We start from the raw sequence: 123,210 nt of genomic DNA on the forward strand, positions 1-123,210 counted from the left end.
TTTGCATTTTCTCCTTGTGCTTGTGTGGGTTTCCTCTGGCCACTCCGGTTTCCTCCCACATTCCAAAAACATGCATGTGAGGTTAATTGGCCTTACTAGGTGACAATTGTCCAAGTTGTCGCTAGGTGTGAAGAAGGGAGTGAGTTGTCTGTCTCTGTGTGCCCTGCGATTGCCTGGCAACCAGTTCAGGGTGTCCCCTGCCCACTTTCTCGAATATAGCTGGGATTGGGTCAAGAACCCCTGCAACCCTTCTGAGGATGAGCAATGCAGATAATGGATGCATTGATGGATAGCTACCACAAAAATAAAAATAAAACCCACAGGAATTTGACAATTGAATTAAAAAATATATATATGTAAATGTTTTCGACTGTCAATTTGGCTGTTGTAAATGACATACCTATCCCCTCTGCGGTTTATTTTTTGCAATCTTCAGAAAACAACGGGCATGTTCATTCTTGTAAGTTGCTTTCATTTAAATATATTTTGCCGAACAGTGTTAGAATAAATATAATACCTCATTTTTAAGTTCATGATTGTCTCTCCGCTGTAAAATGGGAAATCAGATCTTTACAAGCTGTGTCATGGAATATAACATAGGCGGTTCCAGATTTTAAGACCTTGTCAGACACTATAATTTTCATTTCAAATTTTGTATACATCCGAAGAATTAAATTCTATTATGTAAATGCTTGATTTCAAAAGTTCACATTGTAGCTGAGCTGTATAATGGGTATACACCTTTTTATAAGCTCTTCCAATATTATTTAACAAAATAGATGGAGAGGCGTTCTCATACTGTTTGGACCTTTTCGGACACCATATGACGTAGAATGCATGCGCCCTGTAGTGAGAACAATAACTAGATTACTATATTTAAAACAAGTCATACTACTAAAATAAAATGTCTGAGAAAAATGGAGACGTTGATTTAACAGGTGCTAAATTAAATACGGGCGTCTGGCTTGTTAAGGTAAGAAAACATTTGTGGGATTTGGAAACATCACCAGTACGTCGCTATACATCGGAGGCTAAACTAGCTGTAGCATAGCTATGACCAACTGAGTCTAGATAGATAGATAAATAGATAGATACATTATTCATCCTCGTAGGGAAATTCAGACTTCCAGCAGTATCCTTGTGTTGAAAATAAAATCATAATGAAATAAAAGAAATGGAACGTGTCATAACAGTCTGTAATAATAGTTTGCAATAGTCTTTGATCTGTGCAGCTCCCCGAGACTTCTGTGACCAAGGGCTACACAAACAAGCACGACTTGACTTGAATACATAAATACCCAATATAATGTGTTGATATAGAGTATTTAAATAGTGATGAATAAAATACACGCAGTAATAAATAATATGCAAATGTGGGGGTGGGGTTTAATGTGGTCTTTTACTCCCCCGGGTGGAGTTAAAGAGCCTCGTGGCATGAGGAAGAAATTATCTCCTCAGTCTGTCTGTGGAACAAGACTGTGACAGCAGTCTGTCGCTGAAGCTGCTCTTCTGTTTGGAGATGATGCTGTGTAGTCGATGTGATGAATTGTCCATGATTGACCGCAGCTTTTCCAGTGCCCGTCTCTCAGCAACAGTTGTCAGGCTGTCCAGCTCTGTGCCCACAACAGAGCCCGCTTTCCTCACCAGTTTATTAAGACGAGAGGCATCCTTCATCTTAGCGCTGCCTCCCCAACATGAATAACATAGAAGAGGGCGTTTGCCACAACAGTCTCATATAACATTTGCAGGAGCTTTTTGCAGATGTTGAAGGACGCCAGCCTTCTGAGGAAGTACAGTCGGCTTTGACCTTTCCTGCATAGAGCTTCTGTGTTGGCAGTCCAGTCCAGTTAATGTCCAGCTGCACACCCAGGTATTTGTAGGTCTGGACAAATTATATACATTCTCCTTTGATACTTACAGGAACTGGGTGAGTTCTAGTTCTCCTGAAGTCCACCACCACCATATCCCTGGTCTTGGTGGTGTTCAGGTGCAGGTGGTTAGCACCGCTCTATTGGACAAAGTCCTGAATCAATTTCCTGTACTCCTCATCCTGCCCACTTCTGATGCATCCCACGATAGCAGTGTCATCAGCAAACTTCTGCACGTGGCAGGACTCAGAGTTGTACTGAAAGTCCGATGTATACAGGGTGAATAGGAATGGAGAGAGCACGGTCCCCAGCGGCGATCCCGTGCTGCTGACCACAGTGTCTGATGTACACCCCCCCTGTTTCCCATACTGGGGTCTGCCTGTCAGGTAGTCCATAATCCATGCTACAAGGTGTAAGCTTACTCCCATCTCTGTCAGTTTAGCACTAAGTAGCAGAGGCTGTATGGTGTTGAAGGCACCGGAGAAGTCCAAAAATGTAATCCTCACAGCACCCTTGCCCCGGTCCAGGTGAGAAAGGGATCGGTGTAGCATGTATCTAATCTTAATACAAGATGTATTCAATGATATTTAAAAATACATTTGAACTGAAATAATGTAGATATTTGTAACATGACGACAACTATGTCAAAAAGAAAGAATTGCTTTTACGTTTTGGGGTTTATAGAATAGAATACAATCGTATTTATTGTCAGTGACTACAAATATTGTGAATAATAGGTAACATTTATAAGGTGTTGCTTGTAGGCCTGCGTCCTAAGTGAATTAGAATACACTGCAATGACAGCAACATTGTGAGAAGAAAAAAAGAAAGACGTATAATCTAAACATAAATCTCATATTTTTTTCACAGTTTCTTGTGCTTGTTTAGGTTGGTGATGGCTCTGAACCATGTTCGTTAAGGGATCTGTAGCGTCTAACTGGGCTGCCGATAATGTCTACATGTTTACAAGAACTCTCAATTTTGCGTGTTCCTCATTAATATTCTGCGTTTTGACTCTGAACTCAGGTACCCAAGTACCTCTCTCATCAATGGGCTAAAGCCACAGGAAGAGGTGAAGTTGGGAAACTCAGAATCTCCAAGTAGGTTAAACCACAAGGACAAAAAGCATATCCACACAGCAAAAACTGGTTGAAAAGACATTTAAAACATGCCTGGCCTCGGCCTCCAAAGATGTCTGTATTCGGTTGGAAGTCAAGGTTAGAAAAATTACACTGTTAAGACAACTTTCTGGACCACTCAATATGAGGACTGTTTTTGGATGAAATCTGGTGGGCATTGGATAAGCTTAAAAGGATTATAAAGACCCTTTTTTCAATCAGGCACATAATGTTTAGTGTTCCTTCCCACAATGCAGATATATTCCTAAATTTTCCATATATTTCAAAGTAGACAGTTTGACCTCATATTCTCTAGAGCTGTGATGCTACCAGATGACTATGAAAAGCAAAACAAACGGTGCGTCTTGATGGAAAAAGTTTACCTGCCGTCGTGTACAGCCTGCGTTTCTTTTTACACTTCGCCTCATTTTACGTATCTGATTGTGACTTTTCCTCTCATGTTTTTCGCGGATTGTCTTGCAATTATTAGAATATCTTCCAGATATCTACCAGTTAGCGCGCAGGCTCCGGGAGGCTTCCAGTTTTATTAGGTCTAGGTTAGCTCTGTAAGGAGCTGGCCAGCCTGCCGTGCTCATTGTTGATTCTCCCGGCTCGGTTTGTGTTTCTGTTGTGGCTCGTGGTTATCCTGGCTGCTTACTGCATGTTTTTGATCAACCAGCCTCGAGTTTCTTTACCGCCGATCAGTCCCCAGTTCGTCCTCTAATGGCATCCAGCGAGCTTGCCGTGTCCCGGCTGGTTTAGCCTATGTTAGCTCTGTGTGTGTTGTTTTTGCCAGTTTTCCCCCATTTGGCATTTGTTGTACTATTGCTGCACCCACCTGCGAAACAATGCTCCACAAAAACTACCTAAACTTGGCTTAAAACACTCAAAACCTTTTTGACTAGTTAACATGTAAACCGATAGGATTACTGGCTCGCTAGGGTGTTGGTGTGCTTGACATGACATCAGAGCTCAGGAAGTCAAAGACGAGACAGACTGTCTTCAAAATGCATTATCTCAGAAAATAATTGCAATATTCTAATGAAGTATATATAGATTTATACTATTCCCTCAAATTTTGCATAATTTTGAATTTGGGAATACCTTCAAGGCAGATCATTTTAAATTAGTGCTTTCTTTGTGGAAAACAATTGAACCTGTAACTGCAACATGACAAGCATTTAGTTTGCATCTCAAAATTGCCAAACACGATCCGGTACCACCTCGTAACACCAGCTTTAGATCTTCTGAATAGACATAGAAATTAAAATTAACCGGCCAGTTTCCACAACTAAAGTGCAATGTTAATTTGTCCAATTCATGACATTACTAAAAAAGAAAAGAACTATTGCGTTATGACTATACAGAGAGAAAAAAACAATAAGACGTATGAAAAATGGCATTTTATTTACTTTTTAAAAAAAGTTTTTATGTTAAGTAAACCTACAAATATGTCTGATCATTTTGCCAGACCCTTTTCTTACTGTCTTTGAAAGCTTTACTTTTTCTACATTTTGTCTCTGATACACGTGTCACAAACAAAGCATTCACGTTCCTGATTAAATGATTAAAATTGACTGATAATTAGAAATGTTCTTGCTTTGTTTACCGGGATGTTGCAGTTGGTTATTGTAGTTTAATATCTTGTTTATTGTTTTCTCTGTTTTGAAGGAAAGGAAACATAGGCAAACCAGAGGTAAGGACCACACTACTTCCACACAGTATAAGAATGGCATTTATCAACTATTTTACTGGGATCTAACTCATAGTTTTTGAAGAAGTTAACTTTCCATTAATCTTGTCCACGGGGCAAAAGGTAGCCCCCTACGAACACCTGAGTAGCTCACAGACTCCCTCTGAAAATAGCTCACCTGTGTTGAGACATTGGGATCTTCTAGGACATTTGATTTTTAACTGGCATGAGAAATCATTGACATTCTCAATATTTCTAAATATAAGATCAATTCTTTCAAAATTATTTTAAAAGTACCCTACAATTTGTATAAGTAAGACACTCTACAAAACACTACAAGGGAGTCGTTTTAGTGGTTGACTGTGCCTTTTTACTCTACTTATGATAATTTCAACCTGGCAATGACATAATAATACAGTAACATAGTAACGACACAGTAATGACATACGTTTTTTTTTTAGAAATGCATCGCTAGTGGATACTCTTTTGTGCTAATCAGTAACAAAAAAGTAACTCTAAGCTTCAAAATGTTTGGTGAACCCCTGATTTAGATCTGTAATTTGACGAAGCATTGAGTGGATTATATCTATCTATTTACCCTGGTCATTTCCCTCGAGGGTGACCGACAGCTAGACAAACGCATACACAAAAACATAGAAAGGAAAAAAGTAGCAAAAAATACAAAAAACTTGACCATGGCCAACCCAAATGCCCAAACAAGTTAAGCACCTCAACAAGTTGGTGACCCTCCAGATGAAACGGGACACAAGAAAGCGGCCATGTTACTCGAGTCAGGGTGACACAACACTCTTCTGTTCAACAGCAGGACCCGACAACTTTCACTGGTTTACCCCTGCCGTATCATACAGGTGCCTTGTCCATCCTTTAGAACACGTCAAAATATCCCTCTATCCTTTCACAACACCTCTCCACTCATTCCCATCACCAACAAGTGCTTTAGCTTCCACTACATTTAGATGAGCGGATGCTAATCTGAAATATTTCATAGGAAATGCTCATTTTAACGGTGATGTAACTTACAGGTGTCCTTTACATTAAATGAGGAGTTGACTGTTATTGAGGGCATTGAAGACAAGACAGTATCTGCTCCGCGGGAACACCCATTGACCATGCAGACGGTGGGAGGTCAGACCTTGGCCGTTTTCACAGAAACATCATTGGGTGAGCTTTTTGAGTTTAACTTAGAAATGCTGGTTGTTTCTCGAATCCGGAAAAAAATACTGTAACATGCTTTGTTCTACAGCACAAAGGTAAGTTTTTTGTGATGGTTACTTGGTGAACGTGACTCATGCAGTCTTGCCTGCAACCCTTCCTGCTTTTTGCGACCTCTTTATGGTGTGTAGATACATTCATTTTGCTTTTTTTTAGCTGAAAGCATGTCACGTGGTCAAAGAAAAAACATTTAAACATTGTGCAAGCCCTATGCTCATCAATGCAACTTTCATCATCCAGTGGCCCTAAGTAGAAATTGATTTTTTCAGCATTTAATATCTACATACATTAGACCCCTGGGATAATGCTAAAAGCAGTTCTGAAGCGGGGATTGCAAATTAACATTGCCATATAGCGGGGGACAGAATCCTATGGTAATGAGCTCAGAACCCCTAGTCCGCCAGACAAAAACATGACAATATTATAACTGTATATAGTAAGTGCTACTCATGTGTAATATATGCACATATGATTAAATAACATAAATAAATAAACCTGTACATGTAAAGGAAAAATGAAATTTTATTAACCTCTGGTGTTATTGGGTGGATGGAGAAAAGGGGAGAAAACAGTGGATTTAAAAGTTAACTGATTTTAAAACTTCCACTTTTCATGCCCTTAGAACATTCCCTTGCATTAATCACCTCCTTACTTGCAATTATAGTCCTGATCGTTTATTTTCAATTTAGCAACGGTAGCCTTTTGTGTGCCTTCTTTGTAGTCCTTTATAATTGCAAGTCCTGCTTCCATTTTTATCATGTTTTGCTTCTTCCTTGGGACCCACTGAAAATAAATTCAGTACAAAAATAGTGTTGTTTTGTCGACATGCTAAAACTCAAAAGCAGACAAGAGTCTGAACTAAATGGTGTGAAAGACATTGCAGCCAATAGCATATTGGCATTTTCATGATGCCTTGACGCAAACAAATAGCATACCAGCATTATATATGACGTCAACCTATAGCAGACAGGAATCTTAAAGACTTAACTATACCTAAAGATGAACACCACAAAGTTTGAATTTGATACGTTTTTGGGCACAACAAGTAATTTTTTGTTGATGTGGTATAGTGGGGAAATGCTGCAAAGAGGGGTCCAAAAATATCAACCCCTCATGGGAAAGTTACATCGTAAGGCTGGCACGCTGTATCCCGGGGTCTACTGTACTTGGAGAGTCACCTATTTGCAGTTAACCCATTTTCCTAAAAGCTACATGCATGTATCGTTTTGCTGAGGCTGAAACACTTTTAAGTATAGCTCTGTCACCATCTTGATGCAATTTATTGCCAAAAAACATGGAATGAGTACAGGATGTTCAGATTCATGTGCAGACGTTTTATGCGTTCCACGTTTTTTGAGACAGCTGGTGTACGTTGAGGCATGGTGGGGATGCTTTGTGAATTGCCAGTCCTTCCAAACAAGCCATCACAAGGAAGGTTCAACTTTCTAAGATCATGGACGATTGTTCTATTACTGCAAAGATCAGATGTTGCAGTTCAAATGTGTAAATCATGCGTGTTTGGATAGCGGCTTCTGTTGTGGTTTTTGCTTGTGGTGGTGGTGGGTTGGTGTCCCTGCGCTCGCTGCTTGATAGAGCATGCTTGCTTTGTGTGTGCAATTTCCCCTGTGACAAAACATGCTCGACCAATTCACAGGAGTGGCTTTGATTGTCGGATGCCCTTTTCCTTCTATTTTCCATTCCCCTACATAGACACTTATAATTTTGTTTTATTTTACCATATCCCCCTACCCTCTGTAGGCCAGTCAGAAGAAAAATCTGATGGTGGCAGCTCAGGTTCGGGGACTGGTCCAGGTGAGTTCACCTCTTTGGGTGAATCACACACAAACAAGTGATGTTTTCATCATAACATGACGAAAAAGAAAAATAGCTTGGAATATATTCATACCCAAAGGGACATATTTAGTGTTTTGATTTCCATTTATTTCAATTGCGGGAAGTTCCAATACAAGACAGCTAGCTTATCATGCATTTTTGGGGTGTTGAAAGAGGATAACTCGCTCTGATTCTGTTATATTGCTGACTTTACCAGTGACAGTGTAATTTGTGATCTGTTGTGTAAAAAAAAAGGGGGGGGTACACTCGTTATACTCATTCAGTTTGTGTAACGGTAATTCCTACCACATTTCTTGACAGTGTATATCAGGGGTCAGCAACTTTTTTCGGTGTGGAGTGCCGCTTTCAAATTTCCTTGTAAATCAGTGTGCCACACCAAGATTAATGACTCGCACAATATTTTTTTTTATATCCAACAGAGCTGTAATTTTACACCAGTCCAAATAAACAACATGGATTTACACTGAAATCGTATAACTGACCAATTTTATCTTCCACTATTCTTGTTCATCAACAAACTAAAAAATGAATGTGAATGTGTAGCGATTTTGTCAGGCATTTTACCTGCCAAAATCTGACTCCCCTGCTTAAATCGACCCTGTTTGAGATATAGAATTTTGACTTCTAGGGTAAACTTCTGTGACATAAATATGTCAGCACAGTGATTTCGGACTTATTCGGACTTTTTATTCAGGAGTTAGCTGGAGGCGGGGGGGGGGGGGGGTGGGTTGGCAGGCATTTTACCTGCCAAATTCTGACTCTCCTGCTAAAATGGACCCTGTTTGAGATACAGACTTGCGACTTCTAGGGTAACCTTCAGTGACATAAATATGTCAGCACAGTGATTTTGAAGAGTTTCAGACATTTCTCATAATATAACAGGGATGTGATTTTTCCGCTTATTCGCGGAATTCCGCTTTTTTTATCTCCAAAAATAAAATTTTAAAATTTCCGATTTTTTAATTGGTAAAAAAAAACGATTTCGTCTTGACAGCATTCCATTTTAGTGTTTCCGTAACTGAAATGAAACGTACTTGCGATTGGTTGAAGTCTCCGTGTTGACCAATAAATGCGCTTGTTATAAAGGCGTAGGAGTGTGCCATTGTTCATTTCTCACACGTTTTTGCCGAGTGTTTAAAGAAAGATGTCCGAGATCGAACGCAAAGATGCTCCGCGAGTTAAAGAAATTGCTAAGATCGTAAAAAAAAAAGTTTCGATCGGACTGGTTAGAGAAGGAATTATCTACAAATGTTGGTGACCCCGACGTGATCCAATGTAGCGAGCAGAGACGGGAGTCGTAGGCGGAGTGTCAAACAAAGGTGCCAACGAAAGCTGCTTTAATGACATTTAAACTGGCAATAACAAAACAAACACGAGAGTGGCTAGAACCGGCCGAATTAAGAGTCCCCCTAGGAACTCGCTAACTAAACAATGGTTCCGTGGGTGAATTGTGTACAACCCACTACAGTACTTTCATTTATAGATAACATCTTCTGCTATAACAAAGACATTTGTGGTATGTTCTAATATGAGTTACTTTTCATTTGGTCATGATACAATTATTTGTTCATGAAATTTGAACTCTTCAACATGATTTATGTGTTAACTTAGTAATCACATGAGTTAGATATGATGATATTCTCAGTGATAGTTTTTAAAAGCAAAGGCAGTCCAATGTTTTTAATGTGACTGATTTTGAGTTGACTTAAACTGTAATTTTATATGGGATAGTTCAAAATACATTGAAAATTTATGCTGTTGTTTTGTCTATTTCTTTGTCATCTGAGTGCATTGAAAGTACTTAAAAACACGGAAAACCCATGTGCTCCGGGGGGCTTCGCCCGACTTTTCCCCCCACCAGGGCACTGCCCTGGACCTAGCTGGGTGCCCGCGGCCCCCAGACCCCCGCCTAATTTTCAGATAATTTCACTTCGGTCAAATCACATCCCTGATATAACTATTATTAGTAATAATGGTAATAATAAAAACAATCTAGATTTGTCGAACACCTCTTCAATAACACATCACAAAGTGGAGGTATTCCTCTGTAGTTGGATCACAAAGCCAAAAAAACATAATAAGTTTAAAGTGCGTCTTACTTTGCAAACAGTATAGGCAGGGAAGTCCGATTTTAAATGAAAAAAAAACCCCGATTTGTTTACACCGCGGGATTCAGTGCAACCAGGGTTTCATTCACAATAAAAATACATTACATGTGGCTATAACAGCACATCAAATAAAGGCTATTTGTGTACAATTAGTTGTGATCGTGGATATCATAGCACACATTGATTCTTCTACGGCGTTGGTGACTTTTGCATCCGTGTTAACTAACGCATTTTTTAGAATACGATTGCGCATTATTGTTTTAATAAACGCGTTATATAGACTACGATCGCATAATTGTTTTAATTAGCTCACTTTATTGTTTTAATAAACTTATTATATAGAATACGATCGCTTTTGTCGGAAGCGCAGCAGATTGCGTGTTCACGCTAGGGGGGAAGGGGGATTTTGCAGGGGAGTCGGATTTAGGCAATACATTGTACCTGAACACAGCGCGTTTTAATGTATCTGCCTTTTCAGACTCGTCCTTGAATTCATGTCACTTCATATCAAACATTTTCGACGGACGGTGTGCCTTTGAACTTTTTTATGAATAAAAGTGTACCTTGGTTCAAAAATGGTTGAAAAACACTGCCCTAGATGAATGTTAAAGAATGGATATCATAGAAAGTAGTCCTGAAAGGTATACAGGGTGGCCAAAGTCACGCACCAATCTTCCTCGAGTTAAACCTGAAACCATACAGCCATTTCTAAACGTCTGTCATTATCATCCTCGTACAATTTGTGTAGAATTTGAAGTTCGTAAGGATGAAACTTTTCTGCTTTGAGGACCTTCAGGATCGTTGAACGAGGCATACCAATTTCACCAGCTGCCCTTCGCACTGACTTCCTTGAACTGCTTGCAATTTTTTCCAAAACTTGTGCACGTCTCTCCACAGATAAACCTGGACGCCCACTTTGCTTTTTGTCAACGACACTACCAATTTCTCTGATTTTCTTGATTAAGCGACCGACAGAAGTGTGTGTAACATTTTTATGAAGATGGTTTCTGTTGAATTGCTAAGCAACACTTCTGTTGGTTGCACCATCACGACCAGATAATAAGATGATTTATACGCGCTGCTCTGAAGTCAATGGCATGTCTGATCTGAAATAAAAAAATAAAGAATTGTTTTAACAAAAAATAAATATTAACATTGGTGCGTGACTTTTGTGGCCAAAAAAGCTGACAAGGAAAAAAACTTAATATCCAAGTCACAAGCAACCTCACTTGTGCCTAACTGTTTGCTTCAAGGATGTTAACAAGACAACTTCTTTATAAATACGATGAAAGGCTATACAGAAATATGTAAACAAGACAAGGTTGAAGAAGCTTGTTGTTTTTCGGGTTGGGGGTGGTATGTGACACCAGGTGTGGGTGCAAGACCTTTGGCAGGCTTTGTGTTGCTCATGAACAGCTCTCTCAAGAAGATACAATGCTAATTTCCAGCTTGACCTTAGTATAACAGTAGTGTGAGTAACGCCAAGATGACATCTTGGTTTTGCGACGAAGAGACAACACTGGAGAATACCCTTGGCCAGACTGATGTCATCAGAGCTGCAAAAGCGATGCAAGGGTGGCTGGGTGGGCACTCACCTGGTCTAGTTCTTATGGTTTACTCTGCCCACTTTAAACGTATACATTTTTCACAAGACACTGCGTGTTTGTCACAGGTTTTACACACTATATTGTTGTTAGAGAGTGAGGAGGAGAATGATTTGCAAAGAATGATTTCTCAGAAACTGTAAAATACTGTTTATATCGTGATTCAATTGTGGGGTCATTTTTTAATTGATTCACAAATGATTGTTATAATGGTGTGAGATATTTTAACTTGTTTTTATAATTGATTGAAGAAGCGTCCAGTTATTTTTGGCACGGGTCTCTTATAAGCCTTCGGCTCCTACCTGTCTTCCCTTTTATTCTTTTCAGGTGATTTGTTCATTATGTGATGTGATGTTTGTTGGAACACGACTGAAAAGAATAATTAAACAAAACGCAACAACAAACCTTTGGTGTATCTGATGATGAATGGGAATTTGAAGGACGTGAAGTAAAGATATTGCAAATTTTATTTTCGTATTTTGTTTTCAATACATGATTTGAATCATGGCCGCGTGTATTAAACAACGTTTGCCACTTTCAACACTTAGTTTGAGCTGCAAAAAAGTTAAACAAAATGTTATACTGATTTTTAATTTAAAAAAAAAAAAATATATATATATATATATATGGGTACGCTGTATACAGTATATATATATATATATATATATATATATATATTCTCCACACTCTTCTCATCTTTTTCAGCTCTGACCCATTTTCATGCCTGCAAATAGGTTTGGAATGACTTAAAAGGGGGTTATTGTGATTGCTAGCCACATTTTGGTCAACAAGTCCTTTTTTTGAAGTACATTTTTTAAACACTCGGTTAAAGAATTAATTTTCTCCCTGCAGATAAAATTGCCTTAGAGGGAGTTGTGGTCCAGAGAGCAGATTGCAGGCCAGCTGTAAGTGAAGGATATATGAAGCTTAAAAGGTAAGTTTTAGGCCCCATCCCATTACTTCTGCTTTCCCCTACCCATTTTGTCTTAGTATACAGTCAGACGAATACTGTGCTACTTCTTTTCTTTAGCGTTTGTACCACAGAGTCATAGGGTTTGCTGTTGAGATTCTTTGTCGCCATTTCTTTCCATCTTGAGCTTGGTCAGGATGTAGGTTCACTGCTTTAGGGTCTCTGTGAAGTGTAGCTTGCCCATCATTGCTTTAGTTGTCTTGGGTCACTTTCCTTTTACTGGTGTTGGGATTTAACTATCAAAATGTACCGTTTACCAAAATGTTCAAATTAGTTATCTGACTCCATTAACCAAACACGACATACATTCATCCAACAATAATGCGCTCTCGTTTCTTGAGAGAAAATGACCAGGAAGGCCGGCATTTCCACACGGGGGCAGATTTTTATTATTCCTAACAGCAGATCTCAGTGTAAATAGGAGACACCTGGATCACTTCGTTGGAGTGTGAGGGGAGCCTTCTTCTGAACTCCTTTAGCTTTCTCTTATTGGCCCACGTCTCCCCGCATGATGGCGCCTCGGCTCCTCCCATGGGCGTGCCAATTGCGCTCAACAATCCCACAACACAGTGCCTTGATGTTTGGAAGATTCTGCGTCAGCACACTCATGCGTCCTTTTATCAAAAGCACTAGACAAAACATTATGCATTTCAAAACCGCCTGCCCTGACCTGTTATTGTACATAGAACTAAAGCACAGTCAGTGAATATCTTTATTGCAATAAACATAATGTATGTGACTTGTAGTCAATCGTATAAAATCCTTTATAGTCAAATGAATTAAATCCTTTACTGGAGATGGTATGCTTTTTTAGCAGGAGTGTTTTCATTGGCTCTGAGGAATTATCCATATCATCTTTAGCGTGATTCACGTAGTCTATCGGCAATTGGCGCTACTCCATAACATTGGCAAATACTGTGCTTCACTTTTATTTATTCAGTCTAGTCTTCCCCACAAACACCTTTCTTGCCTTATTCCTTCTCTCACAGTGGCATCTGTAGGAATTTACGTTCCGTAACATAACATAAATATAAAATTGGTTCATTCTCTCCCGTCATCGATTCCTGCTCTGCCGAGGGAGCGTTGCTAGGAAGAAGCTAGTGCACTCTCAAGCTGAAAAATGTTTTTTTGGTGTCCCTTACTCTTCCACCTTATTCCATGCTTTGCTTCTGAGTCGTGCTTTCTTACCCTCACTAATTATTTTTTCATGCACTTAGGTTAGTCTACAAACACTACTTTGTGAATATAGTCTATCCTAATATATATATATTTTTTTTTTTCAAGTCCTATTTTATATTTAACCTGGAGCATCATTGTCTAATTTTCTTGATAACAATGGTCACTTCATTGTTCCTAATAAGACAGTTCTAACAATTATTTCCAGTAAGGAGTGAGATCTTGAGAAAGGGCCTGGGATTATTAGGATTGAGCTTTAGTGTCTTAACTGAAACTTGATTTTGTTTGTATGCTGTCTATCAAGTGCTAAAAGGACAGATGCTAAAACCTTTTTTTTAATTGTACTTTCAATACTTCTGCACTGACAGTCATGTAAACACATATATTTTTTGAATGTGTTTTTCTTTGTACTCACAAAAGAAAAATGTGCCCAATTTTATTATAAAACAAGGTTACAAATAGAAGAATCTACCAAACCGGTCCGGCTGTCGCAGCAGTTGACAAAAGCTGTCACCAACAACTACAAACCTGTGGCCAACCATGCATACAACGTAAGAAACGGTCTTACATTTTTTTGGTCGGTCTAAGCCGTGAGAACCAATATTTTGATATTATCTGCTTGTCCATCAGCTGGAGTATGAAAGGAAAAAGAAGGAAGAGGGCAAGAGAGCCAGAGCGGACAAGCAGCAGGTTTTGGACATGTTGTTTTCTGCTTTTGAGAAGCACCAATATTACAACATCAAAGACCTGGTGGACATTACCAAGCAGCCTGTGGTAGGGGAATTTTTTTGCTTCTCTGTAGAAAACCCTGAGAACTGTATTTCTTGGACTTATTGTTTAAAACGGAACCTGTTCACAGATTTATCTGAAGGAGATCCTGCGTGACATTGGCATCTACAATGTGAAGGGTACACACAAGAACACTTGGGAGTTAAAGCCAGAGTATCGGCATTATCAAGGCGAGGAAAAAACTGATGAGTAGAATACGCTCGATGAGGTGCAGCCTATTCTTCGCCGAGTGAACTATGGAACCATATTGATGTAAATTTGTTTTAGGTTTGAAAATGTTTTTACAGAATTGTTTCTAAAAGGGATGAAAACACTTGCTTCATTAGTGTTTTTCCTTTTGAGATAAGAATTTCATGTGTGACTCAATTGTTTTACATTAACTTTAATAAATGTTTTTAAAGAATAACACACCCGAAACATGTATTCAATTAACATTGCTTAATGTGTTTTTAAATCTTACCTCATCCACCATCTTTACCAGCCTCATTAAATGTAGTAGTTATGACACAATAGTATACCTTTGCAAAATGAGGATTTTTCTTATGGAAACAAAAACCCACGTTAAACTAAGGATTCATTTTTTTCATGTGCTTAGGCATATGCTAGTCGTAGGATTTACATGAACTTTTCTCGGGTAAGCATGATTTTGGCTAGTGCCAACTACTCTCTACAACCTAAAAAACATGGGTATTAATCTAGTTCTTTTCATTTAACCTGCTTTAAGTCTAGCCTTTATGCTTTTTTTATCTCCTAGAATCCTCACACCAACATGGGTACTAACATGGCTCAGTAGGACTATGCCGCCTTCTTTTAACTAGAAGAACAAAGGCACTTGGGCTTGAATTACGCATGCAGGAGCAGCATCAAGCAAATACTGTAATTTGTCATTTTACTCAAAGATTGAAGCATATAAACATGAACATAACATCATATGGTCAACCCCAAGTTGTTAATTCTAAGCTGTACCAATCACCCTGGATCTCAGGGTCTTGTCACACCCAAAGTAGGCCAAAACCATTGAGAGACAGTCTGTCCCTGTGTGCCCTGCGATTGGCTGGCGACCAGTTCAGGGTGTCCCCTGCCCGAAGATAGCTGGGATGGGCTCCAGCACCCCCACAACCCTACTGAGAATAAGCGGTGCAGATAATGGATGGATGGAGAGGCAAAGCTGAAGCGTGCTGGGCTCATAGAGGTCAATGGATCAAAACCTTCCTAAACCACAAAATGAAAGTCCCTTTACCATTAGCTACACCCTGATGAGAACATTCAATACATCAATTTAGTAATTTTTGTACAATTCAATTTTATCTAGGTTATAAATGTATTTTAATATTGTGCACTGGGTTGCGAAGAAAATTTCTTTGGCATTTTTATGTCTGACAAAAGACAATCTTGTATCTTTTGGTAATAAAAATAACATTCATATGCATCTTTAAACAGTAAAGTACAAGTACTAAATGAGTAAATATGAAAAATATTTCTTTGACAATGTCCCAAGAATGCAAAAACTGCTCAATGAAGAACTTTATTCAACATGGTTGTAATCACATACTACAGAGATACTTGGTATAAAATAATTGAAATCATAAATATACCAAACTTCTATGGGCCAAAAAGGTGCAAAGCCAGAAATAAATAATCGTGTGATGGTCTTTTACTATGTTGATTAAGTTTCAGCTTCTCTTCTCGACTGTCAGGTTGCTATGGGTAAAACAGAAGATATCTTCTTCCTAAAAGAAAACACACACTATAGATATAATACAGAAAAAAATACTTTCTTAGGTCTGGAGACATTTAACCAACAGGTAAATATATCTACAATAAAAGGCATTTATGTATTTGTTAAGCAACCCCAGCTAACCACAAAGAAATGCCTAAACCAGACCAAGAATACTGTGTTCCAATTTGTGATTTTTTCCCCACTTAAATATGAAACTGCAGAGTCAGCACATATATAAAGTGGTGAAAATACACAAATGACACCCATATATTACAAATGTTTGAAGAAAAACCAGCAACAGTTTAGGATGTATTCCCCAAATTCAAGCTGTGCTGCCAAGTGAGAGTAGCAGTCAGAAAGGAAGAGGAAAGTTTAGTTTAGCATCTCTTTGCAAACCGTGAAGCTAATAAAACTTCAGGCCTATCAGTGGATGCATCAAAGAGTGCCCCAATAGAACACAAAACCAACATTAACCTGATAGGGATGGAAGAACTTGTTGAGGCCTTACCCAGACGTGCACTACAACACCACGGTATTCTTCAAGCCTTTCCCCTCCTCAGCGTCAGCTTTTTGACATGTTGACTGTATCTGCTTCAGTCCGAAGATTGGACACAAAATCCAACATTTTTAGTCTTCCTTCAACTCTAAGGGGGGAAAACAGCAGATGAAAGGGTAACATAGTCCAGATGAGTTCACCAATGTTTTTTACCAGGATTTTATATGTCGTCCATTGTGATATGCAAAACACAATTGAGAAGGAGTGCAGGGATAGTATTTGTTGAATCAAAATATATAAAACCAAGGATTTGGGGGAAAAACAGCCCAGGCTGTCAAAGGTAAAGAGTAGTTTGACCTTTTATTGTCCTCTCCACCAAATGCATCCTCAAATATTATGGAGACAACTTTGATGCCAGCAAAAAACGAGTTGAGTGTTTAAAACTTTATAATTTGTGACAAAGGAAAAGGATGAATACAAGGCAAAACCCCATACTATCCGACAAAAGGCGTCACTGCGATTTTAATCGTTAGCTTTAATAACTAAATTTAGGCGTTTAAAAGACTTAAGACAAATTGTGTCTTTGTTAGGTGAACTTAACCGAACCCGATAATAATTTGGACTGCAGTTTACTAAAATGAACCAGAGGGTTCAACGTCCAAAAGGCCTCCGCTGCAGAGTGAGTTAAGGTCTATTCGCTGGCATTAAGCTGCTAAATTATTTAGCTACTAAAGTGATGCCCGGGGCTAAATTGGTGCGGAGTCTGATTATTCTCATTGATATATTTGTTAAAAAATGTGTTTTTTAATGGTGTTTAATTTCTCGTAAATAATATTTTCTGTCTCGTTAGCATTAGCCTTACGATCACGTGTCAGTGACCCACGCGGTAGTTTAATTTTAAACTTAGCGACACTGCTCTGATCACTCTGATTTGTAATATCAAAGTATGCTTTTTATTTATAAAATGTCGATGAAATTGAGGGAAAACACATACTAACCACATAGAAAACAGGCGATCATGATAACGGAGCACCACGTGTCGTTCCTCCCGAGTTACAGCATGGCCATTTTTGGATCAGCAGGAAACATTTTCTATTTTTTTCTTTTTCACTACAATTGCACACGAGGCCCAAATTCGATATAATACTAAAGTTACTCATTATTTTGCCGAGCCCCAAAAGCAATGGCGTACCCCCTTGCTTTCAGCCGACTTGTAAGTTGCGGCGTACTACTTACCGCTATTTATAGCAGCGTGACACTACACACACTGAATCTACATTTGACAATTTACTGCCTCCTCAGGTGTGGAGGTTTCATTACATCAAGAAACTTAGGTCTCTCACAAATGGGGGAGAAAACAGCCTAAATACACAAATATATGAACAACTACAAACGTAAACACTATTAAATGGAGATATAAGCATATATTGAACCACAGACTACGAGTATTTTATCATCGCAAATCACTATTGTTACATAAAAGCTAAAATTGAAACAACAATGATTCCTGGCTCCTCCGTTTTAAATGTCAAAGTGTCCTTGGGCAAGACACTGAATCCCCAATGCCCCTAATAAGTAGGTAGGCGCCTTGCATGGCTGACTCCCTATTGGTGTGTGAGTGTGTGTGTGAATGGGTAAGTGTGAAGCACATTGTAAAGCGCTTTGGGAGGTCTTCATTGACTTGAAAGCGCTATATAAATGCAGACCATTTACCATTGACAGTACACATAAGTCACAAAATAAATTGATTCTTTTATTTATTATTTGAGGAAAAAACATGAATTCAAAGGAATTGATAACGAAAAAAACAGTAACAAACATTTCAAAATCTGTGAGTTCTCATGTGCATAGCTAGAGCGGAGTTATCGCAGAAACGTTTGGTGCATACTGAGCATGTATACGTCTTTCTCTTGTGTGTGTTTTGGAATGTGGGACTAAACCTTCCCTCTGAGAGAACTCTTTTCTCACAGAGCGAGCAGGGAAACAGTTTCTCCCCTGTGTGTCATTTCTTGTGTCTTTTTAACGCTGAACTGTTGCCAAAATGTTTAGCACACTCAAGTGTACTTAATGTGTCCGCGATTTACTTCACAACCAGTGTTGTTGCTGTCTCATCAGGACTTTGTTCTAATGGGATCACAGGGCCTTTTATAAACATTTCTGGCAAGAAATATGGGAATGATTGCACCTTGTCTTTTCACAAATATTTGAAACTTGTACTCTTTCACCTATGATGGCTCATGGGATTATTATTTCAATTCGCAAACCTAGTAAAGATCCAAGACATTGAAAACCGAAACCCAATTTCCTTAAGAAACTCCACCTACATTTTCTGCCCCTCATCTCTGTTTAGGTCTAGCCAACATTATTGACCATTCGCATCAGGATTCTTCAAAGGGTGATCAATTCATAATAACCTAAGGCTGGTAATGGATATGATAGATTATAGGGAACTTGTTGAAGGTAATGGCTACCCTCAATTTTACGATCTATACAAAGCTTTAGAATCGGTGGAAGATGGCTTTATCCTCTATGCACTTTAATATAGATTATATATAAAATATATGTAAATATTGAACTTTATGCAACAAAAGATTTGAAATAAACTCAAATTGTATTGAGAAAATAAAACAATGTTAATCTCAACTCAATTTATGGCTACAAAAGGACTTATCTATTATTGGCCGGATCTATCAGGCTAAAATAGAAAGTTCATCTAGATGTATCTATCAAGCATACTTACAAAACAATATCATCAACACTATCAACCAAAAGCACTTCAACTTTATTTAGAAAAATAAACCCCATTACATGAAAAAATGATCAACGGAATAGGAGAACGTGGCCTGAAAGGAATGCCCAAAATAAAACTGATTCAAACATGGATGACCATTAATAATTTGTTCTAGAATTGTATCCCTAACTATATATTCAAAAGGCTTGGAGGAATTGAATTTCATGCAGTAGTACGTTTTAGTCCTTTGTAGTGCGCTATCTTGTCAAGGTATGTGTTAATACCCTTGTTCTATGTTTGCTTGGCTGCTTTAATTGCTCTTTTGTAAGCCAGCTTTACACCGACTGACTGAATGCTAGCTGAGGTTATTCATCTCCACAATCAATTTCTATCACTTAGTAATAAATAGAGAAAAAATAAAAATAGCATCATTTTATCAGAAACTTGAGCAATTTATTACCATAGTTATATACATCTGAACAAAAAGAGACCGTCTTTTTGCTTTCAGTCAAGTGACATAGTCAAGTCACATTTATTTGTATAGCCCTTGATCACAAAATGTCTCAAAGGACTGGACAGGTTACAATTACACCATTACCTGATCTTAAACCAACATGCGGGCAAGGAAAAACTGAAAAACTTCAGAATGAGGAAAATAAGAAACCTTGAGAAGGGGCCTCACAAGTGGTAATCTTTCTAGGATGACCAGGGTTCAGTATTTGTACTTAAGAAATTGACTAAACGGACATTTTCAGCACATTTCTTAAAAAGATGTTGTATTGTTCCTCCTTTCATTTCAGTAAGAAGGTTTCAATCAAGTAAAGAGACAAAAACCGAATCAAAACCCAAAACAAAGGCTGATAAGAGAAGTTTATATCGGGTCCACTTAACACAACTATTACAAAATAAATCACTCAAATCGACAAATAAACTAAGGCCATATTGATTTTGAATCAAATCTAAATTTATGAAAAGGTTGAAGTGAATTTCATTTGGTTGAAATAAATCTCCGTCTCTAAGAGTGTCACAAACTCACAATCCAAATACACGTACATGTCATACAAGAAAAGTACTTTAGAAGAAAAGTCAAGAGTTGAACATAATGAGGAGACATTGTTGCAAATACTGTTTGTATTCATGATTTAAATTACCGTTTTATACTACCGTTCAAAAGTTTCACTCACCCAGACAATAGTGTTTTTCACAAAGAGTTCCATTTTTTTATTGATAAATAAAAATGTACAGACACTGCTCTACTTACAAAACAGATAGGTTCAGGACGATTGTTCATAAGTTGAACTGGTTCCTAAGTTGCTTCAGTGCTAGATTTTGTATGTTTAAGGTTTATATAATTATTTTTAAGGCTTGTATAAGTAACCTGTATTGTTTTGAAAAAATAAACATTTAGTGAAATAATATGCTCTATAAAGATATATAAAGTTGAGTTTAACTTACTTTTGGAAGATTCTCTTTAAGAGGTCCTCCTCCGTGGTCAAAAGTGGCATAAAAAAAGCGTTCTGAGCATTTTCTTATACGCGTCAAGCTTTCTTATTCCACTTTCATTTCAAAAGAAACTGCTCGCCTTTTCTTTACACAAACCATATTGAATGGATGCACAAGATATTAAAGTAAAAACATCAAAGTACTTAGCGTGCTATATACAATACACATAGTACTGTATGTTTACACACGAACCAAGAAGTAGAAGCCGGATTTCTTCTTCGGGGTAGATGCTGGGTGACCTCGCACAGCGCCACACCCCCGTAGCGGCGGAAAGAAGCACTACAGTACTCAGAAAAAGGTGCACACAATACAAAATCTAACTTACAGCAATACCTGGATATTTTTTGACATCCCGAAAAAATGTTCATATCTACCGTTTCACGTAAGTCGAATAGTCGTAAGTAGGGGAGTGTCTGTATAGTCAAGACATTGAGAAAGTTGGAAATAATGATTGTTATTATTTTTTTAATACCTTCAGACTTTGCTTTCGTCAAAGAAAATAATTTTTCAAGCCGCCCCAATCTTTTAAACGGCAATGTACATACCTCATGCATTTAAAAACAACAACTTCAAATTTAGCATTATTCTAAACTTGACTGAGCAAAGGTAAAACGTGTCCTTGACGGTCCAAAGTACATAAACGTGTTCATTCATTGATAGCTGCGATTTCTTCTTTGTACCGTAAGAACACTAAAACAGAGCAGCCGCAAGAGAATGGAATACAATGAATTGAAGGTTCGCAGGTGGAGGAAGCTGAAAAATGGACTACGACAAGTTTTTATTTGTGAGTTTAACTTTGTCATCATTACTTAAACCACAACTAAACTCAGTTTTGCTACCGCTGTATTTTTAAATATGTGCACTTGTGGTGCGAATTGCTCGCACACGTTAATAAAACCCATGGTATCTTATTTTTGGGGAAATGTAATAGAACATTAAAGCACAGAGTATTTGCACCTTGTATGTGCAAAGGGGGCCATGTCATGCAAAGGGGGGCATTTTTCAGTACAACAGCGACCACAGCAGAGGGCACCAGCGCCCCATCGTGCGGTGCGCATCATGTAGTTTTAAATACAGAAATAGAACCAGCTATGGAGACTGCACCTTTTAACACAGTGTGCCCAATGGTATTGAAAATACAGTAAATGCAAACTGAGCTTATATCAAGCAGAAAGATCAATCTTAATTTACACATTTAAATAAAAATTAAAATCTACTCTCACCAGAACACTTGTGATCCCGAGTTTCAACCCGACTTGAAAATCTTTGACTGCAAACTGAACAAGAAAAAGGCTTCTCATCAGTGTGGGTTCTTGTGTGATCTTTCAAAGGTCCTTTTCGTCTGAACTTTAGACCGCAAACTGAGCAGGCGAAAGGTTTCTCACCAGTATGGGTTCTTGTGTGGCGGTTTAGGTGTCCCTGCCGGCTGAATTTTTGACCGCAAACTGAGCATGCAAAAGGTTTCTCACCAGTGTGAATTCTTGTGTGGTATTTTAAGGTCTTACTCTCTGAGAAGTTTTTACCACAAAAAGGGCAGGCAAAGGGTTTTTCACCACTGTGAGTTCTTGTGTGTTTTTCTAAGTGTGATTTCTGGGTGAATGTTTGACTGCAAACTGAGCAGGTGAAAGGTTTCTCTCCAGTGTGGATTCCTGTGTGTCTTTTTAAGTTTTCCTTCTTGGTGAATTTGTGACCACAAACAGAGCAGGAAAAAGGTTTTTCACCAGTGTGGGTTTTTGTGTGGCAGTTAAGGTGTCCTTTTTGGCTGAATGTTTTATTGCAAACAGAGCAGGTAAAGGGTTTTTCACCAGAGTGGACAATGATATGACGTTTCAAAGTACGCTTGTGTCGAAAGGTTTTCCCACAATACGAGCACTTGTTATATGTGTTATCACCTTCTGACTGTTCGTCACCGTCATTTTGTGGAGAGTCGGACGTGTCATCCACGTCGGTTGTCACTTGTTGACGGGAGCTTCTGCTTGGAGACACCTTCTGGATGTCTTCTTCATGTTGATCTTTGGAGGTTAAACGAGTCCCAGTCACGGGAAATAGATGTTCCTCCTTTTTAATGTAAACAGGCTCCAAGTCTTCCTCCTTCTTAACATGAACAAGCTCCAAAGTATCCTCTTCCTCTTTAATGTCAGCCATCTCTAAATACTCATCTTTCTCCTTTTTAATACATGGCAAAATGTTCTTCTGTTGCCAAAGAAAAAGATTATCTTCACTGACATCTGCAAGACAAGACACACATGGTTTGGAAAACCTCTACACACACAAAAAAATGTATTTTTTACAACAAATACATTCAACATAAAACATTTTGGCATTTCAGATAAAAAAAACAAAAACTCCAAAATCCACTACAGTTTTACAGGAGAATGGTTCAGCGAGGAGGTGTTCCATATTTTATTTTTACAAAGTATCGCCTACCGTAATCACAATTGACGTTTAAAATCACACGAAGCGGGTGTACCACGTGACTCATTCAGTAACGGATTTGCTAGCTTTGAGTGAAGTTCGGATTAAAAGTGGCAAAGAAACGCCCCAGAGTTGAACCATGTAAAATATTTACTCCAAAACACACAATAATGCCGACAGATAAACAAATTTGACACAAAGCATCTCTGCATCAATGGACGTTCCTTATTTCTAGCTGTCTGTTTAACCCCATACTTCCCGTTTACAAATAGACTAGTAAAATGTATTTCCATAGGCCATAACATCTGAACCTTTGATTGACATCTCTTTCAGACAATTGCAGGCGTTGTTTAACGGTCCACAGCCCGCATTGGCCTATACGGGCCTATATTGCTAAAAAAGATAACGCCTCCGTTACCTCCATAAGAATTTAGCCAAATGTGACCGATTCAAATGATGATTGAAACATTGGTTGGCCAAAAAAATCCTGAATAAATCAATACTAAGATTCTGCTATTGTATTCAAATTAGACCCTGAAATGATTGTCCGTCATGCCACTAGTAATTCATTTTTATGCAACATTTTTACACACAAGTGTGCACAATAGTGATATAAAAGAGAAAGAGAATTCAAACGTTTACAACTCTTTCACAATGTCTAAAAAATGGCCAAAGTCAAATACACGTTTGCAAATGTTTTAGTGTGGTAAACTAATGGCCACTTTAAAATGCCTAAACGTACCCTTAGAAAATTGTGTAAAATACAATGTTAATTTTTTCAGATTGTGATCCAATTTGACAAGGTACCCAGTAAATTCCCAAGCTTTTGTCTCACCTGTTTTCCAGGCATATAATTGCAATTTTAAAAAAAATCTGGCAAGAATAAAAACCTTCTATTTCCTTTATTTCTCTATGTTCTAACTACTAAATGTTAGTACCACTTAGAGTGATTATTTTGAACTGTCCATATTCTCTATATGGTTCAAGAACATCATTCAATTTACTTAAGGTGCATCTTAGTTTGGGATTTTATGCGAATTTACACAGACGTTAATGAGTTATTGCACTATTCACGTGCATATATATATATATATATATATATATATATATATATATATATGGGCGACTGAGTAGTTGGCGCATCTGCGGCACAGTTCTGAGGTCATGCGATTAAATCAAGCTACCGGCCTTCCTGTGCAAAGTTTGCATGTACTCCCCGTGCTGGGGTGGGTTTCCTCCATGCACTCCGGTTTCCTCACATATTCCAAAAACATGCATGTGGGGTTAATTGGCCAGTCCAAATTGTCCCTAGGTGTGAATGAGCAAGTGAGTTGTATGTCTCTGTGTGCCCTGTGACTAGCTGGCAACCAGTTCAGGGTGTCCCCTGCCCACTGCCCGAAGACAGCTGGTATGGGCTCCAGCACCCCTGAGACCCTTCTGAGGATAAGCGGTGCAGATAATGGATGGAATATACATATATATATATATATATATATATATATATATATATATATATATATATATATATATATATCAATTATTGTATGCAGGGCATATTTTACACCCCAGTCTTATTGCATGCACCAAGCATCGTACTGTATACATTGTTCAGTCTACATGATGGCATAGTCATCTTGAAGTCCCTATGTGTATGTGTGGACCATTTCCCTGCAGGGCTTCACTGTTTTATGGGACATCATTTGCCATCACTAAATAAAGGCGATTCTAAGCTACTGTTTGCTCACAACCTCATTATTTGTGTAACCTGAGCAGAAGAGAAACCTCCAAATTCATGCAGGACATGCGGGCCTTAAGCACCAGAGTGCCCAGGTATTTTATGAATTGGTTCATTTCTATTTTGTCCACTTAAAGCGTATACTTGATTCGGTCTCCACGACAACCAAACGACAACCCCCTAGCAGCCGTATTAAGAAAATCAAAAAGAAAAGTAACAAAATAAATTGTAAATGGACTCCAGGAGTCGAAAAGAAGATACCAAAGATGTTACAAGAATTAAAGTGACCAACCTGCTCCATTCAATACTAGTTGTAGCCGCTTGCTAGTGCTAGCTTGGTCCCGTCGTCGATACCTTCGCTCGGTGTCCTCTTGCGCTTCCAGAAGCTCCTCTTTGAAATTTCCTTTCCATTTTGAGCGCATTTTAGTAGCCATTAAAGCTCACCGTCGGACAAATTAAATTGATATTTTCCCGCTCGGTTGGAGCGAAATGAGACTTAGCCATAAATAACCTCAGAGTGACTCGGAAGAACAAATGAGGTTGACGGAAATCCAACGAAATAACTTTCAGTTCAAAAAGAGCTCACCTTATGATTTTTATGCTGCATTAGTTTGGTATATTTTATGAAGCATTTTCTTGAGAAATGATACTGATTTTTCTTAGAAGTTTTGAGAAAGAATTTAGAAAGGACTGCAAAGCATTTGCTAACCGCAAACTTTAAGGGAACAAGGCATCTTGAGGAGTCATTCCCACATTTCCAGAATCACAGGGGGAAAAATAGTAAAGGAATCCAGAATTGCAGATATTTTTAAAATACTTGATAATTGATAACACTCCGAGTGGCGTGCCTATTGCAAGTCTAAGCTAGTTGGGTCAAACTATCAGAGTCTTCTAGTATATGTGGACGGAGCCAAAAATAAATGAAAAACAGAATGCCAGTGTTATGCAGATAAATGCATCCCTGCCGGGATTTGCATCCCCTAGCTACTATAAGCACGTTTACCTCGTTTTATCTCACTTTTATATCACTTTTCAGGAATGTAATGGCGAACATATAACCTAAACCACTTTGTCTTGCATCTGTTGGGAAAGTAATAAAACTTAAACCATTCCGTCTTTGTATTTGTTGTGAATGTAATCGAACGGTAATGCACACCGTATATAAATCACTTTTGAGAACTGTTATGCACTCTACGATAAAGCTTATTATGCTGAAATAATCTTTATCGTAGAGTGCATAACAGTTTTAATATGAGCGATTTGAGTAGAAAAAGGCAAAATAAACATGTTACCTGCTCAAAATTGATTTAAATACGGTGTAGATTAGCGTTTGATTACATTCACAAAAAAATACAAAAACAGAATGTTTGAATTGTATTACATTCCCAACAAATGCAAGACGGAGTGGTTTTGGTATATGTTTGCCAGTACATTCCCGAAAAGTGATATAAAACGAGGTAAAAGTGGTTGTAGTAGCCAGGGGATGCAAATCTCGGCAGGGATATATTTCTCGGCATAACACCGGCTCAAAGTGCTACCTATGGATCCACCCAACGCCATAATAAAACAAGACGAATAACCTACTTTAACTTTGAGATGTTTTTCTCATTTATAATTTTATACATACAACATTTGTAGTGTTCTTTAGACTAGAGTAGTGAGTGACTGTACTTGATTATGTCTAAACTTCTGTGTGCACATAAATGGTTATTTATTTACCTCGATTCTATCTATCTATCTATCTATCTATCTATCTATCTATCTATCTATCTATCTATCTATCTATCTATCTATCTATCTATCTATCTATCTATCTATCTATCTATCTATCTATCTATCTATCTATCTATCTATCTATCTATCTATCTATCTATCTATCTATCTATCTATCTATCTATCCCAAACATTTTTGCACCATGGCCAACCCAAATTTTCAAACACCCAAACAAGTTAAGCACCTCAGTGTCTGAACTGGGCATGCTTTTGACCCTCGAGACGGGAGGGGACACAACATAACACAGGGCCAGTGGCGCAATGGATAACGCATCTGACTAGGGATCAGAAGATTCTAGATTTGACTCCAGGCTGGCTCGAATATTATGTCCCTCTGGTGGGGGCCCTCCCCTCGTGAGAGACAAGAGGATTCTCCACCAGTAGTCCGCTGCGTGTTGTAGGAAGCGTCTAAAGGGGACTGAGAATCCTCTCCTCTCTATTTCCACTTCCTAAGAGACAATAACGCAAAATCCATACCCAAACATTTTTGCACCATGGCCAACCCAAATGCTCAAACACCCAAACAAGTTAAGCACCTCAGCGTCTGAACTGGGCATGCTCTTGACCCTCGAGATGGGAGGGGACACAACATAACACAGGGCCAGTGACGCAATGGATAACGCGTCTGACTATGGATCAGAAGATTCTAGGTTCGACTCCTGGCTGTTTTGAATGATATATCGCTGGGGTTAAGGGCCTTCCTCTCATGAGAGAGAAGAGGATTCTCCCACTGTAGTCCGCTGCATGTTGTAGGAAGCGTCTAAAGGGGAATGATAATCTTTTCCTCTCTATTTCCACTTCCTAAGAGACAACAAGGCAAAATCCATACCCAAATATTTTTGCACCATGGCCAACCCAAATGCTCAAACACCCAAACAAGTTAAGCACCTCAGCATGCTTTTGATCCTCCAGATGGTAGGGGACACAACATAACACAGGGCCAGTGGCGCAATGGAAAACGCGTTAGACTACGGATCAGAAGATTCTAGTTTCGACCCCTGGCTGGTTTGAATATTATGTCCCTCTGGTGGGGGCCCTCCCCTCGTGAGAGACAAGAGGATTCTCCCACTGTATTCCGCTGCATGTTGTAGGAAGTGTCTAAAGGGGAATGAAAATCCTTTCCTCTCTATTTCCACTTCCTAAGAGACAACAAGGCAAAATCCATACCCAAACATTTTTGCACCATGGCCAACCCAAGTGCTCAAACACCCAAACAAGTTAAGCACCCCAGCGTCTCAACTGGGCATGCTTTTGATCCTTCAGATGGGAGGAAACGCAACATAATACAGGGCCAGTGGCGCCATGGAGAACGCGTCTGACTACAGATCAGAAGATTCTTGGTTCGACTCCTGGCTTGCTCGATTGTTAAATCCCTGTGTTTAAGGGCCCTCCTCTCATGAGAGAGAAGAGGATTCTCCCACTGTATTCCGCTGCATGTTGTAGGAAGCGTCTAAAGGGGAATGATAATCCTTTCCTCTCTATTTCCACTTCCTAAGAGACAACATGGCAAAATCCATACCCAAACATTTTTGCACCATGGCCAACCCAAATTTTCAAACACCCAAACAAGTTAAGCACCTCAGTGTCTGAACTGGGCATGCTTTTGACCCTCGAGATGGGAGGGGACACAACATAACACAGGGCCAGTGGCGCAATGGATAACGCGTCTGACTACGGATCAGAAGATTCTAGGTTCGACTCCTGGCTGGCTCGAATGTTATATCGCTGGGGTTAAGGGCCTTCCTCTCATGAGAGAGAAGAGGATTCTCCCACTGTAGTCCGTTGCATGTTGTAGGAAGCGTCGAAAGGGGAATGATAATCCTTTCCTCTCTATTTCCACTTCCTAAGAGACAACAAGGCAAAATCCATACCCAAATATTTTTGCACCATGGCCAACCCAAATGCTCAAACACCCAAACAAGTTAAGCACCCCAGCGTCTCAACTGGGCATGCTTTTGATCCTCCAGATGGGAGGGGACACAACATAACACAGGGCCAGTGGCGCCATGGAAAACGCGTCTGACTACAGATCAGAAGATTCTTGGTTCGACTCCTGGCTTGCTTGATTGTTAAATCCCTGTGTTTAAGGGCCCTCCTCTCATGAGAGAGAAGAGGATTCTCCCACTGTATTCTGCTGCACGTTGTAGGAAGCGTCTAAAGGGGAATGATAATCTTTTCCTCTCTATTTCCACTTCCTAAGAGACAACATGGCAAAATCCATACCCAAACATTTTTGCACCATGGCCAACCCAAATGTTCAAACACCCAAACAAGTTAAGCACCTCAGTGTCTGAACTGGGCATGCTTTTGACCCTCGAGATGGGAGGGGACACAACATAACACAGGGCCAGTGGCGCAATGGATAACACATCTGACTAAGGATCAGAAGATTCTAGGTTTGACTCCTGGCTGGCTCGAATGTTTTATCGCTGGGGTTGAGGGCCTTCCTCTCATGAGAGAGAAGAGGATTCTCCCACTGTAGTCCGCTGCATGTTGTAGGAAGCGTCTAAAGGGGAATGATAATCTTTTCCTCTCTATTTCCACTTCCTAAGAGACAACAAGGCAAAATCCATACCCAAACATTTTTGCACCATGACCAACCCAAATGCTCAAACTCGCAAACAAGTTAAGCATCTCAGCGTCTGAACTGGGCATGCTTTTGACCGTCCAGATGGGAGGGGACACAACATAACACAGGGCCAGTGGCGCAATGGATAACGCGTCTGACTACGGATCAGAAGATTCTAGGTTCGACTCCTGGCTGGCTCAAATGTTATATCGCTGGGGTTAAGGGCCTTCCTCTCATGAGAGAGAGAGGATTCTCCCACTGTAGTCCGTTGCATGTTGTAGGAAGCGTCTAAAGGGGAATGATAATCCTTTCCTCTCTATTTCCACTTCCTAAGAGACAACAAGGCAAAATCCATACCCTAACATTTTTGCACCATGGCCAACCCAAATGCTCAAACACCCAAACAAGTTAAGCACCTCAGCGTCTCAACTGGGCATGCTTTTGATCCTCCTGATGGGAGGGGACATAACTTAACACAAGGCCAGTGGCGCAATGAAAACGCGTTTGGCTACGGATCAGAAGATTCTATGTTCGACCCCTGGCTGGTTTGAGTATTATGTCCCTCTGGTGGGGGCCCTCCCCTTGTGAGAGACAAGAGGATTCTCCCACTGTATTCCGCTGCATGTTGTAGGAAGCGTCTAAAGGGGAATGATAATCCTTTTCCTCTCTATTTCCACTTCCTAAGAGACAACATGGCAAAATCCATACCCAAACATTTTTGCACCATGGCCAACCCAAATGTTCAAACACCCAAACAAGTTAAGCACCTCAGTGTCTGAACTGGGCATGCTTTTGACCCTCGAGATGGGAGGGGACACAACATAACACAGGGCCAGTGGCGCAATGGAAAACGCGTTTGACTACGGATCAGAAGATTCTAGGTTCGACCCCTGGCTGGTTTGAATATTATGTCCCTCTGGTGGGGGCCCTCCCCTCGTGAGAGACAAGAGGATTCTCCCACTGTATTCCGCTGCATATTGTAGGAAGCGTCTAAAGGGGAATGATAATCTTTTCCTCTCTATTTCCACTTCCTAAGAGACAACAAGGCAAAATCCATACCCAAACATTTTTGCACCATGACCAACCCAAATGCTCAAACTCGCAAACAAGTTAAGCATCTCAGCGTCTGAACTGGGCATGCTTTTGACCGTCCAGATGGGAGGGGACACAACATAACACAGGGCCAGTGGCGCAATGGATAACGCGTCTGACTACGGATCAGAAGATTCTAGGTTCGACTCCTGGCTGGCTCAAATGTTATATCGCTGGGGTTAAGGGCCTTCCTCTCATGAGAGAGAAGAGGATTCTCCCACTGTAGTCCGTTGCATGTTGTAGGAAGCGTCTAAAGGGGAATGATAATCCTTTCCTCTCTATTTCCACTTCCTAAGAGACAACAAGGCAAAATCCATACCCTAACATTTTTGCACCATGGCCAACCCAAATGCTCAAACACCCAAACAAGTTAAGCACCTCAGCGTCTCAACTGGGCATGCTTTTGATCCTCCTGATGGGAGGGGACATAACTTAACACAAGGCCAGTGGCGCAATGAAAACGCGTTTGGCTACGGATCAGAAGATTCTATGTTCGACCCCTGGCTGGTTTGAGTATTATGTCCCTCTGGTGGGGGCCCTCCCCTTGTGAGAGACAAGAGGATTCTCCCACTGTATTCCGCTGCATGTTGTAGGAAGCGTCTAAAGGGGAATGATAATCCTTTTCCTCTCTATTTCCACTTCCTAAGAGACAACATGGCAAAATCCATACCCAAACATTTTTGCACCATGGCCAACCCAAATGTTCAAACACCCAAACAAGTTAAGCACCTCAGTGTCTGAACTGGGCATGCTTTTGACCCTCGAGATGGGAGGGGACACAACATAACACAGGGCCAGTGGCGCAATGGATAACGCATCTGACTACGGATCAGAAGGTTCTAGGTTCGACTCCGGGCTGGCTCGAATGTTAACATTGCTGGGGTTAAGGGCCTTCCTCTCATGAGAGAGAAGAGGATTCTCCCACTGTAGACCACTGCATGTTGTAGGAAGCGTCTTAAGGGGAATGATAATCTTTTCCTCTCTATTTCCAATTCCTAAGAGACAACAAGGCAAAATCCATACCCAAATATTTTTGCACCATGGCCAACCCAAATGCTCAAACACCCAAACAAGTTAAGCACCTCAGCGTCTCAACTGGGCATGCTTTTGATCCTCCAGATGGTAGGGGACACAACATAACACAGGGCCAGTGGCGCAATGGAAAACGCGTTTGACTACGGATCAGAAGATTCTAGGTTCGACCCCTGGCTGGTTTGAATATTATGTCCCTCTGGTGGGGGCCCTCCCCTCGTGAGAGACAAGAGGATTCTCCCACTGTATTCCGCTGCATATTGTAGGAAGCGTCTAAATGGGAATGATAATCCTTTCCTCTCTATTTCCACTTCCTAAGAGACAACAAGGCAAAATCCATACCCAAACATTTTTGCACCATGGCCAACCCAAGTGCTCAAACACCCAAACAAGTTAAGCACCCCAGCGTCTCAACTGGGCATGCTTTTGATCCTCCAGATGGGAGGGGACGCAACATAACACAGGGCCAGTGGCGCCATGGAAAACGCGTCTGACTACGGATCAGAAGATTCTTGGTTCGACTCCTGGCTTGCTCGATTGTTAAATCCCTGTGTTTAAGGGCCCTCCTCTCATGAGAGAGAAGAGTATTCTCCCACTGTGGCTGCTGCATGTTGTAGGAAGCGTCTAAAGGGGAATGATAATCCTTTTCCTCTCTATTTCCACTTCCTAAGAGACGACATGGCAAAATCCATACCCAAACATTTTTGCACCATGGCCAACCCAAATGTTCAAACACCCAAACAAGTTAAGCACCTCAGTGTCTGAACTGGGCATGCTTTTGACCCTCGAGATGGGAGGGGACACAACATAACACAGGGCCAGTGGCGCAATGGATAACGCGTCTGACTACGGATCAGAAGATTCTAGGTTCGACTCCGGGCTGGCTCGAATGTTAACATTGCTGGGGTTAAGGGCCTTCCTCTCATGAGAGAGAAGAGGATTCTCCCACTGTAGACCACTGCATGTTGTAGGAAGCGTCTAAAGGGGAATGATAATCCTTTCCTCTCTATTTCCACTTCCTAAGAGACAACAAGGCAAAATCCATACCCAAACATTTTTGCACCATGGCACACCCAAATGCTCAAACACGCAAACAAGTTAAGCACCTCAGCGTTTGAACTGGGCATGCTTTTGACCCTTCAGATGGGAGGGGACACAACATAACACAGGGCCAGTGGCGCAATGGATAACGCGTCTGACTACGGATCAGAAGATCCTAGGTTCGACTCCTGGCTGGCTCGAATGTTATATCGCTGGGGTTAAGGGCCTTCCTCTCATGAGAGAGAAGAGGATTCTCCCACTGCAGTCTGCTGCATCTTGTAGGAAGCGTCTAAAGGGGAATGAAAATCCTTTCCTCTCTATTTCCACTTCCTAAGAGACAACAAGGCAAAATCCATACCCAAACATTTTTGCACCATGGCCAACCCAAGTGCTCAAACACCCAAACAAGTTAAGCACCCCAGCGTCTCAACTGGGCATGCTTTTGATCCTCCAGAAGGGAGGGGACACTGTAGTGGGTTGTACATAATTCACCCACGGAACTATTGTTTAGTTAGCGAGTTCCTAGGGGGACTCTTAATTCGACCGGTTCTAGCCACTCTCGTGTGTTTGTTTTGGTTATCGCAAGTTTACATGTTATTAAAGCAGCGTCCTTTGGCACCTTTGTTTGACACTCCGCCTACGACTCCCGTCTCTGCTCGCTACATTGGTGACCCCGACATTAGTCTCGTGGAAGTTTCCGAGGCTGTGCATACTACTGAGCATACCGTCATGGCATACGCGCCCGTTCTCAAGCTCCCCGAGTTCTGGGAGTCATCAGTGCTAACGTGGTTCGCACAAGCAGAAGCTCGATTCGCCCTGCACGGAATCACTAACGATGACTCTCGCTATTACCACGTGGTGTCTGCTCTGGGGAGCTCAACTGCAGCCAGAGCGGTGAGTTTCATCACATCCCCTCCTGAACTGGATAAATATAAGGGACTGAAGGCATATCTCCTCAGAATCTTTGAACTGTCGCGTTCTGAGCGTGCTCGACGCCTCCTTGCTATTCAGGGCTTAGGAGACAGTAAGCCATTGGATCACATGGAAATGATGTTAAACTTGCTTGGCACCGAAGAGCCAAATTTTCTTTTCATTGAACTTTTTCTGCGTCACATGCCGCCGCATGTCCAGACGGCGCTTGCAAATACAACCATTACAGATCCGCGTGCACTGGCAGAGGAAGCGGACCGGTTTTTCCTGGCCACGCATAGATACACACATGAGGTGCTGGCCCCTACACGCGCCTACACACCATCAAGTGCGACGCCCCCAGCCAGCAAGGCACGCGCGGCCACCGACGATCAGAATGTGTCAGGTCTGTGTTACTACCATGCACGTTTTGGGCCCAGGGCCAAGAAGTGCCGTCCCCCTTGCACCTCCAACGCGACGGGAAACTTCGAGGCCTGCACTCTGTAGCGGCCGTGAGTGCAGGCGCAAGAAACCGGCTACTGTTCATCCGGGACGCCATCTCCGGCCAAAAGTTCTCGTGTGACACCGGCGCCCAGAGGAGCGTCCTCCCTGCCACTGTGGACGATGTGGGGGGGGGAACACATGGACCTCCATTAACTTCTGCCAATGACACCCCCATCCGCACATACGGGACACGGACAGTGGACGTGTGTTTTGGGGGTCAGCAGTTTACATGGGACTTTGTCACTGCGGATATTGCTTTTCCTCTTCTTGGTGCAGATTTTCTGTGTGCCAATGGATTACTCGTCGATGTGAAAAATGGCCGCCTCGTTGACGCATTGAATTTCTCCTCTCTCGCGTGTGTCCGCGACAAGGGGATTTTTGAGGGTCTGTCCAGCTCTCTCTTGGACGGTGATATTTACCACCGGCTCCTCGCCGAGTTCCCCAGTCTGGCGAAGCCCACCTTCTCAGCCTCCACGACCAGACATGGGGTTGAGCACCACATTGAAACCAAGGGGCCCCCGGTTCATGCCAGGGCCCGACGACTCAATCCAGACAGACTGGCAGTTGCTAAATCCGAATTTGCTAACATGGAACGTCTCGGCATCATTCGCCGATCAGACAGCCCCTGGGCCTCTCCATTACACATGGTCCCGAAACCAGGCGGTGGCTGGCGCCCATGCGGGGACTATCGCCGCCTTAACGAGGCTACCACGCCCGACCGTTACCCGGTCCCGCACATTCAAGACTTCTCTGCACACCTGGCGGGCAAACTTCTCTTTTCCAAGGTGGACCTCGTGCGCGGATACCACCAACTGCCAGTGCATCCCTCAGATATACCGAAGACGGCCGTGATAACTCCATTTGGGTTGTTCGAATTTCTCAGGATGCCGTTCGGACTGAAAAATGCCGCTCAGTCCTTCCAAAGGCTGATGGATTCAGTGCTCAGGGACATGCCTTTTGTGTTCGTCTACCTGGACGACACAACATAATACAGGGCCAGTGGCGCCATGGAAAACGCGTCTGACTACAGATCAGAAGATTCTTGGTTCGACTCCTGGCTTGCTCGATTGTTAAATCCCTGTGTTTAAAGGCCCTCCTCTCATGAGAGAGAAGAGGATTCTCCCACTGTGGCTGCTGCATGTTGTAGGAAGCGTCTAAAGGGGAATGATAATCCTTTTCCTCTCTATTTCCACTTCCTAAGAGACAACAAAGCAAAATCCATACCCAAATATTTTTGCACCATGGCCAACCCAAATGCTCAAACACCCAAACAAGTTAAGCACCTCAGCGTCTCAACTGGGCATGCTTTTGATCCTCCAGATGGGAGGGGACACAACATAACACAGGGCCAGTGGCGCAATGGAAAATGCGTTTGACTACGGATCAGAAGATTCTAGGTTCGACCCCTGGCTGGTTTGAATATTATGTCCCTCTGGTGGGGGCCCTCCCCTCGTGAGAGACAAGAGGATTCTCCCACTGTATTCCGCTGCATAGTGTAGGAAGCGTCTAAAGGGGAATGATAATCCTTTCCTCTCTATTTCCACTTCCTAAGAGACAATAAGGCAAAATCCATACCCAAACATTTTTGCACCATGACCAACCCAAATGCTCAAACACGCAAACAAGTTAAGCACCTCAGCGTTTGAACTGGGCATGCTTTTGACCCTTCAGATGGGAGGGGACACAACATAACACAGGGCCAGTGGCGCAATGGAAAACGCGTTTGACTACGGATCAGAAGATTCTAGGTTCGACCGCTGGCTGGTTTGAATATTATGTCCCTCTGGTGGGGGCCCTCCCCTCGTGAGAGACAAGAGGATTCTCCCACTGTATTCCGCTGCATATTGTAGGAAGCGTCTAAAGGGGAATGATAATCCTTTCCTCTCTATTTCCACTTCCTAAGAGACAATAAGGCAAAATCCATACCCAAACATTTTTGCACCATGGCACACCCAAATGCTCAAACACGCAAACAAGTTAAGCACCTCAGCGTTTGAACTGGGCATGCTTTTGACCCTTCAGATGGGAGGGGACACAACATAACACAGGGCCAGTGGCGCAATGGATAACGCGTCTGACTACGGATCAGAAGATTCTAGGTTCGACTCCTGGCTGGCTCGAATGTTATATTGCTGGGGTTAAGGGCCTTCCTCTCATGAGAGAGAAGAGGATTCTCCCACTGCAGTCTGCTGCATCTTGTAGGAAGCGTCTAAAGGGGACTGAGAATCCTCTCCTCTCTATTTCCACTTCCTAAGAGACAATAACGCAAAATCCATACCCAAACATTTTTGCACCATGGCCAACCCAAATGCTCAAACACCCAAACAAGTTAAGCACCTCAGTGTCTGAACTGGGCATGCTTTTGACCCTCGAGACGGGAGGGGACACAACATAACACAGGGCCAGTGGCGCAATGGATAACGCATCTGACTAGGGATCAGAAGATTCTAGATTTGACTCCAGGCTGGCTCGAATATTATGTCCCTCTGGTGGGGGCCCTCCCCTCGTGAGAGACAAGAGGATTCTCCACCAGTAGTCCGCTGCGTGTTGTAGGAAGCGTCTAAAGGGGACTGAGAATCCTCTCCTCTCTATTTCCACTTCCTAAGAGACAATAACGCAAAATCCATACCCAAACATTTTTGCACCATGGCCAACCCAAATGCTCAAACACCCAAACAAGTTAAGCACCTCAGCGTCTGAACTGGGCATGCTCTTGACCCTCGAGATGGGAGGGGACACAACATAACACAGGGCCAGTGACGCAATGGATAACGCGTCTGACTATGGATCAGAAGATTCTAGGTTCGACTCCTGGCTGTTTTGAATGATATATCGCTGGGGTTAAGGGCCTTCCTCTCATGAGAGAGAAGAGGATTCTCCCACTGTAGTCCGCTGCATGTTGTAGGAAGCGTCTAAAGGGGAATGATAATCTTTTCCTCTCTATTTCCACTTCCTAAGAGACAACAAGGCAAAATCCATACCCAAATATTTTTGCACCATGGCCAACCCAAATGCTCAAACACCCAAACAAGTTAAGCACCTCAGCATGCTTTTGATCCTCCAGATGGTAGGGGACACAACATAACACAGGGCCAGTGGCGCAATGGAAAACGCGTTAGACTACGGATCAGAAGATTCTAGTTTCGACCCCTGGCTGGTTTGAATATTATGTCCCTCTGGTGGGGGCCCTCCCCTCGTGAGAGACAAGAGGATTCTCCCACTGTATTCCGCTGCATGTTGTAGGAAGTGTCTAAAGGGGAATGAAAATCCTTTCCTCTCTATTTCCACTTCCTAAGAGACAACAAGGCAAAATCCATACCCAAACATTTTTGCACCATGGCCAACCCAAGTGCTCAAACACCCAAACAAGTTAAGCACCCCAGCGTCTCAACTGGGCATGCTTTTGATCCTTCAGATGGGAGGAAACGCAACATAATACAGGGCCAGTGGCGCCATGGAGAACGCGTCTGACTACAGATCAGAAGATTCTTGGTTCGACTCCTGGCTTGCTCGATTGTTAAATCCCTGTGTTTAAGGGCCCTCCTCTCATGAGAGAGAAGAGGATTCTCCCACTGTATTCCGCTGCATGTTGTAGGAAGCGTCTAAAGGGGAATGATAATCCTTTCCTCTCTATTTCCACTTCCTAAGAGACAACATGGCAAAATCCATACCCAAACATTTTTGCACCATGGCCAACCCAAATTTTCAAACACCCAAACAAGTTAAGCACCTCAGTGTCTGAACTGGGCATGCTTTTGACCCTCGAGATGGGAGGGGACACAACATAACACAGGGCCAGTGGCGCAATGGATAACGCGTCTGACTACGGATCAGAAGATTCTAGGTTCGACTCCTGGCTGGCTCGAATGTTATATCGCTGGGGTTAAGGGCCTTCCTCTCATGAGAGAGAAGAGGATTCTCCCACTGTAGTCCGTTGCATGTTGTAGGAAGCGTCGAAAGGGGAATGATAATCCTTTCCTCTCTATTTCCACTTCCTAAGAGACAACAAGGCAAAATCCATACCCAAATATTTTTGCACCATGGCCAACCCAAATGCTCAAACACCCAAACAAGTTAAGCACCCCAGCGTCTCAACTGGGCATGCTTTTGATCCTCCAGATGGGAGGGGACACAACATAACACAGGGCCAGTGGCGCCATGGAAAACGCGTCTGACTACAGATCAGAAGATTCTTGGTTCGACTCCTGGCTTGCTTGATTGTTAAATCCCTGTGTTTAAGGGCCCTCCTCTCATGAGAGAGAAGAGGATTCTCCCACTGTATTCTGCTGCACGTTGTAGGAAGCGTCTAAAGGGGAATGATAATCTTTTCCTCTCTATTTCCACTTCCTAAGAGACAACATGGCAAAATCCATACCCAAACATTTTTGCACCATGGCCAACCCAAATGTTCAAACACCCAAACAAGTTAAGCACCTCAGTGTCTGAACTGGGCATGCTTTTGACCCTCGAGATGGGAGGGGACACAACATAACACAGGGCCAGTGGCGCAATGGATAACACATCTGACTAAGGATCAGAAGATTCTAGGTTTGACTCCTGGCTGGCTCGAATGTTTTATCGCTGGGGTTGAGGGCCTTCCTCTCATGAGAGAGAAGAGGATTCTCCCACTGTAGTCCGCTGCATGTTGTAGGAAGCGTCTAAAGGGGAATGATAATCTTTTCCTCTCTATTTCCACTTCCTAAGAGACAACAAGGCAAAATCCATACCCAAATATTTTTGCACCATGGCCAACCCAAATGCTCAAACACCCAAACAAGTTAAGCACCTCAGCGTCTCAACTGGGCATGCTTTTGATCCTCCAGATGGTAGGGGACACAACATAACACAGGGCCAGTGGCGCAATGGAAAACGCGTTTGACTACGGATCAGAAGATTCTAGGTTCGACCCCTGGCTGGTTTGAATATTATGTCCCTCTGGTGGGGGCCCTCCCCTCGTGAGAGACAAGAGGATTCTCCCACTGTATTCCGCTGCATATTGTAGGAAGCGTCTAAAGGGGAATGATAATCTTTTCCTCTCTATTTCCACTTCCTAAGAGACAACAAGGCAAAATCCATACCCAAACATTTTTGCACCATGACCAACCCAAATGCTCAAACTCGCAAACAAGTTAAGCATCTCAGCGTCTGAACTGGGCATGCTTTTGACCGTCCAGATGGGAGGGGACACAACATAACACAGGGCCAGTGGCGCAATGGATAACGCGTCTGACTACGGATCAGAAGATTCTAGGTTCGACTCCTGGCTGGCTCAAATGTTATATCGCTGGGGTTAAGGGCCTTCCTCTCATGAGAGAGAAGAGGATTCTCCCACTGTAGTCCGTTGCATGTTGTAGGAAGCGTCTAAAGGGGAATGATAATCCTTTCCTCTCTATTTCCACTTCCTAAGAGACAACAAGGCAAAATCCATACCCTAACATTTTTGCACCATGGCCAACCCAAATGCTCAAACACCCAAACAAGTTAAGCACCTCAGCGTCTCAACTGGGCATGCTTTTGATCCTCCTGACGGGAGGGGACATAACTTAACACAAGGCCAGTGGCGCAATGAAAACGCGTTTGGCTACGGATCAGAAGATTCTATGTTCGACCCCTGGCTGGTTTGAGTATTATGTCCCTCTGGTGGGGGCCCTCCCCTTGTGAGAGACAAGAGGATTCTCCCACTGTATTCCGCTGCATGTTGTAGGAAGCGTCTAAAGGGGAATGATAATCCTTTTCCTCTCTATTTCCACTTCCTAAGAGACAACATGGCAAAATCCATACCCAAACATTTTTGCACCATGGCCAACCCAAATGTTCAAACACCCAAACAAGTTAAGCACCTCAGTGTCTGAACTGGGCATGCTTTTGACCCTCGAGATGGGAGGGGACACAACATAACACAGGGCCAGTGGCGCAATGGAAAACGCGTTTGACTACGGATCAGAAGATTCTAGGTTCGACCCCTGGCTGGTTTGAATATTATGTCCCTCTGGTGGGGGCCCTCCCCTCGTGAGAGACAAGAGGATTCTCCCACTGTATTCCGCTGCATATTGTAGGAAGCGTCTAAAGGGGAATGATAATCTTTTCCTCTCTATTTCCACTTCCTAAGAGACAACAAGGCAAAATCCATACCCAAACATTTTTGCACCATGACCAACCCAAATGCTCAAACTCGCAAACAAGTTAAGCATCTCAGCGTCTGAACTGGGCATGCTTTTGACCGTCCAGATGGGAGGGGACACAACATAACACAGGGCCAGTGGCGCAATGGATAACGCGTCTGACTACGGATCAGAAGATTCTAGGTTCGACTCCTGGCTGGCTCAAATGTTATATCGCTGGGGTTAAGGGCCTTCCTCTCATGAGAGAGAAGAGGATTCTCCCACTGTAGTCCGTTGCATGTTGTAGGAAGCGTCTAAAGGGGAATGATAATCCTTTCCTCTCTATTTCCACTTCCTAAGAGACAACAAGGCAAAATCCATACCCTAACATTTTTGCACCATGGCCAACCCAAATGCTCAAACACCCAAACAAGTTAAGCACCTCAGCGTCTCAACTGGGCATGCTTTTGATCCTCCTGATGGGAGGGGACATAACTTAACACAAGGCCAGTGGCGCAATGAAAACGCGTTTGGCTACGGATCAGAAGATTCTATGTTCGACCCCTGGCTGGTTTGAGTATTATGTCCCTCTGGTGGGGGCCCTCCCCTTGTGAGAGACAAGAGGATTCTCCCACTGTATTCCGCTGCATGTTGTAGGAAGCGTCTAAAGGGGAATGATAATCCTTTTCCTCTCTATTTCCACTTCCTAAGAGACAACATGGCAAAATCCATACCCAAACATTTTTGCACCATGGCCAACCCAAATGTTCAAACACCCAAACAAGTTAAGCACCTCAGTGTCTGAACTGGGCATGCTTTTGACCCTCGAGATGGGAGGGGTCACAACATAACACAGGGCCAGTGGCGCAATGGATAACGCATCTGACTACGGATCAGAAGGTTCTAGGTTCGACTCCGGGCTGGCTCGAATGTTAACATTGCTGGGGTTAAGGGCCTTCCTCTCATGAGAGAGAAGAGGATTCTCCCACTGTAGACCACTGCATGTTGTAGGAAGCGTCTTAAGGGGAATGATAATCTTTTCCTCTCTATTTCCAATTCCTAAGAGACAACAAGGCAAAATCCATACCCAAATATTTTTGCACCATGGCCAACCCAAATGCTCAAACACCCAAACAAGTTAAGCACCTCAGCGTCTCAACTGGGCATGCTTTTGATCCTCCAGATGGTAGGGGACACAACATAACACAGGGCCAGTGGCGCAATGGAAAACGCGTTTGACTACGGATCAGAAGATTCTAGGTTCGACCCCTGGCTGGTTTGAATATTATGTCCCTCTGGTGGGGGCCCTCCCCTCGTGAGAGACAAGAGGATTCTCCCACTGTATTCCGCTGCATATTGTAGGAAGCGTCTAAATGGGAATGATAATCCTTTCCTCTCTATTTCCACTTCCTAAGAGACAACAAGGCAAAATCCATACCCAAACATTTTTGCACCATGGCCAACCCAAGTGCTCAAACACCCAAACAAGTTAAGCACCCCAGCGTCTCAACTGGGCATGCTTTTGATCCTCCAGATGGGAGGGGACGCAACATAACACAGGGCCAGTGGCGCCATGGAAAACGCGTCTGACTACGGATCAGAAGATTCTTGGTTCGACTCCTGGCTTGCTCGATTGTTAAATCCCTGTGTTTAAGGGCCCTCCTCTCATGAGAGAGAAGAGTATTCTCCCACTGTGGCTGCTGCATGTTGTAGGAAGCGTCTAAAGGGGAATGATAATCCTTTTCCTCTCTATTTCCACTTCCTAAGAGACGACATGGCAAAATCCATACCCAAACATTTTTGCACCATGGCCAACCCAAATGTTCAAACACCCAAACAAGTTAAGCACCTCAGTGTCTGAACTGGGCATGCTTTTGACCCTCGAGATGGGAGGGGACACAACATAACACAGGGCCAGTGGCGCAATGGATAACGCGTCTGACTACGGATCAGAAGATTCTAGGTTCGACTCCGGGCTGGCTCGAATGTTAACATTGCTGGGGTTAAGGGCCTTCCTCTCATGAGAGAGAAGAGGATTCTCCCACTGTAGACCACTGCATGTTGTAGGAAGCGTCTAAAGGGGAATGATAATCCTTTCCTCTCTATTTCCACTTCCTAAGAGACAACAAGGCAAAATCCATACCCAAACATTTTTGCACCATGGCACACCCAAATGCTCAAACACGCAAACAAGTTAAGCACCTCAGCGTTTGAACTGGGCATGCTTTTGACCCTTCAGATGGGAGGGGACACAACATAACACAGGGCCAGTGGCGCAATGGATAACGCGTCTGACTACGGATCAGAAGATTCTAGGTTCGACTCCTGGCTGGCTCGAATGTTATATCGCTGGGGTTAAGGGCCTTCCTCTCATGAGAGAGAAGAGGATTCTCCCACTGCAGTCTGCTGCATCTTGTAGGAAGCGTCTAAAGGGGAATGAAAATCCTTTCCTCTCTATTTCCACTTCCTAAGAGACAACAAGGCAAAATCCATACCCAAACATTTTTGCACCATGGCCAACCCAAGTGCTCAAACACCCAAACAAGTTAAGCACCCCAGCGTCTCAACTGGGCATGCTTTTGATCCTCCAGAAGGGAGGGGACACTGTAGTGGGTTGTACATAATTCACCCACGGAACTATTGTTTAGTTAGCGAGTTCCTAGGGGGACTCTTAATTCGACCGGTTCTAGCCACTCTCGTGTGTTTGTTTTGGTTATCGCAAGTTTACATGTTATTAAAGCAGCGTCCTTTGGCACCTTTGTTTGACACTCCGCCTACGACTCCCGTCTCTGCTCGCTACATTGGTGACCCCGACATTAGTCTCGTGGAAGTTTCCGAGGCTGTGCATACTACTGAGCATACCGTCATGGCATACGCGCCCGTTCTCAAGCTCCCCGAGTTCTGGGAGTCATCAGTGCTAACGTGGTTCGCACAAGCAGAAGCTCGATTCGCCCTGCACGGAATCACTAACGATGACTCTCGCTATTACCACGTGGTGTCTGCTCTGGGGAGCTCAACTGCAGCCAGAGCGGTGAGTTTCATCACATCCCCTCCTGAACTGGATAAATATAAGGGACTGAAGGCATATCTCCTCAGAATCTTTGAACTGTCGCGTTCTGAGCGTGCTCGACGCCTCCTTGCTATTCAGGGCTTAGGAGACAGTAAGCCATCGGATCACATGGAAATGATGTTAAACTTGCTTGGCACCGAAGAGCCAAATTTTCTTTTCATTGAACTTTTTCTGCGTCACATGCCGCCGCATGTCCAGACGGCGCTTGCAAATACAACCATTACAGATCCGCGTGCACTGGCAGAGGAAGCGGACCGGTTTTTCCTGGCCACGCATAGATATACACATGAGGTGCTGGCCCCTACACGCGCCTACACACCATCAAGTGCGACGCCCCCAGCCAGCAAGGCACGCGCGGCCACCGACGATCAGAATGTGTCAGGTCTGTGTTACTACCATGCACGTTTTGGGCCCAGGGCCAAGAAGTGCCGTCCCCCTTGCACCTCCAACGCGACGGGAAACTTCGAGGCCTGCACTCTGTAGCGGCCGTGAGTGCAGGCGCAAGAAACCGGCTACTGTTCATCCGGGACGCCATCTCCGGCCAAAAGTTCTTGTGTGACACCGGCGCCCAGAGGAGCGTCCTCCCTGCCACTGTGGACGATGTGGGGGGGGGAACACATGGACCTCCATTAACTTCTGCCAATGACACCCCCATCCGCACATACGGGACACGGACAGTGGACGTGTGTTTTGGGGGTCAGCAGTTTACATGGGACTTTGTCACTGCGGATATTGCTTTTCCTCTTCTTGGTGCAGATTTTCTGTGTGCCAATGGATTACTCGTCGATGTGAAAAATGGCCGCCTCGTTGACGCATTGAATTTCTCCTCTCTCGCGTGTGTCCGCGACAAGGGGATTTTTGAGGGTCTGTCCAGCTCTCTCTTGGACGGTGATATTTACCACCGGCTCCTCGCCGAGTTCCCCAGTCTGGCGAAGCCCACCTTCTCAGCCTCCACGACCAGACATGGGGTTGAGCACCACATTGAAACCAAGGGGCCCCCGGTTCATGCCAGGGCCCGACGACTCAATCCAGACAGACTGGCAGTTGCTAAATCCGAATTTGCTAACATGGAACGTCTCGGCATCATTCGCCGATCAGACAGCCCCTGGGCCTCTCCATTACACATGGTCCCGAAACCAGGCGGTGGCTGGCGCCCATGCGGGGACTATCGCCGCCTTAACGAGGCTACCACGCCCGACCGTTACCCGGTCCCGCACATTCAAGACTTCTCTGCACACCTGGCGGGCAAACTTCTCTTTTCCAAGGTGGACCTCGTGCGCGGATACCACCAACTGCCAGTGCATCCCTCAGATATACCGAAGACGGCCGTGATAACTCCATTTGGGTTGTTCGAATTTCTCAGGATGCCGTTCGGACTGAAAAATGCCGCTCAGTCCTTCCAAAGGCTGATGGATTCAGTGCTCAGGGACATGCCTTTTGTGTTCGTCTACCTGGACGACACAACATAATACAGGGCCAGTGGCGCCATGGAAAACGCGTCTGACTACAGATCAGAAGATTCTTGGTTCGACTCCTGGCTTGCTCGATTGTTAAATCCCTGTGTTTAAAGGCCCTCCTCTCATGAGAGAGAAGAGGATTCTCCCACTGTGGCTGCTGCATGTTGTAGGAAGCGTCTAAAGGGGAATGATAATCCTTTTCCTCTCTATTTCCACTTCCTAAGAGACAACAAAGCAAAATCCATACCCAAATATTTTTGCACCATGGCCAACCCAAATGCTCAAACACGCAAACAAGTTAAGCACCTCAGCGTTTGAACTGGGCATGCTTTTGACCCTTCAGATGGGAGGGGACACAACATAACACAGGGCCAGTGGCGCAATGGAAAACGCGTTTGACTACGGATCAGAAGATTCTAGGTTCGACCGCTGGCTGGTTTGAATATTATGTCCCTCTGGTGGGGGCCCTCCCCTCGTGAGAGACAAGAGGATTCTCCCACTGTATTCCGCTGCATATTGTAGGAAGCGTCTAAAGGGGAATGATAATCCTTTCCTCTCTATTTCCACTTCCTAAGAGACAATAAGGCAAAATCCATACCCAAACATTTTTGCACCATGGCACACCCAAATGCTCAAACACGCAAACAAGTTAAGCACCTCAGCGTTTGAACTGGGCATGCTTTTGACCCTTCAGATGGGAGGGGACACAACATAACACAGGGCCAGTGGCGCAATGGATAACGCGTCTGACTACGGATCAGAAGATTCTAGGTTCGACTCCTGGCTGGCTCGAATGTTATATTGCTGGGGTTAAGGGCCTTCCTCTCATGAGAGAGAAGAGGATTCTCCCACTGCAGTCTGCTGCATCTTGTAGGAAGCGTCTAAAGGGGAATGAAAATCCTTTCCTCTCTATTTCCACTTCCTAAGAGACAACAAGGCAAAATCCATACCCAAACATTTTTGCACCATGGCCAACCCAAGTGCTCAAACACCCAAACAAGTTAAGCACCTCAGCGTCTGAACTGGGCATGATTTTGACCCTCCAGATGGGAGGGTACACATCATAACACAGGGCCAGTGGCGCAATGGATAACGCGTCTGACTACGGATCAGAAGATTCTAGGTTCGACTCCTGGCTGGCTCGAATGTTATATCGCTGGGGTTAAGGGCTTTCCTCTCATGAGAGAGAACAGGATTCTCCCACAATATTATGTCCCTCTGGTGGGGGCCCTCCCCTCGTGAGAGACAAGAGGATTCTCCCACTGTATTCCGCTGCATATTGTAGGAAGCGTCTAAAGGGGAATGAAAATCCTTTCCTCTCTATTTCCACTTCATAAGAGACAACAAGGCAAAATCCATACCCAAACATTTTTGCACCATGGCCAACCGAAGTGCTCAAACACCCAAACAAGTTAAGCACCCCAGCGTCTCAACTGGGCATGCTTTTGATCCTCCAGAAGGGAGGGGACACAACATAACACAGGGCCAGTGGCGCAATGGAAAACGCGTTTGACTACGGATCAGAAGATTCTAGGTTCGACCCCTGGCTGGTTTGAATATTATGTCCCTCTGGTGGGGGCCCTCCCCTCGTGAGAGACAAGAGGATTCTCCCACTGTATTCCGCTGCATAGTGTAGGAAGCGTCTGAAGGGGAATGATAATCCTTTCCTCTCTATTTCCATTTCCTAAGAGACAATAAGGCAAAATCCATACCCAAACATTTTTGCACCATGACCAACCCAAATGCTAAAACACCCAAACAAGTTAAGCACCTCAGCGTCTCAACTGGGCATGCTTTTGATCCTCCAGATGGGAGGGGACACAACATAACACAGGGCCAGTGGCGCAATGGAAAACGCGTTTGACTACGGATCAGAAGATTCTAGGTTCGACCCCTGGCTGGTTTGAATATTATGTCCCTCTGGTGGGGGCCCTCCCCTCGTGAGAGACAAGAGGATTCTCCCACTGTATTCCGCTGCATAGTGTAGGAAGCGTCTAAAGGGGAATGATAATCCTTTCCTCTCTATTTCCACTTCCTAAGAGACAATAAGGCAAAATCCATACCCAAACATTTTTGCACCATGACCAACCCAAATGCTCAAACACGCAAACAAGTTAAGCACCTCAGCGTCTGAACCGGGCATGATTTTGACCCTCCAGATGGGAGGGTACACAACATAACACAGGGCCAGTGGCGCAATGGATAACACGTCTGACTACGGATCAGAAGATTCTAGGTTCGACTCCTGGCTGGCTCGAATGTTATATCGCTGGGGTTAAGGGCCTTCCTCTCAGGAGAGAGAAGAGGATTCTCCCACTGCAGTCCGCTGCATGTTGTAGGAAGCGTCTAAAGGGGAATGATAATCTTTTCCTCTCTATTTCCACTTCCTAAGAGACAACAAAGCAAAATCCATACCCAAATATTTTCGCACCATGGCCAACCCAAATGCTCAAACACCGAAACAAGTTAAGCACCTCAGCGTCTCAACTGGGCATGCTTGTGATCCTCCAGATGGGAGGGGACACAACATAACACAGGGCCAGTGGCGCAATGGAAAACGCGTTTGACTACGGATCAGAAGATTCTAGGTTCGACCCCTGGCTGGTTTGAATATTATGTCCCTCTGGTGGGGGCCCTCCCCTCGTGAGAGACAAGAGGATTCTCCCACTGTATTCCGCTGCATATTGTAGGAAGCGTCTAAAGGGGAATGATAATCCTTTCCTCTCTATTTCCACTTCCTAAGAGACAATAAGGCAAAATCCATACCCAAACATTTTTGCACCATGACCAACCCAAATGCTCAAACACGCAAACAAGTTAAGCATCTCAGCGTCTGAACTGGGCATGATTTTGACCCTCGAGATGGGAGGGGACACAACATAACACAGGGCCAGTGGCGCAATGGATAACGCGTCTGACTACAGATCAGAAGATTCTTGGTTCGACTCCTGGCTTGCTCGATTGTTAAATCCCTGTGTTTAAGGGCCCTCCTCTCATGAGAGAGAAGAGGATTCTCCCACTGTATTCCGCTGCATGTTGTAGGAAGCGTTGAAAGGGGAATGATAATCCTTTTCTCTCTATTTCCACTTCCTAAGAGACAACATGGCAAAATCCATACCCAAACATTTTTGCACCATGGCCAACCTAAATGCTCAAACACGCAAACAAGTTAAGCACCTCAGCGTCTGAACTGGGCATGCTTTTGACCCTCCAGATGGGAGGGGACACAACATAACACAGGGCCAGTGGCGCAATGGATAACGCGTCTGACTACGGATCAGAAGATTCTAGGTTCGACTCCTGGCTGGCTTGAATGTTATATCACTAGGGTTAAGGGCCTTCCTCTCATGAGAGAGAAGAGGATTCTCCCATTGTAGTCCGCTGCATGTTGTAGGAAGCGTCTAAAGGGGAATGATAATCTTTTCCTCTCTATTTCCACTTCCTAAGAGACAACAAGGCAAAATCCATACCCAAATATTTTTGCACCATGGCCAACCCAAATGCTCAAACACCCAAACAAGTTAAGCACCTCAGCGTCTCAACTGGGCATGCTTTTGACCCTCCAGATGGGAGGGGACACAACATAACACAGGGCCAGTGGCGCTATGGATAACGTGTCTGACTACGGATTAGAAGATTCCAGGTTCGATTCCTGGCTGGCTCGAATGTTATATCGCTGGGGTTAAGGGCCTTCCTCTCATAAGAGAGAAGAGGATTCTCCCACTGCAGTCCGCTGCATGTTGTAGGAAGCGTCTAAAGGGGAATGATAATCTTTTCCTCTCTATATCCACTTCCTAAGAGACAACAAAGCAAAATCCATACCCAAATATTTTCGCACCATGGCCAACCCAAATGCTCAAACACCCAAACAAGTTAAGCACCTCAGCGTCTCAACTGGGCATGCTTTTGATCCTCCAGATGGGAGGGGACACAACATAACACAGGGCCAGTGGCGCAATGGAAAACGCGTTTGACTACGGATCAGAAGATTCTAGGTTCGACCCCTGGCTGGTTTGAATATTATGTCCCTCTGGTGGGGGCCCTCCCCTCGTGAGAGACAAGAGGATTCTCCCACTGTATTCCGCTGCATAGTGTAGGAAGCGTCTAAAGGGGAATGATAATCCTTTCCTCTCTATTTCCACTTCCTAAGAGACAATAAGGCAAAATCCATACCCAAACATTTTTGCACCATGACCAACCCAAATGCTCAAACACGCAAACAAGTTAAGCACCTCAGCGTCTGAACTGGGCATGATTTTGACCCTCCAGATGGGAGGGTACACAACATGACACAGGGCCAGTGGCGCAATGGATAACGCGTCTGACTACGGATCAGAAGATTCTAGGTTCGACTCCTGGCTGGCTCGAATGTTATATCGCTGGGGTTAAGGGCTTTCCTCTCATGAGAGAGAACAGGATTCTCCCACTGCAGTCCGCTGCATGTTGTTGGAAGCGTCTAGAGGGGAATGATAATCTTTTCCTCTCTATTTCCACTTCCTAAGAGACAACAAAGCAAAATCCATACCCAAATATTTTCGCACCATGGCCAACCCAAATGCTCAAACACCCAAACAAGTTAAGCACCTCAGCGTCTCAACTGGGCATGCTTTTGATCCTCCAGATGGGAGGGGACACAACATAACACAGGGCCAGTGGCGCAATGGAAAACGCGTTTGACTACGGATCAGAAGATTCTAGGCTCGACCGCTGGCTGGTTTGAATATTATGTCCCTCTGGTGGGGGCCCTCCCCTCGTGAGAGACAAGAGGATTCTCCCACTGTATTCCGCTGCATATTGTAGGAAGCGTCTAAAGGGGAATGATAATCCTTTCCTCTCTATTTCCACTTCCTAAGAGACAATAAGGCAAAATCCATACCCAAACATTTTTGCACCATGACCAACCCAAATGCTCAAACACGCAAACAAGTTAAGCACCTCAGCGTTTGAACTGGGCATGCTTTTGACCCTTCAGATGGGAGGGGACACAACATAACACAGGGCCAGTGGCGCAATGGAAAACGCGTTTGACTACGGATCAGAAGATTCTAGGTTCGACCGCTGGCTGGTTTGAATATTATGTCCCTCTGGTGGGGGCCCTCCCCTCGTGAGAGACAAGAGGATTCTCCCACTGTATTCCGCTGCATATTGTAGGAAGCGTCTAAAGGGGAATGATAATCCTTTCCTCTCTATTTCCACTTCCTAAGAGACAATAAGGCAAAATCCATACCCAAACATTTTTGCACCATGGCACACCCAAATGCTCAAACACGCAAACAAGTTAAGCACCTCAGCGTTTGAACTGGGCATGCTTTTGACCCTTCAGATGGGAGGGGACACAACTTAACACAGGGCCAGTGGCGCAATGGATAACGCGTCTGACTACGGATCAGAAGATTCTAGGTTCGACTCCTGGCTGGCTCGAATGTTATATTGCTGGGGTTAAGGGCCTTCCTCTCATGAGAGAGAAGAGGATTCTCCCACTGCAGTCTGCTGCATCTTGTAGGAAGCGTCTAAAGGGGAATGAAAATCCTTTCCTCTCTATTTCCACTTCCTAAGAGACAACAAGGCAAAATCCATACCCAAACATTTTTGCACCATGGCCAACCCAAGTGCTCAAACACCCAAACAAGTTAAGCACCTCAGCGTCTGAACTGGGCATGATTTTGACCCTCCAGATGGGAGGGTACACAACATAACACAGGGCCAGTGGCGCAATGGATAACGCGTCTGACTACGGATCAGAAGATTCTAGGTTCGACTCCTGGCTGGCTCGAATGTTATATCGCTGGGGTTAAGGGCTTTCCTCTCATGAGAGAGAACAGGATTCTCCCACAATATTATGTCCCTCTGGTGGGGGCCCTCCCCTCGTGAGAGACAAGAGGATTCTCCCACTGTATTCCGCTGCATATTGTAGGAAGCGTCTAAAGGGGAATGATAATCCTTTTCTCTCTATTTCCACTTCCTAAGAGACAACATGGCAAAATCCATACCCAAACATTTTTGCACCATGGCCAACCTAAATGCTCAAACACGCAAACAAGTTAAGCACCTCAGCGTCTGAACTGGGCATGCTTTTGACCCTCCAGATGGGAGGGGACACAACATAACACAGGGCCAGTGGCGCAATGGATAACGTGTCTGACTACGGATCAGAAGATTCTAGTTTCGACTCCTGGCTGGCTCGAATGTTATATCGCTGGGGTTAAGGGCCTTCCTCTCATGAGAGAGAAGAGGATTCTCCCACTGCAGTCCGCTGCATGTTGTAGGAAGCGTCTAAAGGGGATTGATAATCTTTTCCTCTCTATTTCCACTTCCTAAGAGACAACAAAGCAAAATCCATACCCAAATATTTTCGCACCATGGCCAACCCAAATGCTCAAACACCCAAACAAGTTAAGCACCTCAGCGTCTCAACTGGGCATGCTTTTGATCCTCCAGATGGGAGGGGACACAACATAACACAGGGCCAGTGGCGCAATGGAAAACGCGTTTGACTACGGATCAGAAGATTCTAGGTTCGACCCCTGGCTGGTTTGAATATTATGTCCCTCTGGTGGGGGCCCTCCCCTCGTGAGAGACAAGAGGATTCTCCCACTGTATTCCGCTGCATATTGTAGGAAGCGTCTAAAGGGGAATGATAATCCTTTCCTCTCTATTTCCACTTCCTAAGAGACAATAAGGCAAAATCCATACCCAAACATTTTTGCACCATGACCAACCCAAATGCTCAAACACGCAAACAAGTTAAGCATCTCAGCGTCTGAACTGGGCATTATTTTGACCCTCCAGATGGGAGGGTACACAACATAACACAGGGCCAGTGGGGCAATGGATAACGCGTCTGACTACGGATCAGAAGATTCTAGGTTCGACTCCTGGCTGGCTCGAATGTTATATCGCTGGGGTTAAGGGCCTTCCTCTCATGAGAGAGAAGCGGATTCTCCCACTGCAGTCCGCTGCATGTTGTAGGAAGCGTCTAAAGGGGAATGAAAATCCTTTCCTCTCTATTTCCACTTCCTAAGAGACAACAAGGCAAAATCCATACCCAAACATTTTTGCACCATGGCCAACCCAAGTGCTCAAACACCCAAACAAGTTAAGCACCCCAGCGTCTCAACTGGGCATGCTTTTGATCCTCCAGATGGGAGGGGACGCATCATGATACAGGGCCAGTGGCGCCATGGAAAACGCGTCTGACTACAGATCAGAAGATTCTTGGTTCAACTTCTGGCTTGCTCGATTGTTAAATCCCTGTGTTTAAGGGCCCTCCTCTTATGAGAGAGAAGAGGATTCTCCCACTGCAGTCTGCTGCATCTTGTAGGAAGCGTCTAAAGGGGAATGAAAATCCTTTCCTCTCTATTTCCACTTCCTAAGAGACAACAAGGCAAAATCCATACCCAAACATTTTTGCACCATGGCCAACCCAAGTGCTCAAACACCCAAACAAGTTAAGCACCCCAGCGTCTCAACTGGGCATGCTTTTGATCCTCCAGATGGGAGGGGACAAAACATAACACAGGGCCAGTGACGCAATGGAAAACGCGTTTGACTACGGATCAGAAGATTCTAGGTTCGACCCCTGGCTGGTTTGAATATCATGTCCCTCTGGTGGGAGCCCTGCCCTCGTGAGAGACAAGAGGATTCTCCCACTGTATTCCGCTGCATATTGTAGGAAGCGTCTAAAGGGGAATGATAATCCTTTCCTCTCTATTTCCACTTCCTAAGAGACAATAAGGCGAAATCCACACCCAAACATTTTTGCACCATGGCCAACCCAAATGCTCAAACACGCAAACAAGTTAAGCACCTCAGCGTTTGAACTGGGCATGCTTTTGACCCTTCAGATGGGAGGGGACACAACGTAACACAGGGCCAGTGGCGCAAGGGATAACGTGTCTGACTACGGATCAGAAGATTAGAGGTTCGACTCCTGGCTGGCTCGAACGTTATATCGCTGGGGTTAAGGGCCTTCCTCTCATGAGAGAGAAGAGGATTCTCCCACTGCAGTCCGCTGCATGTTGTAGGAAGCGTCTAAAGGGGAATGATAATCTTTTCCTCTCTATTTCCACTTCCTAAGAGACAACAAAGCAAAATCCATACCCAAATATTTTTGCACCATGGCCAACCCAAATGCTCAAACACCCAAACAAGTTAAGCACCTCAGCGTCTCAACTGGGCATGCTTTTGATCCTCCAGATGGGAGGGGACACAACATAACACAGGGCCAGTGGCGCAATGGAAAACGCGTTTGACTACGGATCAGAAGATTCTAGGTTCGACCCCTGGCTGGTTTGAATATTATGTCCCTCTGGTGGGGGCCCTCCCATCGTGAGAGAGAAGAGGATTCTCCCACTGTATTCCGCTGCATAGTGTAGGAAGCGTCTAAAGGGGAATGATAATCCTTTCCTCTCTATTTCCACTTCCTAAGAGACAATAAGGAAAAATCCATACCCAAACATTTTTGCACCATGACCAACCCAAATGCTCAAACACGCAAACAAGTTAAGCACCTCAGCGTCTGAACTGGGCATGATTTTGACCCTCCAGATGGGAGGGTACACAACATAACACAGGGCCAGTGACGCAATGGATAACGCGTCTGACTACGGATCAGAAGATTCTAGGTTCGACTCCTGGCTGGCTTGAATGTTATATCGCTGGGGTTAAGGGCCTTCCTCTCATGAGAGAGAAGCGGATTCTCCCACTGCAGTCCGCTGCATGTTGTAGGAAGCGTCTAAAGGGGAATGAAAATCCTTTCCTCTCTATTTCCACTTCCTAAGAGACAACAAGGCAAAATCCATACCCAAACATTTTTGCACCATGGCCAACCCAAGTGCTCAAACACCCAAACAAGTTAAGCACCCCAGCGTCTCAACTGGGCATGCTTTTGATCCTCCAGATAGGAGGGGACGCATCATGATACAGGGCCAGTGGCGCCATGGAAAACGCGTCTGACTACAGATCAGAAGATTCTTGGTTCAACTTCTGGCTTGCTCGATTGTTAAATCCCTGTGTTTAAGGGCCCTCCTCTCATGAGAGAGAAGAGGATTCTCCCACTGCAGTCTGCTGCATCTTGTAGGAAGCGTCAAAAGGGGAATGAAAATCCTTTCCTCTCTATTTCCACTTCCTAAGAGACAACAAGGCAAAATCCATACCCAAACATTTTTGCACCATGGCCAACCCAAGTGCTCAAACACCAAAACAAGTTAAGCACCCCAGCGTCTCAACTGGGCATGCTTTTGATCCTCCAGATGGGAGGGGACAAAACATAACACAGGGCCAGTGACGCAATGGAAAACGCGTTTGACTACGGATCAGAAGATTCTAGGTTCGACCCCTGGCTGGTTTGAATATTATGTCCCTCTGGTGGGGGCCCTCCCCTCGTGAGAGACAAGAGGATTCTCCCACTGTATTCCGCTGCATATTGTAGGAAGCGTCTAAAGGGGAATGATAATCCTTTCCTCTCTATTTCCACTTCCTAAGAGACAATAAGGCGAAATCCACACCCAAACATTTTTGCACCATGGCCAACCCAAATGCTCAAACACGCAAACAAGTTAAGCACCTCAGCGTTTGAACTGGGCATGCTTTTGACCCTTCAGATGGGAGGGGACATAACATAACACAGGGCCAGTGGCGCAAGGGATAACGTGTCTGACTACGGATCAGAAGATTCTAGGTTCGACTCCTGGCTGGCTCGAATGTTATATCGCTGGGGTTAAGGGCCTTCCTCTCATGAGAGAGAAGAGGATTCTCCCACTGCAGTCCGCTGCATGTTGTAGGAAGCGTCTAAAGGGGAATGATAATCTTTTCCTCTCTATTTCCACTTCCTAAGAGACAACAAAGCAAAATCCATACCCAAATATTTTTGCACCATGGCCAACCCAAATGCTCAAACACCCAAACAAGTTAAGCACCTCAGCGTCTCAACTGGGCATGCTTTTGATCCTCCAGATGGGAGGGGACACAACATAACACAGGGCCAGTGGCGCAATGGAAAACGCGTTTGACTACGGATCAGAAGATTCTAGGTTCGACCCCTGTCTGGTTTGAATATTATGTCCCTCTGGTGGGGGCCCTCCCCTCGTGAGAGACAAGAGGATTCTCCCACTGTATTCCGCTGCATAGTGTAGGAAGCGTCTAAAGGGGAATGATAATCCTTTCCTCTCTATTTCCACTTCCTAAGAGACAATAAGGCAAAATCCATACCGAAACATTTTTGCACCATGACCAACCCAAATGCTCAAACACGCAAACAAGTTAAGCACCTCAGCGTCTGAACTGGGCATGATTTTGACCCTCCAGATGGGAGGGTACACAACATAACACAGGGCCAGTGGCGCAATGGATAATGCGTCTGACTACGGATCAGAAGATTCTAGGTTCGACTCCTGGCTGGCTCGAATGTTATATCGCTGGGGTTAAGGGCCTTCCTCTCATGAGAGAGAAGAGGATTCTCCCACTGCAGTCTGCTGCATCTTGTAGGAAGCGTCTAAAGGGGAATGAAAATCCTTTCCTCTCTATTTCCACTTCCTAAGAGACAACAAGGCAAAATCCATCCCTAAACATTTTTGCACCATGGCCAACCCAAGTGCTCAAACACCCAAACAAGTTAAGCACCCCAGCGTCTCAACTGGGCATGCTTTTGATCCTCCAGATGGGAGGGGACAAAACATAACACAGGGCCAGTGACGCAATGGAAAACGCGTTTGACTACGGATCAGAAGATTCTAGGTTCGACCCCTGGCTGGTTTGAATATTATGTCCCTCTGGTGGGGGCCCTCCCCTCGTGAGAGACAAGAGGATTCTCCCACTGTATTCCGCTGCATATTGTAGGAAGCGTCTAAAGGGGAATGATAATCCTTTCCTCTCTATTTCCACTTCCTAAGAGACAATAAGGCGAAATCCATACCCAAACATTTTTGCACCATGGCCAACCCAAATGCTCAAACACGCAAACAAGTTAAGCACCTCAGCGTTTGAACTGGGCATGCTTTTGACCCTTCAGATGGGAGGGGACACAACATAACACAGGGCCAGTGGCGCAATGGATAACGTGTCTGACTACGGATCAGAAGATTCTAGGTTTGACTCCTGGCTGGCTCGAATGTTATATCGCTGGGGTTAAGGGCCTTCCTCTCATGAGAGAGAAGAGGATTCTCCCACTGCAGTCCGCTGCGTGTTGTAGGAAGCGTCTAAAGGGGATTGATAATCTTTTCCTCTCTATTTCCACTTCCTAAGAGACAACAAAGCAAAATCCATACCCAAATATTTTCGCACCATGGCCAACCCAAATGCTCAAACACCCAAACAAGTTAAGCACCTCAGCGTCTCAACTGGGCATGCTTTTGATCCTCCAGATGGGAGGGGACACAACATAACACAGGGCCAGTGGCGCAATGGAAAACGCGTTTGACTACGGATCAGAAGATTCTAGGTTCGACCCCTGGCTGGTTTGAATATTATGTCCCTCTGGTGGGGGCCCTCCCCTCGTGAGAGACAAGAGGATTCTCCCACTGTATTCCGCTGCATATTGTAGGAAGCGTCTAAAGGGGAATGATAATCCTTTCCTCTCTATTTCCACTTCCTAAGAGACAATAAGGCAAAATCCATACCCAAACATTTTTGCACCATGACCAACCCAAATGCTCAAACACGCAAACAAGTTAAGCATCTCAGCGTCTGAACTGGGCATTATTTTGACCCTCCAGATGGGAGGGTACACAACATAACACAGGGCCAGTGGCGCAATGGATAACGCGTCTGACTACGGATCAGAAGATTCTAGGTACGACTCCTGGCTGGCTCGAATGTTATATTGCTGGGGTTAAGGGCCTTCTTCTCATGAGAGAGAAGGGGATTCTCCCACTGCAGTCCGCTGCATGTTGTAGGAAGCGTCTAAAGGGGAATGAAAATCCTTTCCTCTCTATTTCCACTTCCTAAGAGACAACAAGGCAAAATCCATACCCAAACATTTTTGCACCATGGCCAACCCAAGTGCTCAAACACCCAAACAAGTTAAGCACCCCAGCGTCTCAACTGGGCATGCTTTTGATCCTCCAGATGGGAGGGGACGCATCATGATACAGGGCCAGTGGCGCCATGGAAAACGCGTCTGACTACAGATCAGAAGATTCTTGGTTCAACTTCTGGCTTGCTCGATTGTTAAATCCCTGTGTTTAAGGGCCCTCCTCTCATGAGAGAGAAGAGGATTCTCCCACTGCAGTCTGCTGCATCTTGTAGGAAACGTCTAAAGGGGAATGAAAATCCTTTCCTCTCTATTTCCACTTCCTAAGAGACAACAAGGCAAAATCCATACCCAAACATTTTTGCACCATGGCCAACCCAAGTGCTCAAACACCCAAACAAGTTAAGCACCCCAGCGTCTCAACTGGGCATGCTTTTGATCCTCCAGATGGGAGGGGACAAAACATAACACAGGGCCAGTGACGCAATGGAAAACGCGTTTGACTACGGATCAGAAGATTCTAGGTTCGACCCCTGGCTGGTTTGAATATTATGTCCCTCTGGTGGGGGCCCTCCCCTCGTGAGAGACAAGAGGATTCTCCCACTGTATTCCGCTGCATATTGTAGGAAGCGTCTAAAGGGGAATGATAATCCTTTCCTCTCTATTTCCACTTCCTAAGAGACAATAAGGCGAAATCCATACCCAAACATTTTTGCACCATGGCCAACCCAAATGCTCAAACACGCAAACAAGTTAAGCACCTCAGCGTTTGAACTGGGCATGCTTTTGACCCTTCAGATGGGAGGGGACACAACATAACACAGGGCCAGTGGCGCAATGGATAACGTGTCTGACTACGGATCAGAAGATTCTAGGTTCGACTCCTGGCTGGCTCGAATGTTATAACGCTGGGGTTAAGGGCCTTCCTCTCATGAGAGAGAAGAGGATTCCCCCACTGCAGTCCGCTGCATGTTGTAGGAAGCGTCTAAAGGGGAATGATAATCTTTTCCTCTCTATTTCCACTTCCTAAGAGACAACAAAGCAAAATCCATACCCAAATATTTTTGCACCATGGCCAACCCAAATGCTCAAACACCCAAACAAGTTAAGCACCTCAGCGTCTCAACTGGGCATGCTTTTGATCCTCCAGATGCGAGGGGACACATCATAACACAGGGCCAGTGGCGCAATGGAAAACGCGTTTGACTACGGATCAGAAGATTCTAGGTTCGACCCCTGGCTGGTTTGAATATTATGTCCCTCTGGTGGGGGCCCTCCCATCGTGAGAGAGAAGAGGATTCTCCCACTGTATTCCGCTGCATAGTGTAGGAAGCGTCTAAAGGGGAATGATAATCCTTTCCTCTCTATTTCCACTTCCTAAGAGACAATAAGGCAAAATCCATACCCAAACATTTTTGCACCATGACCAACCCAAATGCTCAAACACGCAAACAAGTTAAGCACCTCAGCGTCTGAACTGGGCATGATTTTGACCCTCCAGATGGGAGGGTACACAACATAACACAGGGCCAGTGGCGCAATGGATAACGCGTCTGACTACGGATCAGAAGATTCTAGTTTCGACTCCTGGCTGGCTCGAATGTTATATCGCTGGGGTTAAGGGCCTTCCTCTCATGAGAGAGAAGAGGATTCTCCCACTGCAGTCCGCTGCATGTTGTAGGAAGCGTCTAAAGGGGATTGATAATCTTTTCCTCTCTATTTCCACTTCCTAAGAGACAACAAAGCAAAATCCATACCCAAATATTTTCGCACCATGGCCAACCCAAATGCTCAAACACCCAAACAAGTTAAGCACCTCAGCGTCTCAACTGGGCATGCTTTTGATCCTCCAGATGGGAGGGGACACAACATAACACAGGGCCAGTGGCGCAATGGAAAATGCGTTTGACTACGGATCAGAAGATTCTAGGTTCGACCCCTGGCTGGTTTGAATATTATGTCCCTCTGGTGGGGGCCCTCCCCTCGTGAGAGACAAGAGGATTCTCCCACTGTATTCCGCTGCATATTGTAGGAAGCGTCTAAAGGGGAATGATAATCCTTTCCTCTCTATTTCCACTTCCTAAGAGACAATAAGGCAAAATCCATACCCAAACATTTTTGCACCATGACCAACCCAAATGCTCAAACACGCAAACAAGTTAAGCATCTCAGCGTCTGAACTGGGCATTATTTTGACCCTCCAGATGGGAGGGTACACAACATATCACAGGGCCAGTGGGGCAATGGATAACGCGTCTGACTACGGATCAGAAGATTCTAGGTTCGACTCCTGGCTGGCTCGAATGTTATATCGCTGGGGTTAAGGGCCTTCCTCTCATGAGAGAGAAGCGGATTCTCCCACTGCAGTCCGCTGCATGTTGTAGGAAGCGTCTAAAGGGGAATGAAAATCCTTTCCTCTCTATTTCCACTTCCTAAGAGACAACAAGGCAAAATCCATACCCAAACATTTTTGCACCATGGCCAACCCAAGTGCTCAAACACCCAAACAAGTTAAGCACCCCAGCGTCTCAACTGGGCATGCTTTTGATCCTCCAGATGGGAGGGGACGCATCATGATACAGGGCCAGTGGCGCCATGGAAAACGCGTCTGACTACAGATCAGAAGATTCTTGGTTCAACTTCTGGCTTGCTCGATTGTTAAATCCCTGTGTTTAAGGGCCCTCCTCTTATGAGAGAGAAGAGGATTCTCCCACTGCAGTCTGCTGCATCTTGTAGGAAGCGTCTAAAGGGGAATGAAAATCCTTTCCTCTCTATTTCCACTTCCTAAGAGACAACAAGGCAAAATCCATACCCAAACATTTTTGCACCATGGCCAACCCAAGTGCTCAAACACCCAAACAAGTTAAGCACCCCAGCGTCTCAACTGGGCATGCTTTTGATCCTCCAGATGGGAGGGGACAAAACATAACACAGGGCCAGTGACGCAATGGAAAACGCGTTTGACTACGGATCAGAAGATTCTAGGTTCGACCCCTGGCTGGTTTGAATATCATGTCCCTCTGGTGGGGGCCCTCCCCTCGTGAGAGACAAGAGGATTCTCCCACTGTATTCCGCTGCATATTGTAGGAAGCGTCTAAAGGGGAATGATAATCCTTTCCTCTCTATTTCCACTTCCTAAGAGACAATAAGGCGAAATCCACACCCAAACATTTTTGCACCATGGCCAACCCAAATGCTCAAACACGCAAACAAGTTAAGCACCTCAGCGTTTGAACTGGGCATGCTTTTGACCCTTCAGATGGGAGGGGACACAACACAGACATGGGGACTTGAGACTTAGTGACTTGGACTCGAGTCGACTCGAGTCGCTGTTTTTATGACTTGTGACTTGACTTGGACTTGGCAATCTAAGACTCGGGACTTGACTTGACTTGAGCCACGATGACTTGAATGACTTGCGTGTTCATATATATATATATATTTCATTATTTAAATAATGTTGACAATTACAGTACGGGATGCGGGCTGAGAAACGCTCTCATGTCACGCCCACTCTGCCCATGCGCCACACACCTCCACGGCAACCACCTGAAGTCAGCATGTCTGCTCCGAGGGTAGTAACTTTTGGCTTCAAAAACTTCTGTGAAGAAGGTAAACGGCGAACAGCGCAGTGCAAATTTTGCAACGGGAAAATTTCGGACAGCCAGACCACCACCTCAAATTTCATCCGACATTTGAAGAGCCATTCTGCCCAGTAAGTGTTTGTCAGTGTTAATATCTGTTTGTCAATGTGTTAATATCTGGTGAGTTGGATGTTGGCTAATGTCTGTGAATATTGTCATTCACCCAGGTCATTTTATCCATACAGTTTAGTTGTAGGCAACTGGACTTCTAATTTGAGCTTGAGGAACTTCCATGAGGAACATCTACAGCTCAATCTCTAAAAAGTCCAGTTGCTTACTCTTTGGTTGTTAGCTAAGAGTGAGCGGCAGGGCGATTTAGCCGCTGCACAGGGGGGTTTCAGTTTATCATTGTGACATTCTTATGCAGAGACGAGAGGTTATCGTAACCTGCGTCAATGATGCTTCATTCATTTACTTTTATAAACATTGCAGTATGTTTGAGTAAAACGAATGCATTTGTGCTCATAGTGCCTCGTCTATCCTACAACGGGTAACGCAAAAGACAAGCCAGGCATATTGAGCTAGGAGCTACGGATAAACGGGCTGTCTAATTGAGAAAATAGGGTAGGCTAAGCGGTGAAGTTGAGAAGGACACGTGCACTGTACATGATCAAAAATCAGGGATGTGATTTGACCAAAGTGAAATTATCTGAAAATTAGGCGGGGGTCTGGGGGCCGCGGGCACCCAGCTAGGTCCAGGGCAGTGCCCTGGTGGGGGGAGAAGTGGGGCGAAGCCCCCCGGAGGTCATGGGTTTTCCGTGTTTTTAAGTACTTTCAATGCACTCAGATGACAAAGAAATAGACAAAACAACAGCATACATTTTCAATGTATTTTGAACTATCCCATATAAAATTACAGTTTAAGTCAACTCAAAATCAGTCACATTAAAAAACATTGGACTGCCTTTGCTATTAAAAACTATCACTGAGAATATCATCATATCTAACTCATGTGATTACTAAGTTAACACATAAATCATGTTGAAGAGTTCAAATTTCATGAACAAATAATTGTATCATGACCAAATGAAAAGTAACTCATATTAGAACATACCATAAATGTCTTTGTTATAGAAGAAGATGTTATCTATAAATGAAAGTACTGTAGTGGGTTGTACATAATTCACCCACGGAACCATTGTTTAGTTAGCGAGTTCCTAGGGGGACTCTTAATTCGGCCGGTTCTAGCCACTCTCGTGTTTGTTTTGTTATCGCCAGTTTAAATGTCATTAAAGCAGCTTTCGTTGGCACCTTTGTTTGACACTCTGCTTACGACTCCCGTCTCTGCTCGCTACATTGGATCACGTCGGGGTCACCAACATTTGTAGATAATTCCTTCTCTAACCAGTCCGATCGAAACTTGTTTTTTTACGATCTTAGCAATTTCTTTAACTCGCGGAGCATCTTTGCGTTCGATCTCGGACATCTTTCTTTAAACACTCGGCAAAAACGTGTGAGAAATGAACAATGGCATACTCCTACGCCTTTATAAGGAGCGCGTTTATTGGTCAACACGGAGACTTCAACCAATCGCAAGTACGTTTCATTTCAGTTACGGAAACACTAAAATGGAACGCTGTCGAGACGAAATCGTTTTTTTTACCATTTAAAAGAATCGGAAATTTTAAAATTTTATTTTTGGAGCGAAAGCGGAATTCCGCGAATTAGCGGAAAAATCACATCCCTGAAAAATGTGTCTTTGCCTTAATGTTATAGTCTCAATCTGCATATAATTTGGAAGTGTTGGCAAAAGGGCACCTTCCACGATTGGGGAGAGTGTGGGGTTGGCGGCAGCTGCAGGGGGATCCGCTCTTTTTCACAGGCATGCTGATCGTACATAGTCAAGTCAAAGTCAGTTTTATTTGCCAGTTCCTTCAAATGTACTTGACATAAAACGGAATCGAAATTACGTTCCACACTGTCCTATGCGTAGACATTGACAACAATAAAGTGCAATAAAAGTGCAACAATAAAGCCTGGCTATCGCGACTATTAATAAACTGTGATAAACGTGTGATAAACTCATCACACGAGTTTAGTCTGGCCAACCATCCGAGAGGCTGCGTTGATCAAATGCCTCTGTGTACTACTGGACTATGCTACAACCAATCAGACTACAACGTCATCACGCTAAAACCGCCTCAATCGTGCAGGCTAGATCAAAAGTTATGCCAGTAGTCTCCAAATCAAATAGTGACAATAATGTTAATCCAATCTTATAATTAAGACCACTAAGTCGACAATTATGGAAGTTTTTTTTGTAGTTTTTTTTTAGTAACTTTTTAGTATAAAAATAAATATTAGCTCATTATTTTCTTTAAAAATTTTGATTTCATGGTTGGAAATGTTAAATAAATTGTTTTATTTATTAACTATCACATGGTTAAGATATACCAGCTTTATGAGCATAAAAAAGTAAAAAAATGTGGTAAAAGCTTCAGTTACAGTTGATTTGATATTAAGTAATATCATCCAGAAGATAGATAAAAAAAAATACAGAAAGTTTCAAACAACTGTTTTTTTAACCATATGTCATGATTTCATGTCTGCCCAACCATACAGGACATCTCATTCTTGTTTTTGCATCTGCTTCACAGATATGCAGAGTATGAAAGGACAAGAAACGCCTGCACTGATACTACACAGCCTGCAATATCACAGTTCATCCAGTCTCGTCCTCTGGAAGCATATTCAGCAAATCATCCCAAACAGAAGTCCATAACCAATGCTATTGTTACAGATCTTGTGATTGGATGTAGCATGCCCCTTTCAATGACGGAAAATAAACATTTCAGGCACTTCATGTCTGTGGTCGACTCCAAATACCAGCCTATCTGCCGCAGAACAATAACTTCAACAATAGAATCACTTGTTGCAGACATGCAAGAAAAGATCAAAGTGATTCTTGCTGGTGTAGACCATGTGTCGGTTACCATAGACATTTGGTCAGATAGGAGGATGCGCGGCTTTTTGGGAGTCACTGGCCATGTCTTAACAACCTCAGAAGGAGTCATGCTGAAGTCATACCTGCTGGCATGCAGCAGATTCAAGGGATCTCACACAGGAGAGCGCATTGCTGAAGCCTTTGATTCCCTGTGTGAGGATTATGGCATTCGGAAAAAACTCGACTTCATAATCTGTGATAATGCTGCGAATATGAAGCGAGCATTTTCAGTCTGTTTTCCGAAGGATCAAGATGACGAAGTAACCGATGATGACAATCTGGATGATGAAGAATTGTGGGAAGACCTCTCCAGAGGTGACTGGGAGACTGTGGACCGCACAATCAACAGAGGAAGCCCTAAACGTCAGCAATGCTTTGCGCATACTCTGCAGTTAGCTGTTGGTGATGGTCTCAAGGATGCACGGATCATGAACAGTTCCTTTGCAAAATGCTCCAAGCTTAGCTCTCTCTTGCATACATCCAGCACCTTTAAAGATGCGTTTGAGGAGAAGTTTGATCAGCGAGGGATACCCGCTGCTGTAAACACACGGTGGAATTCAACTTTCCGACAAGTCAAGGCAGTGCTCTCATTCAGTCACCAGGACTTGTGCAGTGTTGTTCAGAACACGGGACACAGTGAGCTGGTCTTCTCAATTAGGGAGTGGAACTTGATGAAGGAACTTTGTGATGTGCTACAGCCATTTGCAGAGGCCACTGATCTTACTCAGGGAGAGAAGATTGTGACGATTAGCTCTGTCCTCCCCTGTGTATTGTCTCTTAACCACCACTTGGAAAGACTCAAGCCGCAAGTGCGCTTCCTGGGAAGCATGATCCATAGCCTGCAATTCTCTTTGAAGAAACGGTTCCGGGGAATCTTCGTTAATGTGAAGATGTTGTCAGCTGCATCAGGGGAAGAGCTGCCATTTGCAGACCCAGTCTACATCAGGTCAGCTGTCCTGGACCCGGCTTTCTCCATGATGTGGCTTCAGCATGATGTGCTTGTCACCGATGATGTCAAGAATAACATTGTTGACATGGTAAAAGGTCAGTGGATTTTTTTTTTTTAACGTGATGTACACTTAGGCGTGTCACCATTATCAAATTATGGAAATGTAATTCAAAACAGTTATATGAGTATTATAATCCATTTTAGAGATGATTTTGCAAGCGTATCAAACTGTGGATGTTCAATTTTGAATAATGCTCATGAGATCTTACGCTTGCCCTTTTTTTTCTTTGTTTTAATTAGATCTGATTCTACGTGAGGTGCAACCTCACACAACATCCCAGAGTCCTGAATTCCTAGAGGAGGAAAGCGAAAGCCAGCAAGAAGACAGCACTGGCCTATTCTCAGGCTACAAAAAACGCCGCAAGCAGGACCCAACCACCAACCCAGAGACACAACTAAATAACTATTTTTCTCTTTGTTGTGGGCAGCCTTGTCTGTCCTTCTGGGACGCAAACAGGGCTGTCCTCCCTGCCCTTTTTCCTGTTGCAATGAAAGCTTTGTCAGTGCCAGCCTCAAGTTCCCCAGTGGAAAGAGTCTTCAGCCATGGTGGAATCATTATGAGACCCCATCGAGCTCGGCTTGCAGATAAGACCCTGTCTAATCTTCTATTTTGCAAATGCAATACCTTGTAAAAAGGGAATGACTGATGGATATACAGTGACTGAGTGAGTGAGTTAATTTGTGTCATTGTGAGTGAGTGAGTGAGTGAGTGAGTGAGTGAGTGAGTGAGTGAGTGAGTGAGTGAGTGAGTGAGTGAGTGAGTGAGTGAGTGTGAGTGTGTGAGTGAGAGAGAGAGGAGAAATGTAACAAAGTTTAATAATAATAAGCTATTTGTTTTAGCTGTTATTTGTTTCCTCATAAAAAGGGATTGACTTATGGATATACTGTTTGAGTGAGTGACAGAAAGCGTGTGAGAGAGAAATCTGCAAAGAAAAGAGCAAGAGAAATGTGACAGTTTAATCCTCTGTAAGTTAGTATTTGTTTTAGCTGTTATTGTTACTTTGTAAAAGTAAAAAAAAAGTAAAAGTTTGGGTTTCGATCTACAGATCACTTTTTCTGTCAATAAATACCAAATACTGACGATATCACTGTTTGTTTGAGTCTATGATGTATTTTACTGAACATGAGTATTTAGGATACAAATATTTTATTACAGGTTAGGCACATTAGCCAAGGATGATTACTTGATTTCTTATATATTGCCTTTCACTTTATTAAGATCAGATTCTGAAGCTAAAATTACAACAGTACGCCAAAGGTGACTTGACTTGGACTTGACTTGACCTATTACAGGACTTGACTTGACTTGACTTGACACAGCCTGTGACTTGACTTGACTTGACTTGCCCAAGAAAAAAATACTTGGGACTTACTTGAGACTTGCACATGTGTGACTTGGTCCCATGTCTGACACAACATAACACAGGGCCAGTGGCGCAAGGGATAACGTGTCTGACTACGGATCAGAAGATTCTAGGTTCGACTCCTGGCTGGCTCGAACGTTATATCGCTGGGGTTAAGGGCCTTCCTCTCATGAGAGAGAAGAGGATTCTCCCACTGCAGTCCGCTGCATGTTGTAGGAAGCGTCTAAAGGGGAATGATAATCTTTTCCTCTCTATTTCCACTTCCTAAGAGACAACAAAGCAAAATCCATACCCAAATATTTTTGCACCATGGCCAACCCAAATGCTCAAACACCCAAACAAGTTAAGCACCTCAGCGTCTCAACTGGGCATGCTTTTGATCCTCCAGATGGGAGGGGACACAACATAACACAGGGCCAGTGGCGCAATGGAAAACGCGTTTGACTACGGATCAGAAGATTCTAGGTTCGACCCCTGGCTGGTTTGAATATTATGTCCCTCTGGTGGGGGCCCTCCCATCGTGAGAGAGAAGAGGATTCTCCCACTGTATTCCGCTGCATAGTGTAGGACGCGTCTAAAGGGGAATGATAATCCTTTCCTCTCTATTTCCACTTCCTAAGAGACAATAAGGCAAAATCCATACCCAAACATTTTTGCACCATGACCAACCCAAATGCTCAAACACGCAAACAAGTTAAGCACCTCAGCGTCTGAACTGGGCATGATTTTGACCCTCCAGATGGGAGGGTACACAACATAACACAGGGCCAGTGGCGCAATGGATAACGCGTCTGACTACGGATCAGAAGATTCTAGGTTCGACTCCTGGCTGGCTCGAATGTTATATCGCTGGGGTTAAGGGCCTTCCTCTCATGAGAGAGAAGAGGATTCTCCCACTGCAGTCCGCTGCGTGTTGTAGGAAGCGTCTAAAGGGGATTGATAATCTTTTCCTCTCTATTTCCACTTCCTAAGAGACAACAAAGCAAAATCCATACCCAAATATTTTCGCACCATGGCCAACCCAAATGCTCAAACACCCAAACAAGTTAAGCACCTCAGCGTCTCAACTGGGCATGCTTTTGATCCTCCAGATGGGAGGGGACACAACATAACACAGGGCCAGTGGCGCAATGGAAAACGCGTTTGACTACGGATCAGAAGATTCTAGGTTCGACCCCTGGCTGGTTTGAATATTATGTCCCTCTGGTGGGGGCCCTCCCCTCGTGAGAGACAAGAGGATTCTCCCACTGTATTCCGCTGCATATTGTAGGAAGCGTCTAAAGGGGAATGATAATCCTTTCCTCTCTATTTCCACTTCCTAAGAGACAATAAGGCAAAATCCATACCCAAAGATTTTTGCACCATGACCAACCCAAATGCTCAAACACGCAAACAAGTTAAGCATCTCAGCGTCTGAACTGGGCATTATTTTGACCCTCCAGATGGGAGGGTACACAACATATCACAGGGCCAGTGGGGCAATGGATAACGCGTCTGACTACGGATCAGAAGATTCTAGGTTCGACTCCTGGCTGGCTCGAATGTTATATCGCTGGGGTTAAGGGCCTTCCTCTCATGAGAGAGAAGCGGATTCTCCCACTGCAGTCCGCTGCATGTTGTAGGAAGCGTCTAAAGGGGAATGAAAATCCTTTCCTCTCTATTTCCACTTCCTAAGAGACAACAAGGCAAAATCCATACCCAAACATTTTTGCACCATGGCCAACCCAAGTGCTCAAACACCCAAACAAGTTAAGCACCCCAGCGTCTCAACTGGGCATGCTTTTGATCCTCCAGATGGGAGGGGACGCATCATGATACAGGGCCAGTGGCGCCATGGAAAACGCGTCTGACTACAGATCAGAAGATTCTTGGTTCAACTTCTGGCTTGCTCGATTGTTAAATCCCTGTGTTTAAGGGCCCTCCTCTTATGAGAGAGAAGAGGATTCTCCCACTGCAGTCTGCTGCATCTTGTAGGAAGCGTCTAAAGGGGAATGAAAATCCTTTCCTCTCTATTTCCACTTCCTAAGAGACAACAAGGCAAAATCCATACCCAAACATTTTTGCACCATGGCCAACCCAAGTGCTCAAACACCCAAACAAGTTAAGCACCCCAGCGTCTCAACTGGGCATGCTTTTGATCCTCCAGATGGGAGGGGACAAAACATAACACAGGGCCAGTGACGCAATGGAAAACGCGTTTGACTACGGATCATAAGATTCTAGGTTCGACCCCTGGCTGGTTTGAATATCATGTCCCTCTGGTGGGGGCCCTCCCCTCGTGAGAGACAAGAGGATTCTCCCACTGTATTCCGCTGCATATTGTAGGAAGCGTCTAAAGGGGAATGATAATCCTTTCCTCTCTATTTCCACTTCCTAAGAGACAATAAGGCGAAATCCACACCCAAACATTTTTGCACCATGGCCAACCCAAATGCTCAAACACGCAAACAAGTTAAGCACCTCAGCGTTTGAACTGGGCATGCTTTTGACCCTTCAGATGGGAGGGGACACAACATAACACAGGGCCAGTGGCGCAAGGGATAACGTGTCTGACTACGGATCAGAAGATTCTAGGTTCGACTCCTGGCTGGCTCGAACGTTATATCGCTGGGGTTAAGGGCCTTCCTCTCATGAGAGAGAAGAGGATTCTCCCACTGCAGTCCGCTGCATGTTGTAGGAAGCGTCTAAAGGGGAATGATAATCTTTTCCTCTCTATTTCCACTTCCTAAGAGACAACAAAGCAAAATCCATACCCAAATATTTTTGCACCATGGCCAACCCAAATGCTCAAACACCCAAACAAGTTAAGCACCTCAGCGTCTCAACTGGGCATGCTTTTGATCCTCCAGATGGGAGGGGACACAACATAACACAGGGCCAGTGGCGCAATGGAAAACGCGTTTGACTACGGATCAGAAGATTCTAGGTTCGACCCCTGGCTGGTTTGAATATTATGTCCCTCTGGTGGGGGCCCTCCCATCGTGAGAGAGAAGAGGATTCTCCCACTGTATTCCGCTGCATAGTGTAGGAAGTGTCTAAAGGGGAATGATAATCCTTTCCTCTCTATTTCCACTTCCTAAGAGACAATAAGGCAAAATCCATACCCAAACATTTTTGCACCATGACCAACCCAAATGCTCAAACACGCAAACAAGTTAAGCACCTCAGCGTCTGAACTGGGCATGATTTTGACCCTCCAAATGGGAGGGTACACAACATAACACAGGGCCAGTGGCGCAATGGATAACGCGTCTGACTACGGATCAGAAGATTCTAGGTTCGACTCCTGGCTGGCTCGAATGTTATATCGTTGGGGTTAAGGGCCTTCCTCTCATGAGAGAGAAGAGGATTCTCCCACTGCAGTCTGCTGCATCTTGTAGGAAGCGTCTAAAGGGGAATGAAAATCCCTTCCTCTCTATTTCCACTTCCTAAGAGACAACAAGGCAAAATCCATACCCAAACATTTTTGCACCATGGCCAACCCAAGTGCTCAAACACCCAAACAAGTTAAGCACCCCAGCGTCTCAACTGGGCATGCTTTTGATACTCCAGATGGGAGGGGACAAAACATAACACAGGGCCAGTGACGCAATGGAAAACGCGTTTGACTACGGATCAGAAGATTCTAGGTTCGACCCCTGGCTGGTTTGAATATTATGTCCCTCTGGTGGGGGCCCTCCCCTCGTGAGAGACAAGAGGATTCTCCCACTGTATTCCGCTGCATATTGTAGGAAGCGTCTAAAGGGGAATGATAATCCTTTCCTCTCTATTTCCACTTCCTAAGAGACAACAAAGCAAAATCCATACCCAAATATTTTCGCACCATGGCCAACCCAAATGCTCAAACACCCAAACAAGTTAAGCACCTCAGCGTCTCAACTGGGCATGCTTTTGATCCTCCAGATGGGAGGGGACACAACATAACACAGGGCCAGTGGCGCAATGGAAAACGCGTTTGACTACGGATCAGAAGATTCTAGGTTCGACCCCTGGCTGGTTTGAATATTATGTCCCTCTGGTGGGGGCCCTCCCCTCGTGAGAGACAAGAGGATTCTCCCACTGTATTCCGCTGCATATTGTAGGAAGCGTCTAAAGGGGAATGATAATCCTTTCCTCTCTATTTCCACTTCCTAAGAGACAATAAGGCAAAATCCATACCCAAACATTTTTGCACCATGACCAACCCAAATGCTCAAACACGCAAACAAGTTAAGCATCTCAGCGTCTGAACTGGGCATTATTTTGACCCTCCAGATGGGAGGGTACACAACATAACACAGGGCCAGTGGCGCAATGGATAACGCGTCTGACTACGGATCAGAAGATTCTAGGTTCGACTCCTGGCTGGCTCGAATGTTATATCGCTGGGGTTAAGGGCCTTCTTCTCATGAGAGATAAGGGGATTCTCCCACTGCAGTCCGCTGCATGTTGTAGGAAGCGTCTAAAGGGGAATGAAAATCCTTTCCTCTCTATTTCCACTTCCTAAGAGACAACAAGGCAAAATCCATACCCAAACATTTTTGCACCATGGCCAACCCAAGTGCTCAAACACCCAAACAAGTTAAGCACCCCAGCGTCTCAACTGGGCATGCTTTTGATCCTCCAGATGGGAGGGGACGCATCATGATACAGGGCCAGTGGCGCCATGGAAAACGCGTCTGACTACAGATCAGAAGATTCTTGGTTCAACTTCTGGCTTGCTCGATTGTTAAATCCCTGTGTTTAAGGGCCCTCCTCTCATGAGAGAGAAGAGGATTCTCCCACTGCAGTCTGCTGCATCTTGTAGGAAGCGTCTAAAGGGGAATGAAAATCATTTCCTCTCTATTTCCACTTCCTAAGAGACAACAAGGCAAAATCCATACCCAAACATTTTTGCACCATGGCCAACCCAAGTGCTCAAACACCCAAACAAGTTAAGCACCCCAGCGTCTCAACTGGGCATGCTTTTGATCCTCCAGATGGGAGGGGACAAAACATAACACAGGGCCAGTGACGCAATGGAAAACGCGTTTGACTACGGATCAGAAGATTCTAGGTTCGACCCCTGGCTGGTTTGAATATTATGTCCCTCTGGTGGGGGCCCTCCCCTCGTGAGAGACAAGAGGATTCTCCCACTGTATTCCGCTGCATATTGTAGGAAGCGTCTAAAGGGGAATGATAATCCTTTCCTCTCTATTTCCACTTCCTAAGAGACAATAAGGCGAAATCCATACCCAAACATTTTTGCACCATGGCCAACCCAAATGCTCAAACACGCAAACAAGTTAAGCACCTCAGCGTTTGAACTGGGCATGCTTTTGACCCTTCAGATGGGAGGGGACACAACATAACACAGGGCCAGTGGCGCAATGGATAACGTGTCTGACTACGGATCAGAAGATTCTAGGTTCGACTCCTGGCTGGCTCGAATGTTATATCGCTGGGGTTAAGGGCCTTCCTCTCATGAGAGAGAAGAGGATTCTCCCACTGCAGTCCGCTGCATGTTGTAGGAAGCGTCTAAAGGGGATTGGTAATCTTTTCCTCTCTATTTCCACTTCCTAAGAGACAACAAAGCAAAATCCATACCCAAATATTTTCGCACCATGGCCAACCCAAATGCTCAAACACCCAAACAAGTTAAGCACCTCAGCGTCTCAACTGGGCATGCTTTTGATCCTCCAGATGGGATGGGACACAACATAACACAGGGCCAGTGGCGCAATGGAAAACACGTTTGACTACGGATCAGAAGATTCTAGGTTCGACCCCTGGCTGGTTTGAATATTATGTCCCTCTGGTGGGGGCCCTCCCCTCGTGAGAGACAAGAGGATTCTCCCACTGTATTCCGCTGCATATTGTAGGAAGCGTCTAAAGGGGAATGATAATCCTTTCCTCTCTATTTCCACTTCCTAAGAGACAATAAGGCAAAATCCATACCCAAACATTTTTGCACCATGACCAACCCAAATGCTCAAACACGCAAACAAGTTAAGCATCTCAGCGTCTGAACTGGGCATTATTTTGACCCTCCAGATGGGAGGGTACACAACATAACACAGGGCCAGTGGCGCAATGGATAACGCGTCTGACTACGGATCAGAAGATTCTAGATTCGACTCCTGGCTGGCTCGAATGTTATATCGCTGGGGTTAAGGGCCTTCTTCTCATGAGAGAGAAGGGGATTCTCCCACTGCAGTCCGCTGCATGTTGTAGGAAGCGTCTAAAGGGGAATGAAAATCCTTTCCTCTCTATTTCCACTTCCTAAGAGACAACAAGGCAAAATCCATACCCAAACATTTTTGCACCATGGCCAACCCAAGTGCTCAAACACCCAAACAAGTTAAGCACCCCAGCGTCTCAACTGGGCATGCTTTTGATCCTCCAGATGGGAGGGGACGCATCATGATACAGGGCCAGTGGCGCCATGGAAAACGCGTCTGACTACAGATCAGAAGATTCTTGGTTCAACTTCTGGCTTGCTCGATTGTTAAATCCCTGTGTTTAAGGGCCCTCCTCTCATGAGAGAGAAGAGGATTCTCCCACTGCAGTCTGCTGCATCTTGTAGGAAGCGTCTAAAGGGGAATGAAAATCCTTTCCTCTCTATTTCCACTTCCTAAGAGACAACAAGGCAAAATCCATACCCAAACATTTTTGCACCATGGCCAACCCAAGTGCTCAAACACCCAAACAAGTTAAGCACCCCAGCGTCTCAACTGGGCATGCTTTTGATCCTCCAGATGGGAGGGGACAAAACATAACACAGGGCCAGTGACGCAATGGAAAACGCGTTTGACTACGGATCAGAAGATTCTAGGTTCGACCCCTGGCTGGTTTGAATATTATGTCCCTCTGGTGGGGGCCCTCCCCTCGTGAGAGACAAGAGGATTCTCCCACTGTATTCCGCTGCATATTGTAGGAAGCGTCTAAAGGGGAATGATAATCCTTTCCTCTCTATTTCCACTTCCTAAGAGACAATAAGGCGAAATCCATACCCAAACATTTTTGCACCATGGCCAACCCAAATGCTCAAACACGCAAACAAGTTAAGCACCTCAGCGTTTGGACTGGGCATGCTTTTGACCCTTCAGATGGGAGGGGACACAACATAACACAGGGCCAGTGGCGCAATGGATAACGTGTCTGACTACGGATCAGAAGATTCTAGGTTCGACTCCTGGCTGGCTCGAATGTTATAACGCTGGGGTTAAGGGCCTTCCTCTCATGAGAGAGAAGAGGATTCTCCCACTGCAGTCCGCTGCATGTTGTAGGAAGCGTCTAAAGGGGAATGATAATCTTTTCCTCTCTATTTCCACTTCCTAAGAGACAACAAAGCAAAATCCATACCCAAATATTTTTGCACCATGGCCAACCCAAATGCTCAAACACCCAAACAAGTTAAGCACCTCAGCGTCTCAACTGGGCATGCTTTTGATCCTCCAGATGGGAGGGGACACAACATAACACAGGGCCAGTGGCGCAATGGAAAACGCGTTTGACTACGGATCAGAAGATTCTAGGTTCGACCCCTGGCTGGTTTGAATATTATGTCCCTCTGGTGGGGGCCCTCCCATCGTGAGAGACAAGAGGATTCTCCCACTGTATTCCGCTGCATAGTGTAGGAAGCGTCTAAAGGGGAATGATAATCCTTTCCTCTCTATTTCCACTTCCTAAGAGACAATAAGGCAAAATCCATACCCAAACATTTTTGCACCATGACCAACCCAAATGCTCAAACACGCAAACAAGTTAAGCACCTGAGCGTCTGAACTGGGCATGATTTTGACCCTCCAGATGGGAGGGTACACAACATAACACAGGGCCAGTGGCGCAATGGATAACGCGTCTGACTACGGATCAGAAGATTCTAGGTTCGACTCCTGGCTGGCTCGAATGTTATATCGCTGGGGTTAAGGGCCTTCCTCTCATGAGAGAGAAGAGGATTCTCCCACTGCAGTCCGCTGCATGTTGTAGGAAGCGTCTAAAGGGGAATGAAAATCCTTTCCTCTCTATTTCCACTTCCTAAGAGACAACAAGGCAAAATCCATACCCAAACATTTTTGCACCATGGCCAACCCAAGTGCTCAAACACCCAAACAAGTTAAGCACCCCAGCGTCTCAACTGGGCATGCTTTTGATCCTCCAGATGGGAGGGGACGCATCATGATACAGGGCCAGTGGCGCCATGGAAAACGCGTCTGACTATGGATCAGAAGATTCTAGGTTCAACTCCTGGCTGGCTCGAATGTTATATCGCTAGGGTTAAGGGCCTTCCTCTCATGAGAGAGAAGAGGATTCTCCCACTGTAGTCCGCTGCATGTTGTAGGAAGCGTCTAAAGGGGAATGATAATCCTTTCCTCTCTATTTCCACTTCCTAAGAGACAACAAGGCAAAATCCATACCCAAACGTTTTTGCACCATGGCCAACCCAAATGCTCAAACACCCAAACAAGTTAAGCACCCCAGCGTCTCAACTGGGCATGCTTTTGATCCTCCTGATGGGAGGGGACACAACATAACACAAGGCCAGTGGCGCAATGGAAAACGCGTTTCACTACGGATCAGAATATTCTAGGTTCGACCCCTGGCTTGTTTGAATATTATGTCCCTCTGGTGGGGGCCCTCCCCTTGTGAGAGAGAAGAGGATTCTCCCTCTGTAGTCAGCTGCATGTTGTAGGAAGCGTCTAAAGGGGAATGATAATCCTTTCCTCTCTATTTCCACTTCCTAAGAGACAGCAAGGCAAAAAACACCATGGCCAACCCAAATGCCCAAACACCCAAACAAGTTAAGCACCTCGGCATCTTAATTGCTCATGCTTTTTGCCCTCCATATTAGAGGGGATACAAAACAGTGTCCGTATCACAGGACCAGTGGCGCAATGGATAATGTGTCTGACTACGGATCAGAAGATCCTAGGTTCTACTCCTGGCTGTCATGAATACTTTATATCTGTGGTGAAGGGCCTTCCCCTCGTGAGAGATAAGAGAATTCTCCCAGCATGGTCTGCTGGGTGTCGTAAGAAGCGTCTAAAGTAGACTGAGGTGACTGAGAATCCTCTCCTCTCTATCTCCACTTCCGAAGAGACAGCGAGGCAAATAAAGAGCTGCGGGATACCGAAACGATTATCAAACCCTAGTTATAGGGTCATTTACCTTGATGAGCCTGGGAAAAAAACGTTTTTTTTTCAATGACTTTCATATAAAGCGTTAACGTTTCAATGCAGTTGTTTGTAATCTGTGTAATTGTTTATAAATGGTTATTTTAATAAATAGATAGATAGATAGATAGATAGATAGATAGATAGATAGATAGATAGATAGATAGATAGATAGATAGATAGATAGATAGATAGATAGATAGATAGATAGATAGATAGATAGATAGATAGATAGATAGATAGATAGATAGATAGATAGATAGATAGATAGATAGATAGATAGATAGATAGACGGACGGACGGACGGATGGATGGATAGATAGATAGATACTATATTCATCCCCGGAGGGAAATTCACGTCAAGTCAAGTCAAGTCATTTTTATTTGTATAGCCCTAAATCACGAAGAGTCTCAAAGGGCTTCACAGATTATTACACTATATTACACAGACTATTTTTCAGCCGACGAGAAGAGTAGGTTATTCATATGCTATGGAGTAGAAGTGAGTTTTAAGTTTAGATTTAAACATTTCCACTGAGGTTGCAGATCGGATCTCAGGGGGAAGAGCATTCCACAGCACCGGTGCCCGGATGGAGAACGCTCTCGAACCAGCAGAACACTTCTTTGCTCTTGGGATTACCAGAAGACCGGCACTCTCAGATCGTAGGCTTCGGACCGGGACGTAGGGGCAAATCAGATCTGAAAGATAAGAGGGAGCAAGTCCATGTATGATTTTGTACAATACTAAGAGAACCTTGAAATCACATCTATGGCTAACTGGGAGCCAATGCAGGTTAGCCAAAATCGGTGTTATGTGATCGTACTTTTTTGTCCTAGTTAAAAGCCTCGCTGCGGCATTTTGTACCAGCTGAAGTGACTTGATTCTAGACTTCGGGAGACCAGAGAGTAGTGCATTGACAGTAATCGAGACGGGAGGTAACAAACGCATGAATTATAATTTCCGCATCAGACTGAGACAGTATTGAAAGGATTTTAGCAATGTTACGAAGATGGAAGAAAGCGGTTCTAGTAATTTTCTTTACATGCATTTCAAAGGATAGATCAGGGTCAAATATGACACCTAAATTTGTAACTGAGTCACTCTGTGTGATGTGACATTTGTCAATGTTCACAGCAGTTTTTGAGAATATATCACGGCATTTAGATGGACCAATGACTAACATTTCGGTCTTTTCAGAGTTAAGACGCAAGAAATTGAGTGACATCCACTCTTTTATCTCAATGAGGCAGGCCTCCAAATTTCCACAGTTTAGTGTGGGAGATTCCTCCAACGGAAGATATAGTTGAGTGTCGTCTGCGTAGCAGTGGAAGCTGATATTGTACTTGCGAATAATATCACCTAATGGAAGCATGTAAATGCTGAAAAGAAGGGGGCCAAGCACTGAGCCCTGCGGAACACCGCAGGTAACATTAAAGGGCTCAGATGTCATTTCACCATATTTAACACAGTGCGTCCTATCTGAGAGGTAGGATCTGAACCACGAGAGGACGATTCCTGAGAGACCAATCCATTTTTCAAACCGTTCTAGTAGGATATTGTGGTGCACTGTGTCAAAAGCAGCACTAAGATCCAGCAGCAGCAAAAGTGATGAAGCGCCAGAATCCATTGCCAGTAGGAGATCATTTGTTACCTTGATCAGAGCTGTCTCAGTAGAGTGGTTAGCCCTGAATCCTGATTGCATGGATTCAAAAAGGTTATTCTCGGATATGAAAACATTTAGCTGCTGTGCCACTACTTTTTCAAGTACTTTAGAGAGGAAAGGTAGGTTTGACACAGGTCTATAATTACTTAAGATTTCTGGATCAAGGTTGGGTCGTTTCAGTGTGGGTTTAATAACGGCGGACTTAAAAGCTGCTGGAACTACACCTGAGGAGAGTGATATGTTTATAATATTTAGAACTGAAGGTCCAAGGACGCCAAAAAGACTTTTAATAAGTGAACCTGGGAGCGGGTCGAACTGGCAAGTTGTCGGTTTGGCCGCATTCACCACCTGTTTGAGATCATCAAGTGACAGTTCACTAAAACCGGACAATTTCCCAGGACAGCCACCCTGTCGTGCATCTGTAGATTTCAGCCCTTTAGTATGTGTGGTATTAATAATTTCTTTAGCAATTTCTTCCTGTATGCATTGAATCTTCTTAGTAAAGAAGACCATTAAGTCATGAGCAGAGTGCGTCGAACTATCTGCAGTAGTCTGTTGCCTTGTAAGCGATGCTACAGTGTCAAAAAGGGCTTTGGGATTGTTCTTTTGAGACGCAATCACCTTCGAAAGATAGGCCGATTTTGCAGAGGCAAGGGCCGCTTTATACTTTAAGAAGCTGTCACACCATGTTTGATGGAAAACCTCAAGCTTGGTAGCGCGCCATTTTCTTTCCAATTTCCTGCATTCTTGTTTAAGGGTTCTAGTTTCATCAGTAAACCAAGGCGTGCGTCTTTTAGGACGTGATTTTAGCTTCATGGGCGCTATTGAATCCAGGACACTAGTCAGGGTGGTATTGAACTCATTCATGAGTGAGTCAATCGAGCCATTGTATGAAGGAAAGGACGCAACTGCTCCAGGAAGGAGTTCAAAGAGCTCAGAAACTGTGCCAGTGCTTATATTGCGTCTGCTAAATCCTTAAGCTTTTTTAACACTACATTTAGCTAGCACCTCAAATGTAACTAAATAATGATCCGAGATAACGGTAGTACACGGTAACACCATAATGTTTGAGGTTAAAACTCCTCGAGTCAGAATCAAGTCTAGCGTGTTCCCATCTTTATGGGTTGGCAAATCAACCAGTTGATTAAAACCAAATGCATCAATTAAAGACTTAAACGCAATAGTAAGTGAACTGAGTGGGGAGTTCATATGAATGTTAAAGTCCCCCATAATTATAATTTTGTCTGCATAGGTTACTAGTTCAGACAAAAGTTCAGCAAATTCGTCTAAGAAGTTGTGTATGGCCCAGGTGCGCGATAGATAGTTATTACATAAATTGACAATAGAGAGGACCGCATCACAAGAGCCTCAAACGCCTTGTAATTATTAGAGGTACGAGGATTAAATTTGAGCGTTTTTTCAGAAATTAGCACAACACCACCACCCCTTTTCAACGTGCGCGCTATATGGCTACTCTCGTAGTCTGGGGGAGAAGCATAATTTAGCGCTAAATACTCATCCGGGCGTAACCAAGTTTCACAAAGACCCATACAGTTAAGTTTATAATCACGAATAATGTCATCAACAAGTAAAGCTTTTGGAGCAAGCGATCTAATATTTAACAGACCAAATTTTAGCTTTGCTGAATCATTTGACTTAGCTGAACTCTTTGTAGTCTTTGTCGTTATCTTCAAAAGATGCCGTGGTCGTTGCTTTTCGTGTGCGCTGAGTATAAAGCTTCGGTTGTCCGGCAAGGAATGAATGGTGGAATTAGTTACATCCTCGCGTCCATCTTGCTGCTTAGACTTCGCACGCTTCACACATCTACCTGCACGGCAACCACGCTTCTGTTTTCTGTCCTTACGGCGCCGTTGTCGTCGTTTATTAAGAGGAATAGTCCACAAGGATGCCGGATCTCTTTGAAGTTCGCTCGGTATATCATAGGCGGTATAAAAAGTGCCCGAAAAGTCGAAATTTAGACGCCCACCCAACCGAATAAGTTCGTCCCTACTGTAAGTGTTTTTGGCCACACATGTGTCCAAAAGTGAAAGCAAAAAAGACAAGAGAACGGCAATAAATACAAGATTAGCTGGAGAGCAACTAGCCGCAAGCATGCATCCATGCGCCGCCATGTTGGATAATGGAATAATTTGTAATGATCCTTTTTTTCTTGTTTTTAATGTTTTAAATATATATATATATATATATATATATATATATATATATATATATATATATATATATATATATATATATACATGGTGTAAGATTATTTTGTATTTTGTAAGGGAAAATACGACAGTTTGTAACGGCATGGAGCCCTGGAGGTTTACAGGTATGCTACAAAGCCAATGTAAATATATTCCAGAGGTGTTTGTTGTTTGTAAATACACAGACAAGCTAACTGTGGGACACAATTATTAATGAAGTAAAAGGGGTAGGATTTGATAAGTATATGCTTTTTCCTACTCTCTTTCGAACATGCACGATAAAATTGTTTTTTTTTTTCAATTTGTTTTGTTTTCTTTTTGTCCATTTCGAGATGAAAAATTTAATTTGAATGTTTCGCTTGTCTATGCCGCAATAAGAGCTAGCTCTTTACGACATATTTCTATGCTGCAATCAGGGTTGGGTAGGGTTACTTTAACTTGATTACTTTCAATTACTTTTGGATCGCTCCAATACCAAATATGCTAATAAAAGACAAAAGAAACTAAATATGAATAAAATTATGACTCACAACACGTGGTAAGCGTTCTCTCCTGGCTTTAATCTCTTTGATCTCCGGCAAAACTAACATAAAACGTGACAGAAACAAAATGAAAATAAATCCAAACAGCTTGCCAACATCATTTTTGCCGTTCCATGCATTCCGTTACTCCCCAAGCCTGCACAAAATTTAGTAATTTTATTCATATTTAATTTCTTTTGTCTTTTATTAGCATACTGTATTTGGTATTGAAGTAATCTAAAAGTTAAAGTAACACTATCCAACCCTAGCTGCAATACAGTATACGCTGGCTCTTTACGACATATTTCTATGCTGCAATACAGTATACGCTAGCTCTTTACAACATATGTCTATGCTGCAATACCCGCTAGCCCTTACTGTACTGATTTGGCTACGTAGCATTCCGCTCCATCCGTATGGAAAAGCTCCATTTAACTTGGTAAAAAAACAACAACTGTGAGCTTTAAATGTTGAGAGAAAGAAAGGAAATTTCAAATAGGAGCTTTAAGAGGTGCAAGAAGAAAAGGAGCGAGAACATCGACGGCTAAACGAAGCTAGGAAGCAGCTTGGAGTTATGTCGAAACCAGCAGGTTGGACTCTTTCACTTATAGAACATCTTTGATATGTTTTTAATTTTTGGTTCCTGGAGTCTAATAGCAGGATATATCCCTCCTCTCCATTTAACATTCTGATGCTGCTGCTTAGAGGGGTGATCCATTTGGTTGGCGTCATGACGAAATAAAATATATGCTCATGCAGTCAAAATATGAATTAACCTTGCAGTATAGGAAAATCAAATGGTAAGTTAAATAGATTGGATTTTAGTCTCCATTTTCAATCTCTTCGGTTTCCCTGTATGCACTTTGGTGCGGAAGAAATGAACAAATGGTGGCTGTGTGGAAGTAGTTGCTGCTACTGTAATTGAATGTTCTAGATGTTTTGGACGTAAATTCCATCCATCCACCCATTATCTGCACCGCTTATCCCCAGTAAGGTCGCGGGGGTGCTAGAGCCCATCCCAGCCATCTTCATGCAGTGGGCCGGGTACACCCTGAACTGGTTGCCAGCCAGTCGCAGGGCACACAGAGACAGACAATTCACTCGCTCATTCACACTTAGGGACAATTTGGACCGGCCAATTAACCTGAAATGCATGTCTTTGGAATACGGGAGGAAACCGGGGTACCCAGAGGAAACCCATTCAGGCATGGTGAGAAAATGAAAACTCCGCACAGGAAGTCTGGCAGCTGGATTTGATCCCATGACCTCAGAACTGTGCGCAGACGCACTAACCACTCATCACCATGTTACCTTGGACGTAAATTATATATAGATTTAATCTTTATGTCGTTGGATTACCACAGTCCCCCTCTGACTTGGTCGGAGAGGAACTGACTTTAAAATGAGCTAAGCTAGTGGTTTTAACACAAAATGTTGAAAAACCCATACACAAAAATATATAAAATAATTTGTAATGATTTATATCCATGTATGAAAGATGATTTATGGGTACAATGGGTAAGTCATTTTGGGGAGGGGGTGTGGTTGCAAGTATAAAATGGAACAGTTAATCTAGCAACGGTATTCTAAACAACTGTGTATTCATACAAAAATATGATAAAGAGCAAAGAATGTAGGTTTGTCCTTCAAAGGTAGGAAAAGTTTGTTAAGATCCAGGAAAATGTTTTTTTAAAAACTTGATTCTGTATCATACTCCATGAATTGTTGTATATTTCGCTACTGTACCTTGCTCCTTAAAGAGAGTTGTGTTTATGGTTAATAGACGTTTGCACTTTATTGTTTTTTGATCCAATCATATTTAGAAATGTATTTCAGTTGAGTGAATTATAGAAAATGAATATTCTGATTAAACAAGTTGTAGTAAATTGAGCCCACTTTTACTAAAATAAAAAAATAAATCGTCATCTGATGGTGCCGGAAAGTTTCTATTATTAAATGTTCATATTATGGGGATTTTACTTGGAGCAAATTTGTCTTTTATAACTGTTTAAAATTTGGATTCAAATTACTGACAGGCCCATAATTAAAGCTTGCTTTTTTATCTGGTCTTATTGGAATACATTTGTTAAGCTATCATTAAGATTAACTACGTTCACTGAACAATATTCGCAGTTATCGAGATCTTCAATCTTTGATCAGTCTGGGCCAAATTTGGGATTTGGCCCTCCATGCATTTGTCTTTGACCCCCCTGCGTTAAGTGAAGGGAATTTTTGGAATGGTCATGAGTATGATTTGAAACAATTCTTCATTTCTGTTTGAAAATCAAGTTATTGGAAATTATGTTTATACATTGTTAAATAGGTTGAGTTCATTTATTTGATAGTCTTAAAGAAACATAAGCATAAAAATCTAAAACTGTGATTTGACACATTTATGTGTGTCTTGTGACCTGCAGATGTCAGTGAAGAGAATCTTCTTCCTTGGCAACAGGAGACAAAGTTGCCTGGTGTTAAAAAAGAGGAGGATGAGATTTTAGAGATAGTTGACATTAAAAAGGAGGAGGAGGAGGAGGATTTGGAGCCTGTTTTCGTTAAAGAGGAAGGACATTTGACAGAAATTAGTGTGACTGGCCCCCGTTTAACCTCAGAAGACCAAGGTCAACGTGAAGAGAACAATGAAAAGGTGTCTCCAGGCTCCCATCAACATGTAACAACATATGATGACGACACGTCCAACTCTCCACACCATGATAGGGAAAAACAACTGGAAGGTGATAAAACATGTTTGCTGTGTGGGAAAACATTTCAACACAAGTGTAGTTTGAAATTACATGTGAAAGTCCACACTGGTGAGAAACCCTTTACCTGCTCAGTTTGTGGTAAAAAATTCAGCCAAAAGGGACATTTGAAATGCCACGCAAGAACACATACTGGTGAAAAACCTTTCGCCTGCTCAGTTTGTGGTCAAAGATTCAACCGAAAAGAAAGATTAAAAATACACACAGGGACCCACACCGGTGAAATACCTTATGTTTGCTCAGTGTGTGGTCAAAAATTCATCCAGATAGGCTACTTAAAAAGCCACGAAAGAACCCACACTGGTGAAAAACCCTTTGCCTGCTCAATTTGCGGTCAGAAATTCAGTCATAAAGGAACTTTGAAAAAACACACACGAACTCACACTGGTGAAAAACCTTTTGTCTGCTCAGTTTGTGGTCAAAAATTTAGCCAAAAGGGAAGTTTGAACAACCACACAAGAACCCACACTGGTGAAAAACCGTTTGCCTGTTCAATTTGTGGTCAAAGCTTCAGACTGAAAGATCACTTAAAAATCCACACAAGAACCCACACTGGTGAGAAACCTTATTCCTGCTCAGTTTGTAGTGAAAAATTCAGCGTGAAATCAAGTTTAAAAAACCACACAAGAACTCACACAGGTGAAAAACCTTTTACCTGCTCTGTTTGTGGTATAAAATTCAGCAGAAAAGAAAGTTTGCAAAACCACACAAGAACCCACACCGGTGAGAAACCCTTTGCCTGCTCAGTTTGCGGCCAAACATTCAGCTTCAAAACCAACTTAAAAAAACACTCAAGATCCCACACTAGTGAAAAACCTTTTGCCTGCTCATTTTGTAGTAAAACCTTCTCAGAGAGTAAGTCCTTAAAAAAACACACGAGAATCCACACTGGTAAGTAAACTTTCGCCTGTTCAGTTTGCGTTCAAAAGTACAGCCGAAAAGGACGTTTGAAAAATTACACAAGAACCCAGACTGATGAGAAACATTTTTCTTGTTCAGTTTGCGGTCAAATATTTTCTAGACAGGTTAAAGCTCAGTCACAAATGTGCTGATAAGAATAGATTTTCCTTTTTAATAGACATTAACAATCCTTCTGCTTGACATGAACTTACAGTTTGTATTTACATCAAAGAAATGTAAGCTTCCACTGAATGAACATCAGTGACATCACTCAGATTTACTCAACTTAGTAATTATAATTGTGCTATTTTTTAATTATATATTTTTATATAAAATGCAGGATTGTTGCAGCTTATATTATTTTATTTAATGATTATAGAAAGTATATATATATATATATATATATATATTAATAATATGAATTATGAATGATAACGGAATTTAGTACAATATTTCCTCAGTATGTTAAACTATTGACTTTTCTTCCGAAGGACTTTTTAAATTTCTCTTGTGACCACATGTAAATATGTCATAATTTTTTTTTTGTTTACTTAAACATTATGATCTCTTTACAAGCTTTATTTTAAATCTAATTGTGATTAAATGAATCTACAATGTTCTTTTGTCTGACCTGTAATCAAATCATGATGACTTTTTATGTGGATTTCATCATCTTGTATGAAATATAATCATATTCCGATTGTTGGCATGTGACCCTGAAGATTGAGATTTAGTTTCAACCGAATGCAATCACTGGGATTCAACAACTATATACATTCAGATTTGACTGTTAATCAAAATCTCAGTATTTTTGTTGAATTGAGTGATTTGTTTTCGTTTTTAAAGTGTCCAATTTGTTAAGGGGACCCAAGCAAAACTTGATATTTTCCATCAGCCTTCGTTTGGTTGTTTCAATTATATTTCTGTCTCTTTACTTGACTGTAAACTTGTTCCTGAAATAAAAGGAGGAAATCAATTGTCACATGTGCTGAAGTAGGTTGTTTTCCCCCCATTCAATTTTTTATTCTTAATTAAGAATACTGAGGATGTAAAGGTTTAGATGTATGTATATAACCATGGTAATAAATGGCTCAGTTATCAGGAGAATGTATGCTATTTGTCTATTTTTGTATGTGTTTATTTTTTAGTTATAGAAATAGAAAAACCTCAGCTCAGCATTCGGTTGGTCAGTGTGAAGTTTGTTAACAGAAGAGCAAACCTCAACAAACCTAGGACAGAAATATATTAACACATTACTTCACGAAATAAAGCACTCCCATTTTCCACAAAAACGGGGAATGGAATGTTTGGAGCACAGCCAAACCTCGTTTCTATTTTATATTGTTTGCTTGACATGTTTTTGTGAATTTATTCCATTCATATTAAATCAATCGTGAATAATTAAAATGAAAAATTTACCAAAAAAGTGATGAATAAATCTTTGGTCTTATGCAATGAGTAAATAATGTGTCTCAGCTAAGCTGTGTGATTGTGTTGGAAGTGCTCAAGGAGTTGTGTGATCGTGTTGCCGTCTCATCAGCAAATCAAAACCCATTTTATTACTTTGATTTTCAACAGTTGCTTTTGTGACTTTTTGGCTTTGTTTTTAATCACAATAAAAAGTGAGGCTTTTGTTGAAACTGACAATGCAATAAAGCAATTCTTAAAATGTTCCAAATTAATATATAACGGAAATAGCTTCGACGAGCTCATTGTGAACCGGATGTTGTTTGTGTAAAGGACCGCCCACTTTCTTTGTTTTTCCGTGTCATTCCGGGGTTGTTTTTGGTTACGTAGCTTTCTTCTCTTGCCGTGTGGAAATTTTAATTCCATTTAACAATGAAAGAAGAGTTTAATTGTGAGCTTTAAGGGTGTCTAAAATGTGCTCAAGAGGGAAAGGAAGGTTTAAAGAGGAGCTTCGGGAAGTGCAAGAAGAGAACGAGCGAGAACATGGACGACCGGACCAAGTTAGCAGTAGCAAGAAGCTACGAGATATTTACGCAGCAGGTCGGTTACTTTAGTTTCTATAACACCTTTAGAATCTTAGTTTTGGTTATGTAAATTAAAAATATGAGAGTATTTTAGTCGGCTTTAGTTTTCCTCTCTGTTTCCCTGGAAGCACTTTCGTGCGTAATAAATGAACAAATGGCGACGGGGTGGAAGGAAATAGTAGCTATTACTATAAAGCATTATTCATCCTTTATTTGTACCGCTTATCCTCAGTAAGGTCGCGGGGGTGCTGGATCCCGTCCCAGCTATCTTCGGGTAGTGGGCAGGGGACACCCTATACAACCTGTACTGGTTCCCAGCCAGTCGCAGGGCCCACAGAGACAGACAACTCACTTGCTCATCCACACCTCGGGATAATTTGGACCGGCCAATTAACCTGCACGGGGAGAACATGCAAACTCCACACAGGAGGTTCGATATTATGACCTCAGAACTGTGCCGCTCACACACTAACCACTGCACCGCCATGCTGCCCATACAGCGTTATATCTTGTTCAAATATCTGTAGATTTTTAAAACGTAAATTTGATAGGAAGCCCGAATTTTATTTTCATGTCATTGGCGTGGTGAGGTGTAATTTTTTTGTTGATTGGTTAGACTTTGATGATTTGATGTTCTGAATTAATGGTTTAAAAATAACAAAACAAAAGGTAAGTACCTGAGTAGTATTTTCTCCTAGTACTTTTTTTACTTTTACTCAAGTTATTATCCGGATGACTACTTTTTACTTTTGCTTGAGTCATATTATTCTGAAGTGTCAGTAATTTACTTGAATAAAATATTTGACTACTTTACCCACCTCTTCTGTTAACATTAAAAAATATATTTTAAAAAGAAATACGGACACACTTATAACTTTGTATAAACAAACCCTTTGATACTGAAAAATAAAATGATGGAAAATAAATGAATGATAATTTATTCAAATTGCCCACCAACATTAACACAGAGGCAAAATATAAAAAAACCTGCTATATAAAATTCCACAAAATAAATTGTGCTGTAGTCTAATTTTATGAAGCATGATTTGCGGATGAATGGCAACAATATGTAAGTAACGTTGGGAGAGGGGGTTTGGTCGCAATTACAAAATTGCACAGATAATCAATCAACCGTATTACAAACAATTGCCTACTCATACAAAAAATATGTTGAAAAAATGTAAGCATGCTCTTCAGCGGAAAGAAAAGTTTGTTAGAATAAAATCCAAGATTTTTTTTTTTTAACTTGATTCGGTTTAATATAATACTTCTGGAATCGTTGTGTATTTGTTTTCACTGTACCTTAGTTCTACTTGAAGAGAGTGTTATTTATGGTAAATATATTGTTGCACTTTTAATCCAATAATATTTAGCCAACATAGGCTAGGTTCACACTGCAGAGCTTAATGCTCAAATACGATTTTTTGGGGGGGAAATCTAATGTTTTTGTGAAATCGTTTCCAACTTACTCCGACTTGTATGTAACTTCATCAATAAATATTCATGGGTACAATTCGCGTCTGTGCAAAAAAAAAAAAAAAAAACCTGATTTCCCTGCAGTGCGAACCTAGCTTTATATGTTTTAAGTGGAGTGAATTCATGAAATGTTCTCAATAATGATTTGCAACAATCTTTAATTTCAAACTTGTTCAAAAAAATCTAAATAGTGCCTTGCAGTATGTATTCCGCCCCATGAAAAAGTGTTTTGGGACATATTTCCATATTTTCGACTTGAATTTATAGGCTCCAAATTTATTGATGACGAGTAAGAAAATATCCCCAAATCACCAAGATGTGAGACAAAATCATGAAAGTAAAAAAAAATGTATTCATATTTTTTATTGTGGGTAGGTCTGTACTATGGCCTGGCTAATCTGACACTGTTATATTGTTAGTTTTAAACAATTCCATTGTGGATTTTACTGTATGTTTAGGGTGGTTTTCCTGTTGAAAGTTGAACCTGCGCCCTGTTCTCGAGTCTCTTGCAATACATCTTCTGCCAGAATCGCCCTTCCCGTTAACTTTAACCATCTTCCCAGTCCCTGCTGAATAAAAGGAATCCCAGAGCATGTAGCTGTTACCACCATTTTTGATAGTAGGGAAGGTGTTTTTAGAATTATGTGCAGTGCTACTCTTGCGCTAAATGTAACGCTTTGCACTCAGCCCAAGAAGTTCAATCTTCGTCTCACTTGACCACCCTTTTCCACATGTTATTTGTGATTCCCATGTAGCTTTTTAAACACCAAACAGGCCTTTCTATGGTATTCTTTCAGAAAGGGTTTATTCTTTCCACTCATCCATAAAGGGCATATTTATGCAGAGTATGACAAATAGTTGTCTTATGCACAGATTGTTCCACCTCAGCTGGTCATCCAATGTGATCATGGGTCTCCTGGTTGCTTCTCTGATTAGTTTTCTCCTTGTTTGGGCCAAAAGTTTAGAGGTACGGCAATGTCTTGGTACCGGATAATGGATGGATAACGCTTTATAGTAATAGCTACTATTTCCACCCCGTCGCCATTTGTTCATTTATTACGCACTAAAATGCTTACAGGGAAACAGAGGGGAAAACTCTCTCCATTTTAAAATTATTGCCCGCACAGTGCTCCGGGAGATGTGTCAATGTTGCAAAATCATATTGTGTTCCATTCCTTCTTTGAACTTTTCCACAATTTTATCCCGGACCTGCCCGGTATGCTCTTTGTGAAAGGAGAATAAGCCCCGTTATAAAGACCTAACATCTAAGCCCATCACAGACCTCATGCATTTAAACTGAGACTTAATGACACTGTTCGACATAGTCAGTCATTTAGGTCAACATTGGAACGTTGAGAAGTCATCAGCGAACTTCTGGATTTAGTTGGCTGAGCTCAGAGACCAGGGTACCAACACCTACTTTTCAGTTTTACCTTGCAGATATATTATAAAATGTTAAAATAGGTTTCCACTTCACGATGGTGCCTCGCATGTTTTTGATTCTTAGGAATTATTTTCAGTTTTAGCTTACGGTTTGAAACGTGAAATGGTGCAATATGACAAAAGGTTCTTGGGGGCCAATACTTTTGCTAGGTAATGTATGTCTGAAAATTAAAGTCTTGATTTGTATTCTTAATTTGGTAGAGTTCATCTACAGTTTGGCCCAAAATATCTGGACAGTGACACAAGTTCTATTATTTTAGCTGTTCAAATACACACATTCTAAAATACAATAATGTTATTAGAATGGGCTTAAAGTGCACAATCTCAGTTGTCATCTGAGACCTTCCACATCCAAATCAGGGTTTAGGACTTCTAGCCCTTTACACTCTTTATACTCCATTTTCAAGGGACCACTACTAATTTGACAATTGTCTCAAAGGGTTGTAATTGACTTAGAAGGGTCCCCTCTTGGTAACCTGTCACAAAAAAATAAATAATGAAAAGGTCTGGGGTTGATCATGGGTGTGTGGTTTTGCATTTGGAAGCTGTTGTTGTGACCACACATCATGCGTTCAAAGAACCTCGATGGGGGTGAAGCAGAAGATTGTGAGACTAAAAAAAAACAAATAAATCCTTAAGAGAGATCGATGAAATGCTACAAGAAGCCAAATAAACAGTTTAGTATATTCTAAAAAAAAAAAGAGGAATGCACTGGTGAGGTTGGCAATTCAAAATGGCCTAGACGTCCACGGACCATAATAGCAACGGATGATCGCCGAAGAAAAATCAATTTATAACATCTACTTAAGTGAAGAACACTTTTGAGGGCGTGGGTATCGGAAGAAGACTTAATGAAAGTAAGTACAGAGAGTTGGCCACTAGGTGCAAGCCATATATCGGTCCCAATAATAGACAGGCTAGACTTGAGTTTGGCAAAAAAAAAAACCTCAACAAGCCAGCCCAGTTCTGGAAAAGTGCTTTATAGAGAGATGAGCTAAAAATAAACCTGTGCCAGTAAGATGAGAAGAAGAAAGTTTGGGGAGAAAAATGGAACTGCACACGATCCAAAGCACGCCACATCATCTGTGAAATATAGTGGAGGCAGTTTGATGGCATGGGCATGTACTGCGTCACCTGTGTTCATTGATAAAAGTAACCAGATGAATTCTGAAGTATACAAGATAAAACATTCTGCTCAGATTTAGCCAAACGCTGCTGCGATAATTGGACTGCGCTTCACAGTGCAGATGGACAAGGACCCAAAGCATGCAGCTAAAGGAGCCCAGGAGTTTATTAGATTCAGATTCAGATCTACTTTATTGTCATTCTAGTACACGTGTATACAGAACGAAATGTCGATGCATCTGACCCCCACAGTTTTCTTGAATGTACAGATATAAATAATGTTGTATTGTATTTTGGCTACGTATAGTATTTTACCATAGTGCCGATAGTGCAAGAAGAGTAGCTAACCAGATGTGCAAAATGGGCAGTCAGGTTAACAAGTCAGGTACACAGTAACATTAACACTGTAACAATAACGCTGTAATTACAATAGTGCAGAGAGCAATGTGCAAGGAGTGGCAAGCTATAAAAAAAACTGCCAGTAGTGCAAAAAGTCAGATTAGCAGCCGTTTAGATTTAAGTTAACTATATGTTAGATTGACCATTTAACAGTCTAATGGCCAGGGGGACTAGACTATTGCGGAGCCTGGTGGTCCTGCACCGCACACTGCAGTACCTCTTCCCAGAGGCTAGCAGAGTGAACAGTCCAAATAAGTGGATTATTCTGCAATTGCACGAGTGAATCGACAGATATCAACCCAATGGAGCATGCATTTTATTTGCTCAAGACAAGACTTAAGGTGCAATGACCCACAAACAAGCAACGACTCAAGGCTGTTGCTGTAAAGGCCTGGTAAAGTATTAAAGAGGAGTAAACTTAGGATTTATGTTTCCGTCGCTTCCAGACTTCTGGCAGTCATTGCCTCCAAAGGATTAATAACAAAATATTGACAACAAATCGTCTTGTTTAAATTATGCTTAATTGTAAATTATGTTTTAATTATTTCGTTGTTTTCTGTCAGATGTTATTGTTCAACCACTCTGCACCTCAATTCTGGTAAAGATATTTTATTTCATGGCCAATGTGGTTTCATGTAGAGCCCAATTTGTGAAAATTGGGTTTCCGTCCAAATATTTTCAGGCCTAACCAATTGATAGTCTTAACAAAGTGTAAAATTCTAAAACTGTGTTTTGACACATTAATGTGTGTCTTGTGTCCTGCAGACGTCAATCAAGAGAATCTTCTTCCTCGGCAACAGGAGATAAAGTTGCCTGGCGTTAAAAAAGAGGAGGATGTTTTTGAGATAGTTGACGTTAAAAAGGAGGAGGACTTGGAACCGGTTTACGTTAAAGAGAAGGAACATTTGACAGAGTTTCCTGTGACTGGGGCCTGTTTAACGTCCGAAGATCAAGGTCAACATGAAGAGAACAATGAAAAGGTGTTTCCAGGCAGAAGCACCCATCAACGTGTAACAACAGACGAGGACGATGACATGTCCGACTCTGCAGAGAACAATAACCACAAACGGTCGGAAGGTGATAACACATATCACAAATGTTCGCTGTGTGGGAAAATGTTTCGACACAAGTGTAGTTTGAAATCACATATGATAGTCCACACTGGTGAGAAACCGTTTTCCTGCTCAGTCTGTGGTCAAAAATTCACTCAGAAATCAAACTTAAAAACACACACACGAACCCATAGTGGTGAAAAACCTTTTGCATGCTCAATTTGCGGTCAAAAATTCACCCAGCAATCACACTTAAAAAGGCACAAAAAAACCCATAGTGATGAAAGACCTTTTGCCTGCTCAGTTTGCGGTAAAAAATTCAGCTGGGGAGAAAACTTAAAAAGACACACAAAAACCCACACAGGTGAAAAACTTTTTGTTTGCTCAGTTTGCGGTAAAAACTTTTATGAAAGTGGGACCTTAAAAATCCACTCAAGAACCCACACTGGTGAAAAACCTTTTGCCTGCTCAATTTGTGGTAAAAACTTTTCTGAGAGTGGCAGCCTAAAAATCCACTCAAGAACTCACACTGGTGAAAAGCCTTATGCCTGCTCAGTATGCGATCAAAAATTTAGCTTGAAGAGTACGTTAAAAACTCACACAAGAACACACACTGGTGAAAAACCTTTTGTCTGCTCAGTTTGCGGTCAGAAATTCACCCAGAGAAGAAGTTTAAAAATCCATACAAGAATTCACACTGGTGAAAAACCTTTTCCCTGCTCATTTTGCAGTCAAAAATTCAGCCAGAAAGGAAGCTTGAAAAAACACGTCAGAATCCACACTGGTGAAAAACCATTTGCCTGCTCATTTTGTAGTCAAAAATTCAGTCAGAAAATACACTTGAAAAAACACACAAGAACACACACTGGTGAAAATCCATTTTCATGCTCAGTTTGTGGTCAAAGATTCTCAAGTCAGGTTAAAGCTCAGGGTCACAAGTGTGCTGCTGAGACAAGCAGTGATCTCTCTACTTAATATGAAGTCATAGTTTCCATTCACAGCGGTATGAAAAAGTATAATATATTTTCAAAACCACACAGATGAAAAAACAGCATATGCTTTAACTAAAACCACCCAAATATTACTTGATTTTCATATTGTAGTGAGGATACCATGCATCAAGACAATAATCCAAAACGGAACGGTTTCTGAAGAACAAAATACACATTGTGGAGGGGCCAAGACAAAGTCCAGACCTAAACCCCATTGAGATGGTGTGGCAGACATTCATGCTGGAAATCCCATGAATCTGACTCTGAACTACAGGAGTTCTGTAAAGAAGAATGGGCCAAAATTGGTCCGGATTAATGCTCCAGACTGATCTGCACCTACAGGAAGTGTCTGGTTAAAGTTATTGCTGCCCTAAAAAAAGAGGGAACACAAAACATAAATGTGATAGTTCCCTCCTTCTTTCATTGTTTGCACGTTATCCTCAAATATGAACACATGAATTCTCTGGGTGGTTTTAGTTGAAGCAAAAACCTTTTTTAAAAAACGGTGTCTTTTTGACACAGATCAGATCACATTTGATGATTTATGCAGAAATGTGAGTATTTCCAAAAAGTTCAAATACTTTTCAGAAACCACTGTACATTTAAGAAGAGGCAGCTACCACTGAAGGAACTGGTTTGTGTACTCTTGACGTCGGTGACTAGCCCAATTTTACTGTTTCTAGTTTTGACAATGATTTATTTTCAAATGCACGAGTATTACAGCTTGTGTCCTTTTTGAGTGAATATATGAAATTAAATAACGAATAAGAGTAATTACTATGATATCTCCTCAGCATTTTCAATTTTTGACTTCACTCCTGGAGTAATTTTTAACCTCTCATATAGACGTTATAACTTTTTGTTGGATTTAATCAAAAGGGGCCTTTTTACTGTTGGGTATTGCACGAAAATGTAATAAATAAAAACAGGTCTAAAAATGACTCATTTGTTTTTTTCTCTCTTATATATTCAAGTCAGTGTGACTTGACTATCAATGAAATTTGGGTTTCCTCCAGCGGTCAAAAGGGGCTACTTCAGCAAGTCCTTTTATGTGATTTTGATACTGGAAAACTAACAATTAAATTGTCTGTTTTTCACAAATTCTGCTGTACTGTACTGAAAATGACTGTGTGCAGAACTTTTCACCACACTCCATTACCATCTGGAATAACGGTTATGTATGACATAGGAACAGGTCATTTTTGGGGGGGATTGGTATCCGGCCCAAGGCGTCCGCGAGCGAAGAGGCTGCTTGGGGTCCCGCAACCACTAGGGGGGCCTCAAGAGGAGTTAACTATTTTTCGGGCCAACATTGTCACTTTGTGTGTCCACTCAAAAATACTGAAATACAACAAAAATACTACACAATAACTACAAAACTAAATATCAACTATAGTGCTTGAAAACAGGGACCTCGTATATTATTTTGCTTACATTCTGAAAATAAAAAATAGAATAGAATTACTCCATAAATACTCCTACAGTAATACTATATTGAAAAATACTACTACAGATTTTTTACCCAAAAATACTACTATGGAAATACTACAAGAATTCTACAAAATACAACTAAAATACTGCTTTGGATATACATCCAGTATACTTCTACTGAAATACTAGAAAATACCGATACATAATACTATTACATAAAAAACTACAAGAGGAATATTACTACAAAAATACTATTACAAGAGGTTTTCAACGAAAATGCTGCAAATTACACCTATAGTGATACCACAAAAATTCTCCTATGGAAATATCACAAAAATACCACAGAAATAAAACGACAGGAACATCCATCCCTCCATTATCTACACCGCTTATCCTCAGCAGGGTTGTAGGGACTACAGTAACACTGTACTACAAACATACTACAGATATACAACAAACACTCTTATATGGAAATACTACAAAATACAACAGATAAGGTACAAAAATACAAAAAAAGTAATACTCCAAAAATTCTATAAGCATAAAACTACTGTGATATACAAAAATACTACGAAATTACTACAGATATACAACAAGAAAAATCTACTTTTGAAATACAAGAAAAGTACTACACAATATTAAAATAATATAACTATGGAAATACTACATTAAAATTACTTCCGAAATACTACAAAATAGTACAAAAATAAAACTACTGTAACAACAAAAACCTACAGAACTTCAATTAAAATCCGACTTCAGAAATACTAAAAAAAATTCATAAAAAACCCTATTGTAATACTTCAAAACTAAGTCACAAATGAAGTGCTTAAAACAGAGACCTCATATACTATTTTGCTCTAACTATGGTCGTTTCAAAACCTATTTGATGAGAGTTATCTATTAAAAAAGAAGTGTAACATGTCCCTTGCAGCCATTGACTCCAAATAGTTTGTAGTTTTACGATTCCACTTGGTGTTCAGAGCCAAGCACCTCCAAGGTCAAAAGATGGCTTTGACTCCCACATTCCATTCTTCTTACAGAGACGCATTGCGCTTACAAAGTTTCATTTTTGGGAGAGTTTGACTCCCACATTCCAAGTCTGCTCGAGAGGCACACAGAGATGCATTGTGTTTACAAAGTTTCACTATCCCTATTGCTTATTTATCATACTAGCGACCAACGTCATACACTGCATTTAAATATGTGATTCCTGTCCAAACCAATCAGATTCATTTTCTGCATTCATATAAACCAATCAAATGTGTTGTTTCCTTCTTGTGTTTCCCAATAAATGAGGTCTTGAAAAAGGAGGAGCGTGATCTCTCCCTGATCCGATCATGGAAACGCGCACCTCCGTTGGAAGGGGCTATCAAAAACATAAATCTCTGACTTCGAGTATGTTCTTTTCTTCATTCTACTACAATCTGAAGTTTTAACCTTAAAACTTTGGTAACTAGATTGAGAAGTACTGTATATGTTTAAGTTAACCTATATTCCCTTAAAGTCAAAGAAACACGTTAAATTGTGAACACTATTTATTCAACGAATGATCTATTAAAAGCACGTTTTAAAATTGAAGATAATATCTGCTCAATTTGCAAAATCAATATTGAAACCAACCATATGTTCTCATCTTGTCCAAATATCGAAGAATTCTGGAAAAATTCAGCTCTGTCTCACTCCTGTCACTTCCACTTTCTCTACCAACTTCACCAGCGATTATATAACATGTTGACTCATTTTACAGGACGAAAATGATGAAAATACAATAAATATTTTCTTATATATAGCAAATATTTTCATCCACGGAGAAATATTACACTCATCTCATCTCATCAGCTGCACCGCTTATCCTCAGTAGGGTCGCGGGGTGCTGGAGCCCATCCCAGCAATCATCGGGCAGTGGGCAGGGGACACCCTGAACTTATTTCCAGCCAATCGCTGGGCACACAGGGACAGACAATTCACTCGCTCATTCACACCTAGGGACAATTTGGACCGGCCAATCCACCTGAAATGCATGTCTTTGGAATGTGGGAGGAAACCGGAGTCCCCGGAGGAAACCCACGCAAGCACGGGGAGAACATACTAACTCCGCACAGGAAGTCCGGTAGCTGGATTTGAACCCACACAGGAGGTTCCCAAGACCTTAGAACTGTGCCGCACACGCGCTAACCACTGAGCCGCCGTGCTGACCCACATTTACCCTGTTTTTCAGAATTTTGTCAGTGATCTTTCTATTTTTTTATTATTGGATCATTAAGTTTGATGAACTTTGGGCGAGGGAATTAGATAGATAGATAGATAGATAGATAGATACTTTGTTCATCCCCGAAGGGAAATTCACATTTCCAGCAGCATCCCTGAGCTGAGAACAATCGAGAACAATCGAAAATAACACGGGAGCTGCTGGAGTGGCTGCCATTCGTGACGGCGCCGGAAGAAAAGATTCAATTTGAATCATTTACAAACAAACAAACAATTGAATCATGTACAAACAAACAAACAAAATATTCATGTTTCAATAAGTGGAGTGTTAATAAAATATTTCTGATACTGATATAACCAGATAAAACTAATTTTAAGTTACCTGTCCAAATGAATGTTGTGCCATCTCATTATGACATACTTAAGAATCTTCCCATTGCATTGATTTAACAATGTCATTACTTTTATTTTTATTTTATGTACTTATTTTATCTGTATTTACACAGCCCCATATGTTCTTTTGAAAATGTTAACTCTGTATTTTTTACTTATCCATGCAAATTTTGTTTTTATGTCCAATGAAAAAATCTTTCAAAAATAAAAAAACTTCAGCGAGTGCTTACTTTCGTCTTTCTTCCGTGTTCTCTCGGGTTTGATTTCTGACAGTCATTGATTAAAAACTTATTGAAAACTCAGTTAAATACCCATTGAAATATATTTTAAACTCTCCTAATAGGACAAAAACAATATTATGTTGGAATTAGTTGAATGGTTTTCGATTTTGGGTGGCACGGCGGATGAGTTGTTAGCCTGTTCACTGCAAAGTTCTGAGGTCAATGGATCAAATCCAGCTACCAGCCTTTCTTTGTGTGGTTTGCATGTTCTCCCCGTGCCTGCATGAGTTTCCTGCGGGCATTTCAGTTTCCTCCCACTTTCCAAAAACATGCAGGTTAATTGGCCGATCCAAATTGTCCCTAGGTGTGAATGAGCGAGTGATTTGTCTGTCCCTATGTGCCCTGCGACTGACTGGTAACCGGTTCAAGGTGTCCCCTGCCCATTGCCCGAAGAAAGCTGGGATTGGCTCCTGCACCCCTGCGACCCTACTGAGGATAAGCGATGTGGATAATGAATGGATGGATGGAATTTCATTTCATTCTGAGCTGTTTTGAGATTCCCTACTGACACTTCTGTGACTTTCCGCTAGATAGCAGCATTTCTCCTACTGTGATATGTGTTGCTTTTTTTCGCTTTCTTTTTCTTTTTTTTTTTTAATGACGCAAGATGTTTTTTTAAATTTGGAAACATGATGGATTATTTTTTTAGATGGTTGGGTGTTTTAAAAGTACAGTGTGTACTATTTGACTACTGGATGTTGCTTTACTGTGTTGTAAAACAAACAATGCAAAGAAAGTACAAAGAAAGTACAACTTATGGAGACTCGAATAGACCGACATGAGCATTTTTTTTCTTATTTTTTCAGTAGAGCGTTTTGTTGAATTAAAGAGAAAGAAAAAAATAATAATATTAAAAGGGTGGAATATAATTAATAATGAAAACAAACAGGAAAAATAGAAAAAAATGGGGAAAGGAGAAAGAACCAGAAGAGAAACATGAATGAAAAGGGTGAAAACAGAAAAAAAAATAAAATAAAAATAACCAAAAAAGTAAGATAAAAGACGGAAAAAAGACAAATTAAAAGAACCAAAGGGACCAAAAAGTAAGGGCTGAAGAAATAAATAAAGTTGGGGAAAAAGTAAAAAGAAAGGAGAAATATGAGAGAAAACAGAAGGAAAAGAAGAAGAAAAGAAAAAGAAAAGACAGTGCCCTTTGCAGAAAGATGGCCAACAAATATCTTTCCTATGGTGATCCTCATCTTATGTCAAATAAATACAAATTTGACCACTTACTCGTATTTTTTCAAAAAAGCACACTTATATGCTTGTATATGATGCAAATGAGTACTGTTTTCTTTTAAATACATGATGTGTTTCTTTTAACCACCAGGAGGCGCTAAATTTTAAAAGAAAAAAACCCGTAGCGTTGCATTGTGCTATTTTTGTTAATGAGGTCCTGGTGACGTCACGTCCGCTATCAGCCAATGAGCTGCACCTGCCACCCACAAGAAGGTGCGCGCAGACGCACGCGCCTGACGCCACGCCACGCAAAAAAGAGCCACGCAGAAAGAAAACACGCCAAATTTAAAAAAAAGCCACGATGTCTTCTTTTGATACCTCTTCTAGTGTGTCCATGGAAAGACGGTTGGACCTATCTTCTTTTTTCTGCATGATTGGCCGCCACGGACCTGCCCTGCTTCTGGTCCTATTGGTCCTGGTCTCGGTTCTGGCTGGATTCCTTATCTATAGGACCAGGAGGACGAGGAGGAGGGACAAGGACGTGGATCGCACCCAGAGAGCCAAAAAACCGAACCTTCCAATTGTGACTCAAGAACCCCCAGGTAGAGCCTTATATAAATGTATATTGATATTTTGAAAGGGTAACGTAGTGTTAAAATGCATTAGTGATTTAATGACCCCCCCCCCCAATCCGTGGGCTGAACTATGACGTAATTGCACCGTTTTTCTCAATGGACAGGTGATGCAAACCAAAATATGACGCAACCATGAGAAAAGCTTTTGAATGTATTGTTGGAAGTGCGCATGCGCTCTCGAGTGAACGTGCCCCCACCGAAAAAGCTCAATTTCATCAATCAAGCAAGGCCATTAGTTCAAGCAAGCTTTATTTACTGAGCGTTTATAGTTAAAGGGACAGTGTGTAATATTTGCTTACTGCATGTTACGGTTTTATGTGTTGAGTGTTAAAAAGCACAATGAAAACAGAAAAAACATAGACGAAAAGGGTGGAAAGGAAAATGTAGAAGATAAATGAGAGCAAGAAAGTAAAAAGAAACACATTTAACCTTTTTATATATTCTTTTTAGGATTTTTTTTTTCTTCACCTTTATTTTTTTATTTCCCCTTTTCCCTTCTCTTTTAAAGGGCTTGGCAAAAAAAAAAATTAAGTGGGGCAATTTAATCCCTTCGAGTCTCCATATTTTATTATCTTCCTTGTGCTTTTTGGCACTCTTGATTCCACAATGCAATACAGCAACATCTAGTGGTCAAATATTTTACACTGTCACTTTAAATACCAGCTCAGTAGCCTAGATGGTAGTGTGCCCGCTTTGAGACTGGGAGGTCGCTGGTTCGCGCCTCGACCGAGACATACCTAATTGGTATAATGGCGGCGCCCTCTGGCTGCGGCTGCACCGACTCGCTACAACGGGTCAGGTGTATCGACATTTCGTTCTATGTACATTGTTACAAAGAATGACAATACAAAGGAAATTATTATTATTATTATTATTATTATTTAACACAGAACTATTTCCATTCCTATTGATGCTTGGCAAAAAATGAGAACCTAAATATTGTTGTTTGAGTCTCTGTACTTTGTATTTTTTGTAGCTTTTATTCGGTTGCACGACACAATAGCGACTTATAGTAAAATATTACACACTGTCCCTTTAATGGCCACAGCTCGAAAGTAACTTGTAAAAATCCCAGCCAAATCTTCTGGCCCCAGCTCTGTTCATAGACCAGAATATGCACATATTTATTTTTATTATTATTACTATTTTTGTTATTACGTCATTGAGATATATTTTAATGCATTTTCTTTTTAATTTGTTTTACTTACTGTAGAATTATTTTTCTATTGAATATTGACAATAAGGTTTTTCAATTGGTAGATTTGACGAAAAAAGAAGAGGATGATTTTGTGGAAATTGGCCTCCAAGTCCGACATCGTGGCTTAAACATCAGATCTCTGCATCCAGTGGAGTCGGCCCCGCCCTCTTTTACGATCATCCAATCGGATTTGGAGGAACCTGGTCAACGAAAGTTGGGGACGCGAATGAGGACTGAAGCGTGCGCGAAAGATGATGACATTTCACAAAGTGCCGAAAAGTTTGCCGAAGATGACATCTGCCAGGAAAAAGTAAGGTGTTTTTTGGTTTGTTTGTAGGAATTAAGTTTAAATTAAGTAGTCAGTGATGGGCACCACCATGCTGCACTTGCCCAAAACACACCACAGGTAATGGTCACCCTATGACCCTTGTGGTTAAGGAATCCAACCAACAAACCAAGTCACTCCAAGTAAGGCGAGAAGACAAATGTATTTTAAGCTTGCAAGGAGGACAGGAGAGTAGCCATCAGATAAGGAATTCCATCCTATTCTAAAGCCCTCCCCTGAGGACCCTCTTTTAAATAAATCTTCAAGGTTACAAAAAGCAGATGAGCAATAAAGGGTGTGGATATCAAAGAACAGCAGCATAATTGGCCAACAACGACAATGATGTCAAAACAAAGTACAATAGAGCCCAATAATAGTCCAAATAAGGAAATGTATATAACGCAGCACGAAACTTGAAGTATTTTACGTGTGAAAAACAAATTATTTCAGCATTTTACATAAAACCACTTATTCTGACACTACTGAACATTTTATCTAAACGCATGTAGGACATTCAGTGCTGGGTCAGCATTTTGGTTTTGCAATGTCAAGAAAAAAATCATGAAGCAATGTCAAACATATGCATGGAATTCCACAGTAAGTCAATTATTCATCTGATTGAGTTGTCTGATGTGGCCCAAGGTATGAAAGTGGAGTATCTCGTATTTGCTAATCAAAGGGTTCTTCCTGGTTGCCTTGACAACCACTCCCCAGGAGGCCAGCCTGAGTGGTGAGATTAGAGGTGCGCTGTCTTGCCCAAGGACACTTCAACATTTAACTGAGGAGCCGGGAATCGAGCCTGCGACATCTTGGTCTCAAGACGAGCGCTCTAACTCCTGAGCTACTGCTCGAATAGCTGATGTCCCACCGGCTTGACCAATCACAGTCTAATCAATTTAATTCAAATGAGAGGCGGACCAATCGCAGTTGGGATTCAAAAACATAGCTCATTTGTGTTATAAAATCTCAGCCAATCACAATGCAGAACATCCGTTTAATATAAAAACTCTCACACTTATGTCTGGAGGTTTTCACCAATGCTTACAAACATCTAGACGGGAAATAGTTGTACAAGTATGCAACGTGTGAGAATGTTTGCAACAGATCATGTCTGAAGTAAAAAAGAACTTTTTGGACAGTATCCAGTAATGGAGAAGGAGTGATTAAAAGGCCAGAGACAAAATGGATATGGAGTGTCTTGGCTAAGTTTGTTTGCAAGCTCTCAAACATTGTACAAGCCAAAAAGGCATCAATGATTCCATGGTTTGGCGTACATTTACAACAAAAAGGGAAAATCATTTCCGAGCCTCTATCTCTACTTAATGGCGAAGGGGTGTAAATGCTCTCAACACAAAAATTTAGCATGCATATTGCTGTATGTACGTACAAGTGTAAATAAATAGATGGAAATGCGTTTTAGCGCATGAGGTGTTAAACGCATTCAAAAATCAGACTTAGTGGTTGTCTCATCTCATCTCATTAGCTGTACCGCTTATCCTTATTAGGGTCGCGGGGGGGCTGGAGCCCATCCCAGCCATCTCCGGGCAGGGGGCACCCTGAACTGGTTGCCTGCCAATCGCAGGGCTAGTGGTTGTCTATGCTACAATAAGTGTAGATCATGTTTTGTTGCAGTGTCAAATATTATCTCATTGCTGGAATGAGATTTCCTCTTGGTCTTCTCATGCTAAGGTTGCTCGGTCGAGAAATTATGGTGTGCATACGTACCCTTAGAACTTTCCAAATCAGGCTTGTACAGAGCCGGAGTGTTTAATCACTTTGAATTATTTAAGGAACACAGTTCTATAGTCTCGCCCCAATATGTTCCATTCAACAAATTTTGCTTTTCGTAGCTCTGTCTGAAGTGGCATTAAGACATAAATTTACAATATTTCTTCTTGTCTTTCTATCAGAATTCTGATGAATTCCAACAACTGTCAAACACTGTCAACGGGAAAACGACACAGGAAGAGGAAAGTTCTCAGCTTTCACCAGGCAAGCCAACAATTGAGGAACCCAAGAACCAAGATCAGGATTACAAACCCACTGTGGAAACTGGAACAGCAGATCTAGATCTACAACAAATCTTAACAGTAAAGAGCTTATCGGAAGAGTTTGAAGAGAGGACTCCTTTCCAAAATGGTACAGATCCAAAAGTGTACCTTGCTTCAGAGGTTTGTAGTGAACAGGAAGTTGGAATTGAAGACCATGAAAGAACTGCAGCAGGTTTTGATGAAGATTTGGCGACACAGCCACTCCAATGGATGAATCCAGAATCCCCATCTGAACCTGAAGAGGAACAAAGTGTGACAACCAACAAAGAACTAGACTTCCTCCCTGATCTGAAATCCAGAAATCAAAATGATATTTCCACTCAGTCGCCACACTTGGATTTTCAAGAAATCCTGGCTGATCCTGAAGAGAACCACAGGCAAAAAGCCAACCATGAGCAGGAACTCCTTACAGATCAAGATTGTCTTGTAGAGAGTTGCAGCAGCAATGTAGTCCGTTCAAGTGCGCCTCTTCTACCCGACAACCAAGTACCAAGTTCCACTCCAGAGGAAATTCTAATTGAAGAACAAAGTCTAACAACATATCAAGACCTGGACCTTCTTCCAGATCAAGATGGCCTAGAGAGTTGCAGCAGTGATGTTGTCCTTTCAAGTGCGCCTCTTTTACCCGACAACCAAGTACCAAGTTCCACTCCAGAGGAAATTCTAATTGAAGAACAAAGTCTAACAACATATCAAGACCTGGACCTTCTTCCAGATCAAGATGGTCAAGAGAGTTGCAGCAGTGATGTGGTCCATTCAAGAGCACCTGTTCTACCAGATGACCAACTATCAAGTTTCACCCACGGGGAAACTCCAACTGAGAAACAAAGTCTGACAACCAACAAAGAACAGAACCTCCTTCCATATCTAGATGGTTCAGTAGAGAGTTTCAGCAACGATTTGGTCAGTCTGCCACTTCTATCCGATAACCAAGTGGCAAGTTTCACCCCTGTAGAAACTCCAGTTGAAGCCACATCTGAGGAGTCTACGGGTAATCAGGAAGAACCAGAAGAGGAAAGTTCCCCTGTTGAAGACAAAACTGAAACAGTTGTGACAGATGATGCCACATCAAAAACCGAGGGCAATGCAGGTTTTGAAAATCTCTACAACCTCGCAGCTTCTGTTTCTGACCAGGAAACGCTAGTCGACCAAGATCAGTGTGCCCATGACACTGAACAGTCGACAACGTCCCAGGAACTCAAGTTTAACTGTGCAGACCAGGCACACATCAGAAAAAACTCCTCTCTTGAGTGCCCAAAAGATGAAAATACAGATTTGACATTTGTGGTCCCTTTTCCTGTCTTGACAGAAGATTCTGGCAACCTGCCTAAGCTTCATATTTGCATCCCGGTCTTGGAGTCGGGCGATAACCTTGGCGGCGAAAGCGGCATTTCCAGCATGGCAGTCAGTCCTGAATTGCTGGATTTTGGAGGTAACGACCTTGAGATAACCATGGATGCTAAAGTTGGTCCAGGGCCTCAAATTTGCCCCACAGGCTTGGAACCCAAGCAGCTGCCAAATGACAATGTTGACAGGGAAGAAAGTGGCATTACCAGCATAGAAGTCAGTCCCGAATCCCTGGAACCTGGATGTAAAGCCCCTGAGATGACCATGGAAGCTAAAGTCAGTGCAGCATCTCAAATTTGCTTTCAAGATCAATCACTTATTCGAAAAGATGAAGACAAGTTTAGCCTCAGAACTGAAGAAGCCAACCAAGTGGAGAGCTCACCAGAACGAAAACCTGAGTGGGAAAGACAGTCTATGAAAGTTTCAGTGGGCGATCCTGAAAAAACAGAATGTGCAGAAACCAAGGAGTCTAAGACTGAAATAAACATCATGGAAGCAACTATGGACCACAATGAATGGATAATGGACGGCAACCCTGAATTTCCCTGGATGAGGTCTTCCCACATCCAACCAGAACCTCAAACTGCCAGATGTGATCTTCAAGAAGTCCAAACAGTCCAAGTCACCTTTCGAGTCCACTACCTTACCCAGTCCCCGTCGCAGAAGTTGGCGGTTACGGGAGACCGGGTGGAATTGGGAAACTGGAAGGACTTTGTCCCACTGGAGGAGGACCAGGACGGACTCTGGTCTGGTTCTGTTAGTTTTCCTGCTGAGAAGGACGTCCAATGGAAGTTTGTGGTGGTGGAGGAAGGGCGAGTCCGGCGCTGGGAGGAATGTGGCAACCGGAACCTGCAGACTGGACTTGGCGCAGACTTGAACCTGCAAAAACTTTGGGGGTTCTTGTGAAAACATATTGGAACTTCTACGACTTGCTATTGAAAAAAATCCCAAATCAAAATGGGTAAGATGAGAGCTCGAGTGATATTGACCTATTGTCGGATTGAGGAGCCAACCAGAAAGTTGCGCTAGTCGATTTGTACAAAAAAAAGACTCCCAAAAATATCAGCGGCATTAAATAGCACGTTAAGTGTTTGTTAGTTCACACTATTTTAGCTAGTAGCCTACATGCTAATATTTAGCAGTTAACTGGCCGACACTATTTAGTTGGTGGCCTCCATGCTCAGAAGATCCTTATGGTACATAATAGCTGTGTTGCTTTCAAGTGTTCGATCATTTTGTCATTAAATGTCATGTTCAGTGTTAGCACGCAAGCTACTTGCTAACTAGTGTTGATTAGCTAACACTAAGCAGCTCTTTTTAGTACAAATTAGCAGTTTTACTTTCTAGTTTCTGAATTTTTTTGCCAGTAGATGTCACGTCCAGTGCTAGCATGTAAGCCACTAGCTAAATGGTGTTGACTAGCTCAGCAGATCTTTTTCTGTACATTTTAGTTATGTTTATCGGATTTTGTTAATTTTGGCAGTAAATGTCACGCTCGTTTGTGTTGTTTTTTTAATATTAGCATCTAAGCTACTTGCTAAACGGTATTGACTTGTGCTTTCATGCTAGCATTTAGAAGTTACCCCTGTCAAGACTATTTAGCAAGTATCCTACTTGCTAACAAATTAGCCGCGTTGCTTTTGGGTCTTGTCCATTTTGGCAGCAAATGTCCCATTCAGTGCTAGCTAGTTGACATTATATAGCAAGTAGCTCACATGCTAGCATCCAGCAGATCTATATATTTTTTCCCAAAAATGAGGGTGGTTCTTTCAGGTTTCAATCATTTGCCAATGATTTTGTCATTAAATGTCTCATTCAGTGTTAGCTACTCTCTACAATTTAGCCAGTGGCTTCCATATTAACATTTAGCAGATCTTTTTTGGAGAAAGCCATTTTGCTTTCTAGTTTTGACTAATTTAGCAATAATTGTCAGATTCAGTGTTAGCTATTTAACGAGGAACTTTTTTTTTTTTTTTTTTTACAAGTACCAATTAGCCATGTTGCTTTCTGGTTTTCGATCATTTTAACTGGAAAGTCGACACCATTTACTCCGAAGCTAACATTCAGCAGTTAACCAGTCAAGACTATTTAGCTAATAGCCTATATGCTAATATTGGGCAGTTTTTCTGCTAAATATTAGCCATGTTGCTTTCTGGTTTTCAATAATTTTAGCAATAAATGTCATGTTCAGAGTTTGCTAGTCGACAGCATTTCGCTATAAGCTAACATTCAGCTGTCAAGCCTATTTAGCCAATAGCCTTTATGCTAACATTCAGCAGATCTTTTTTGTTAAAAATTAGCAACGTAGCTTTCTGGTTTTTGATGAATTTGGCAGTAAAATTGCTTACGGACAGCAATTTTTTTTTTTCATCTCTAAATTCAAATTTAACTATAAACGTAGTTGAAAAGCGATATACTTGTTATGCAATTAGCATCTTTTTTAAACTATAAAAGTGTGGAACCTGGAAGTCAACTTTTATACAACAGCAATAATAATAATTATAGTTAATGGTGTGCTTTGTGAACTTTAAAAGACCGGTTGAAGTTTGTTGATGCCTATTATTTTATACATATATATAACATTTACCAAAAGCATGTCCCAGCATTCAACTATACGGGTGCCTTGTAAAAAAGTTCAGTTATTTTTCATTTCAAAGTCTCTCGACGTTTTTAAATATTATGCAAACAAATGTGATGACTGAATGTATCTTTAATAATAAATTTCTATGTGAAACTGTGTAACATTTTTTAAAAGCAATATCTGCACTGACATTATTCTAAGCATATCGTAGCTTTTTATTTTCTGTATTAACATTTAAAATATGTTTTTGGGGGGGGCATCATGATACTTTGCGAAATAAATGCAACAGAACTTCTGCAAGAACATTTCTACAGTAATACTGACACAAAATACCAGAATACTACAAAACTAAGTATAAAATTTAGTGCTAAAAAGTAGTTTTTTAAAATTCTACTGCACTAATATTAAAAGAATGAGCACATAGAGACGGACAACGCACTCGTTTATTCACACCTATGGATATTTTGGACTGTCAAATTAACCTGACATGCATGTTTTTGGAATGTGGGAGAAAGCTGGAGTATCCGGAGGAAACACACACAGTTATGGGGAGAACATGCAAACTCTGCACAGGAAGGCTGGTAGCTGGATTTGATCCCATGACCCAAGTACTGTGCTGCGGATGCGCTAACCACTCATCCACCGTATTAAAACCACTTCAGTTCAAAAAACAAAACAAAAAAAACAACCCAATATTGATTATTAATGAGTAAAAATAAATAACCTATCTTATAAATGTCCATCTTTTTAAATACTCATCTGTGAAATTTGTATTTAATTTCCCCTATGTTCTTGCTCGTAAATGCTGGTCTATTAGTGATCCCAAGAGCCAAGAAGAGAACCGCAGGTTCCAGAGTATTCTCCATTCGGGCCCTGGTGTTGTGGAATGCTCTTCCCCCTGATATTCGATCTGCAACCTCAGTGGAAGTGTTTGAATCTATGCTTATAACACACTTATATTCAGTTGCTGGAGCCCATCCCAGTCATCTTCGGGCAGTGGGCAGGGGACACCCTGAACCGATTGCCAGTCAGTCGCAGGGCACACAGAGACTGACAACTCACTCGCTCATACACACCTAGGGACAATTTGGACCGGCCAATTAACCTGACTTGCATGTTTTTGGAGTGTTGTAGGCAACCGGAGTTCCCGGAGGAAACCCACGCAAGCATGGGGAGAACATGCAAACTCCACACAGGAAGGTTTGTACTAAAACGAGGAAAATACTTACATTTGTGGAAAATGATCAAATCTTTGACATATACCTAGTTATTTAACAGTATTCATTTGAAAGGCATATTAATAGACACCAATATCATCCTTTTTACGATATATTAATTTAAATGCAAATGTTGCATTTCATTTGGACTCTTAATCATTACTTATTACATCACAAGCAAAAAAAAAAAAACCACAATTCTAATAAGTCAATTTTGTTGATATAACAGTTGTCAAGGTTCAGAGCAATGTTTGAGAAGTCACAACAATGAGCTGGACCAACTATCAACATCTTTATTATACAGAGGTCAGATTGCCATATTTAACACATTGCGTCCTGTCTGTAAGAGTACTGTGCCTGAGATACCATTCCATTTTTCAGACAATTGAATAATATGATGTGGTCCACAGTATCGAAAAGCAACACTGAGATCCAGCGGCAGCCGCATTGACGAGGTGCTGGAATCTATTGCTAAGAGAAGATCATTGATTACTTTAACCAGGGCTGTCTCAGTAGAGTGATTTGCCTTGAATGCTGACTAAACAAATTCAAAGAGATTATTTTCAGACATAGTCGTTCAGCTGCTGTGCAACAACGTTTTCAAGTAATTTTGAAAGAGATTTGGGACTGGACTTTAATTACAAAGGTTTTCTGGGTCAAGATTAAGTCGCTTAAGCGTGGGTTTAATGACAGCTCTCTTGGAGGCTACCGGAACTGTACCCGAAGAGGGCAATGTATTCATAATTTTTAAATCTGAAGCCAAACAGGGCTTTCACCAGTGAAGCTGGAAACTGGTCAGGCAGGCAAGTAGTTTCTTTGGCCCTTCTGACCATCCGTGTAAGACTATCAAGGGACAGATCACTAAAACTGGAAACCATTTTTTTAACAGCCGCATCAAGAAAGTGTTCTATAACTTCAGGATTTTTAAGGGAAGATTAGGTATCAGAATGATGATTTTGAAATTTCTTCTCAGATAAGTTAAATCTTTTTATTAAAAGAAGAGCTGTTAGGGTTAAGTTGCTGTCTAATAGGTGTCCCTGTTGCGTCGAACAAGAATTTCTGATTATTTTTCTGTGCAGCAATAATATCAGAGAAATAAGATTTTTTTTTTTTGTTTGAACAATTTTATTGACACTAGTAACATCAAATAAACAATGTGAGGTTTGAACAATTTTTCTCGACAATCTTAACAGCAATTAAGCATATTCACAATTTCGTGACGTTTTAGCAATTTTTTCCGCGATTTTAGCTGATTTTTTGGGGGGTTTGAACAATTTTATTGACACTAGTTACATCAAATAAACAATGTGAGGTTTGAACATTTTTTCTCGACAATCTTAACAGCAATTAAGCATGTTCACAATTTCGTTATATGACGTTTTAACAATTTTTTTTGACACTTTTAACAGCAATTTAATACTTTTTGGTTTGGTTTTTAGCAAATAAACAATGTGAGGTTTGAACAATTTTTCTCGACAATCTTAACAGCAATTAAGCATATTCACAATTTTGTAACGTTTTAGCAATTTTTTTCCGCGATTTTAAGCTGATTTTTTGGGGGTTTGAACAATTTTATTGACACTAGTTACATCAAATAAACAATGTGAGGTTTGAACAATTTTTCTCGACAGCAATTAAGCATGTTCACAATTTCGTTATATGACGTTTTAACAATTTTTTTTAACCGCAATTAAACATACAATTTCATTATATCATATCCCAACAATATGAGTTTTTATCGACGCTTTAGCTGAAGAGAGAACTACTTTATAGTTCAAGCTCTCACACCAGGTGGGTCAGAAAACTTTAAACTTCGTAGTGCGCCATTTTCGTCCAGGTTTCCTGCAACTTTGTTTGAGTGACCTGTTTTTTTTTTTTTCAGTAAACCAAGCCATGTGCTTTTTTGGGGTCAAAATTTTCGCTGAAATCCTGCATTTCACAGTTAAATTGCAGCGTGTGCCAACAAATACAATGCACTTAATACTTAACCGCGATCTACCAGTACTACCTCAGTGATCCAGTGTTGGATCGCCATCTACGTAATAAGAATCCCTGCCTTAAATTATAAGTCATGATAAAAGCACACACAAGATTAAAAAGGTATATGTAAATCGCAGATATGTGTGTGGCTCTGTCAAAGACATGATTTCCACCATATTTTTTGTTTTAATGGTAATAGAGGAATTAGAAAATTGGCTTTAAAAGTCCTTAAAAAGTGCTTGAATTCAACCAGGAATAGGTCAACGAACCCTGGGGTTTCTCTCTGCTGCTGTTTACGACATGAGCGGGACTTTGCTCCTCTTTGCTCCTCGATGATCGATTACAGATAACCTTTACACTTATTTACACATTCCATTGGCATGGCAAAAATACTTGTTACATCAGTTTGGAGGATCTTATGAAACACAGGGTCATTAAACACGCGGCCCGCGTGCCAGATCAGGCCAATGCTGAGTCAAGTCCGAGAGGAAAACGAGCTGCACTTTCATATATGTTGACCTTATGTCGCCAAAGCCGGGCGCCACTCACAAAACAACTGAAGCTGGATTTCTCTTTCTCTTATGTCTTTTTTTCTTTTTGTATATTTCTCACTCTTTCTCTCTTCCTTCTTTCAATTTCAAGCTAGAGAACTAGCAAACGGACACTAAAAATTAGACGATCCCGGTCACCCTGCTCGCAGGTACTTTGATTACCTGCCGTCAGGTCGCTGTCTTCGCTCCATTTTGAGCAAGACTACACATCTTAAAGAGTTTTTATCCTTCCGTTATTCGTATGTTCAATGGGAATTGATTTAGGCTATTATGTATAGTATTGTTATGCCAACGACGTTCCTCCGAACTATTCTACTCTAGTCTTGTTATTTACATATTCTTTCTTTTTAAACTATTCTATATAATTGCTTTGTATTATACACTACAGTATTTTTATTACTCTATTCTTTTACTTCTATTGTATTATCATTATTGAGAGTTCGCGTGTCAAATGATTTCTTGTATCTATCATATTTATGGTTAATACTGGCTGAATACAAATAAATACAATACAATACAATTTCTCTATCTTTCTCCCTCTGTGATTCTCTTTTTTTCTCTTGTTTTCTCTCCCTTACTCTCTGATATACTACTCCAGTCCCAGTGAATTTTTTTCTACCATGTGGCACCCGAACCCAAGAGTTCGACACCCCTGAGATAACGCACCAGAACGACATGTGCGCACTATGCTAGCTTGTATCTTATTTTCAATTCAGATTGAGCACTAATCCTTAATTCAAATGGCGACCTTACAACTGACACCGCTAGTCCAGGAGACGCTTGATACCGCTACCACCTTAGCTCGTCCGCCAGACAGAAATTTGATCTGGAACAGAAATGAACCATATGAGCACAATCTGAAAACAAATTAATTTCGTATGTAGAAGTATCACTTTATAAGAAAATATTTTCAAATTTAGGATAATTTAATTCTCAATTGCTCTTAATGTGGAGTGACTCTGAACCTTCACTTTGCGGACACCAGGCATTGTGGGAAATGTAGTTTTGAGTCGAAGCACCCTTTTGACCCATTTATCTTTAGACACCTATTAGTTTTAAACTCTGGTGGGTCACATTTGGCCCCCAGGCTATGAGTTTAACACTTGTGGAATACAAGATGCGTTTTGGGGTCAGAATATGTCAGTGTTATGCTTGTGGTTGGCTTCAGGCTATTAATAGTTTTATGACCCCCCTACTCCGCCCAATAACACTTTAACCTTCACCCATAGAGGAATAATTTCAAATGGAGCAGGACACGTGTGTCCAACTCCTTGCCAAATGCAGCCAGCGAGAAATTAAAATGTCTGCTTGTCTAAAAATAAACAAGTGCCTTGACCAAAAACTACATTTCCCCATAATGCCAGTCGACTGCTATGTAACTACAAAGTGGCGGCAGTCAATGTTCACTATATTGTTCCAATGATTTGCAAATCAGTTGAATGTAACACAGGAGGGATCAAATAGACCCCAAAAAGTTTTTCTTGCTTTTTTTCCTTCTTTCTTTCGTTTTCTCTTGATTTTTTCCTTTTGTTTTTTTCCCAGCTTCTTTCTTATTTTTTCTGTTCTTTTTTTCCTTTTTCTTTTATTTGTTACCTCCCTTTCTCCTTTATCCATCTATTTTCTTGCTTTTCACTTTTCCCACCTGCTTTTTCCTTCCTTTTGTCCATCCCCTGTCCCCCTGTCTTTGTATGTTATTTGCTCTTATTTATTTCTCTCTTTTTGTTGTTGTTGTTGTTGATGCTGTAGGTAATTTGTTTAATATTGTTACATAATAAATCGTAATATATGGATAAAAGCAACAAAACAATTTGAAAAGCCGTTCAGGTGCTGAAAGAGCTAGCTCTTTTTAGTGAGACGAGACGAAAAACCCGCCTCCCCAAAAAGACGATAACTTGCATGGCAACATTGACGTAGTCACGAAGTAGGAAAGGTCACGTAACGACGTAGTCTAACTGTGCAGGCGATAATAAAAATAAACCACACTATAATATGTTTTTTTAAGTAAACTTCTCCAACACCCTGCTTTTATTTTAGATGTATTAACTTTTAATTGACTTAATTTCTCAAAGACTTATATATGTCTTTTTTATTTTTTTTTTATTTTACAGCTTTTATGCTCATGTTACATCTAACCTTTGTGTAGCAACATTGTATTAATCCAACTGTCATGTTTGTGACTTAAATAAGCCCTAAAATCAGAGTTATTTGACTTAAGGGAGTGGTTACATTTATTTTATATATGATTCAATGAATTTCTATTTACATTTGCAAGCAGGGGCGTAACCAGACCGTGTTTGCAGGTGCTCAAGCACCCCCAAATTCAACCCAAGCACTCCCATAAATTGTAGCATTTTTAAAACTCACTTTTTTTTTAAATAAAAGGCAAGATAGGCTTAAATGTTATGGAAACGCTGACTAAATTATTGGAAAAATTATGTTTACAAATGGGAAATAACACTCTTGAACAGAGTTGAAAGAGGCTAAATCACTTTAAAGGGACGGTGTACAATATTTAGTGCCTCCTAATGGTACAAAAACAATAGTGATTTGAATGATAGGCAAAAAAAATACATTTACTATCATACCAATGTTAATTTTCATTGTTACATAGCTGTAACATACCTAATAGCCGTCATGTTTGTTTGGCATCTTGCTGCTACGCTGTGCTCATTCGGCACTGGTGTTCGTTTGCATTAGACAATACAGTGCCATCTAGTGGTCAAATATTACACAATCTACCTTAAGGTGAACAAATGAAACCAGACAGACACTCTGGGTGCTAAAAATCACCCCTGTTTACAAGTTTTATCTGGCCTTTAGAGGATTTACATTACGTTCTATGAAAATGAGTTTGACAGCCCTTAAATAAGATGTTGTAGAATTTGAATCCAATTAAAATAACTTTTTGGGGACTCGTTGAAAACTAACGTGATGTAAATTAATTAAAAAACAAAAAAAAATCATGTACCCACCTGAAATAGAAATTCAACGTATCTCCAATTATTGAGAACACAAGCCTGCTCTCTGCTGGTCGCTAGCTAGCACTGCATCTGGTGAACAATTGTTCCACAAAAATCGTACCAATCCAATTCAAAAATAAATAAGAATGAGTGAGTCTCGGCGCCATAAAGCATTTGTGCTTAGAGCACCCAAATGGCTAGCAATGGCACCGCTTGTAGGAACATAATCTCCTTTTATCTTTTGCAAAACAGAAAGATTTTTAGAGGAAGATGTAGACTGTTGCTCCTGTTGGAATTATCTGGATAATCACAGTCTTTTCACCCACAGTGCCAGAGACAAAAGTTAACAGTGTTGGGAATTAAATATAAAAATGCACCGTTTACCAAATTGTTTGAATTAGTTATCTGACTCCATTGACCAAACAAAACCTACATTCAACCAACAATTTATGCACGCTCGTTTCTTGAGGGAAAAAATTAACAGGAAAGCCGACATTTTCACACGGGGGCAGATTTAATTTCCTTAACAATTTAACTAAGTTTACTCCTCCAAAAACAGCCGAATTAGTGACGTTTAAGTCTGTGTGGGAAGCCTTCTTCTGAAGTCCTTTAGCTTTTTTCCTATTCGCCATCTTCTCCCCGCATAATGGCGTGCTGACTCCTCCCATGGGCGTGCCAAGGAAACCCCCTGGGCTTCACCATCTCATTGATGAGCGTCCCAATGTGTGGGGTCCTCAAAACAACACCGAGCGTTTCTCAAAACAACGCATGCTGTCCTCCGTCAGGGTCCTGTTATCATCAGAACTAGACAAAATATTCTGCTACCAAACCTTCCTGTGCGGAGTTTGCATGTGTGCTTGCGTGGGTGTCCTCCGGGCACTCCAGTTTCCTCCCACGTTCCAAAAACATGCATGTCAGGTTAATTTGCCGGTCTAAACTGTCCTTTACAGTCAAATGTATAAAATCCTTCATTCCGAAGCCTGCTCTTGTGTCAAGTAAATTCAAGTACAAAACAAAACATTACAGTCAGACTCCCTAAACCAGGGGTGTCCAAACTTTTGAGAAAGCGGGCCGGATTTGGTGATATTAAAATGAGTCAGGCCAAATATTCAGCCTGGCATTCTTTTAACAGTCCAATTAATTCACCCTCCGTCAAAAGTTTGCAGTGCTTGGTGACCTTGTAGCTCACCTTTGTGGCATTTTCATTTGACTCGCAGGGTCTCCCAAAAAAGCGCTGCTGTGCCGTTAAAACAGCTTCCAGTTGCTAAAGATTTTTACAGCGTTCGTTTCTAGTTAGCTTTTTGTAGTCAGCATGTTTCGTCCCGCAGTGCCTCTTGATATTACAGTGATACCTTTACATACAATCCACTTGAGGTCCACGAAATTTGAGATACGAGATGTCTTTCAAAGTTATAAGAATTTTCAGACATTACCACCAGGCTATAAAGTAATTCTATCATAATCTTATTATATTTATTTTATTACTATATTTTTATGTTCAATTACTGTTTTAATATGTTTTCTTATGCTCACAGAGAGGCGTTTTATGGCTATTTAGGGTTAACTTGGATGTTTTGGGGAGGCTGGGAACAAATTAATTGGTTTTAAGTAATTTTGTATCCTGAAATTTTGCTCGAGATACGGGCAATTCTAGATACAAGCACAATCCGGGAACATTATAATATCATATGTACATAGAGGTATCGATGTAAATGTAAATGGTCTGCATTTATATAGCGTGTATCACTGTATATTCTTCGAAAACAGCCTAATTCTCTTGGTAAATAAGCCAGACACAGTTGTTTCAGATTTCGGTGAAACATTACTCTAATTTTCACTGGCACTCACATGTCAGAAATGGGGTGGGTCAACATATTCAAGGTGGCCAAAGGTTTACTGCCATCATCTGGTGAAATGGCGATTTTTATTTCATTAATACAAATGTATTTTATACTGCTGTCAAAATTACTGACGGATCACATGTTAGTAACATATAGATCACGGGCCAGACTTTGAGACATAAACATTTGCGCTTAGCGTATGTTTTGCAGTCCTTTCTAAATTCAATCTGAAATCCCCCTTGGACAAGTCAATATTCTCTCATAACAAAATACTTCATAAAATATACCAAACTACTACTATAGCATACCTGTCAACCTCCAGGGCTCCATGCCCTTACAAACTATCGTATTTTCCCTTACAAAATACAAAGTAATCTCACACCATAATTTTTTTCTAACGTGTTTATTTATGTAGTTTAACGTGTTATATTGTACATGTGTTTCGTTATATCATATATATTGTTAATTAACATTTTGTTGTGAGATTCTGAGTTGCTTGACATGAATGAAGTTTATTATAAAAAAAGTGCAAGAACTAACACAAACCTGTCTTTTTTTAACTTTCTCATTTTATACTTCCTTTTTTTTCTTAACTTCTTTATTCAACATAATAATTCGTAATATAATGCATCAAATCAAGTGAGCCGTTTGAAAGCCGGCTGTCTTTAATGAGTTGAGTCGAAAAAGCCGGTTCTCTAAAAAGAGACGGACTTCCTTTCACTACATCAAACCGCTCGCTTCGTTTGCAACGAAAAAAACAATACCGAGATAGAGGCTACCGCAGCGGAATCGTTTGACTTGATTGATTTACCGTTTCGTGATAGTCGGTGTATACTGGATGGTACCCATAATAGACAAATTTGTGTTTTTTCGTACAGATTTTCTCGTCTGTCGTACACGTCTTAAAATGCATAATAAACGTACTTTGTACGGCAAAAACATACAGGTTGACAGGCAGGGTTGGGTAGGGTTACTTTAACTTGATTACTTTCAATTACTTTTGGATTAATCCAATACCAAATATGCTAATAAAAGCAAAAAGAAACTAAGTATGAATAAAATTATGACTCACAACACGTGGTAAGCTTTCTCTCGGGACTTTGATCTCTTTGATCTCCGGCAAAACTAACATAAAATGCGACAGAAACAAAATGAAAATAAATCTAAACAGCTTGCCAACATCGTTTTTGCCGTTCCATGAGTCCCGTTACTCCCCAAGCCTGCACAAAATGTAATAATTGTATTCATATTTAGTTTCCTTTGTCTTTTATTAGAATATTTGGTATTGGAGTAATCCAAAAGTAACTGAAAGTAATCAAGTTAAAGGAAACCTACCCAACCCTGTTTACAGGTATGCTACAGCAAAAAAATCAAGAAGTAAACGGTGAGCTCTGTTGTGAACCGGAAGTTGTTTGTTTGTAGCTCCGCCCACCTTCTTTGTTTATCCGAATCACTCTGGGGCAGTTTTTGGCTACGTGGCGTTGTGGACAAGCTAAATGTACCTGTAAACGAGTTAACGATGAGCTTTAAAGGTGGCTAGAATGTGCGAGATAGGGGAAGGGAATGTCAAAGAGGAGCTTCAAGTACAAGAGGTTCAAGAGAACAAGCGAGAACATCGACGAAGGGACGATGTTAACATTAGCAAGAGGCTACAAGTTGTGTCGAATGGAGCAGGTTGGTCACCTAAGTTTTGATGACACTCCCAAACCTCGTTTAGAATATGTGCTGTTACTTTTCTATTTGATATTGTTGATGCAGCTGCTAGGAGGTGGAGACCAAATCAAGTATTGACTTTTTGCAGGTGACGTCACGTTGCCTTATCTGGCAGAATGAGAGCCATGACGGACGGCAGGGGCTCTTGAATAGGCAGTCGAGTTAAAACAAATATCAATAACCGTGACAGGGAATCACAACCCCCAATTTTTACCGTGGTAATTAATTCCTGTGCGGTGGGGAAGCATCTAAGCCCGTTTTGGAGTTTTATTCCTTTTGAAGAAGAAGAAAAAGAATTTACTTTTATTGTTATTCTTTGTAACCATGCACACAGAACGAAATGTCGATACACCTGACCTGTACAGTTAAACTGTAGCGAGCCGATGCAGCTGCAGCCAAACAGGGCGCCGCCATTTTAGACCCAACTGCTGTGTTGGGAGTCATCAGGTGACTAAACCCCCCAATTCCAACCTTGAATGCCGTGTGACAAGTGTTGTGCCGAGGCACTACACTGGCTAGCTGGCATCACTCGAGTATTCCAGGATTTGTAGTGAAAATTTCTAACAAGTTAGCAGACCCAGAAATATCGATCGTACGTCTCTGCCACAGGGTTTTTTTTCTTTGTCCATGGTCGGGGCTCTTTTGATCCTTTTATAGCTACAAAGAAGCAATTCGCTAAGAGACAAATGTATCATTTTGGGGGGAAAGTGAGTGATCTCCTTTGTTCAAATTTATACAGATGACATCATATATTTTAACATTTAATATATATTTTTGTGAACAAATTATTAATATCACCACGATGTAATACGCTAAAGTTTCGAAAAAAGAACCCATATCAAAGTCTTCATTCTTACTCAGAACAATTTAAGATTCACTGATTATGTCAGCGATCGCTTTGTGAGTGAGCCCGGTGTTGTTTGAAAAAGGAAAATATGAATGTGGGTCACATTTGAGTTTGATAATAAGCACTTTATAACATGTGGGATGTACTTTATCTAAATATTTTGGCATTATGTCTTTTAAGTGGCTCGAAAGCAAAGATGAAGAGGTACGAAGAAGTGTATGTAGCGCTTGTTTCCTGCGACCACGAAGGGAGATGAAGAAAGACTGCGCAGTGTGCTTGCTGTGTTTTTAAAATGTTGGCAGCGGACAGGATGAAGCCAATAATGAAAATGAGACCCTTAAATTCTCTCTATGAAAACAAGACGAATACATACAACAATCATCCCGCTTCATGAGCGCTTTATCAGAAAACCAGCGTGCCTTGTTTGCATCATACAAAGTGGTTTTACCAAATTGTGCAGTGTAAAAGAAATAAACACATTGTAGGGTATGAGCTGACTCTGCCTGCACCATTAGACATGGTCTCTGTCATGCTGGATGAGGCAATTGATGCAAAATAAAAACTATCCCTGTGCCCATTAATGCAGTTACCAGCCGTATAAATGACAATGACGGTGAGCTTAAAGAACAGTCGGTGATTCAACTTCATGAAAAACCTTTAAGTAATAATATGATTAAGCAACTAACAGCCACTAAAACTGCCTATTTATTGCTTATTTACGTTTTGACAACACAATTTCCATATGTGAAGATCTACTTTTTTTGTAAATATGTCAGAAACAGAACCACAGCTAAAGACCTCTTCAAAATTCCAGACTGCTTCCTGAGTAAGAATGGTGGAGTGCGAGAGGTTTTCTTCCTTCTTGGGGTCATACCTAATTGGTATAATGGCGGCGCCCTCTGTTGGCTGCGGCTGCATCGGCTCGCTACAACGGGTCAGGTGTATCGACTTTTCGTTCTGTGTACATTGTTACAAAGAATGACAATACAAAGGAAATTATTATTATTATTATTAGAAGCACTGCCCAAAAATACCTGTATCGCCATAAGGGTGCCAAGTCACTAATAGGTCAAAGAAAGGAAAAAAATGGAACACCTCATTGGACCCCTGACCATTTTTCCAGGAAAACTGTAGTTTATTTTATTTTTGAAGAAACCCAAGGAGGCTTTTTGCACCAATGCTTTGCTGGTGAAGAGTACTTTTTTTCTGTGCGCGTGTTGCTAGGTACCAAAACCATGTAAATGTTGTTGGGAATTCAATATTAAAATGTATCGTTTACCAAATTGTTCGAATTAGTTATCTGACTCCATTAACCTAACACAACCTACATTCAGCCAACAATGCGCGCTCGTTTCTTGATGGAAAAGATGAACAAGAAAAGCCGACATTTTTACACAGGGGCAGATTTAATTTCTTTAACAATGTAACTAAGTGTACTCCATTGAAAATGGCCTAATTAGTCGAATTAGTGTCGTTGGCATCTCTGGCAGCCTTCTCTAAAGTCCTCTAGCTTTTTTCTCTCGGTCCACGCCTTTCCGCAAGATGGTGTGCCGACTCTTCCAATGGGCGTGCCAATGAAGCCCAACCTGGGTGTCGCGATGTCTGAAAAACTCAAAAGCACCGAGCGTTTCTACGTCATCAGGGCCTTGTTAAAAAAACATCGCCTGCCGCCCTCGGTCAGAGTCCTGTTATCAAAATTCCCTAGTCAAAATATTCTGCTTTTGGACCAGCGTGACCTGTCATTGAACTTAAGCCTACTCGGTGAAAATCTTCATTGCTCTCAATAAATGTAACTTGTATTCAAACGTATAAAAGCCTTTATAGTCAAATGTATAAAATCCTTCAATGTAAATGTAAATAGTCTGCATTTATTTTGTGCTTTTCAAGTCAATAAAGACCTCCCAAAGCGCTTTACAATGTGCTTCTCACTTTTCCCATTACACACTAACCGATATCGTTAACCATGCAGGGCAACTACCTGCTATTGGGGGTATTAGGTATTCAGTGTTTTGCCAAAGGACACTTCTATAACCCTGAGGAGTCAGGAATCGAACCTGCGACGCTATCATTGTCAACACAAAAATGAGCATATTTTCGTAGTGCAGTGCTTAGCGCATTCGTCTAATACACGATATGTCCCCGGTTTGAGACCGGGTGGGAGCATATGTTGGCTAGGAGAGGGATGGGTGCCACCAGACACACCACAGGAAGTGATGCACCCACATTCCTAGTGGTTAAGGGATCCAACCCACCAACCAAATTGCCATTACTACTTAAGTGTAATATGTGAAAATGCTTGAACCAAATTATAAAGGAATATACATAAAAAGGAAAATGTTTGTTTACTTTTGGTGTGAAGTAACTCTAGCTGCTATAGTGGAGTTCGTGTTTGGATGTAGAGGGGGGTAGAAATGGTGGATTCAATTTCAAACTTCAATGAGGATTGGTAATTAACTTAGTTAAGAAACTACCCTTGATAAATTTTGTTGTGTGTCTTGTGTCCTGCAGACATCAGTGAAGAGAATCTTCTTCCTTGGCAACAGGAGACAAATTTGCCGGGTGTTAAAAAGGAGGAAGATGAGTTTTTAGAGATGGTTAACATTAAAAATGAGGACAATTTTGAGCCTGGTCACATCAAAAAGGAGGAAGATGAGTATTTAGAGACTATTGACTTTAAAAAAGAGGACAATTTGGAGTCTGTTGACATTAAAAAGAAAGAACATTGGAGAGAGTTCCTCGTGACTAGGGGTCATTCAACCTCCGAAGATCAACATGAAGAGGACAACGAGATGGTCTCTCCAAGCAGAAGCTTCCGTCAGCACGCAACAACAGATGATGGCAACACCCCTGACTCCCTACACAATGATGGCGACGGACAGTTGGAAGGGGACAACGCATATCAGATATGTTCCCAGTGTGGGAAAACATTTCCAAACAAGCATAGTTTGAAACGCCATATAATTGTCCACACTGGTGAAAAACCCTTTTCCTGCTCAGTTTGTGGTCAAAGATTTGGCCTAAAATCAAACCTAAAAAAACATATAGGAACCCACACTGGTGAGAGACCTTATTCTTGCTCAGTTTGTGGTCAAAAATTCACCCAGAAATCGAACTTAAAAATCCACGCAAGAACCCACACTGGTGAAAAACCTTTTACCTGCTTAGTTTGTGGTCAAAAATTCAGCCTGAAATCAAACTTAAAAATCCACGTGATAACCCACACTGGTGAAAAACCCTTTGCCTGCTCAGAGTGCGGTGAAAAATTCAGCCTGAAATCAAACTTAAAAATCCACACAATAGCCCACACTGGCGAGAAACCTTTTGCCTGCTCGGTTTGCGATAAAAAATTCAGACGGAAAGATAACTTAAAACGTCACACAAGTACCCACTTTAAAGAGAAACCTTTTTCTTGTTCAGTTTGTGGCCAAAGGTTCTCAAGTCCGGTTAAAGTTCAAGGTCACAAGTGTGCTGGTGGGAATAGAATTTTATGATTCTTCTGCTTGAGATAAGCTCACATTTCCATTAAAGAAATGTCAGCTACCACTGAAAGAACACATTTGTGTGATGTCAGTGACATGTCTCAAATTTACTTGTTGTGTTTTATAAATATGCGAATTTTGAAATAGTTTTTGTAAAATACACAAGGGTTGCAGCTTAAATAATTTGCATATAATAGGAACAATGAATAATAACAATATATCTTCAATAGAAGTAAGATCAGGCCTAAAAAAATCATGCCCAGACAGAGCCTGACAAATTAACTTGATTTGAGGGACCAAGCGCGAAGCAAACACAAATTTTCAGGAAGAAATGGTGATTGACATTTAAGCCCCACCTGAATTTCGGGCCGGGTTCGGACCCAGGCCTAAGATCTTACCTCTACTCCTGAGCATGTTCCACTATTGACTCTTCTGAAATATTTTTCTTGTGTACACATATATTATGTTTTTGTAGTTGACTTCAGCATGATGATCTCTTAACAGATTTATTCTAAATCTGATTGTGGTTCAATGAATCTACAATGTCCTTATTTTTGACCTGTGATGTAGACATGATGACTTTTTTGTGGATTTTTTTTTAATGTAATAATTGTGTTAAATGGACCTAAGCCAAACTCTCTTCTCATCATCCCTTGTTTTAGGTTTTGATTATATTTTAGTCTCTTACTTGATTACAACCTTGTTACTGAAATAAATGGACTAACAATTTCTTATGTTCATAAAATCTGTTAAAAGATATGTCCTAGTTGTTTAGGGGACCCAAGCTAAACTTGATTTTTGCCCTTAAGCCCTTGTTTTTGTGCTTCAAATATCTTTTTGTTTCTTTATTTAACTGTAAACGTGTTGCTTAAGTGAAAAGAATAAATTGCCAACTTCATTTTAAGAAATCTCATATGTGCAGATTTTTTCTGTTTTTCCCATTCCTTTCCTCCTAAGAATACTAAACATGAAAAGACGGCCTGTTTTTTTTTTTAGATGTACAGCATGTATAGTCCTTGAATATGCCCCTGAACATGACAGCACTTGATTTAATGATTCAATTCAACTTTTAGAGCTTTTATTTGGGACCTATTGGTGTGCCAAATAACCTATTGAACTGCTGAGTTTGAATTGTTAGTATTCACATTAAGCTATACTGCTAACCAATGCTTATAACAATTTGTACCACTATTAGGGTATCACCATTAAGCAAAACGTAATTGATATTACGATGTGATGGACGTTTCTGTAATCAAGGATTTAGTGTTCCATTTTTTACTTTTCCCTTTTGTGATTTGAGTGTTTGGCCAACCTGGATTGTCACAGTTTAGGTTTTGACAGCGCCGGCCAATCAGAGGCAAGTTTTTACAGCATGAGCCAATAAAGGCAAGGCAAAATTTGCAAGCAGCAAGCTGTGTGAGCCTATTTGAGTCGTTATGGCAGAATCCTATTGCCCAGCCCCAGAGTCGACAAACGGCTGTGTAGCTTGAGCTGTTCAAAATAAAATTATCAATTAAATTGGACTCTGGGGAAAGTTAGAAGACCACAAAGAAATGCTGGTCCCCAGCGTGTGCTCTGTGTAACACCTTGACTGTAAACCCAAGTTAAAATTGCGTCCTGTATGTACAGTACTGGACTGAACCCTCTCCAACAGAAATTCCTCATCTTTACACTTCATCAATCAGCTTCGCATGTATCCGAATAAATAGTTGTGCAAATTCTGCCAACAAACGTATTTTTGAAATATGTTACAAAATAAATTGATATTTTTCATAATATATGGTAAAGCTAATTCAAAAGGGTGTAACCTCATCGCGCCAAAGTTTGTTTTACAACATAAATATGAAAGCCACAAGTCATGCAGTAAAATGTGACACTCAAAAGTTTTTCTCCAGCAATTTTGGATCTAGTATTTTCACATGCCGCTGCCCGTCAACACTGAGGTCCAGCTCTTCTTTAAAGAGCGGGATGACGCTTTTCACCGAAAAACTACGGTGACCAGATGATGCAGGTGCTGTATCCGAGTCTGATCTGCGGGCTTTTCCTGCTGCTGGTAACAACAGAAAACACTATCGTTTCATGTGGGGGTGGGAAACCCTACTTAAAATAACAGTACGGAGAGGGATGGGCGCCGCCAGGCTGTACTTGCCCACGAAACACCACACACCACAGGAAGTGGTGCCCCTATGACCCGTGTGGTTAAGGGATCCATAAACCGTGAATTCAAAATGGTGTTTATCCCTGCTCCAGGATTGTCTATATCGACCCATGGGAGTGACAAATCAGAATATTTTTAAAACATAAACAAAGCTTTCCAAAAATTGGCATGATATTAATTTCTATTTGTTTATCTTTGCTTTGAGAGGGGGCAACTTGTTTCCCACTTTTTTGTTATTATAATGATACACTAATGTGTTATTTTTTTAAAATAAATTATTAGACGCTTTGCAGATACCAGTGGCCTGCCATGAATTTACAACTACACTTACAGTTCCATCTCGAATTAGTGATGGGGCATTCGCGAACGAAATGGTTCTTATGAGCTGGCTCTTGAAAGTCAAGTCATTTTTATTTGTATAGCCCTTAATCACGAAATTTAATTGTGAAAACTCAGGTGTGGCAGACATAATTTTGCCGCCTAAACCCAGCCATGCGCCCGTTATCAGGGTCCGACGGAGGTCCGCACCCGACTGCCGCCGTTGTCCCCCCGGCACCGGACGGATGCCACTCCCACCGCTCTCCGTACAGCCCAGGGCCTGTATTTTGTAACCAAGTCGAAGTTAAAAAGAACAATGTACAAACACAACTGATGGGTGGATAACTTTTTTTTTTTTTAAGGCGAAAAGACCGAAGTTGGGCCAGACACTAACTTGATTGACATTTTAGCCCTGACTGGCCGAAGTTCGGATCAGGTTGGAATTGGGCTCAGCTTTAAGATCTTACCTTTAGGATGGAGGTAGCAACAAAACAATTTCCTGCTTGCGCAACACTTGGACTATTGATGGACAAAATACAGCTAACATCACTTTATTTAGATATTTTTGTAGCCAGCAGGGAAGGGCTTGCAGGCCCTCACAGCCCACCACTGCCAGTTACTATGTCACTATCTTAATAAAAATGCTTGCATTGATAAGGTGGGTTAAAATAGCTAAAGGTGGAAAAAGTTTACATAATCTCGATTTTTTTTCTCCATAATGGAATTCCCATAGGATCTGACCATGTTTTTCAAATTTTAGACGTTTCATCTGAAATTACATCTGGATTTTTTTTTAAAAATGATGATGCATTAATGCTATCTACTGGTCTAACCTATATACAGTACTACGACAATTGTCTAGTGGTAAATGATTAATGACAGATATATGCTAGAGGGGTTACTAATCATTAAATTGTTTATAATAGATCGAAAAAATACAGATGAAATACAATGTCGTGGTATCACCCTACTAAAAGGAACCAAATATGATATGAACAATGTTCATACCTGTCAACCTAAGCCATTTGTTTCCCTTACTAATGATTGAAATAACCTTATTAAGTGATAATAAACCGCACAAACACATCAATGGATCCATCTACGCACAGCAAAACAGACAAAAACACCAATAGCTAAGTGATACTTTGTAGCTCTTGAAGTCTCTTTTTAGTTTGCTAGATGTTTAATTTATATATATTTTTAAATGGTATGTGTTGTGATGCCAGTCAGGGCACTGAACTTAAAGAGAATTGCAGTGTTAATTATTTTCTGTGTATTATTTAAGCCGGTGCGATTATTCAGTTATCCTGGATTTCTTTATTGCAATTTTGTGCTATACTCCCTGTAAAGATGCCATC

The 123,210-nt window shown here is 41.9% G+C and overlaps 7 protein-coding genes, 1 long non-coding RNA gene and 52 other non-coding genes across 63 annotated transcripts; 57 read left to right on the plus strand and 3 right to left on the minus strand.

Annotated features, from left to right (window-relative positions):
• Positions 1 to 814: 814 nt before the first annotated feature.
• gtf2f2a (general transcription factor IIF, polypeptide 2a) lies at positions 815 to 14,819 on the plus strand. 3 transcript variants are annotated; one of them, XM_088333782.1, is made up of 9 exons: positions 815 to 973; positions 2,895 to 2,968; positions 4,658 to 4,682; positions 5,723 to 5,861; positions 7,671 to 7,724; positions 12,331 to 12,412; positions 14,076 to 14,175; positions 14,255 to 14,398; positions 14,484 to 14,819. In XM_088333782.1, the coding sequence occupies exons 1-9, from the start codon at positions 905 to 907 to the stop codon at positions 14,604 to 14,606; spliced, it is 810 nt and encodes a 269-aa protein (XP_088189908.1). In that variant the 5' UTR covers positions 815 to 904; the 3' UTR covers positions 14,607 to 14,819. The 3 variants fall into 3 exon arrangements, with proteins under 3 accessions (XP_088189908.1, XP_088189909.1, XP_088189910.1); XM_088333783.1 differs by lacking the exon at positions 7,671 to 7,724; XM_088333784.1 differs by lacking the exons at positions 815 to 973; positions 2,895 to 2,968 and adding an exon at positions 3,045 to 3,085.
• A 1,105-nt stretch (positions 14,820 to 15,924) lies between these two features.
• On the minus strand, positions 15,925 to 17,887 carry LOC148366948 (uncharacterized). The gene is made up of 3 exons (XR_015850185.1): positions 17,628 to 17,887; positions 16,642 to 16,777; positions 15,925 to 16,143 (listed from the first exon to the last, which is right to left on the minus strand). It is a non-coding gene; the product is annotated as an uncharacterized LOC148366948 (long non-coding RNA).
• On the minus strand, positions 16,439 to 16,569 carry LOC148366949 (small nucleolar RNA SNORA31). The gene has a single exon (XR_015850390.1). It is a non-coding gene; the product is annotated as a small nucleolar RNA SNORA31 (small nucleolar RNA).
• A 1,963-nt stretch (positions 17,888 to 19,850) lies between the features above and the next one.
• Positions 19,851 to 25,560, minus strand: LOC148366950 (uncharacterized). Its single transcript, XM_088333798.1, has 2 exons — positions 25,306 to 25,560; positions 19,851 to 23,091 (listed from the first exon to the last, which is right to left on the minus strand). Exons 1-2 carry the CDS (start codon positions 25,445 to 25,447, stop codon positions 22,070 to 22,072), a joined length of 1,164 nt encoding a protein of 387 aa, XP_088189924.1. The 5' UTR covers positions 25,448 to 25,560; the 3' UTR covers positions 19,851 to 22,069.
• A 2,866-nt stretch (positions 25,561 to 28,426) lies between these two features.
• Positions 28,427 to 28,499, plus strand: trnar-acg (transfer RNA arginine (anticodon ACG)). The gene has a single exon. It is a non-coding gene; the product is annotated as a tRNA-Arg (tRNA).
• Positions 28,500 to 29,482: 983 nt separating this feature from the next.
• On the plus strand, positions 29,483 to 29,555 carry trnar-acg (transfer RNA arginine (anticodon ACG)). Its single transcript has one exon. It is a non-coding gene; the product is annotated as a tRNA-Arg (tRNA).
• A 980-nt stretch (positions 29,556 to 30,535) lies between these two features.
• trnar-acg (transfer RNA arginine (anticodon ACG)) lies at positions 30,536 to 30,608 on the plus strand. The gene has a single exon. It is a non-coding gene; the product is annotated as a tRNA-Arg (tRNA).
• Positions 30,609 to 31,238: 630 nt separating this feature from the next.
• trnar-acg (transfer RNA arginine (anticodon ACG)) lies at positions 31,239 to 31,311 on the plus strand. Its single transcript has one exon. It is a non-coding gene; the product is annotated as a tRNA-Arg (tRNA).
• Positions 31,312 to 31,591: 280 nt separating this feature from the next.
• On the plus strand, positions 31,592 to 31,664 carry trnar-acg (transfer RNA arginine (anticodon ACG)). The gene has a single exon. It is a non-coding gene; the product is annotated as a tRNA-Arg (tRNA).
• A 630-nt stretch (positions 31,665 to 32,294) lies between these two features.
• trnar-acg (transfer RNA arginine (anticodon ACG)) lies at positions 32,295 to 32,367 on the plus strand. Its single transcript has one exon. It is a non-coding gene; the product is annotated as a tRNA-Arg (tRNA).
• A 280-nt stretch (positions 32,368 to 32,647) lies between these two features.
• trnar-acg (transfer RNA arginine (anticodon ACG)) lies at positions 32,648 to 32,720 on the plus strand. Its single transcript has one exon. It is a non-coding gene; the product is annotated as a tRNA-Arg (tRNA).
• A 3,260-nt stretch (positions 32,721 to 35,980) lies between these two features.
• trnar-acg (transfer RNA arginine (anticodon ACG)) lies at positions 35,981 to 36,053 on the plus strand. The gene has a single exon. It is a non-coding gene; the product is annotated as a tRNA-Arg (tRNA).
• Positions 36,054 to 37,725: 1,672 nt separating this feature from the next.
• On the plus strand, positions 37,726 to 37,798 carry trnar-acg (transfer RNA arginine (anticodon ACG)). The gene has a single exon. It is a non-coding gene; the product is annotated as a tRNA-Arg (tRNA).
• A 983-nt stretch (positions 37,799 to 38,781) lies between these two features.
• trnar-acg (transfer RNA arginine (anticodon ACG)) lies at positions 38,782 to 38,854 on the plus strand. The gene has a single exon. It is a non-coding gene; the product is annotated as a tRNA-Arg (tRNA).
• A 278-nt stretch (positions 38,855 to 39,132) lies between these two features.
• trnar-acg (transfer RNA arginine (anticodon ACG)) lies at positions 39,133 to 39,205 on the plus strand. Its single transcript has one exon. It is a non-coding gene; the product is annotated as a tRNA-Arg (tRNA).
• Positions 39,206 to 39,835: 630 nt separating this feature from the next.
• trnar-acg (transfer RNA arginine (anticodon ACG)) lies at positions 39,836 to 39,908 on the plus strand. Its single transcript has one exon. It is a non-coding gene; the product is annotated as a tRNA-Arg (tRNA).
• Positions 39,909 to 40,186: 278 nt separating this feature from the next.
• Positions 40,187 to 40,259, plus strand: trnar-acg (transfer RNA arginine (anticodon ACG)). The gene has a single exon. It is a non-coding gene; the product is annotated as a tRNA-Arg (tRNA).
• A 630-nt stretch (positions 40,260 to 40,889) lies between these two features.
• Positions 40,890 to 40,962, plus strand: trnar-acg (transfer RNA arginine (anticodon ACG)). Its single transcript has one exon. It is a non-coding gene; the product is annotated as a tRNA-Arg (tRNA).
• A 280-nt stretch (positions 40,963 to 41,242) lies between these two features.
• trnar-acg (transfer RNA arginine (anticodon ACG)) lies at positions 41,243 to 41,315 on the plus strand. The gene has a single exon. It is a non-coding gene; the product is annotated as a tRNA-Arg (tRNA).
• Positions 41,316 to 41,945: 630 nt separating this feature from the next.
• Positions 41,946 to 42,018, plus strand: trnar-acg (transfer RNA arginine (anticodon ACG)). Its single transcript has one exon. It is a non-coding gene; the product is annotated as a tRNA-Arg (tRNA).
• Positions 42,019 to 42,298: 280 nt separating this feature from the next.
• trnar-acg (transfer RNA arginine (anticodon ACG)) lies at positions 42,299 to 42,371 on the plus strand. The gene has a single exon. It is a non-coding gene; the product is annotated as a tRNA-Arg (tRNA).
• A 2,909-nt stretch (positions 42,372 to 45,280) lies between these two features.
• Positions 45,281 to 45,353, plus strand: trnar-acg (transfer RNA arginine (anticodon ACG)). Its single transcript has one exon. It is a non-coding gene; the product is annotated as a tRNA-Arg (tRNA).
• Positions 45,354 to 45,632: 279 nt separating this feature from the next.
• Positions 45,633 to 45,705, plus strand: trnar-acg (transfer RNA arginine (anticodon ACG)). The gene has a single exon. It is a non-coding gene; the product is annotated as a tRNA-Arg (tRNA).
• Positions 45,706 to 46,043: 338 nt separating this feature from the next.
• On the plus strand, positions 46,044 to 46,116 carry trnar-acg (transfer RNA arginine (anticodon ACG)). Its single transcript has one exon. It is a non-coding gene; the product is annotated as a tRNA-Arg (tRNA).
• A 278-nt stretch (positions 46,117 to 46,394) lies between these two features.
• trnar-acg (transfer RNA arginine (anticodon ACG)) lies at positions 46,395 to 46,467 on the plus strand. Its single transcript has one exon. It is a non-coding gene; the product is annotated as a tRNA-Arg (tRNA).
• Positions 46,468 to 46,745: 278 nt separating this feature from the next.
• Positions 46,746 to 46,818, plus strand: trnar-acg (transfer RNA arginine (anticodon ACG)). Its single transcript has one exon. It is a non-coding gene; the product is annotated as a tRNA-Arg (tRNA).
• Positions 46,819 to 47,097: 279 nt separating this feature from the next.
• Positions 47,098 to 47,170, plus strand: trnar-acg (transfer RNA arginine (anticodon ACG)). The gene has a single exon. It is a non-coding gene; the product is annotated as a tRNA-Arg (tRNA).
• A 630-nt stretch (positions 47,171 to 47,800) lies between these two features.
• trnar-acg (transfer RNA arginine (anticodon ACG)) lies at positions 47,801 to 47,873 on the plus strand. The gene has a single exon. It is a non-coding gene; the product is annotated as a tRNA-Arg (tRNA).
• Positions 47,874 to 48,504: 631 nt separating this feature from the next.
• Positions 48,505 to 48,577, plus strand: trnar-acg (transfer RNA arginine (anticodon ACG)). The gene has a single exon. It is a non-coding gene; the product is annotated as a tRNA-Arg (tRNA).
• Positions 48,578 to 48,855: 278 nt separating this feature from the next.
• Positions 48,856 to 48,928, plus strand: trnar-acg (transfer RNA arginine (anticodon ACG)). The gene has a single exon. It is a non-coding gene; the product is annotated as a tRNA-Arg (tRNA).
• A 981-nt stretch (positions 48,929 to 49,909) lies between these two features.
• On the plus strand, positions 49,910 to 49,982 carry trnar-acg (transfer RNA arginine (anticodon ACG)). Its single transcript has one exon. It is a non-coding gene; the product is annotated as a tRNA-Arg (tRNA).
• Positions 49,983 to 50,261: 279 nt separating this feature from the next.
• On the plus strand, positions 50,262 to 50,334 carry trnar-acg (transfer RNA arginine (anticodon ACG)). Its single transcript has one exon. It is a non-coding gene; the product is annotated as a tRNA-Arg (tRNA).
• Positions 50,335 to 51,024: 690 nt separating this feature from the next.
• trnar-acg (transfer RNA arginine (anticodon ACG)) lies at positions 51,025 to 51,097 on the plus strand. Its single transcript has one exon. It is a non-coding gene; the product is annotated as a tRNA-Arg (tRNA).
• A 1,685-nt stretch (positions 51,098 to 52,782) lies between these two features.
• Positions 52,783 to 52,855, plus strand: trnar-acg (transfer RNA arginine (anticodon ACG)). Its single transcript has one exon. It is a non-coding gene; the product is annotated as a tRNA-Arg (tRNA).
• Positions 52,856 to 54,188: 1,333 nt separating this feature from the next.
• trnar-acg (transfer RNA arginine (anticodon ACG)) lies at positions 54,189 to 54,261 on the plus strand. The gene has a single exon. It is a non-coding gene; the product is annotated as a tRNA-Arg (tRNA).
• Positions 54,262 to 54,891: 630 nt separating this feature from the next.
• On the plus strand, positions 54,892 to 54,964 carry trnar-acg (transfer RNA arginine (anticodon ACG)). Its single transcript has one exon. It is a non-coding gene; the product is annotated as a tRNA-Arg (tRNA).
• Positions 54,965 to 55,594: 630 nt separating this feature from the next.
• On the plus strand, positions 55,595 to 55,667 carry trnar-acg (transfer RNA arginine (anticodon ACG)). Its single transcript has one exon. It is a non-coding gene; the product is annotated as a tRNA-Arg (tRNA).
• A 279-nt stretch (positions 55,668 to 55,946) lies between these two features.
• On the plus strand, positions 55,947 to 56,019 carry trnar-acg (transfer RNA arginine (anticodon ACG)). The gene has a single exon. It is a non-coding gene; the product is annotated as a tRNA-Arg (tRNA).
• Positions 56,020 to 57,352: 1,333 nt separating this feature from the next.
• On the plus strand, positions 57,353 to 57,425 carry trnar-acg (transfer RNA arginine (anticodon ACG)). The gene has a single exon. It is a non-coding gene; the product is annotated as a tRNA-Arg (tRNA).
• A 279-nt stretch (positions 57,426 to 57,704) lies between these two features.
• trnar-acg (transfer RNA arginine (anticodon ACG)) lies at positions 57,705 to 57,777 on the plus strand. The gene has a single exon. It is a non-coding gene; the product is annotated as a tRNA-Arg (tRNA).
• A 278-nt stretch (positions 57,778 to 58,055) lies between these two features.
• On the plus strand, positions 58,056 to 58,128 carry trnar-acg (transfer RNA arginine (anticodon ACG)). Its single transcript has one exon. It is a non-coding gene; the product is annotated as a tRNA-Arg (tRNA).
• A 4,862-nt stretch (positions 58,129 to 62,990) lies between these two features.
• LOC148366988 (zinc finger BED domain-containing protein 4-like) lies at positions 62,991 to 65,069 on the plus strand. The gene is made up of 2 exons (XM_088333792.1): positions 62,991 to 64,161; positions 64,367 to 65,069. Exons 1-2 carry the CDS (start codon positions 63,054 to 63,056, stop codon positions 64,756 to 64,758), a joined length of 1,500 nt encoding a protein of 499 aa, XP_088189918.1. The 5' UTR covers positions 62,991 to 63,053; the 3' UTR covers positions 64,759 to 65,069.
• Positions 65,070 to 65,551: 482 nt separating this feature from the next.
• Positions 65,552 to 65,624, plus strand: trnar-acg (transfer RNA arginine (anticodon ACG)). The gene has a single exon. It is a non-coding gene; the product is annotated as a tRNA-Arg (tRNA).
• A 279-nt stretch (positions 65,625 to 65,903) lies between these two features.
• Positions 65,904 to 65,976, plus strand: trnar-acg (transfer RNA arginine (anticodon ACG)). Its single transcript has one exon. It is a non-coding gene; the product is annotated as a tRNA-Arg (tRNA).
• Positions 65,977 to 66,254: 278 nt separating this feature from the next.
• On the plus strand, positions 66,255 to 66,327 carry trnar-acg (transfer RNA arginine (anticodon ACG)). Its single transcript has one exon. It is a non-coding gene; the product is annotated as a tRNA-Arg (tRNA).
• Positions 66,328 to 66,606: 279 nt separating this feature from the next.
• trnar-acg (transfer RNA arginine (anticodon ACG)) lies at positions 66,607 to 66,679 on the plus strand. Its single transcript has one exon. It is a non-coding gene; the product is annotated as a tRNA-Arg (tRNA).
• A 1,333-nt stretch (positions 66,680 to 68,012) lies between these two features.
• trnar-acg (transfer RNA arginine (anticodon ACG)) lies at positions 68,013 to 68,085 on the plus strand. The gene has a single exon. It is a non-coding gene; the product is annotated as a tRNA-Arg (tRNA).
• Positions 68,086 to 68,364: 279 nt separating this feature from the next.
• On the plus strand, positions 68,365 to 68,437 carry trnar-acg (transfer RNA arginine (anticodon ACG)). Its single transcript has one exon. It is a non-coding gene; the product is annotated as a tRNA-Arg (tRNA).
• A 278-nt stretch (positions 68,438 to 68,715) lies between these two features.
• trnar-acg (transfer RNA arginine (anticodon ACG)) lies at positions 68,716 to 68,788 on the plus strand. Its single transcript has one exon. It is a non-coding gene; the product is annotated as a tRNA-Arg (tRNA).
• Positions 68,789 to 69,418: 630 nt separating this feature from the next.
• trnar-acg (transfer RNA arginine (anticodon ACG)) lies at positions 69,419 to 69,491 on the plus strand. The gene has a single exon. It is a non-coding gene; the product is annotated as a tRNA-Arg (tRNA).
• A 278-nt stretch (positions 69,492 to 69,769) lies between these two features.
• Positions 69,770 to 69,842, plus strand: trnar-acg (transfer RNA arginine (anticodon ACG)). The gene has a single exon. It is a non-coding gene; the product is annotated as a tRNA-Arg (tRNA).
• Positions 69,843 to 70,824: 982 nt separating this feature from the next.
• On the plus strand, positions 70,825 to 70,897 carry trnar-acg (transfer RNA arginine (anticodon ACG)). The gene has a single exon. It is a non-coding gene; the product is annotated as a tRNA-Arg (tRNA).
• Positions 70,898 to 71,527: 630 nt separating this feature from the next.
• On the plus strand, positions 71,528 to 71,600 carry trnar-acg (transfer RNA arginine (anticodon ACG)). The gene has a single exon. It is a non-coding gene; the product is annotated as a tRNA-Arg (tRNA).
• A 982-nt stretch (positions 71,601 to 72,582) lies between these two features.
• Positions 72,583 to 72,655, plus strand: trnar-acg (transfer RNA arginine (anticodon ACG)). The gene has a single exon. It is a non-coding gene; the product is annotated as a tRNA-Arg (tRNA).
• A 279-nt stretch (positions 72,656 to 72,934) lies between these two features.
• On the plus strand, positions 72,935 to 73,007 carry trnar-acg (transfer RNA arginine (anticodon ACG)). Its single transcript has one exon. It is a non-coding gene; the product is annotated as a tRNA-Arg (tRNA).
• A 278-nt stretch (positions 73,008 to 73,285) lies between these two features.
• On the plus strand, positions 73,286 to 73,358 carry trnar-acg (transfer RNA arginine (anticodon ACG)). The gene has a single exon. It is a non-coding gene; the product is annotated as a tRNA-Arg (tRNA).
• A 6,029-nt stretch (positions 73,359 to 79,387) lies between these two features.
• LOC148367003 (uncharacterized) lies at positions 79,388 to 83,988 on the plus strand. Its single transcript, XM_088333794.1, has 2 exons — positions 79,388 to 79,609; positions 81,437 to 83,988. Exons 1-2 carry the CDS (start codon positions 79,594 to 79,596, stop codon positions 82,675 to 82,677), a joined length of 1,257 nt encoding a protein of 418 aa, XP_088189920.1. The 5' UTR covers positions 79,388 to 79,593; the 3' UTR covers positions 82,678 to 83,988.
• A 440-nt stretch (positions 83,989 to 84,428) lies between these two features.
• LOC148367004 (uncharacterized) lies at positions 84,429 to 92,097 on the plus strand. The gene is made up of 2 exons (XM_088333793.1): positions 84,429 to 84,685; positions 89,878 to 92,097. Exons 1-2 carry the CDS (start codon positions 84,559 to 84,561, stop codon positions 91,137 to 91,139), a joined length of 1,389 nt encoding a protein of 462 aa, XP_088189919.1. The 5' UTR covers positions 84,429 to 84,558; the 3' UTR covers positions 91,140 to 92,097.
• Positions 92,098 to 96,919: 4,822 nt separating this feature from the next.
• stbd1 (starch binding domain 1) lies at positions 96,920 to 104,941 on the plus strand. 2 transcript variants are annotated; one of them, XM_088333785.1, is made up of 3 exons: positions 96,920 to 97,253; positions 98,547 to 98,794; positions 100,720 to 104,941. In XM_088333785.1, the coding sequence occupies exons 1-3, from the start codon at positions 97,013 to 97,015 to the stop codon at positions 103,111 to 103,113; spliced, it is 2,883 nt and encodes a 960-aa protein (XP_088189911.1). In that variant the 5' UTR covers positions 96,920 to 97,012; the 3' UTR covers positions 103,114 to 104,941. The 2 variants fall into 2 exon arrangements, with proteins under 2 accessions (XP_088189911.1, XP_088189912.1); XM_088333786.1 differs by having other exon boundaries at positions 98,634 to 98,794.
• A 9,824-nt stretch (positions 104,942 to 114,765) lies between these two features.
• On the plus strand, positions 114,766 to 119,814 carry LOC148367006 (uncharacterized). The gene is made up of 2 exons (XM_088333800.1): positions 114,766 to 115,011; positions 118,406 to 119,814. The coding sequence occupies exons 1-2, from the start codon at positions 114,879 to 114,881 to the stop codon at positions 119,386 to 119,388; spliced, it is 1,116 nt and encodes a 371-aa protein (XP_088189926.1). The 5' UTR covers positions 114,766 to 114,878; the 3' UTR covers positions 119,389 to 119,814.
• The last annotated feature ends 3,396 nt before the right edge of the window (positions 119,815 to 123,210 follow it).

The sequence above is a fragment of the Urocampus carinirostris genome, chromosome 4 (assembly GCF_059441175.1).
Source record: "Urocampus carinirostris isolate Australia breed hairy pipefish chromosome 4, RoL_Ucar_1.0, whole genome shotgun sequence".
Classification (NCBI taxonomy): Eukaryota; Metazoa; Chordata; class Actinopteri; order Syngnathiformes; family Syngnathidae; genus Urocampus; species Urocampus carinirostris.

Excerpts from the sequence above, each read along its gene's own strand:
- gtf2f2a (XM_088333782.1), top strand. The coding sequence starts at position 905 with ATGTCTGAGAAAAATGGAGACGTTGATTTAACAGGTGCTAAATTAAAT. Across the intron at positions 4,683-5,722 it reads GAAACATAGGCAAACCAGAG|GTGTCCTTTACATTAAATGA; the intron begins GTAAGGACCACA and ends TGTAACTTACAG. Across the intron at positions 14,176-14,254 it reads TGGCCAACCATGCATACAAC|CTGGAGTATGAAAGGAAAAA; the intron begins GTAAGAAACGGT and ends CTTGTCCATCAG.
- LOC148366950 (XM_088333798.1), bottom strand. The coding sequence starts at position 25,447 with ATGGCTACTAAAATGCGCTCAAAATGGAAAGGAAATTTCAAAGAGGAG. Across the intron at positions 23,092-25,305 it reads ACTAGTATTGAATGGAGCAG|ATGTCAGTGAAGATAATCTT; the intron begins GTTGGTCACTTT and ends CTTGTCTTGCAG.
- LOC148366988 (XM_088333792.1), top strand. The coding sequence starts at position 63,054 with ATGCAAGAAAAGATCAAAGTGATTCTTGCTGGTGTAGACCATGTGTCG. Across the intron at positions 64,162-64,366 it reads CATTGTTGACATGGTAAAAG|ATCTGATTCTACGTGAGGTG; the intron begins GTCAGTGGATTT and ends TGTTTTAATTAG.
- LOC148367004 (XM_088333793.1), top strand. The coding sequence starts at position 84,559 with ATGTGCTCAAGAGGGAAAGGAAGGTTTAAAGAGGAGCTTCGGGAAGTG. Across the intron at positions 84,686-89,877 it reads ACGAGATATTTACGCAGCAG|ACGTCAATCAAGAGAATCTT; the intron begins GTCGGTTACTTT and ends TGTGTCCTGCAG.
- stbd1 (XM_088333785.1), top strand. The coding sequence starts at position 97,013 with ATGTCTTCTTTTGATACCTCTTCTAGTGTGTCCATGGAAAGACGGTTG. Across the intron at positions 97,254-98,546 it reads TGTGACTCAAGAACCCCCAG|ATTTGACGAAAAAAGAAGAG; the intron begins GTAGAGCCTTAT and ends TTCAATTGGTAG. Across the intron at positions 98,795-100,719 it reads ATGACATCTGCCAGGAAAAA|AATTCTGATGAATTCCAACA; the intron begins GTAAGGTGTTTT and ends TCTTTCTATCAG.
- LOC148367006 (XM_088333800.1), top strand. The coding sequence starts at position 114,879 with ATGTGCGAGATAGGGGAAGGGAATGTCAAAGAGGAGCTTCAAGTACAA. Across the intron at positions 115,012-118,405 it reads AGTTGTGTCGAATGGAGCAG|ACATCAGTGAAGAGAATCTT; the intron begins GTTGGTCACCTA and ends TGTGTCCTGCAG.